The sequence below is a fragment of the Diadema setosum genome, chromosome 9 (genome assembly GCF_964275005.1).
Source record: "Diadema setosum chromosome 9, eeDiaSeto1, whole genome shotgun sequence".
Classification (NCBI taxonomy): domain Eukaryota; kingdom Metazoa; phylum Echinodermata; class Echinoidea; order Diadematoida; family Diadematidae; genus Diadema; species Diadema setosum.
Window position 1 is genome coordinate 36579843 of NC_092693.1, and position 120186 is coordinate 36700028.

Below are 120186 nucleotides of genomic sequence, written 5' to 3' on the forward strand. Positions count from 1 at the left end.
TACCCTCCCTACGAGTATGAATACAAATATAATATATGAATATATAAATACACATCTATTCATTTTACAACCTACACACACAAATACACACATACACACACACACACACATATATATAGATAGATAGACAGATATAGATAGATATAGATAGATAGATAGATAGATAGATAGATAGATAGATAGATAGGAAGATAGATAGATAAATACACAGATACATGTATGCAGAAAGTCTTCTTACAAACACGATAATTTTCTCTTCAAACTGTTCAGTTCTTGATTCTGAAAAGTTTATTGTACAAAATGTGGTTGCATGTGGGGACAAATCAATCTAAAACAAAGGTCATACAGAACAGTTTGCTGTACATAAAAACTGTGGACAAATCACACATATCACTTATGTACAAACACAGCTGGGAGAATTATTTTTCCAGAGAACAGGCACAAAATAAAAGCAATTATATCCCACTTCCACAAAAGAGTGGCAGCAACTAACAAAGAACTATGACCATGATGATATTGTTTGATCCAGTCTAGTATGAGCTTGTGAAAAAAACAAGGCGAGTACTAAAACAGAAGAATACAATGCTTTTTTTTCACCACTAAGAACCAGATGCATACTAGAACAAATCACAGTTATTTCAGAATCAATCTAGCATCAATGAGGGATTGCTTTTATCAATTCCAACACTCACTTCATCCTGTTTTTATACATCTTTTCCTCTTTATATTGTAGCATTCACTTTATTTAGGTTCTTTTTTGTGTGTCTGTCTTTTCCAACTGATTACACTCTCAAAGCGTCCGTGTGGTCCCATGAAAGAGTAAAATGTGTGTGCAATGACGGCGTGGAAGACGACATCAACATAAGATGTTTGCCAGTCACTATGACAGGGCTCTACATCAGCAGTGGCCTGGAGGCCCGGGGCCACTGAAGATTGCTGTCGGGCCACCAAATTTCTGAAAAGACTATCTTTTGGTGGCCTGAAAGGGCACATACGATTCCAAATGGATTGTCATGTTTTCATCTATTTTGGGCCCCTCCATTTCTTTTCCGGGCCACCAAAATTTCAGATTTAAAGATTTCAGGTAGCCCAAATGGGCTACTACAGAGTGAAAAAAAAAATTACCATCAAGCCCTGACTCTGGGGCAATTACCTTTTGAAATGAGAGTTACAACCATGAACATATTGCTTGATCTGGTCTGATATGAGCATGTATCCAAGGCAAGCATAACAGGAAGTCAGGACCCTGGAACTTTCCACAGTGAATACCATACCTCTCAATTCCATTATCAACATTTGTCATACACGTGTACATAAAACCAACACATAATGCCTTCCTTATTAGCTCTTAATTTTCATGTCACTGCTAACTGCCAATTCAGCTTCACTGTCTTTGTTATGCAATGAATGTCAAAAGTCATCTAAATGCATTAACACTTTTTTTTGAGAGAGAGAGAGTTTACCCATTTTATCCAAGTTCACATACACTACTGCAGTTGGTAAGAGTGAAGGCCCAAGTTACCACTGTTAGTTCAAATTTTCTTGTGGATATCTACTTTGTGTCTGCATATCCAATTTGGTCTGGTATGTGTCTGACCTTGTTTTTTAGCTAAGTGTAACCTTATTCAGAAATCAATGAATGGTGTTGGAATGCTAGAACTGCTAGCCAATATGTTCTGTGTAGACACTCGGGCAAAAAAAAAAAGAAAAGAAAAGAAAAAAAGTCCTAAACCATACACAACTGGTGTGTTATGTTTTAACCCAAGCTTCTACACGGTTAGTAACTTAAATCATTAAAACAGAGTCATGATTGCTAGCAACATGGACAATTACCATTTACAAGGGCCCACTGTCACCAACAAATAAAGCTGACTTTGTTTTATCAAGTACATATCACGCTTGAAAAACTAACTGCCACTTCTAAATAGAGATGAGCTCAACAACGACACACAAAAGATTGAAAACAAAATTACTGACAATACATAATTTGCAGAGGAAACATAAAATGAGAAAGCTTTCTTTCGCAAAGCCTGGTTCTGCATCACTGAGCACAGTCCGGTGCGATACTACTCCAATGGTCATCACTGGTGTGCAAAACATTCTCTGTGATAGCAACCAAATGTTCAAGTCAGAGGCAGTTTCTCGCTAAACCCCTTTACAGTGGAACCGCTGCCCTCCGTTGGTGGAGGTGAATAAACATTACAAAAGAGGATATTATTTACAAACATGACGAGAAACACAATCAGGAAATGAAGATCCATTAGCTTCTTGGGCCTGGAGGTCCTGTGAATAAACAAAAAAGAAAACCAAACGTTGATGTGTTTAAATGAACTACAGATACAGAACATAAAAGAATGTGTAACTACATACAAAGTCAAATTTCTTTTGGTTTGACTGGGTGACAAGTTGTGAGGCAGACAGTACAAAATAGGGCTCACATCTAGGTATAGTGGACTCCCGTTATAACAAAGTCATTGGGACCGGCAGTTTCCTTTCCTTATATCAACATTTCGTTATAACCGAACAAATACATAAACAATAAAAATACACAGAATGGGTAACATTGCAGCCTGAATTTTTACTTTGTTGTAACCAGAATTTCATTATAACTGTGTTCATTATGATGAGAGTGTACTGTATCACAATGCAAAGACTGTCTTTTTTTTTTTTTTTTTTTTTTTACTTTTAAACATAAAATGTCAAAATATGCATGGTCAAGTTCATCTCTATCATATGCATCTCATAATAACTGCTCAAAGAAAATTCTGAATAACGGCCAAGCAGTGCATCTTTCATTTACAACACCCGAGTAGGTGCTCCATGAAAATTTTGATAAAAGTGCAACTTGGATAACCCAGAAATGAAAACATCCTTTATTGCAGCCCAATCTGTGTGATTTACACAGTGGGTGGCATTAAAGCACAATTCGACATTGGCTGTCGCCTGGTGGTCCGAAGCCCCAAGGGGCCACTAAAAAATGATGTCAGACCGCTAAATTTTCAAAAGCATATCGTTTGGTGGCCCAATCGGGCAACTAAGTCGCAAAACACATTGATTTATTTCCCTTTATTCAGCTCCACTGTACACTTACTTTTCAGGCCACAAACATTTCAAATTTAATGATTTTAATGGCCTGAACAGGCCACCAGAGAAAACAAAAATAGTGTTGAGCCCTGCATTACGGCCCTACTAGTTTTCATATCAGAAAACAAATTCCAACTAAATCAGTTTCATCCTGTTTTTAATCACTTTTTCTTGTTTTGATCATTACACCTGCTCTGCAAGCAGTTAAGAATCAGAAGTGTTCCCTCTCACCTCTCATGCCGGGTGGTGGCCCCATGCCCATGGGGGGCATTCCTCGTCCCATTGGGGGCATTCCCCTGAAGCCTGGTGGTCCCATACCAGGGGGTCCCATTCCTGGTGGACCCATTCCTGTTTCCAACAAAAAGAATAAGTATGTCAATGGATGAAATGAACATATGAGGAAAGACAGATAGGAAGGACTGAAAGAAAAGAAGAGGAAAGAGGGAATAATGCTAAACTACATGTACACTACAGTGTTCCAAAAGCAGACCAGTGAATGTGAAGAACCCAACATCGCTTGACTCTGAGAAATTGATATTGCATATTCTACGTAAACAGGCTTCTGAAAGGTAATCATAAACATGACCTCAAAGGTTCCTTCTGCTGTCTACTTGGAATTAATCTTCCAACACCACATCTTCCACACATTCACACATGAGAGTCTTGGTGATAAAGAATTCACAGAGCAAAATGTTTACAGTGAGGTTATCTGATGCAGGGCTACCAATATTTAAACATCGGAATCATGGCGATTCTAAACAGCTATTAGAATGCTACTTGTGTATTACAGGAATCTCAATAGGCAGAACTAATTATAAAATCAGGAAGGCTTTTACATTCTTTTGTAGGAACACAAAGAACAGGTTGATTTTCAGGGAGACTTGGTATGTCTGTCTATGTATAGAGTAAGAGATTCAAATGAGACTCCTCTTACCTGGAGGTCCCCTGGGTGGACCCCTGGGAGGGAAACCGCCTGGACCACCTGGAAAAATCAAACGTAAGGATTTCATATGTGTACTTGAGGAGAAATGCAAGGAGAGGAACGATACACCTCAAAGGAGAATATATTTCAAAACTCACTTTTAATTGCCCAATCTAAAAACTTCAATAGAATTCAAGCAAAACATTTGTGGGAGCTGTCAACAACTTGCTAAAAAACCGGAGAACTGGTCTGAAATGATTAAAATATTTTAAGAGGGCTTAACTTCATAATTCCTTGCCTGACTTTGGGCAGATTTCCTGATTTATTTCAACATTTGATTTTTCATCTTGTACCATAAAGGTAACTTGACTTCACGGTTTTGGTTTCCTTACAGAGCAAACAGCACTCCAGCACACATTCCCTTGACAAGAGAAATGATGTATTCTTGGGAAAATGGGGAAAAAAAAACACATTTCGACTCTTTACTTTCTTCAGACTTTGCCTCATATCAAACAAATCTAATCACATGTTGCGCTTAGAAATATATTAAGCGCTTTATAAATGTTATGTATTATTATTATTATATTTCTCTTCTAAAATAATTGATGTAATTGAGCAAACATTAAATCTGAAGAGTCAACCATATATTTGAATACCATTTATGCCATTAATCTGATCAGTACTTCACCTTGCAAAACTGTTACCATTTATTCTGATGAAATATGGTGAATCATTTCTTGTGCTCCTGCCTCAGTGTAAAGTTTTGCAGTTTAAACTTGATCTCCTACCCATGAGCTTTGTGTGATAGTTTCAATAATCTCTTAAAATGTCAGGTCATATTTTTTTTTTCTGCATCTGGGTGCTGCAGCACAACAAATCACTCAAAAATAACAAAGGAAGTCTGGAGAGGCCTCTTTTAAAAAATACAATGCAGGGGATAATTTCCCTTCTTGAAATTGATTGGAAGTGGATGGAAATATATCTTGAACAAAATGCTATCCAATTCTCTGTAATGAAATTGCCACACAAATGACATTTTGTAGAGTAGTCATATCTAAAATGCACAGTAAATTGCTATGCCATAATAGGAAAATTATTCCCTGCAATCTGTGCATGGGACACTCACAAGTTGCCTTCGCAATTAGACATTTAAATGAAAATGCCTGGATCCGTCAGTTCGACAAATAAACATCAACTGCACACGTTTATTTTCAAAGGCATGCATGAATATATTCCTCACCCATTGGTGCCATGTGTGACTGAGAGGGTCCACCCACTCCCCTCACGGGGCCCGACAGGCCCGCTGGTGCTGTGGCTGAAGCTGCTGCCGCTGGTATTCCCCTTCCTGCTGCCCGTGCCATTCCTGGCCCACCACCACCGCCTGGAATGGGCACTCTGGGGCCCTGGGTAAGAACATGAAATTCATGTTAGGATTTTACTCTTTTTTTTTAAGGTCAGATTATTAACTAATGACACCAAAAATAGCATACATCATAGACAATAAAAAAAAAAAAAACAACAAAAAAACAAAAGAAAAAAACAAAGCAACTGGTCAGACAGAGTAAATATGAACAGCAATGGAGAACTTCCAAAAAAAAATATATATTGAAGTAGTTAAACCTTTTCCAAATTTGTTTGTAAAAGCACTCCCTTGATTGAAACGTCCCAAAAGACTTTAACTGTGCATGACAAAATGTGGTAGCTACTTGAACAGTTTGCCATACATTGTATTCTCACTTGTTATAACTTTGATTCACTTGCATAAATACTTGAATAAACTGCAATGGGGCAGAAGCTGATCAGTTTAGCTGTTTCTTTTTTTCTCCCCCTAAGATATTGAGGGTATGTTGCAACAATTCTGACGCATGAGCTTTTACTATTTTATCATGCAGACAAAGCATTAACTACATTATTTCATAGAAGCAAGATGATATGACAGTGTTATAGGCTCAGTGATGGAAATGCTCTATCCTGTGATTTATCTGGGAAAAGATACGCACTTTTGAAAATAGTTAAGATGCGAGCTTTCTGAAGAAAGAACAGCAAAATAATCTGCCATGACAGTGCCAAATTGTTTGATACTTCAATTGCCTTTATCACCTCAGAGGGTAACATTCAAGACCCGGTAGCCTGGGGAAACATGGGTGGTTTGATTGAATCAGTTTTCATTCGCTGCCCACTGGGGTACATTCAAAACCATGAAAAGCATCCGTCAGACACGTGTCAGTGAATATGTGCATCAAAGCACACACTCAGCGTTAACAGTCAACTCCAGTCGCGATTCTTCGGCTGTGTGTACTCACTTGGAGATCAGTGCTAAAACTGTACACAGCTCACTACAGGATTCTTTGATATGAACCCGAACCAGGCCCACCTTCCTACTTTATGAATCCCCATGCTACGGGGTCTTTTTAAATGCTTTTGAGACTTGACCAACAGGCTCTTACCGAATCCTTAGCGGGGCCTTCCACTGTCATGGAGACGAGATGTTCTCCCCGCAGGAGCACGAGGCCCAGAACTCTCTTTTCTTCCTTGGCAGGGCCCTTGGCACTCTTGGCCCGCAGCTTTCTGAACTCCTCACAGTCTCCAAGGACCAGGTTCATGTGCTTGTCGAATGCCAGGAATGTGCCTGAAGAAGTGAATTTTGAGCAGGACCACTTGTGACTGCATTCATCATACATCGTACATTTTGTTCTTTTTTTTTTATTTCAGTGAAACTGTACATTAACTATTTGAGCATTTTGATCAGCCTCAGTTCATACAATCAAGCTGAACATGGAGGGAAGTTTTCTCTAAGAGCTGAAAAGACATTAGAATCACACGCATACATACACACACATACACACACACACAAAGAAATAACAAAGGAGGTGTTACCGATAAAGGTTCGCCCATCCTGCAGGGTGACTCGCATCCTGTAGTTGATGTGCTGAACCATCTTTGAAGTCCTTCCGATCACCTGTGTAAGTAGCAGAATACAGGCAACAGCTTGGTGACTGCAGTGACTTTGTACATTGCCAATTGAGGGACAGAAGCTTGCGAGCACACTGTAGATGCTAAACACTTCCCCCGACCCCCCACCCCCCCCCCAAAAAAAAAAAATGTTTGTTAAACACTCTCCCCAAAACAAACAAAAACAAAACATAGGAAAACTAGGCATGCACTTGGAGAGCACAGACATCCGCCAAGCTGCTCATTTCCACTCATACATGCATGTTGAAAATCGCCCAATTTCCCAAGATAAAGAGGCCTTACATCAATGCTATGTAAACAATCATCATCAGCTTCCTGCAGCATGGCCTCTTGAGCTAGCAGAGCATGCGTGCATGCACTTTAGTGCACGTGTATCAACTCTATTTGCCAAAAGATACAAAATCCTTCAAAAATTCATAAAAATTCCCAGATCACTACCAAAATTTGATCACCTGTTCCTTGTGTCATTATGAACTTCACTGAAGTTCCATCCAAATCCGTTAACAACTTTTTGAATTATTTGAACACAGACAAACAAGTGTCGGAAAGTACATAAACTCCTTGGTGGAGGTAACAAAAATCATAAAAATAAAATGAAATAAAATAAAACCCCCTAAATAAAGTCTAGGAAACAATACCCTTTGACCCTTTGGCAAATTTACTCAAAATGAATACAGTTTTCACTCTGGTTCACGAGAGACCAGAAATATCTTATTTTGTACTCATCGTACACACAAGCAATGAAGCCAAGTTCTGCTGTACTTCAATGTCTACATGTATGTGACATTCTATGCATTATCTTGGAACCCACCTGAATGAGTTGGTCTCCTACTAAATTGACAAGGATATCATATCTGTAGTGCCTTCAGATCTCTTCAAATAGAAATGCAATTCATATTGAACTGTACTACTTGCAGATTTCTAGACTATTTCCAGTCTCACACGTTAAACCTTCTAACTTACTCCACTGCGCACTTTTTTGTCTTCCAGTACAGTGAACTCTTGATGCATTTCAATATTGTGCACCATTACTCTCTACTGTATTGCAGGGTACTGTAAAAGTGGATACTTTCATGCGACTAATTTTTTTGCGCTCGGCTGGGCAAGAAGAGTTTCGTGTGTCTTTAATTCCACGGACGTCAATTACTAGAACATACTAGCAGCAAAAATATTTGTGTGCTTTTATTTTCGCGCTAGTTTCTGGTTGCGCGAAATGCGCGAAAATTTCAACACCGCGAAAAATTTCCACTTTTACAGGAGTTAAAATATTGTTTGCTGTTGTATTGCACACCTACTCAGACTGTGCATCATCTGACAATCCTCTGCGATGCAACAGTACATTGCAAGAAAAATAGGCAAAAATATGTTGTCAATCATTTTGCAGATTTCTAATCCGATACCGATATTTTGGCAAATTTGCTGATCTGTTTTTCTGATCCCGATCATAGCTCCACGTTACACCACTAGATACTCAAAATCGCTGTAAAGTTGAAAGACGCTTTTTTTTTTCTCCTTCCTCTTTTTAAATTAGATTTGAGAAAAGTTGTTGAGAATGCAATGTGAATGTGTCCTCAATCCTCTGTACATCTGTTCGAGTTTGTGTGACTAAGGAGTGTGCACTCTGGGCGGGAAATGCATTTCTCAACAGACCTCACAATTCACAAGCAAGTTGCCATGATCATTTCGTACATCGATTTTGGGCTAGTTTCCTGTCATTTAAGATTCATCACCTAATATTAGCTAACTTGAATTGCAAATTGTGCAGGCACTGTTCGTTTGTTTGCCACGTTACAACATGTAGACTAGCTATAGCTCGCAGAGAGCGAGCTGCTTTGCTCGACTCACGCGATCGGGACAACACTGAAAGTCAATATCAATATCACCGCTTCCGAGAACATATTCGATTCATATTTACGTGAATGATTGAAAGTAAGATATGTTTGGTGCAATTTGGTGATGTAGAATTCGAGGTATGTACATGGATACTTAAGTACAATACTATATACAGTTTGTAGCTCTGGCAATGCGCAAGAGCCAGCAGGGTCCAGCCAGCGGTGGTCAGAACAGAGAATTATTTTGGCACAACTTTGGTGGAACTTCGACAAAAGAATCGAAGTCATGCTGTCCAAGCGATGATTTAAAATCACTCCATCGAAAAGAAAGACCTACAATACAGACTACAAAATTTCAGGAGTGAAAATCAGTTTCTATGAAGATATTGTTGCTGTGGATTAAAACACCCTGTAGATAACACAATTACATAGGTGTGGGACTAATACAATAATGCTACGAAAATATGTAATTCTGCTTGCAAACGATTCATATACAGTTCAACAAAAAAGGTGGAAACACAAAGAATTGTGACCATAAATACATGAAAAGTATAATTTATATTCATTACCATTTTGATGCTGTTTGTGAAACAGGATCGAGAAAGATTCCAACAGAACGACCACTTTCCTCAGCTGTCGTGTTTCAAGCGTTTGCTTCAGTCCCGCAGCTTCTCGGCATCATATCATCACACATAAAACATACGTACACAACACACGCGCTGTCTCAAAAGCCACTGCTTTTTGTGGCGTCGCGCGTTGCTTGATTTATTCACCAATCAGAAAGGTTAAACCACGGCCAGACTTGCAAATTAGCTGAATTACAAGCGTTTTGATTGGTCAATAAAATCCAAGATGGCAGCCCCCTATGACTGACTGAATAGTAATACACGCAAAATACAAGACGCGAGATTCAAGAGTCCATTTAAGTGTATAAACAGGTGATAAAACTAAGAATTCAAGACCGATTGGAATGGATGAAGATGATTATGGAGATGCAGACTGGAATTACGATCAAACTGTAAGCTATGTTATCAGCCAGAGTCTTTTATTTACTTGCAAGAGCTTTTTATTTAGAGCAAGACTTCACCCGGCGGTAACCGCAGCAGCGACCCCATACGGACATGCACTGTGTTACAGCGCCCCGCGACTGGGTTACCCGGCGGGGGCCGTAACGTGCCGTGCGTGACTGGCTGACCGTATTAAAAGCGTCAAGCCGTGGCCGTGGTTAAATTTGTGTGAATTGTGATCAATGAATAACCGTAATAACCACAGTCACAGACGATGTTGGGGTGACTGAGCTGTGATCTGTGAGTGATAGACTGAGATTTAGTGGGAAATAAAGTTCTGTAAATTAAAAGTTATTTTGTAACTTCTCAAGAGAAACAAAGTCAACAATAATATCCAAACAACCTGCCAACCGCGAACCGGCAACCTTCAACCTTGGAAATGATTTCCAATTAACATGATCAACATCATGAATGATCAGACAGTGTGTGTGTTTGCATATAGAAAAAAAGTTCTAACTGTTAGAATGAAAAGGTACAATGTACTCATGGGGTTAATCACCATAAGCTGTATGAAAACAATAAAGACGAAGTGACGAAAAACAAACTCCTTAAACAAACTAGCAAGTGACAAGCTAAACATATTGAACATGGCCGGTTCAATTACACATCTGCTTCTTAGCGTAGTAAATTACAAACACGACGCATGACTGTGGAATTCACATGTATTTCCCAGGCTATTGATTGTATGAATGTATAAACTTTAATCATATACAATAGAGGGAGGGGATGCCGATCTTGAGGTACCTGTACCCCGGTACCCTTTTAAACCATGCATTGCACACACTAAAATGGCATTTTTCACTACAGAGATTATCAGAATCAACTAACAGGACGGTCACAAGATTCAATTCTGCAGTATTTAGATCTATGGCATATCTGAGGCAAAACTTGGGCAAATTTGTTTTATAGACTTGGAATGAACAAGCTGCAGATCCTAAAGGGTGGCGATATAGGTGGTACCCTCAATCATATGACGTGTCTTTACCATCCAGCCACACATTTGTGGTTGTGCGTGTAGCCATATTCCGAGTGGCTGGATACAGCCACATGCACGCGCGTCTTACTCTTACATGTACACACAGCTCAGCCATGGGAGAAGCTGGATATCACTGTAATGTATTGCATACAAAAGTGTACATATTGTGGACCATATTGTCCAAGTTCATTCACACACTGCCTCGCAAAGCGATGAAAATAACCTCACATATATCATACCTCTGATGCTGCTTTTGGTGTAGTCTACAACATGTAGCTACAGGCCCAGGCAGGCCTGAAGAATTTAAAACATGATTAATCGTCCTAAGCTCCCTGTGTCGTATGCCATTCATATTGCACTCTAGCACAAGCTACGTAAATGAAGAATCTAGCCTTTTTCTAGTATACATTTGTACTAAACAGGCAGTCATACTAATTTTAAGTAGTGCACAACAGGACAGGGGCTGTACACTGTACAGTGTATGTGACTTCCGTCGCTCAGTCATGTCACTATGTGGCAGCCCAGAGAAACGGTCTATACGATTGCGATTGAATTCTTTGTGCTGTGTTTACAATCAATGTGTTCCATACAGTAATAAAGAAACCTTGGGGGAGAATTGTGTTAAGATTATTGAAAGTATTTTCTTTGTATAAATTGTACATTACTCTAAACCAGATTTTTGTTTTTCACGTACTTTGTACTGTAGCAGTAAAAGAATTTTACGTGTCTCTTATAATCAGGATCCTCCCCCAGACGAGGAAGAGGAGGAGGAAGAGGATGAAGATCCAGACCGATACAAAGAGGATGAGGCCATACAGAAGGAGTGCCTGGAGGCGTTTGCCAGCACAGATTACATCATGGAACCTGGTGTCTTCAAGGATCTCAAGAGGTCTGTGGGATTACCTTCTCCCAGCCCTACTCTATCATGCTGTTTTCTTGTCAATCTTTCTCTTGCCCCCCTGTTACCATTCTCTTTCCAGCCTTCTTTAGGTACAAGTAAGGGCTCAAGGATGATTGCTTATCTTCTGTTACTTCTGCATCATTCCCCCCCCCCCCCCCATTAACATTGTACTTCTTTTGTCATCTTTGTTAAAACTAATTGTTAAAACAATTGATTTTGACCAAGTGAAGCAGGAGTCATTCTAATAGAGAATGCTATGAGAGCTGACTCAGTATGAATCCCCCCCCCCCCACCCCCGATCCAGAAGTGGTACAACCCAGCCAACTAAGTTGTCCTCCACTTTGATTTAGTTAGAATTAAATGACAAACAAGAGGGCATGTAGGATTTCTTGATTTTATATGCTCTGAGAATTGAAGGGTCTGCAGAAAAGAAGGGTTAACAATAATAGATATGAAAAATCTGAAGTTGATGTGGTGACTACATCATCTTCATTATTGTCTATCACCTCAAAATTCTTACATTGGTTGTGTAATGAAAAAAGAAAATAACATTAGAAATAAAATTGTGAAAACCTCATGTTCCTTACTGAAAACCAGAATGATTATTTGAAGCACAAGAGAGTTAGGCAGTGTTATGGGTTCATTAGAAAAGTTCCAAGATAAGCCCAACAGACTGACCGTGACAGGTTTGACCGTTGACTTTTCAATCCGCTCCAGATATTTCAAAGCAGGAGGCGTTCCAGAGCAGGTAGTTGTCCTGCTGTCAGAAAATTACACCGCAGTGGCTCAAACTGTGAACCTCCTGGCTGAGTGGCTCATCTTTACAGGTAAGACAGCATATTATGCTACACTGTACTTGTTCAACATCCTCCCACAAGGCATTATCTTTAATAGTAAAAATGTGGTAAGCTGTCAGTGGAATTTAGATGCACTCCATGGTAGTTCCAAAGTCTTTTTCCAATAAGCAACATGCACCTAGAAGCATTTTCAGATATGTTCTCCCAAAGAATCCAGCAGTTTATATTTATAGTATGAAGTAAACTCTTTATAAATGAATTGATGAGACACTATGTTTAGAGGTTGGTGTTGAATATCTTGCAGGATATAACAAGGTAGATACAGCGTATTTTTTTTTCAAAGTCTTCTTTCTATAAACAGTTTGCAATTTCCAGTTGGATCATTTTAATCACATTTTGCCATCTTAGTTGATCTATGTATTGTGAATTCTCTTGGTACAGACACTGTCACATTTGATAATGTGTAATAAATTCTGAAACATTGAGATTCTTGTGCCTTCATATTATTTGCATAAAATGATTACCATATATGCCTTGTAATGGCTATTTCAATATACTGTAAGTGTACTTGTTGCTCCTTGACTTGACTTTGTTTGGGACAGATGTGAGTCCTGCTGAGGTACAACAAATGGTGGAGGACCACCTCAAGGTTCTCATCATCAAGCATTTCGATCCCAAGAAGGCAGACACCATCTTTATCGAAGAAGGAGGGGTGAGTAGAAGGAACTGCAGTGATTTCTACATTCAGTGATGTCATTTTCCATATCAATTGTTCATGCACTATGAGGTTATGCTATGGTATGGAGGGTTGCAATCTATTCAGGCAAAGCAAAACAAACTTTAGGTATTGTGGCCTTGATTGCGTGTATACCTTCCCGTTAGTGCATGTAAGCAGTAATGTATTATTGTTCCTCTGTAGCGTTGAATTCATTGGTTAGAAGAAAAGATCACTAATCCCGTTCAAACAGAAATTTTAGCCAAATGAACATAGATTTCTGCTCACAATTTATTGAAAAATTAATGGAGGTGTTGTTGACTGTAGCCTTGATAAAATCTTATCCCACAATATCAGCATGTGTCATCCTTGAGAAGCAAGAAACAAAAAGCAGGTTAAAGCCACTTAATGGATTTAGGTACATTTTGTTGCCATGAAAGCAAAAGTGACTAATGCATCAACATGCTACCCAAATATAATCACATCCCATGTTGATGAATCGATCTACACACCTACTACTAATAGTGAGATGACTTTTCAGTGAATTTCAGTTAATATTTTTGTTGAAAAAGGTAATTGTAAGTGAATTAGCTTATTCTTGAAACAAAAAAAAACAAAAAAAAACCAAACAAACAAACAAACCCTCTCATTGAGCACCTTCTCTCTCCACCCATACTCTTTCCCTTAGACTCCAGCCTGGCTTGAAGCCATGATCCAGCACAGGACTTGGCGCTCTCTCTTCTACCAGTTAGCGGAGTCTTACCCAGACTGCCTGATGCTTAACTTCACCATCAAGGTACCGTTTATGTCAAAAGTTTCACCAGTAACTGCACTGAATTTCACATGTTTCTAATTATGCTGACTGCTGACATAGTACATGTGCGGTATCAATTCTTGTGAACAAAATGAAGTCAGCACAGTGTGCATGCTTTGATATTTGAGCTGGTGGGCAAGAAAAATTTTACCAAATAGAGTAATCAATGTGTCAGCCAGGAACAAAACTTGGTTTATCATGGGCAATTTTGCTTCTCAGTACATTGCAGTTGTTCTCTCCTTGTAGGTAGGGCATTTTTTTCCCCCTAGTGTAAACGGGGGAACAAAAAGTGAAGTTTCAAATCAAGCTCCCAGTTTCAGCCTGTCTTGCGTGTGAACAGGCTTAGTGTAGAGTGTTACCGTGTAAGTGTTCTAGAGGTAATCCTGTGGATTCCAAACCTTCAATATCTATTTCCCCCTTCCGTACAGCTGATATCAGACGCTGGCTTCCAGGGGGAGATCGGCAACGTGTCCACTGCCTGCCACGAGATCGGCGTCTTCTCCAAGGTCCTTCAGACCTCCATCAACAAACTACTTGAGGGTGGGGAGGAGGCCATCAACAAACATCTCCCAGAATTCAGTGTGAGTTTTTCACTTCCTGTTTTCATTCAAGGCCCATGGCAGTCCAGTGTGGCATAGCTTGTCATTGGGGGTAATGACTCTGTTAACCCTATTTGTGCCAGGGACATTGGACAGTGTGTGCAATGCCATGGGGTTTTCTGTATCAATCGACGCTCAAAGCACCCAAAGGGTTAAAGTTAGAGAGATGAGCTGCTTTGTATGGTTAATTTAATGTTTTCATGATTTGTGAATTGTCATGACAACTGATAGAGCAGTTTGAACAGACCACTGCTGCCATGGCGGTTAATGGCTTTTGGCAGCACATACTACGGTAAAAGGTAACTGCTCTGCATTTCAACAACAAATTCACTCGTGCTGCAGTAGTAGTGAACATGGTGGAAACTACAAATTACATAAAATATACCTAACCTACCTTGAGATCTAGGATGTGAGATAATTTTACATATAACATGCAAAAAAGTTGTATTTTCTCAATATTGTGCTAGTTTTATGTCACAAAAGAAAAATGTGCAAAAATGTCCACTTTTACAGCATTTTGATGCATAGTGTGTGATGTACATTATAAAAATATTCATATTTAATTATGATACCAATGAAAGTGAGACTTACTCTCTGGATGTGGGTCTCTTATGTGCCTTTGACATGAACAGAAGATGGTATGCCACGGTCAACACACATTCCTGTATGCTGAGGTCATGATGCAGCTGCTAGCGAGACAGGACGGGGGAGCATCCATCATCCGCAGACTGTGCCAGGAAGTGCAAGTCGTCGGCCATCAGAGGTTAGACCCTTGACCCTGACCTTTGACCTCACTTTCACTGCTCACACACCAGTAAAGTGAGAGCTTCTTTATCCTTAGCACTGTCGCATTACAAATGATATCAAACATAAATCAGAAAATGAAATGTAAGTCTCTGAATACTCAGTGCTTATTGGCTCAATTCTCAATTCTGACCTACGTTTGATTTTCTGACTTTATGCAACAGGGCCCAAGGGATGTTAAAGGACAAGTTCACCTTCATAAACATAAGGATTTAGAGAATGCAGCAATATTAGTAGAACACATCAGTGAAAGTTTGAGGAAAATTGGACAATCGACGCAAAAGTTATGAATTTTTTTAATTTTTTGTGTTGGAACCGCTGGATGAGGAGACTACTAAGGCTCGTGATGTCATATGAGTACAACTATGTAAAGAAAATGTAAAGAAAATTCAACATAATTTCACTTTTTTCGCATAATAAAAGAGCACTTGACTTGCCTCTTTCTAAAGACAATGGGAATAATATTACCCATAACATATGTCAGTAACGAATCAAGGGAATATGTACTTTTTTCAAAAGATGAAATTTTGTGAAATTCTCTTTATATTTTCCTTATGTTGTTGTACGCATGTGACATCATACATTGCAGTAGTCTTCTCATCCAGCGGTGACTGCACAAAAACTTCAAAAATTCATAACTTTTGAACGGATTGTCCGATTTTCCTCAAACTTTCAATGATGAGTTCTGCTAATATTGCTACATTCTCTCAATCCTTATGTTAATGAAGGTGAACTTGTCCTTTAACCTCTTTAGATGTGTTTTCTGATAGACACCACAAAGTCAGCTTCTAAATTTGATCTGTTGTTTGGTCAGTTTGCTTTAGTGTAGTTGGGTTGTGTTTTAGGGGTCGTAGAAGGAGGCAGCAGTGCAAGCTGTATTTCCAGATTTCCATTTATAAAATAACTACTTTCATGATGAGGTCAGAGTGACATCCATGAATTAAAGTTATATGACATGGTGGCTCGTAAGGTTTTCTCAGGTTAACACGCATCAACAGGATTGATAATTGTCATTGTAGATTCCAAGTAGCCGACTTTGAGGATATCAGAGTTTGTTTCCTTTAAAATCGCAGTTTTGTGAATTATGCACCCTCATTTCACTGGAACTCAAAGCATATTTTTTCTCTATATGTGGAGATACAGTTGTAGTATTTGAAATGTAGTAGGTATTGCCAGTATTTTTTAGGCCTCTCTGCCTTCTTTTCTATGCCATGTTGCATAACATTGACACCATGTTTTACCTACTATTGCTGTTTTCTGTTGGCAATCCAGAAGAGTTCGATGAAGTGCTGTCATCCTCAGAGTATAACACTGATAATGAATTCTCTGCCAATGGTATTTTGTTGTGATTTATTTTTTGGCTATTGTCTGTTGTTTTTTCCTTTCCTGATTTGCCAGAGGTGAGGGTGTGGCCCAGATAAGCCTTGCAGTCAGTAATGCCACCAGCTACCCCCGAGCCTGCCAGGCTCTTGTCTCCATGATCCAGCGCAAGGCTCTCAATCCTGCAGACGTCACAGTGGTAAGGTCCCTGTGGTCACACCATTTCTTCTTCGTGCTGTAATGAACAAAGATGACATTCCTTGCACTGTGTAATATTTCCTTTCATCTTTTGTTTGTATCAAACATATGCTTGGTTATAGAGATAGAGTCAACAAACAGCTTCGTGTTTCAAGATCACAGTCGCATAAAAAAGGATTTAAAACAGAAATTGAAAGAGGATCCATGATGTTTTGTCATTTTATTAAGTATATAGGCACTGGCAAATTGAATACTAGCTTGGTGTGCTTGCACATGTAGACTGGGCTTGAACTTGATTTTGTCACTGCTGTATTATCAGTCAATTCTTCATCACGGGAGACAAATTAACTGGTGGTTGGTTGTTGTGATGCAAGTAGTCGCCATATACAGGCTCTTTAACATAGTATTACTCTCTGGGGTTGTTGCTGAAGTTGCAGCATGAGGCAGGTGGCTGGTATACACAGGTGGCCACAAAGACAGGTTTGATTCAATATGATTGCTATGTCATCTCTCTTGCTTGTCCATCACCCCAGCTTTACAAGATGTACAGTGACCCAGATCCTCCCCCGGTGGAGCTGATAAGGGTGCCCCAGCTCCTGGTCCTGTTCATTGAGACCCTGTTCAGACCCGGTGCCTCCATCAATCCGGACCACCGCCACAAGTACACCTACCTCCTGGCCCACGCCACCTGTGCGCACGAGACCTGGAGAATGGTGAGTCCCCCTCCCAGATGCCTCTCCCAATCAGCCCGGACTCAGACTCGATGGTGTATGCTAAAGATGGTGCATACATGTATATGCATGAATAGGTCTGCAGTAAATGCTGATCCTTGTCGTAGCAGGGTGTGTGAATCTCAACCCTTTTTCAAGTCCAAAATGTTACCTTGTGCACAAGCTTGACCTCAATAGCATGTTTACATTGTTGTTTTGGTTGCTGGTTATACATTAATCTATGTGGCCTTATGTTGAGCTTACAGAGGAGTATTATGTTCCTTGATACCCAGATTACTGTTATCGACTCACAGACATGTCAATCAGTGTGCCCCTTTGAGAAGCTGGGCGTACATACTCGGGTGGGATTAAAACCCACAACCTCCTGATATCCACCATAGACAGAATTTGATGCAAGAAACATTAATTTGAATAAATAAGGTGAAATGTGTATTTAATGTGTATTGTTAAGGGGAGTGCTTCACATTTTGTAAAGTCTTCTTACAGACCACAGAATTATAGCTTGGTAGATTGTAGATGTTGTAGCTCAGTGAAATTTGACTTCACTCAATTGACTTGTGTTTGCCTCCAGGGCAAGAGAACATCGGTCACCAAGGATGAGCTGAAGGCGACCAACACGGCGATAGAGAAGGTGCACGCCATGTGCAGTGCCGACAAGAAGGGTGACTCAGAGCTGAGCATGGAGCTTACCACAGTCTACCAGTGCATCAGGTGAGTAGGAGGAGACCGGAGGGGAGGGATGTGGTGCTGTTTGCATCCAATTTTTACACAGCCATGAAGCCTTTGATATTTGTTTAGTAGGATGTGAGATCCTAATGCAGACTTTGGCAGTGGAATCTATTAAAATTTCCTGTAAAGGATTAAGACTTCCACAATAATTTGCTAGTAAAGATTTGTGCTTTAAACAGAGTACTTTCTGCCTATAAAGGTTTTATTTGTAATGGTAAGAGTGAAACCAAAAGATGATAGATTCACAAAATTATTGGCAAATTATGTCTGATAATATAAAAGATGAGAGCAAGAGATTATGAAACAGAGGGATGAAGAAAACTCATACCTACTCTGTAATATAAAAGGTTATTAAGTTCATATGTACACAGTAAATGAGAAAAGAGATGAAAGATATGAAATTGACCTCTTTGCATACACAAGGGATAACAAAAAAAGAGAAAAAGAGAAAAAAAGAGAAAAAAAAGAGTAGGGGAATGGGGATTGTGAACAGATGGTAGGCTAGACACAGAAGAACTGATGTTGATAGACAAATGTAATAACTGCTAGAAGATTCAAATGGAAGCACTTTGTAATCTGTCGAGGAAAGTATCCAACTCTACTCCACATTATATTATCATTCCATTTTTCTCCTCTTAACGTCACTCCTGTGCAGATATCCTGTTGTTGCTATGGGTGTGGTTTACTGGGTAGACTGTGTGGTTCAGGACCCCACCTTCTTCCAGCGCCTCACCGACCACACCCCAATCCACCTGCTCCTTCTGGATGAGGTAAATACATCCAGTGAACTTCGAGCTTTAAGTGGTGTAAATGTAAAGCCTGTATACGTACTCTGCCTTCTACATTATACATGTGCTAGTTTCACTGTTGGTATCTATTGTTCTGTTATAGCTGTGGAAGCAAATCATGCTGCCTCTGTTGTGAAGAAAGTCCACCAATGTAAGCACTCAAATGTTTATAACGATAGATGCATGGGTTTCAAATATTCCTTGGCTGCTTTGAGAGATGTTGTCAGGTTCACTACTAAAGAGATATTAGATATCATGATTTTCAAGCACCAGTCCTTGCCTATTTCCTTAGAATTACGTCTTAACATGGTAGACATTTGCAAATGGGTTAGCTTTCATAACTCTTGCCTTCCATTGCTTGATTTAGAGCAGGTTGTAATCGTATCCGGGCAATTACCCCCGGAGGGCAATTACCCCCCGGCCAAATACTGGTTAGTGGTAAGGTAAGAGTAAAGATTAGGGTTAGGGTTAGGTTTAGGGTTAGGAGTTTGGGTTAGGTTTAGGGTTAGATTCAGGATTAAAATTAGGATTAGGGCCAGGGGAAGGGTGCGGGGTAATTGCCCAGGGGGTAATTGTCCTAGACCCGTTGTAATGAATGATAATGTAAGACTGCCATTTGAGTAGCAGCAGAAATATTCCTGTGATGGATGAGATAACAGTCATCCTGATCAATGACATCTTGTGTTCATCTAGCTTGATGATTAGTCAATTGAGGGTAAATATTTGTCATTCCAGGTTGTCAATTGTCACCAGCTGCTACATTCCAAGGTCCTGGAACTTCTCATCAGGCTGTTTGAAGACCCTTACCCACAGCTGGATGTCATGGTACAGGTAAGACCAAGGATACTATGTGATTACCTGTTTCCTTAACAGAAGTCTACCTAGAGTTAGCTTGAAATCACATGGTGACAATATCACATTGATGAAGGCAAAAAATACCAATGTATCATCACACTTCCATCTTCCTTAGAAGCGTGAGTCGTGATATTTCATGTTCACCTGCCATGTGTTTGTTCATATGACCCAGGAAGTCTTGAAAAAAGTTTGACCAAACATTTCCTGATGGTGTCTTACCACTGTACTTTGGCTGCCAATAGACAGTTTGATAATGAACTTGACTTGACTTAAAGATGACTCATCTTTTCACTGGTTGTGTATCCTTTACTACCATTTGTGATCTTGTGTTCAACTTTCCCATCTAAAAAGAGTTTACTCAATGTTGGTCTTCCAGAAAAAAAAAAAAATGTGAGCACTTTTAGCGCTTGTGTGCGAGTCATATCCAGTTCTCTCTCTACATATTTGTAGTTATATCTCTCTAGGTATATTTCAGTTTTGTATTCTTACTTTACTATGTGGGTGGGGTGTACGATGTGGAAACCTCTCCACCTTTTCTTAAAATCGTATCAATGTGACTGTAATGTTGCTGAATTTCGCTTGTCAGATGGAGCTGAAGAAGACCATCCTTGACCGAATGGTGCACCTGCTGAGCCGCGGCCACGTGGTGACAGTCATCCAGTACATCGCCAAGTGTGTGGAGAAACAGGACACCGACATCTCCCTCATCAGGCACTTTGTCACTGAGGTGGGGCTGGTTGCCATGGCAACCTTGCATCCTCTTCCTATGTCAGTGCAGTGTATGCGCACACATGGAGTAGTAGCATTAGAAACTTATGTTTACTCTCGCCACCATGCAAACCTTCTAAGATTATGTGAAAACTTGTTTGTAGTTATAACCAGCATTGCTTGTGTTAATCTGACCATTAATGCTGGAGCTCAACTTAGCACGGTAGTTTGGGCAATAATACTGGTGCCTGCACCAGCACTAAACTTGAAATCACCTGTAGTGTAGGAGACGAGTGAAAATTCTATACATATTGCAGATGTAAGAATGAGCATAATTCTGTGTTCTTCTAAGTAACGTTAATTGTATTTCTTTTGTGAGAGAAACACAAACTTTGAAGAGATATAGTAATTCAATGGTATGTTTCATCCAAATTCATTGAAATGGGAGGTGGTATGAAGTATTCATTTTTTTTTTTTTCCATGGAAGAGATACTGTATGTACTACATACTTAGTGAGCCTTTTTTTTTTTTTTTATGAGTCAAGATTTCCTCACAATTTAGTGAGTGGGTAAATTGACGATCGTGGAGTATAGTTATGAATAGAGAAATGTATGTGTGTACTTTAAGATAAACTCTGATGCCAACATGATTGCTAGTAGCAATCATGTTGGGATCAGAGTTTATCTTTTCATTTGTTATTAAATTTGCGAAGAGCACTCGACTCTTGGAACTCACAAAACTAAACTCCCTGTGAAATATATATTGTATACAGTAGTAGTAGATAGAGGATGCGATTTTGGTGGTAGGGAAGAACTCCTTGTCAGGATGTTGAGGTCGAGGTCAAGAAGCTATTAACTTTTTTAATCTCCATGTAGGTGCTGGACATGATTGCGCCTCCGTACACGTCAGACTTTGTCCAGATGTTTCTCCCTATCATTGAGAACAGCGACATCACCGACTCCCTTCGCAACGAGGATGGAAAGGACCCAGTTTCAGACTTCATTGGTAAGTCCATTTGGAAAATTTGATGCAAACCCTGTAACTGTTGTTCGCTGGTTCCTGTACTTTTCATCAACCATTTATGATGAATTGTGGCATTTGCCCTACTGTATAAAGTATCCATAAACTACTGTAAAACCAGAAGCATCTGCGGCATGAAACTTGTGAATTGCCGCTGGCTTTCAATGCAGTGTGGACAAACACCTTCACTTGCATTTTACTTATCATGGGTATGCAAATCTTGGCTCCTTGCAAAATTCGCAAAAGTTTCATGCAGATGATAACTTCCGCTTTAACAGTAGCAGCCCACAAATATTCTTTTACTTTGAGTGGTATATTACATGTATATATCGTTGGTTGAGAATGATAAGGGCGTTAAGTTGCTACTAAAACCCATAGTGTTCAAGACAACTTAACGCCCTTCTCATTCTCAACAGACGATATGTAGTAAATCAAGGATTACCTGTTATGCAGTGATCTAGGAATTTGTATGGATTTTATGAAGGATATTCAATATTTTGTGAGGTACACTGTAGGGTTAATGAATTTGGGAGTTCCAGCTGCACATTTTGGAGGTTTGCTTACGTGCACTGAAGTGTGTGCTGTGCTCGGGCACGGTGCTGTGCAGCAAGAAGCTGATTATGTAACAAGACTTCTATATTTGGAAATTGGGTGATTTCCAGCATGCGTATGTATGAGTTGAATATGACTGATTTCATTTGGAGAACAAGATAAGTGTTGGAAATGAGCTGCTTGGCGGATGTCTGCACTCTCAGAGTGCTTCTCTAGTTGACTTTAAATTTTGTTATCTGTAAAGACTATTCCAACCCGGCAGCAAAATCCACTATTACTCTGGTGTCCTATGCACACACGCACCCGCAACAATGTATACATTATCATGCATTCAGCTTATGCGCTCATACTTAGGACACCACAGTAATAGCAGATTTTCTGCCAAGTCATATTGGTCTACATTTTCAGAGTTGCAATTGTAATATCTTTTTCATCTCTTTTTGTGTATTTCTGCCTTTGCATCTGACATGACCACTCATTCTATTCCATTCTCTGTTTTTTTATCTTCACAGTTCACTGCAAGACTCATTTCATCATGATGTAGTCTACAGACTGACCACACATCTTGCCTCCTTGACCACACCAGCCCCCCTCCAGAAGATGACAATACCACCGCCTCCCCCCCCCCCCCATCATTCCCACAAAGCATTGTTTGTAGGTTGTTACCAGACATGAACTGTCCCATGTAAATGTGATTATATCTTTACACAATATCATGCTGAGGATTATGTGAATGTGGAAGCTCTTTCCTATCTGAGATTGTGACGAATTAAACTCATGTGCCAAAATTCACAAAGATAGTTTGAATCTAGTCCACGAATTATGCAAATTCTAAAAGTTAAAATTCATGTGACGTATTGGCCCAAATTCTCGAAGGTGGTTTGAATTTAGACCATGGTTTAAATTTAAGCAATGGTCTAAAACAAGCGTAAAATAGGTGTACCTTTGACATGCGCGTATTGACATGCAGTTGTTACTGGATGTCGTTGGTGTACGCAATCTGTCAGTTGTATTTATGCAGAAGAAATTTGTGTAAACCATGATCTAAACTTAAACTGCCTTTATGGATTCAAGCAATTGTGTACACCAATAAACATCCAGTTTTAAATGCACGCTGAGACATGCATGTCAAAGGAAACCCCATTTCGTGCATTTTTTTTTAATAGTTCATGGATTTTATATGAACTACTTTTGGGAATTCAGGCCATGGAGTTTGCCCACGTAATGTTAGTTCTATTAGTCGTACAGTGTGTGCGCTCTCCTTCAAAAGGAATTCTTTCTGCAAGTGATTCTCTATTTCTGTCTCCAGAGATATTGGTAATAAAATACAACAGGTCATTGAAAGTCTGATCAAAATCAGACAGATATCAAGAACCAAGGAAAAATTGCTAATGGTCATTCGGTTGTGACACTAGTCAAGAAACTTGTACTTGTGTATGCAGAAAAGGTCAAAATGAAATTTTTGCTAGACTTCGTCATCAGGACTGAATTCTCTCTCATTTGGAGGCAATGTAAAAATATTATATCTCATTTATATTTTCATCAGAAATTACATTTTTTTAAATTTTGTTTAAAGTATGAATGACAAGAACATACAGAAGGGAAATGAGATAAGAGACCAGCATTTGCTGAAAGCCAACAAGTATTTATTATCAAGGCATACTCATCACACATTCCACTGACAAGGACGGAATTCATTTCCATAGAAATGCATGAATAACAAGGCTTAGAAAACATCAAAATATTCCATTTTTACTTAAAATTAGACATCACAAAATTAGTCTCAAATCCCATTTTCATATTCGTGCTAGCTAGATTACAGGAATTCAGTGTTATTCCTCCATTAAAATTCAAAAGATATTTTTTGAAGGGGAAAAGTGATTTTGAACATTAGTAACGAAAAGTTATTTCTGAATGTGCAATTCCTCAATGAAAATGAGAGTTTAAGAATACCCCGCTGACCAACTGAAGATCCAGTTTCTCTCAGTTTGGGTTTGTTTATTAATTTTTACCTATTACATTAATGTTTGAAATCAAATGCTTTATTGCATTAACTTGTGAACTACACTAATTTGAGGCAAAAAGCTTTACTTTGCTTATTCAGAGTTCATATCCACTGGTAGAAGTCGAGCATTGTGTATTTGGGAGAAATGTGAGTCCTCTAATCAACTGTACATTATATTTATGTAAATATGTACATTTGTACACTTTGTAATAAAATATGAACAAACATATCAGTGAAGCATTTCTGTCTTCATCTTTTCGTGTGCACAGTACCATCAAATGGGTGTTGTATACTCAACAACAATGTCTTCACTCCATAAAATATTCTCTAATATAACATTCAGTTGCATCTTCACAGCATTCCAGATAAATTTATAAAACAGTTCCCAAGTCAATATAAAGTCATGTTTACATGCAAGAATGTCTGGGAGCTTCATAAACACACTGGCCTTGCTATTTGCAACAACGTAAGTTAATCAAGCCAGAACAGTCAAAATGATATCATTACTGATTACGTAGACTATAATTTTAACATCATATGCATTCACACATTCACAGCAGTAATGTGCATAATATCTGTTTCACGATAGATACAAGAGAATAGAAGAAAATGAAACATAAAAATCAATGCTGCCTCCTGAATAATATGTTATAGCTAATCCCTCACTGTAATGAAGAAATGCCACAGAGGTACTTGGGTACCAGTGAAAGAATTCTTAGCACATAAAACAAGAACTGGAGTTTCTGCCAAATCTGTGAAGCCAGTGCCTTGTACATAAGACTGAATATTATATCTTTTGAATCTGCAGATAACTGTTTTCAGATTTTTGTCCAAATCATGAATAACCCTTCAGACTATCAGTGATGACAACTTAAGAAAGACATCATGACTTTATTTACTTGATTTTAGAATGACAAAGGACAAAGTTACACCACCATAACTATCAAACAGACTGGAATGTGTACAGTTTCATGCAAGGGTGCTAAGCTCCATTCCCTGTGATATAGCTTAAAGTCTTCTGTTGCATCAACGGCCAAGTCTCAGGTGTGATTCCCTTCAGGTAGTACGTCCAGGAGACATTGGCCGCCCGCCGGCTGAGCGGGCGCACGTGACGACCAGCTTGCCCATCTTCGGGGCCTTGGTGCCGTCGTTGTTGCCCTCGTAGCCGATGATGATGTTGTGGGTCTTCTTGCCGCGCACCTGGTCGCCGGCCTTGCAGGTAAAGGCGGGGTTGTCCACCTGGAAGGTGAAGGCGGTGGTGTGGGAGAAGATGTTGCGGAAGGGGATGGAGGTTGTGGAGCCAGCCTTGACGGTGTAGGGGCCCTGGGGCTTGGGGGCGATGCAGGTGCCGAAGAGGGGGAAGGTGTACTCCCCGCCCAGGGGCGAGTGCAGCGTCAGGGTGCCCCGGGTCTCCCCCAGGCGGGAGGGCTCGAAGGTGACGTCGAAGCCAACCTCACTGCCGCCACTCGAGCCGGGAGCTGCAGTGATGGTCTTGTCACAGTGGAAGTCATTGTTGTCAATCTACGGCAAGAATGTAAGATGAGAGGAAGAGATCACGCTTAGTGAAATATTCTTTACTCTGAAATCATGTCATTGATTCTTCAAACATTGTGTAAAGAAAAGATCTACAAAAGTGAACATATGCATCTATTTTGATGACAAGTTCCTGCATTTAAAAAGAGAATTCACTTCATGAAAAAAAAGAAGATGAAATCAGAGATACCAAGCAGCAAAGGTTTGTGCACATAGTAAATGTCTCTGCAAATTTCACTGACTTGATGGGTCTGATTCATTTTCTTCTTAGAAGGCAAATTTCTCCTTCAGTTACTGGTTTACGTAAAATGTAGAGATTATGAGAGATACATCCCCTACAAACCTACTTCATATCACTGTATTTCAGTACAGAATATGAACAGAAATAAACTACTGTGTACCAGCCACGTTGTGACTCACCTTGCATGAGTATTCCGTCTTCACCTTGGCAAAGTTGATGAACTTGGTGGACTGGGTGTGGTTGCCTCCCAGCGATGCCCGGAAGAAGATGGCCTTCTCTGGCCCCGCCCCAGTGGCCGTCAGGTGGAGGTCGTAGGCGTACTGACCGAGCTCATTGCTAGCGAGGGTCAGTTTGCCTGTTGTCTCACCGGTCTTCAGGGGCAGGTACTCAAAGCTCAGTGAACCCTGGCACAAAAGAATGAATAAATAGCTACAATGTTTACCACCTCCCTCTGTAACATTCGCATGAAGTAGACCATTTGCCACATCTGCATAACACTTTCTAATCAGCAACTCTTACAGCTAAATATCATTCTTTGGGTGACAAGCAGCCTGACACCTCAAAAATCAACAAATATTTTTCAGGAGAGTGTAATCTATCTTTTCATTTTTGCAAAATTACATCAGGTTTGATGTCAAACGATGTAGAAATATTGCTTGGGATTACATTTACTGATGGTTGTAATGCTTTAGAAGTCAACTCAGTGTTTTTCTTTTTATACTAAAATTTGAGTGGAGAATTTGTTAGATATATGCCAACTGACGTATGAGGTCTTGTCACCCAAGGAGCAATACGCAACAGAGGCAGTCTTGCTGGTTTGCTTGTGTGCATACTTATTCTGTCAGTAGAGAAGATGCACATTTCCATCAGGAGACTTATCAAAGAATTCTAAGTACTGACAAATGTGCATGAGGAAATATTTGTAGTTTCTATTATCAACTCCCCTCCCCCCCCCCCCCCCCAAGTTAATTTGCGTAGACGGAAGAGGGAGGAAGTAGGATATGGAGGAGGAAGGAGAGGATGAGGAGGAGAAAGATGAGGTGAAAGAAGGAGAAGAATGTGGCCAAAGAGGAAGGGGGAAGGATAAAGAGGATGAGGGGGAAGATGAAGAGAAGGAGGAGGAGGAGGAAGAGGAGGAGGAGGGGGAAAAGGAGGAGGTAAAAGGGAACAATGAGGAGCAGGCATACCTCTGACTGGGTGGTACGATAAGCTGTGGAGGAACCATGATGTCGTTGAGGGGGCAGTTGGTGGCGAAGGTGACGGGGAAGCTGAGGGGGTTCTCCAGGGTGATGGTGTGTAGGGTGCTCAGCCGGACTGGGTGCTCATCTTGACAGTGTCAATGATGCCTGCCGGAGTGCTCTTGAAGGTGATGTAATAGAACTGGAACTCGTTGGTCTGCTCGTTGCGGAAAATGATCTGTGGGAAGGAATGTATTTGTTTTATCAAAATGATTATGTTACCATTTGGTGTGCATCGTTATATCCACACAGTTATTATTTGGTGTGCATCGTTTTATCCACACAGTTATTGAATTATTTGGTGTGCATCGTTTTATCCACATGATTATGTTATGATTTGGTGTACACCTAGGCTTCTCATGCATAAATTGGCTTCAAGATCTTATGAGTAGAAGCATTTTGTCATAATAGCATGCATTTTGTCATAGTAGCATGCATTTAGTCTAATGACAGATACATTTGCTTTTGACAGGCAAACCAAGGCATAACATTCAGCTTTAGTGGACAAACAAGCTCTAAGCCACAACCACATAGTGTAATTTTTGTTTGTCTGAACACTTCATTACACTGCACTGCAGGCAGTCTTTTGTAGGATTTTTGTAAGAAATGCACCAGATGTTTTAACATTTTTTTTTTTCTCCAGAACCCCAAAATGACAGATCGGTATGGAGAACCCCATATTTTCTTCTTGTAACCTCAAATATCAATTTGTATGCTTATTAGTCACTGAAAAAAAAAATATCACATGATTTTCACTATTATCATTCAAAGGCTGCTAGACACAGACTTCACTCAACGTTTACATTAAAGTTTACTCAGTTGTAAAAAAAGATCTTGTAAATGCATGTTACATTGTAAAAATCTTCAGGGGGAATATAGAACACAAGGAATTGAGGCCCACCTTGGCTGCATAGGAAGCCTCCTTGTGGCAGAAGAAATTGAGCTTGTAGTCCCGCTTGCTGAGTCCAGGAACATCGATGTAGTCCAGACCTTCAGGGTAGTGGCCGGGTCCAGCTTGTCCGGCTTGATCATCTCAATGATGACCTTAAATCTGCAGGGACAGAACGAAGGCAGGTTTTTCATGGCCAATCCTAGAACCAACTCTATTCTTGACTGATAGGACCGTCTACTACTGTACCAATATTCATACATCTTTGTGTAGTAAACATTTAACAGTAAAGGTGAAATGCTCTGATTCTGGAGTTTGACAAACAACAAACATGTCCCTGGTTGTACTGAAGCAGTGCTGTTTGTTCATTTCTGTTTTCATCTTTAACCCTAAAAGGGCCGGGGGGGGGGGGGGGGGGGGGGGGGGCGGAATCCGCCCCCCCCTCGACGTTTCGCGCTATAATTCTGTAACGCGAGAAGGCCTCATCGCGAGGCTTCTTGACTTTCTTCGTTCAAGTCTCGCGCAACTTTTGAGACCAAATTTGCAACGTCCGCCCATACTTTTGCGAAGCCACGCCCATTTTTGTACGGAATGTCGCTCCAAAACGGGCACAATTTTGTGATTTTGTGTACATTTCCTTTGGAAAACAGTGCTCTGTCATGAAAGGCATAAAAACCTGATTATTTTTACAATTAATCACTTTCATTGATTAATTTTGTGCTAATTATGGTAGAAAAGTGGTCAGTGACAATTTTCCAATGAAAAAACAAAGAAAAAATAAAAGTTGAAAAACAAAGAAATACATAAGAAATTCTGAAAACAATAAAATACATAAGAATTGAAATGAGTTTTGGAAGTTTTAGTGATGTACAATTGTTGAAAATGCTAAAACAGATTTACAGATCAAAAATTAGACTCTCAGTGCTTTTAATTAAGCTAAATATCACCTTGAGCTTAATTTGCATAATTAATTAATTAAAATTAGAAATTGATTGTTTCAAAAATCTTATAACACAATCTTGTAGATTATGACGCGGGTCTCACGCATGCAAAATTTCATCGCGATCGCACCACCGATGGCCGAGATCTCAGGGGGGGGGGCGGAATCCGCCCCCCCGGTCTGAGCATCGCCAAAAAAGCCCGCCCTTTAGGGTTAAATTACAATTTTTCTGTTTTTCTTTTTGAACATCTGATACACTCATCTGACTGGTATGTTCACCACAGGGTGGCTTCCATTACCCCTCTTTTACGGAACAACTTGAGAATCAAGTTATATAGCATCAATTCACTTTGGGACAAAGGCACTCTGTAATTGATAATATTTCAACTATTTCTGCAATTATAGCTGTAAACTAACATAAACCATATCAAACCACAGCGAAGAAATACAACATTTGAGATGTGCTCTTTGTCTAGTCTAGTAAATCTGGGCTGGATCTCATATATATTTTCCATAAATATATGATGACACTTTTCTGTTACCTTTGAGGTCGTTTCAGCCAGTTCGACACGGACAGGAGCTCGGGATAGTGTGTCTTGCTGGGAATGTCTCTTGTGATATTCCCTGCTGCCTTGGGGGCCTCCGCCACACCTATCATGTTGTACATGAGTCCAGAGCCATCAGGGAGGGCAAAGAATACACTTCCCTGTAACACACACACACAAACACACCAACACAGAGGAAGAAAAAAAGAAGAGAAAATTAGAGCAATATGAACAATCATGTCTTGAATACACTTCAAGCAGAAAGATCATGCAATCAGCAGTAGATATGAAAAGAGTGCAGGTAGCAAAGAATCACAGTCCTAAGACTATCACCAGTAATCAGGAACAGAGAGACAGCGAGACAGATTCATTACAGGTAATACTTGGTAGTTACATGTGTAATGCAAGGATACCAAAGTTACCAAGTACACTGTAGGTACACTTTTTGTTCCAGTGTTATGACCTTATTAGATTCACACAGACTGACTGCAATTTAAATTTGATCTTTATATAAAGATGGATATTTGCAACTAACAGCAATATTAGGATATTCCTGGGAATAATTTGACTGGTATTGCTTAGAAATTTGCTATGGATTTTGGCTCAGACTGTAGTGTAGTAATTTCATTACATGGAATTGTATACCATTTTGTTCAAAGTAAATGTCCATCAATTAAAATTGCTTTTCAATTTCAAGAAGGAAAATTATTCCCTGGGTAATTGAAACTGATATGCATTGCAAGTTTCATGATTGACTTACATTGTGCTTCTTGCCTTCTGCCGTCATGACGAGGGGCCTGTAGATGAGCTCATAGGCCTTGCTGTGCTGGGGCTCCACCGTGATGGCGTCGGCTCCCGTCCAGTGCTCGCCCTCGATCACCGGCCGCAGCTCCCAACGCTGGTTGGTGCGGTTATGCAGCGTCAGGCTGCGCGTGTCCTTCACCCTCACATGAGTGTTGAAGTGCAGGATCTCCTTCTGCGGCTGGCAGCCGACGCACATGCCTGTCAGGACCAGCCGTAGGGGGCGCCCTCCCTCGATGCTGCACAAGAGTTTCTATTACAGCATTCATCAAAGGGGGGGGGGGGGATGGGCAGACAGAATCTCTGTTTAAAAATGGTTCGCTCAAAGCAATATGTTGCATATATGTGAACACATGTAAACTGGGAATCCACTGGTATTTTATTTCCCTCAAGCATTAAACAAAGATAAAAATACTGTAAGACAAACATTCCTCCTTATATTTCTAAAGTCTGCGCATTTTGATATTAATTCTCACTAGAAAAATGCATTTTAAATCATACACAGTACCCAGCAGAGATGGGCAATGACTAAAGAAGTAATGTGATCTAGTAAATCCTAATAATGCACTAAAAGGGGTGGCAAGAGAATATACTCTATGTCATGACATAGTGACGAAAATATGAAAGTCTTGTTTCAGAACAGAGTAATGACTCCCTGAACAAAAGCTAATGCATGACCATCATTCTGTAGACTGAGGGCACTTTGGCATAGACCACAAGGGATGCTTACATCATATCTGATGTCCTGGCAGACTTCCTTGGGGTGAAAGGTGACCTCAAAGGTTACCGTCATACCCTGGGAGATGTAGCCCTCCGTTGGACTGATGGAGAAGTCTGGCCCAAAGTTGGGTGTGTTCCACTTGAAGCTGCATGAGGAGGGACAAAAATATGATGAAAACGCATGAGGACAGGAAAGAGTGAAGAGTACCTGTAAGGTTTTGCCCAATCAGAGTAGGATTTTGAACGTTTCTTATTTAAACCTAGTAGAAGACCATCCCCAAAAAGTGAGAATATACAGATGTATCACTCTTCTGTAAGGTTCATGAGAACACTGACAAGATATACAATGGCATGATAGCGAGGCTCAAGAGTAAAAGAATGGTTTTGTAAAAGACATATGCCAATTTCACTGATTTTTTATTTGTCGATTCAAAAGAGAGCATGCCTAAGCAGAAAGATGCGTGAGACATAGGAACATACCATAACTGTAACAACAACCTTTCAAGATAAGACAGAACACCAAACATTCATCTACATAATGATAATGAATCAATGGAATGATAATCAACATGTGTATGCAAATAGTAATTATTGTCTCGGAACAGAAAATGAACAGTTTCAAAACCAAGCAACTCTTCTTAGAAAGCTTCACAAGTTGAGCTTAAACCTTAGTCTCAGCATACCTGCGTTTCAATTTACGTCAGAATGCCAAATCTTTGAGTATATGCAAAGTTATGCAAAGCTCTTAAGTGAGGATACTAAAATTTGATATTCTCTGGTGAGTTGCAATATGAAGGGTTATATTTTGACACTGAGAACTGGGCAAGAGGAAGTGGTCTGACTACTCACGCCGCTCCAACATCGCCGGTGTTATGCATGAGCAGTTTGCGGGTGGTGCTGCTCTTCAGAACCACGGCTCCAAAGGGGATGGACTCCTGGTCCAGGTGGATCTCGATGCCCTGGCAGGAACCGGTCACCACCAGGAGGGGCTGGGAGAGGCCAGCACACTCTAGCATCACCTGGGATGGAAGAAAGAGGGGGGAGGGAGGGAAGGATGATAGAGAGATATGGAATGATATAATTAGTCCAAGTTTTCTGGAGGTCAAGGTCTTGTTTTTTACGTGGCAGTGGCATTTCTTTTGTGGGGGGGGGGGCTTCATGTCTAGTGGTTCTACAAGGATTGGTTTAAGTTTTTAGTCAAGTGTAGTCAAGTATTTGTATCAGAGACCAATGAGTATGTATGTTCTCCATATCTTTCTTGGCTTTGAACAATCCCACATGTAATATTTATCTTCTACATACAAGGTCTATATATGTCTTCTTTACTCATTACATCTTGGCATACATTACACATTTTCCTTTTTTTGCATTAAGTCATTGTGAAATGTTAATATGTGTATTAACATTTCCAACAGAGACTGTTAACGAAACAGCATGACTTACTTAATTGGGAACATGATCTTTAAATCCAGACTATTGCTTTTAGCAAACCTTATGTATCGAAAGGCACTGCATGAATTGAAGTACTCGTGTAGTTGTCTAGATCTGATATTATACACAAAGTAGACATGGTACATGGTAAAAGATCTGATGGACTATATGAAGCATTGAAAGAATAAAGGAGCGTGCTTGGTTGAAATTAACACAGAGCTGCATATCTTTGCCATGAAACCATAGAGTTGCTTCCTTACCTCCTCAGTGAACTGTGGGATGCGACACTTGGGGCTAAAGACTAGCTCCAGCTGGGAGGCCCCGCCCTTAGCCTTGAGGCTGATCTCCTGGGTGGGGCTGAGCTTGAGGACGTGGGGAACCTGTTGGAGGATGGTGTTGAGGGGCGTGATGGCCACATTGAAGGAGAGAGGGGCAGGGCTGTTGTTGATGATGGGCACTGTCCGCTTCACAGACTGGTTGATGCGCAGGGCACCGAAGTTGACGATGCGATCCTTGGGGTTGGCAACCTCAACCCGCATCTCAGTCCCAAGGCCAAGGATCTCAACCTGATCAAGGCGAATCAGAGTGAAAAGAGCAGAAATAAACTAACTAAATTCAGAAAAGACTGGCTAGTTTGACAAGAAACTGTTTTGTACATATATCTCAAAGTACTCTACAGATGTGGACAGATCGGAATGAAAGTAGCAGAACTCAGCTGATTGAGTGCAGAAAAGACTAGTTTCACTGCAAGTTCCATGATACACTTACAGAGACTCCAACCCAAGTATTTCTTTAGCTGCAGATTTTCCTGCCTTGACCCCTAGCAAATTATACACTCTCTGAGCATGCGAACATGAGCACAATATTATGCATGCATAGCACAGATTATGAGTGCATAGTGCTATGTGGCTTGTGCCAGTGACTGCTTATGGTCCCTGGAAGCTCTATGGTTATAGATGCTGAAAGCAGGAAGCTGGAATCTCTGCCTTCAATCCAAAGTACTGCAGAAACATATTTTGCAAATACAATATTTGTATAATAACTATAACTTCCAAACATTCCATTATTGTATTAAATTACAATATGATTCAGTCAACTATAGGATATAAGTAAGGGAATCTTACAATCAAGAACTTGCCTCACAGTCTACATAAGCCAAGTAGGAGTCTGTGATCTTTTAACGACAGAAAGAGACCAAAAGTCTGTACACGTAAGGACCTTCTTAAAAGGCATTTGAGAGAGGGATATTCAGAATACGTACCTGTGTGCGAGACAAGCCATTGAGCTCAAACTGGACAATCTCATGGTACTGCATGGCCTCCCTGGGGTAGAAGGTGAAGGTGATGGTACGGCTCTCTCCTGGGGTCAGCACTGTGGCGTCAAACTGGAGATGGAGGTGGGATGTGCTCTGGTACAGGCAGTCCACACTAAGCAAGAAAGAGTCGATGCACAACACATATCCACTTGAGTTATATGAACATTAGGTCTTATCTATTTCCTACATATAAGCCACCAACACTCGGGCAATGTCTTACAGCTGTATGTCATTTCTTTTAAACTATGGTATATGCAGAAATCATTTGAAGATGGTTAAGCAGTATAATGCCCACTCCCTTTCTGAATTTGATGTCTGATCTTTGGAAAAGTGTCCTTGAAATATATAAATAAGTTGCTTCATAGATAATCGTTGAATTGTTGAGAGTGATGAGCTAATATCAATATCATATACAGACGCCATCAAGATCACATTGAATGAGTCCACGAAATAGGCTGGTCTGGCTTGGTGGGCAGTGATAGGCTTTGCAACTACATCTGTCTACATTTAAAGAGTACTTCAGGAATGAACACATCAGTGACATGCCTACATTTCTCCTGTGTTCCTGAGGATGCATACGTAAAGTTTCTCAGTGCTCTTTCGTTGATCAGCATTAAGGAACCTGCCAGCTCTGCATTAGGAGAGTTTAATAGCTGACATTGACTTCCACACAGCAAATGAAAAACAAAACAAAGCAAACCCTAAAATAAGAGGATGATGAAAGCGAAAGTGCAGCTGACCTGATGTCCTTGCTGTCCCTGTTGGTGATAGTGAGAGTAGCGGAGTGGGTGGGCATCCCAGCCCGGTGGATGAAGCAGGGACCAAAGTTGTACTCTGTGAAGGAGAAGTGGAGGCCGGGGGCCACTCCCCGCCCAAATATCCTCATCTCATACGTCGGGCCATTGGCAATCTGTTGGTGCAGAGGTGATAAAATTAGTGATAGAAGCAGCCAATTAGGATTAACTAATGTGATATGACTGTCATAGAATATACAGAATCATAAAGGTATTGGTGGTCTAGAGCAATACAGATAGTATGGAGAAGGTCATACTTTTCTTTATTAGAGAAATTATAGATACAGCTATGAGATACTATGTCACTGCAAAACATCAAATTTTCTGTTTGAGAACATCAACTCCATGAAACTGACCCACAATCATTCTACCTCTCTATTCATCTGTCCATATGCCTTCTGTGTCTGCTATTCATCTATCCATATGTCTATTTACTATCTATCAAATTCTATTCAATCTGTCTACTTACATTTCTATCTTTGAATATATTTCACACTTTTAACTAATATCTATCTATCTGTCTTTGTCTTTATTTTTGCCTCTGTACATATCTACTTGTGCCTGTGTGTCTGTGTATCTGTCTGTCTGTCCCCATTTAGCTATCTGTCTATCTATCTATCTATTATCTATTTACTGTCTATCATTCTTTATCCATTTGTCTCTCTATCTTTGCATAGATTCCAAATATTGGATGGCACAAATGCACAAATATAGTTGAGTTTGAGGGCATGTACATTTGGATGTACGACTCACTCTGCAGATGAGCTCACACCCTCGTAGCTCAGTCTTGAAAGTAGGCTTGAAGGCCAGCACACTCCTCTTGCGGTCATTGCATGGCACGCCTCCGGACTCCGGGGAGATGGTCAGCAGCTTCTGGCCGCTCCTGCTGTCGTCCTTCAGCGTCCACTCGAAGTCGAAGTTGAACTTGCCCGTGTTGACGATGTAGAGGGAGCGAACCGCCTTCTCGTTCACCTCGATCTGCAAGCAATGTAACAGAAAACGTTCAGGTCATGACTCATGACACTTTCAAACTGGGAGAGTGTCAGTGATGTAGATTTGGCAGTCTTTATCACAGTTGTGGATCGATACTGATAGCATGAACAGAAATAATCACAAAGAAGGAAGCACATCGCATGGTGCCATATATTCTTTAAGAAATGACATCACAGAATCAGAAACATGAAAAGAGAAACAAACACAATAACCAAATGACTTAAGACAGTAGGTACAATAATGTGAATTCAAACGTGTTATAGACTCTTAATGTTGATCATCTCATAGCTTGAACCCCATCCCATCTCCCACGGATATAGACGTATGGTTAGCAGAGTGCTCACAACTGTGATTTGTGTGGAAATTATAAAGCAAAGTGGAAATTGCGCTACAATTTATGTATTTAAACTCCTTCAACGGCATCTAGTTGCGTTCGCATTCATATCATCAGACAGGAATGCACACATATGCATCAATGCCTTGAATACCAGAAACACTCTCATTTGAGGGGGAAGCTTCCAAAAATTCCATGCAAACTCACATCCCCAAAGTTGATGTCATTCTTGCCCTTGCTGCTAAGGTCCACTTTCTTCCCGGCCGAATTCTCGCACTGCACGATGGCGTTCATGGAGTAGCCCTCTGCCTTCACGTTCAGGCATATTGGCAATGTCTTCTTCCGCACCCGGATCTGGACGTTGAAGTTGACGACCTTCTCCAGCCGCGGTGTGAAGGAGACATTGAGTGGGATCCTGGAAGACCACAAGGGAACAGAGAAAGGGGTTACATTGATTAATGCATAGATACGCAGGGAGAGGAAAATAGTTGGGGACTATTAAAAAAAATTAAGCTTGTGCAGTTACTCAAATGTGAGCAAAAACATGATGGCATAAAAATCACAGAAGGACACCATTCTCAGATAACTGTAGACATGCCACAGAGTTTTATATGCCATTTGAAACTTTGCAACTTTGATCACTCATATTGTGAAGTTTTTTGTTGGCCTATTTGGTTTGTTTCATCTTGATATGTTTCAAGGCAGTGCTTTGACTTACTCACATTACCGGTTAAAAAAGTAAACAATAACCACAACCATTTCAGGTTTCAAAGCTTATGAACCAACTGTCAATATTTCCTATCTTTTGTTTTGCCGTTGAGAATGAGAAAAGATAGAAGACAGAGAGAGAGAGAGAGAGAGAAAAAAAGATACACACAAATACTGACACACACACGCAATAAACACACAAAGAGCATGATTCACCTATACAGTTGTACAAATAAAAGTATGACTTTCTACAGTTAATAATCTTGACCATTTTAGAAAGGAAAGCCCTGATTGGACAACCCTCACCTGTCATTGGGCAGGATTGTTCCCTTCATGGGAGAGACGTCCAGCTTGCTGCTGAATGCCTCAGAGTGGCAAGATGCATCGTCAATCTCAAAGTCAAATGGGAGGTTCTCGTTGTTGATCAAGAACACCTGCTCATACGCCTCATTGCCTGTCAAATAAAAGGATCATTATTTGTTTTATAATAAATCATTCTGCTGGGTATTTGCTAATGGATGCAGCAGACATGCAATAAGATATCGCATACATGTGCAAGCACTAAATGGTCTAAATTCACTAAGACATTAGCTTACCTAGTGACACACTCAAATGTGTATCACATCCGATGAGGAAAAATATAGCACATGACAGTAACTTGAAAGTTCAAGTTGGTATTAGTACACAAAGCATGTAACAAATATTTTTTTGAGTGTGTCACAAATTTAGGCCCATTCAGGTGCAGTCATTAGTATGCTTTCATTATTTCATATTCTAGTGGAACTGGTCATACCCTCACTGTGAAATTGTGATTTCTGTGAGTTAAAATGCATTGAATTTCCTGTTAAAGCATGCTTGTTTTGATGGATTACTGTTGTTCAGAATATGAGCCAGGGCCAGTATTCCATAAACTAGATAAGCATGCTTAAGTCAGAAAATCTAAGCAATTTTGCTTATTTTCTGGCTAAGATAAAATTCTTAGCTTAAGTTCGTATTCCATAAAAATTGGCTAAGAATTTGTCTTAGCTTTTTGCTAAGAATTTTGCTAAGAATTTTGTCTTAGCTAAGACAGATTTCGGCTTGCTGGCTAAGCATATTTTCTTTAAAATGTGCCGTCGGTATTCCAAAACGACATTTGTCTAAGAAATTTACCCTAAATCTAAGACAGCTATTGAGCTGTCTTAACTTGGGTTCCAGTAAGAAAAAATTATGGGTGTAGCATAACAGTGTAGAAAAGATGGCGGCTTTAGCTCATGATTTTTCATCTTTTTGCTAAATAAAGAAGTTCATCAGTAATCAGTAATGTAAATGAAATGAGTTCAGGGTTTGACGAAGCGTCTCGTGCGTGCGTCTCGTGGGAACTTGCACAGTAACAATACGGTAGAAACTCGGTGGGCCATGGGCCACGGGGGAATCGGGGGGGGGGGGGGGGGGGTATGTGTTGCGCGTATATGCGCGCCCTCGACCTCCTTCTCAGCGCGCATTAGCGGCGGAGTGGAGCGCGCAGCTAGAGGAACGCACATAGCTGCCCGGATATAAAGTCTACGTTTATGCCACAACCCACTACATTACGTAGACGTATGCCCTAGCTTGCTGCACGTGCGGCTATCACAGTTTGTGTATCGAGTCAGGCGAGTACTGTCACAAAGCGTCCTCTCCGGCTCTACCGGATCGGTGAGTACGGACTAATTATCTGGGCCTAGTAACCATGTTAGGGTGTAAACATAAGTACTCGCTTTGATTTTGATTCTTGTGATTTCATGATGTTTCTTTTTTCACTCGGTGTCGTACTTGAAATGTGGTGTGATGTGATTGCGGTGTGAGTCTCACTTGTAAGGCCGTAACTTTGGCCGAAAAGATCCAAAACAACACGTAACTGTTAGGTCTAGGTTGCCTAGTACTAAATAAGTAGGCCGTTTACTGACATTCTAGACACTGTGAGACCTAGAGTAATATGAAGACGTTGCTCCTATATTAAAAAAAAAAAGCCTCTGAAAAAGTGTGCATTAGGCCTAGGTATCTTTTTCCATGGGTGGCTAGGGTAGTTGCGATTGTTGCTTAAACACGTAAAATACATAGACTTTCACCGCGGGGCAGCTGTTCGCGAACAGTGATGACATGAATATCTTGCTTATGTCAAATGACGTCATCAGAATTTAAGATTTTTGCTTAGCCAAATCGCCCGACTTAAGAAAAATGCCTTACAGTTTATGGAATACCGTTAGGGCGATTTTCTTAGCTAAGCAAAAATCTAAGACAAATTGCTTAAACTTAAGCAATTTGTCTTAGAAGTTTATGGAATACCGGCCCCAGGTCTTTCACAACAGTCGGTAGCCAGGCGGTATAAATAAAAATTTCTGTCTCGGGCTAACTTGAGATTAATGGGAAGATTTCTTTTCTTACTGTTATGCCACTTTTATTTGAACCATTTGTGGTTTGTAAGTCCTTACCAAGAAGCATGGACTTGAAGTTGATGTGGGACCTGTCAGTGGACACAGCTGGTTCGTGGGCGTCGCCGACCAGCAAGAAGGGCACTGAGATGTTCTGCTCCGGGATGGTGAAGCGCCAGAAGGACTCAACAATACCGAGCTGACTCGGCAGGAACTCAAACGTCACCTGTCACAAGAACACAGGTTGAAATAAGAGACAAGTGAAGGCATATGGTCTGCTCTACTGACAAACTTCACCACTGAACAGCCCTGTAGTCACATGCGTCTAGCATCACATCTGATTTACGTCAAATCTCATCAATATCACAACCCAATAGTGACAACTTTCTTCTCTGAAGAATGTCACAAGGGCAACATCCACATAATTTTGACAAATTAGCACATTATTTATTTTCCTGTTTATTTGACTGCATCACTGACGTAATCTTTTTCTCTTTTTTTAAAAATGAAATTTATTTCATGTTTGCATGGTTAGGACGGACATGATATAACAGGAAGTTTGACTCTCTCTGTGAGAGAACCCACTCCTATTTTTCACCGACTTCTTCCACGGATTAGGCAGATATCATTTATTAACTATATACATATTTGCCTCTGTTTGATCTTATCCACATGACCATCTACATGTATAAGATTGCACTGTCAAAGCAGCAAGGTTGGATTCTTAACTTGATGGAGAGGCAGAGAGAATGAAATAGTTGGGTTTCTCCTGCTACGGAAAAAGTACAGGCCTAGACCTACCAAAGTCTTCTTGCCGGAGGACACCTGGCCCTGCTTGGTGACACAGGAGAAAACGGTGGGCCTCTTGGGATCCTCCTCATCCTCACAGGTCCAGAGGAAGGTGTAGGGTGTGGCCGTGGGGTTCACGATGTAGAACTCCCTGGTATTCCGCACCTGTGAGAAGGGAAGAATTGTGATTCTGTTAATTGTGTGTTATGACTCTGACAAAGACAGTGTAAGTGTCCCACAGCACGAGGCATCCCCACAAACCACATCTGGAGAATAAAATGAAATCTAGCAAAAATTTATATAAAGCATATTTGGAAGATGTTAGCATCTATCGATGAAAATATGCACAGCAACAAGGAATACCAGTTTCTCAGGTTTAAAACTGAGGAATACTTTTTTTTTCAACATTAAGGCAGGTTTTCTTTGTGAGTCAGCTTTCTAGACAAAACTTGCAGAACAACCTTACAAAAAAAGGAATCACAAAAAAAAAGTTGATATGCTTTTTACCATTGGCGACATGCAGCTCTGAAAAGGCAACGAGTCACGGAGCAGAAGAAAAAGTTTGTGGATATCCAGCACCTTTATATAACATTCTTACAGTCTAAAAGAAACTTTCCTGCACTTCACCCTTGGTCTGTGAGACAAATTTTCCTAAAGCAATCAAGCCCGCCTAACAGCTTACGATAGAATGACGATGATCTTAAAGACATGGCAGAATCCTGAAAGATGCTGATGGCTTCTGCCATACTCCAGAAACATATAAGAGATGACACAGCATCCATACCTGAACACCAATGGAGATGAACTCAATGACCCTGGTGTTTGGATCCAGGGTGGATCCCGGGGGAGCACCGCCCGGTCCGGGGAGCTCGGGATTGCGCCTGGCCCCAGTGATGTAGTCCGAATCCTCCAGGTCAAAGTGGCAGTAGGGCATGACACTCTTACCCCTGATGGCCAGCACTGGCCCCTGCTTTCCCTCCTCCAGGTTTGGAATCCTGGTGAAATATGATTACAGAGAATATGATCACAGACATTCTCATCGAGCAATGCAAATGCTTTGTTGCCAATTTTCTTACATTTTCTCTCTCTCTCTCTTTCTCTCTGTCACACACAAATAAACCAAGGAATTGAATATGGCAACGTGTTTAGTTATTGCTACTGTTGTGGAAAATCCTTTTTCAGGTGATGAAGGCTCATAAGAAACAGAGATCTGAGCATGATTTCAGTTCATTCTCATATCAAGCTAAATCTGCAATTTTGGCTGGCTAAGAAAGTGGCTGATTTCATATTTTCATCTTTCAATCACCTTTTGCATCCTGAAACACTAAATGAGCAGAAATAACACAACGTAATATACAACAGAAAGTCATAATGCAATAATGTGAAAATATTTCCTTTCCTACTACTAAGACAACCCATTGTAAAAAAGATTTAAAGCGATATTGACACCACTGTATCAAATATTTCCAGTTCAAAGACGTGAGCATTTTATGTCAAAAATCAAATATTGAATTAGTGATGGATTCAAATGATTCACAGCAATATCCAACTGAGCTCAACATTTGTAAGAAAACACTTCCTATGTGTTGTAAATCTTAAATTGTGATAAAAGGTGAAGGATTTTGACATTGCGCCGAGGATAAAACCTCCCTGGTGGACACTGACCTGCAGATGAGTCTTCCCTCGTACTCCTTGATGTCCAGCGGGGCAAACTTGACCTGGAAGTTCTGCTTCTTGCCAGTAGCGATGGTGCCCACGTCTGGCTCGATGGTGAAGGGGTAGACGTCGGCTGTGTCTGTTGCCGTACTGCAGCGGGACGGGAGGCGGAGCTGCTCGCCGTCGGCAAAGCTGACCGTCTTGTGCTGGGCAGTCTCCTCTTCCATCACGACCTGCCAGCTGAACGGTAGCTCCACCCCACCCTTGTTGGTCATTTGGAATCTGGTAGGGGAAAGGGGAGAAGTACCATACAGTAATCATGAATTATGTATTCAGCTCGACATGCACAGAATGCAAAAATAAAAAGATGATTACTTTGTGGGGACAATGAACATTGAGGCAGAAAAGAGTTGATATGAGAAGTCAGAACAGTTATATATAAATGCCTGAGATTGACCAGCCTAAAGTGAAGGTCTCTGCTTATTGTGCCTTTGGAATTGATGCATCATTATTTCTAATGCAACAGTCAAAATGTTTCATGATGCACACATATATGTGTAAGGATACACTGGATTGATACACCCGTTTTAAGACCAATTAGGCACACATGTATCGGATCAATGCATTCACGTATAAGATCAATGCACTCATGTATAAGATCAACACACTCATGTACAGTGTATATGACCAATGCAGTCGTGTATAAGATCAACACATTTATGTATAAGACCAACACACTCATGTATAAGATCAACACACTCATGTATATGACCAATGCACTCACGTATAAGATCAACACACTTATGTAAGACCATTGCACTAATGTATAACACCGATACACCCACATACAACCCAATGTATCTTTGTCAGGACTGATGTACTTACGTAAAGATCCTGGTTTGGAACATGAGCGTGTCCTTGAAGTGGACCGAGTCGATCTTGCACTTGAACTTGCAGTGGTCAGCATTGGCACTGACCCTTAGCTCCATCTCCCTGCTGGAGTCGTCCTTGATGGTGTGAGTCGGTTCGGCCTCTGTCTCAATCACCTAAGAGAGGATGGCCAGGTGGAGAGACACAATGGGGAAGAAAGTGGCATTCATCAGTGACAAAAATCAATCTCCTCATACCTGAGGGTGTATGACGTCCTTTGCCCATTCCCTCATTATCCTATAGCTTTCCAGGGTTAAAAAAACTGGTTAAGCACACCAGATTGAATCAGGCGGGTGTTACATAGACATCAGATTACTGCTAATACTTTTTAAAAGTTACTCAATTTTTCATTTTCAACATTACTGTTGGGTCAGATAAAACATGTTTTGTTTATTGAATGGTACACTTCTTTATCACCTGAAATACACTGATTTTCTTTAACTTTTACTCACACACATTACATTTCTTTTTGTTGTTGTTCTTTCACCATTTATTATAGAAAACTGCCTTTGACAAAATCATTTCACTTTGCTCAGCTATATTTAATCTTTTTTTCTCTCCCCCTTCAATAAACATAGACATTACAAAAGACATTCCAAGGATATGAATTCTTTGTGAACGGTGCTTTAAATATTAATACACAAAGGCACTGAGCTCTCTTCAAGACCATTCCAACATCCCTATCACCATTGTCTCCAGCACCCACCTTCTTCTTGGCAGGGCGTGGCGCCTCCTGAGTCGCATCCATCTTCTTCCTCATCTCTTCCTCATTCCTCTCCTTCTCCGCTGCCTCCGCAGCCGCAGCGGCCTGGGCAGCCGCGTTGCTCCCGCCTTTCTTGTGGTCCTTGTCTCTCCTGCTCTCGCGCTCCTCCCGCTTGTTCTCCTGCGTGGAACGGGGTCGCCCGGGCGCCTGCTCCCCAGTGGTTGCCGGGCGGGCGGAGGCGAGGGGGATGTCCACCCACTTGACAGTCCGCATGCGATCATCCCAGTCCATCACCTGCAATACCGAAGGATATATCAGATTCCGTTTATTTCATTCTCACATTGAATGTAACTGTATACCACACTAATCACTACAAAGTATTGTTGAATTTTGCCCCAAGCTGTGATGCATAAGACTAGGCTTTAACAGTCATGAAAGGTCAAGGTGCAATTTTGCTTGGCTTGGATATAATTGCAAAAAACAAACAAACAAAAAAACGGTTTCCTCCCTCCACAAGCCCTTTTAGGGTTCAGAATATACTTCTTAAAATCTAATTCCAACACCAGTCAGAGAATGACTGAGATTTGTCTATCTGGTAGTGTCTCAGACAATCTCGAAATAACAACAACATATTGATCTACAATTCACCAGAAACAAGAAAGCCTGGCCTATACATAGTCAAATCACTTCTGTAGATGCTGAACAGGCATTTTATGTTGGACACGTTTAAAGAATTACTTTTCACTCAAGTGTGAGAGTGTCTCATATCAATTACCTGATCCACAGGTTTGTCGAAGACGATCTTGTTCATCTTGCAGGCCACTGCCACGTTGTCCAGCGCGACAGGCGCGGTCGTCTTGAACGTGACCACCACGTCCTTGGCGCATCCGGCATGGAGATGACCGACGGCCGGGGAGAACTTGAGCTGCTGGTGGTTCTCTGGCCACTGGAAGCGGATCGTGTCCGAGGAGCTGTGGTTGGTCATGGTGAAGGTCAGCTGGCGGGAATCGTTGATGTGACAGTCCCCAAAGTGGATGTGGTTCGATGGAGCAGCTGTGAGTTGAGTTGCAAACATATATGTCAATGAGATCTCTGGGATACTTGGTGAAGTATTTTAACATGCACATATGCCACAATATGTACATTTCTGTTTTCATCTAAGCATACAATTTAACATCTCAATATTTTTGACATCAATTTTAGATTTTACATTTCATAGCACTACATGGGGATATCTGTAACTGAAGTAAATGTTGAAGAACACAGAAAGAAATGTTTTAAAACTGATGCAACATATTTCTTGATGATTTATAACAACAATATCGGCAGAATGCACCTTTGTTGATAGCCGACTATCAAACTTTTAGTGTGACAAAAAAGAAAGTGGAGTCAAAAGGGGCAAAAGCTCTCAATTCCGGCAGAATATGTGTCAGATGCAAAACAACAAAAGTTGAAGGTACATGTATGTCAACACATATAAATAAAAAGAAGGTCCTGACAATTCTTTTTCGTGTTCAGATTCAGACCTTTTGAGGAGATGCTTGTGCAATGCCAGTGTGTTTATGATGAGGTTAATTCAATTGAAAAAAAAAAAAAAAAATCTTTTCTAGGAGGAGGTGGGAGTGGGGTGGTTTGGGGGGATGGCCAACTCACCAGCAATCTGTTCATCCTCCATGGATCCCTTTAGACTCTCCTCTGTCACAAGGCTGTGGATGTTGTCCAGCGTCACATCGTCGTGGTAACCCTCCCCGACCAGCTGGATGAGCTGGTTCTCGTACTGGTTGTCCGTCACCGTGATGCGGACCTGTGCCCCGCTGCGGCCGGTGACGGAGGCGGTGTAGACCACGTGGAACTCAGCGCTCTCTCCAGGTTGGATGATAAGGGATGCGGTGTGGGGATGTTTCTTAGCATCCTCACCTGGGCAGATGGAGGGAAAATGATGGAAAATTTGAAAAGCTTTGAAGTTTTGTTTGTTTCATTTTCCATCCAAGATGATGGCTGGATAGTCCATAATCAGCAACATTAATTGGTCTTCAGACCACTTCACCAAGTAATGCACCCTGTTCTTTGCAATGAAAAATGACGCAAGATCATTTATGTGCATGAGTTATGACTCTCTCACACAGAGAACCTCCATTTTATGTCCTATCCGAGGAAAAGGGTTTTGCCTCTTGCTCGAGGGGACGGTATTATTACAAACAACATTGCTCAGCTAGACTCGGAAATTGAACCCGGGTCAATGCCTTGGGAGGCAAACGCGCTGCTGACTGAGCTAAATCAATACCCTACGAAATGATGCTTTTGCATATTCTTTCACAAAACCTTGCACAGAAACTGAGGCAACATGAATATAACTCCAGAAGGACCAATATCTATGTTATCTTTTGAGCTGGATGTGCAAAACACTTTCAGTGGAGCTCTGCCCACACACCTTAAGTCATAACTCTTCATATAAGCCAATTCTAAAACAGTTTCTTTACATGCATAACCATTGTGCACGAATGTAACAACACAGGTCCTGCAAGATTAAACCAGAATGAATAAGCTGTGAAGAACCCTTACCATCTGACAAAAGGGAATTGCTGTAGGATGGGTAGATCAGCCTTGTCTTGGCAGAACTCTGAAGCTTGAAGCAGGCTGTTGTATCCTCAAGGTCAATATCAACCTGAATCCAGACAGAGAGTTCAAACATTGCAATAAGCACTGAGAACACTCACATTGTAACTTCCATTCACTTGCTTGTAAAGATTAATAAACTTCATGAGAACAGTTACATTTTTACCTCACACACAAACACAGCCTTGTAAAACATGTTGCTTGCAATGATGACAGCATGAATACTGTGAAATCTGCTTTTTTCAACAGGTATGCTATGAAATATCAAAGAACATTTTTTACACATGGATTCAATCAGACATGATGCAAAGTTTGCCTGCACACTGTGCCAATGCCGAATGAAATACTAAGTGAAAACAATGTATCAAAATGTCTATCAAAAGTCTATCTGATAACGTGTTGTGCATCACAACTATAATCACTACCACTCAGGCAAAAAGGGTAACCCACGCAGCCTGATTTCACAAGAAGATCTTTTAAGATATTGATGGTTACCTTGCTGGGTAGGGTGCCCTCGTTGGACAGACAGAGGGGCAGTGTCTGGGAACGGTTCATGAGGAGACGAGTGAAGAGGAGCAGGGGCATGCCCTTCTTGTTGCGCAGGGACGGCTTGGTGACGGAGACGCGGGGCAAGTTGCCCTCGCCCTGGACCTCGAAGCACAGGTTCCTCAGCTTGGCCTGGGGGCCGGTCAGACCCTCCACGGCCACCTCAAACTGACCGGTGTATGTCTGAACAGGAGACAGGAAACAATCCATCAGGCTTTCAGAATTATGACATCATTAAAAGTGCATTCAACATTGCTACAACATCATATGGTAACAAGTCTTGGAAAGTTGTGTGCAAAACAAAATACAGCACCAAATGGCAAATGACACTTATGGATTTCTATGTCCTTTATTGATCATTAGGAGCTCTCCATGTTATTTCGCTTGATGCAAAGTTATCAACTAAACTATTATTATTATTATTATTATTATTATTATTATTACTATTACTATCATTTATAATGCGCTTTTCCCACAAGGCCCAAAGCGCTTACAATCAATTCAAAGCATGTACGACAGTATATGTAATTGGATAAATGTTACAGCTACGAACTAGTTGCTACTAAAAAGATGTGTTTTCAAGGCTTTTTGAAAACACTGACAGTGATATTATAATTCAAAAGGCAATTCTTTAAATGATATTCAGCCTAGGACAAAAACATACACTTTGTACGTATTATTTGATGAATCATGGGTAGGGGCCTACACTATACCACCAAGAGATAGTGATACACAATTGTTTACTTGCCAGTAAAAATGAATAGGACATCATCCCTTATCAAGCGTGCTTTTGGTTTGCTAGCAATGAACAAAAGCGTGAAATAAGTTTGTATCACTGCTGAAAATCCTTTGAATACACTTCAGGGGGGTGTTTCATAAAGCTGTTCCTAAAGTTACAAACAACTTACGAGCAACTGGTGATCAGTTCTTGTGCTGAGTTATGGAAATTCTGATAAGTAAAGCACACCAGAACTGATCACCAGTCGCTCGTAAGTTGTTCGTAACTTTACGAACAGCTTTATGAAACAGGGCCCAGGATTTAGATTTATAACATCATTCAACGTCTAGTAAATAAAATATTGTTCTCAGTGAAGAATAAAGCTTCATGCATCTATTATCTGTCAGCAGTAAACATACATGGACAGCCACTAGTGATTTCAAGGTGCAACCCTCACAGACTATAATGTATGGCTTTATAAATGTCGTGTTGAGACAATATGCTTTGATGTGATTGTGCATGATCATGCTCATTAGAAAAAGAAATATCTAGAGCAATTGGGAGTGAGGCTAACCTGCATGGAGGGAGGGGAGAAGGTGACAGTAGCATACACACTGCCATGGGCTGGAATGGATGCCCTGACTGGGTCGACGTCAAAGATGTCCTGAAGTTTGGATGAGGGCTTGCTGGTCTGGAGCTTGCAGGAGAACGTCACGTCACAAGTTACCTGCATAGAGGACATCAATGTTCCATGAAGAACATTTATATATTGTCTCTCTTTTCTCTTATAGTCCCTCTTTACCAACAACAACATTTTATAGATTTTGGAATATCTGCACTTCCAGCATTATCAGCAATATACCTTTTATAAACATCGCTGTTTATATACCGTGGTAATGCTGTTTTCACCATGATCATATTTAGCTACCAGTCATTTCCATGGCGAGGGTTTAACCAGTTGTATGGAGGCCTAACAGTGAGTACAACACAAGAATTGACATCATCATCGTCATCATCATCATCACCATCATCATTTTCATTTTTACTGTCATTGTCATCATCATCATTATCCTCATCTTCATTGTCATTATCAATGTCATTATCACCATCATCACCATCATCAGCTTGATTATCATCATCACTTTAACTTTTCAAAGATTTAGCTCGCACCGCAAAGATCTGGGATACATAATATTCAGTGGAAGCAAAGGTCCCCTAGAGGAGAAATTCAAATGTAAACGTACCTTATGAGCATTGGATATCTTGAAGCGTGAGCGTGCCTTGCGCCCGACCAGCACGTGGCCAAAGATGAACTTGTTCTCGTCCTCTCCGTAGACCCCGCCCCCATCCAGCTCCAGTTGGTGGGTGTTGAGGAAGACGCTGAGGTTCTTGACGATGCGGTGCTCCTCAAACATGGAGCCCAAGTCGGTGAGGTTGATGCCCGGGATGCAGGCCTCGGCCATCAGCTTGTAGGGGATGCCTTGTGGGTGGTCAGCTGGGTCGCGGTCCGATATCTCAATTGCTAGATCCTGTAAGGGGGAGGAGGGGCAGGAACATACCATTTATATCATACAAAGTTTAGACTTCTCTGTCGTAGCTGAAATGAAAAGAGTAGTGGAGAGTTCCTGAACAGTCAATTCATTGTTAACATGCTATTTTCTTAAAGGGGAACGTTTTTAATACCTGGTGCAAGGTAAAACAGGAAAAAGAAAGGATGTTATATTTATAAAAGCATTTCCTCATGTACTGCTGAGCACAAAGTCAGATTAATGTGGATACTACGGTGCTTCACACTGTCTACAGCAGAGAGAAAATTTTAAAACCATGGCAACTACCCATTCTGCACAATATAGTAGATCTGAAACCAGTCACTAGATCCCATTACACCATAGGGGGTACAGTTCCTCATGAAAAGTGGGAGTACAACCAACATATTTATTCATCATGATATGCAAATGTCAAGATAACAATGGACATAAAATTTATTTGAATATTGACTCTGAAAGGGCAAAATCATGGATAGGAATTACGATCACCATCGGATCCCTATCATACCACAGGCCCACGTGGACAGAGAAATTATCCTGAAAAGGTTTATAGCTCCAGTTTTGCAAGTCAGAGTGCATCCTACTATATCCATGAAAATAGCAATCATGGGTATAAGCCAGATTACAATTTCTATTCATAGATATGAATAAGATGAAATCACTACAAGAAACATAATACACAATATTAAGGTTCTACAGAGGTGTCTTACCTCATGACCTGACCCAACCCCTTCCGGAAGACAGTCGATGCTGACGGTTGCCTGGTTACCAGGGGACACCAGACCATAGGCTGGATACACTGTAAACATCCCCAGCTGGAGGCGGGTCTGACTCCCTCCTCCGCCCCCTCCTCCTCCTCCACCTCCTCCTCCTCCGCCGCCACCTCCGGCTCCGCCCACTTCTTGTCTGGAGAACAAACCAGGAGCAACAGTGTGAGGTTATATAGGGGGGTCCATGGGATAGTCTCAAACAAATACCAGTGTATGAAAAGAATGCAACTTTAACTTCATGATTTTGTTTTCAGCTTGATTTGATCGAGACACATTTACAGTGATAAACAGATACAGATGATGCAGATATTTTTCAGTGATAAACAAAGTAGTTTGAGCAGGAAAATGTAGGCAATTTCACTTGAATGAAATTTGTTGAAAAGTATGAATTCCTGTCATACATAGGTAAACACTAAGCAAACAACAGAATTATACTTCTTGATAACCATTTACCAACTACAACAACTTCATGCATATACATATCCAGTAAAGTACTGATTATACAGGAAAACTGCTGAAAAGTCTATGTTTGAACTTATACAAAGGGTAAATAAGATGTCGTAAATACGGTGTGATCAAGATCTTGCCAATATATCACTCCTACGGGAGTGCTGACTAATGGTAGGAAGTATAAAGAATGGGTGTATATTATATATCTGCAAGAAAAGACAGAGAGGTAAAAACACAAAAAGCTGCACAATCGGAACCCATTGAACCAGGTGAAGTGGTGAACTGTATCCAGGCCAAGTGTTTCTGAGAGTAACTTTGACTCAGTTTGAAAGGAGTGTGTGTGTGCCTGGGAAGCCTCACAATGTGCACACTTCAAAATAATTGCAAAGTACATGTATAAAGAAAGAGGCCTTTTCTCATCAACATCTCAGCGATTTTGTCAATGTGGTCATTTAAATAACTTTCAGAGGGCATGATGGATATTGCAAAGGTGAACCAAAATGCTCATTCCAATGTCCACAGAAACTTCCAATAAAAAAAGTTGTCCCAATTTTCTCATTCTAACCTACAAGCCATGCAATTGTTACATACAGTTCTCAGAAGATCTTAGAATTGTAGGACATTAAAAAAAAATACTTCATCTAGACACTGGCTGTGTAAAAAATATCCTCTCACACATTAAAACATCAACAACCTCAATTATCTCTAACCCTGATCATAGTGTTGATAAATTGTATGTGTAAATGAAGTACCAGCATGATTTTTGTTTTGTTTACTAAAAGTTTGGGAAAGTTTCCACATGTTGATGTAGATTCTGTGCTAAGAGCAGTGCCTGTGACCAACAACCATCTGACAGGGAAAGTGAGAGCAGGGAAAATATGTGTATTTTGACACCACAAGCACTTATATGGTGAAGGTATAGGGCATGCAATGCTCTGTACAATACATTGTACAGGAAATACATGTGTGAAGAAATGAAGGAAGATATGCATAATATTTGAAAACAATTCTGCAGAATTACAACACATATACTCAGAAAGGTCCTGCAAAGGATCCATACAAGTTTGACTGGTTTGCAATGAGAAGAAACTGATAAAATATACTCCAATTCTTAAAGACAGATGGTAAAGATGCATGTTTGCAAAACCCTGAGTGATTTAGGAGCTAGAGATGATTTCAGCTTTGTACATCGAACAGATAAAGCTATGAAAAGAATGATCAGATATGGAATACTGTGTGACAGAGAATAGTTTGAGAGTGGCAGGAAAGTCCGGAAATTTGATTTGCAGTTGAAAAGACTCATGCCAATGTGGTAGGGAAGAGAGAGAGAGAAAAAAAAATGGTATAAAAGTTTCCGTTACCTCGTAGACAATCTTATGAGAAGAAATATCAAGAAAACAAACACAGCATGGTCAGATGTCGCTTCTGATTTTCATTCTCATTGACATAAATGCCAGCATATATGGATGGACATGATTTATGTTTAAAGTATGTGGTGCATTGCAGTTAAAATGCTTTTTCTTGTCAAAATGAATGCCATGAACATGTTCTGCTCATTTGAAATGTTTGCCATAACCATCCTACCTAGCTTCGGATAAGTGTAGAAAAGTGGGGAAACTGACAAAAATAATAGCTCTGGTTTTCATTGAAGCATGGAATCAATGCATACCTTTAATCTTTGATTACATATCAATGTGAACTAAGACATTGAAAAAAAAACATGAAAGGACTTGAAGAAAAAAAAATGCTGCCAAAAAAAAGAAAAAAATATACTTATTGATGATCTCTGGTGAGCAAGATACTCTTTAATACAAAAGCTGAAATGCTATTTGTGCATATCAACACACACAGGTATAGAATCTAATCTAGAATTCTAATCAAAATGTGAGCAGAATCCTTTCAAGATACTCTAACATTATAACAAAGCTATGGCACAGCTAGGAAAGTTTTAAGGAAGTCGGGCATTACAACTTAAATGTCACTACGGGACAAATCATTTTCCCTTCCAATTCCCTCTGAGTGGTACATCAGAAAGAAAGTAAAAAACAATCCGTCGGTCATAAAGTAACATGCTCTTTCATTTGCATGTGCCCTTGAGAAAGTGTCAAATGTTGGACAGTGATTTACATAAAAACAAATTTTGTCCGCACTCAAACTTTTAAGATGAACTTGGTGGTCTTTTCGTCATCTGAAGATGAATGAATATTGAAACATAACCTTCCCTTTTAACAGCTAGTTGACTGTAACTCTGGGTGACTACATTGTCCATGGTAACCCAATGACCTACGTTGTACTATGGCAGGATACTGACTACAGCCTTTAGCATGGCTTTGAAGAAAATAATGCACTTTGGAGAGATGTCAGAAAGGTTAAACCACCTCCCATTCCAACTTTGCCACTTTGGGGCAGTATGGGGTAAACAGAAAAAAAAGAAAACATATGTAAATAAGCAAGCAAACATGAACAAACAACAAAAACTGGGATGTGGCATGGGAAGTGTGGCATTTTGCTTCTAATTATAAGACAAAACTCTGACCGGAGACACCAATAAAAGATTTGAAACCAGGCCATACAAGTGCAGCTTGATACCAAGGGCGATAAAACCCACACTCGCAAATAACACAAAGGTACCATTACCAGCACAGAACTTCAAATCCATAACACCCACTGCCGATTTCTGTCATTTTTAACTCTTCCGATATTTGATGATGATCGACACTTTCTAAAACCTTTCTCTTCTGAAGTTTCATGATCACACACAACATTTTCTAAAAACCACTGGCCAGCTGTGCAATCCACACAAATGCTTGTACCAAAAGGAGTTTTATATACAGTTTTATAAGTTCTCAGGATAAGTTTTTGACAATCACTGTATTAACAAATGACATCAAGCTCAATGGTTATTTATACATCCCTCAATTAGGGCAATGTTGTTCTTCAAATAACTTTCAGTAAATCAACACCATGCTAAGATGATTAATAAGACCAACTAATTTCAGTGAATGTTGCTGTTCTGGTTGTTGTGTTTTTCTTGTGCCCATGATGATGCAGTCACACAAGTGTTGAGTATCTCCAGACTCACCTGATTGACTCTGCCCTCTTTGGTTTGGCCACTGACCGGCCGGAGCTGGAGCCATCCCTGGACTTACTACGTTTGTTGGTGCCTGGTGGCCTGTAGAGTGACCAAAGTGACCATAACCGTATTGACACATTTGTTATCTCACAAATATCATTCTGAAAGATATCTTATTTACATGTACATGTACCTTGTAACTATCATCGATGACTATTTTTGTAAGACACTGACATCTTAATCTAAGGAAAAAGTGTCAACAAATAATATAAAAATTCATGACATTGCACACCAAAGATGCATGCATGACTGTAAGTAACACTGAGGAAGTCTCCTGATACGTCAATTGAAAAGAAATTTTTAGTTTCAGTATCACTCTCTTGTCACATGTACCAATTAAAAGCAACATAACTCTTGATTTATAATGGGCTCCTTATTGAAGAACCTAGCTTTACAACATTTATGGTGCAGTGACTTACATAAAATTTGGCTGCATGATTCTATGGGCATGCGTGTATGGCAATATGTAGGTGATAAAGTTTACTGCATGCTGTCTTCATGATAAGATTATGTCTCTACTTGTCATGACTTGTAATGTTTCCCTTGCAAATCAATGAAATAATAGGCAAATTTTGGCTTATTTTATTGTTTACATAAATCCATAAAGTATACTTGTATGAAATGGGATGAAATGGCAACATTCTTTCTAGCTGTGATTAGACTGTAAGTAGTAAATTGCTTAAAAGAAAAAAATATATATATCAATGAAGTGTTAAATGTCTGATGAATGTTCAGATCAAGGGGAACAAAGCTACAGCCTATGCGGTGAAATGCATTTTGTCCAATGTAGACAAAAATGTAAGCTTGATGATCAATGATATTGATGATGTTCCAGCTATGTTTCCTCCAAGCACAATGATTTTAACTTACAGGCAAGGTACAACACACATCAACATGTGATGTGCAGGGTAAAAAAGTGCAATTGATGCATTGGTTGGAACATGTAACATAACAGCAACCAGCACACTACTATACACATCATAGTGTAACATGGATTATGACCTACTAGATTAATCACACAAAGCATAAAGCTCCCATAGATAAGACACCACCTTCATTACAAGCTATTATTTTTAAGATGATCTTCTAATCATGACAGCCCAGAGTTGTACATGCAGTACGTTTTCATTGCCACAAAAATAATTTTGCACGCAGTGTGGTAAATTAAAGGGCAGCACACAAATCATCAATCGATAATCATTTCTCAAAATTTCAAGGCATATACGCTCATCCCAAGAAGGTTGCTACTCAGGATTGTCATTTACAGTCCAGGATGGGGATAAACCCTTTCTGTGCCACAGACTTCCGACAGTGTGTACAATGCTATGGGGTTTTCTGTGCCAATCGGCAGTCACAGCATACAGAGGGTTTAAAGAGTGCTGACAAAATATCTACACTGCAACGCCTACATTGGAATGCTGTTCACAGCACAGTGATGGCAAATGAAAATGCCACTTAGTGATGTTAACAGCAATGGTAGTGTCAGTGGTTAGGTGGTAGTAGAACTCACAATTGTGCATTTCATGAGGGTGAAGACATTTCTTGTAGTCTCTTTTTCTGAAAAGTATTTCTCAAAGTGGTTCATTGACCAAAGTGTTCTGTATGAATTGACCAAAGTGTTCTGTATCTAAAGTCCAGAATAAGTGACATATTCTTAAATCACACTATGATGAAATTTTTCTAATTCCACAAAACAACAATAGTTCATTCATTTCACTCTGTGTTCCATATATGCCCATAATTTTACTACAAGATATAATCCCAAATCAGGGTTACAAATCCACAAATTCTCTCACCCCTAGAGCATACAGGCTAAGCACAACAAAAATCAATTTGTGGAGATATTTGAAGAGCAAATCAATTTAACAAACTTAACAATCCTCAAACCTTACAAACTTGTCAGTACGAAGCCTACATCCCGCTGAACACAATCACATTGACACACATAGCAACACAAGCACACACATAGGATGACATTGTGCTTCTTGACCCATTGAAGATAAGACCTGAGAATACTCGGGCAAGTGTCTGTGGGAAATGCGTGTTACAGCAAAATCAGTCTGTCCTGAACTCATGAACATTGGAAATTCAAGAACTTTTAGGAGCAGGTTACAATGTCACAGCTGAAGCCAACATAGAGTTATTGCCAAACATACACGTGACTTGTGCAAGTAACACATTGTGCCTACTCAGTAACAAATTTGCATTGCAAACACACTATAAGGAGTGCCTTGATGAAGTTGCATTTGCTGTAGATGGCTAAAACTAACTCTAAAACTAAATTTCCTTCATACTGCACTTTCTGGCAGCATTCAGAATATGACTTCAAAAAGCAAACTTTCAATAATTGGCAAAACACATCATATAATACTATGAATCCAAACAACAGTTTGCAGATGATACTGTGCTGATCATCACGAGCAGATATCACAGCATTTATCATTCTGGGTCTAACGAGGAATGGTCTTTACTGTGTAATGGTGTGATGGTATCATTAGTGGAGTGAAATTTAGAGTAAATATATTGTAAATAAACTCTGATTAAAAGAAAAGAGGAAAACAAACACTTAAACAAAAGCCAGGAGAAGTTAGGATGTTAGTGAGATATACACATGATTCTGGTGGGGACTGGTTGGCATCACAGGAAATATTTACCTCAGAAGAGACATGGACATGGACAATTTGGATGCCCTTGATCCACTGAACCCAACAAGGTGTCATGGGTATAGAAACAAAGTGAGATTACAGGTCGTAATAAAGTGAGAACAGTCATGCAGGAGAACAAAAATTCATGCAAATCAAATATAGGATTAACAGAGACGGAAGAGCATGCTTACAGAATACAAAAGAACAACAGACAAGTTTGTGTTTTTTTGTTTTTTTTGCTAGTGAATGCTAATACTATATGAACTTCATCATGAATTTCAATACGAGTGTAATCACTTTCATGTAACTACAGACTACTTGGAAAGATTGTCATGTCAATTACTTCTGAAAAAGGACAGTCTGGATTGCTATCAACTAAAGAGAACATCTAGCGTAAAAGAAGCAGCATTACAGGGCTATATGATTCCATTTTGGTGGGATGGTCTCTACAGCAGTTGCGTTCTACAGAGACATTTGCATTTGTTTGATAGCAGGCTGCATAGCCTACTAGTGATTCCTTTCGTGTTGCAAAATACCATGGGTTCACATATGGGAGGTGCTTGTAGAACATTGGTGGCATTCTGAATAATGGTATGACCAAGATTTCAAACGATACTGTAACAACAAGTACAACAAACAATGAGTGACATCGTGATTGACTTACGCTCTTCCGCGCATCATGGCAGGCTGGACGGGCATGTCGCGCACCATGCGGTTGATGGTGTACTTGAAGTCGAACTCGCCCTTGTTCTCAATCTGGAAGGAGCGCGGCCGGCGCTGGTTGACCAGCACCGCCCCGAAGTTGATGTCGTTGATGGGGTAGATGCGGTACTTGCTGAAGATGGACCGGACACTGAGCTTGACTGGGATGCTAGCAATGGTCTCACCACCATCCTTCAGGTTGGGTTCAATCACCTGGGAGAAGAAAAAGAAGGAGAAGAAGGAGGAGGACGGGGAGGACAAACAAGAAGAAAAAGAAGAAGAAGAGGAATAATAATAATGATAATGATAATGATAATAATAATAACAAGAAGAAGAGGTATATGTGAGAATTGATGACATGGCTCCAGACTAAAACAGAAAACTATAACATAAACAATTTACATGTAGCACAATCAATACAACAGGGCCATTGGCAAGCATGTGGTGGAATTTTCATAGTGGTAGTTACAGAGGGTAATGGAGGTGGTTGTCTGAGGTTGCTTCTCTATTCTCCAGGGAATGATAGCCAAATTAGAAAGATATAACTGATTTTTTTTTTTTGGGCAGCGTCGTTAGCAAACCGACGCTCTTCAGTAAGATGCTGCTATAACATGGGCCTCTGCAGGAGATAAGCACAAAGTCAGCAACACACCAGACTGAACCTGACAATTTGGTATTAAAGCTAAAAGGATGGTGCCACTCATACCCGATGGTGAATGCTCATTTTGGGAAGATGTACCATACCTGGCACTTGAGGATGGGCTGGTCCTTGATGGTGATCTCCTTCCTGGACTTGAAGATGACCTGGACCTGGGTGGGTCTGTCGTTGGGAATCAGGACTCCCTTGGCTGGGATGACTGAGAACAGGTTGATAATCTCTTCTCCACTAGTGCCTGAAGGCTCCAGGATGAAACTGTAGGAAGAGAGTAAATGCATCCAATGAGTCTAATGAACCATTTAATTTTGCTTCGAGTGCCGACTGGCACAGGAAACCCCATAGTTTTGTATACTTGTTCAAAGTCACAGAAAAGGGTTTTAATAAATGCTGTGCTTTGTTTGGCAATCAGTACATCAACTGGTGTGCTTTCTTTGTTGATAAGCACAGATGTCCCAAGATTTTTAAATGAATAAATATTCTGTAATCCTTACATTATCTGTTGCATTGCTATGGTCTGTGCACTGTCCTGTTACATTAACTTGTGTAATGTAATGTGACTACGTTCATTTAATCTACATCACCGAAGAATGAGTCTTTGTAGCATAAGTCACTGTCAAAGTGGACTACATTAAGCTGTCATCCTCTTGTCTTTTCTGGCACCAGTATGTCAAATGGACACTTATTAACCATCATATGCCCTAAACACATAGCTACAGTCTAAGCTTCCCATGTCTTGTTCTCTGGACGTCATGTATTCAAAAGAAAGGAGTGCCTCATTGTCCTATTCTACAATGACTCACATGCTCAGGTAAAGCATACGCGTACAAGTTTCAGACAATCAAGTAGATGCACTTGCACCCACAGAAGTTTGAGATGCCATTTGTTTAAACATAGTTTTCAATGAAATTAACAAGAACGGCACCTGACATTTAGAAGAACTACTTACATTCTTGTTGCAAGATGATTTTTATATTAAATTTGGTGGATTGAGGTTCACACTGCAGATACAGCTGAATGCAATGTGAAGAAGACAACAGCATAAATTTGAAATCAGTGTTGCTAACCTGAAAGCAATCTCATATCTGCCCTTGTTCTTGAGAGAGCAAGTCTGTTTGGTCTCATCCATGACCTTGATGACCCCAAAGTCCAGGCCCCCATCGGCTCCCTTGGGGAAGCTCATGTCCAGGGCCACGTCGTAAGCCTCGGCCAACACCTGGATGTTCTCTGTCTGTAGCAGCCCCATGATGTTCTCAACATCAGACACCTAGAGCAGGGAGTAAAATTCAAGGATGGATTAATTGATTGTGAGATTGGTTGATGGATTCATATGTTGATTGATTTGTCAATTGACTGATTTTGAAACTGATTGATTGATGGTGAGATTCTTGATTGACTGATTGTTTGATTTACTAAAAGTGAGATCGATTATTTGGTTGTTTGTTTGATTGATTGATTGATTGATTGATTGATTGATTGACTGATTGATTGATTGATTGATTGACTGACTGACAGACTTATTCTCACCTCAAGTCTGATCATCTTCTTGGTGTTGACAGGTTTCATGGCCCTGAAATGTGCATTGAGTGCAAATTCCGACTTGGGTTCAATGACTCCACTGTCTGTGCTGACAGAGAAGTCATCGCCAAGGGACTCCAGTCCACTGATCCTCCAGGCCACTGGGAGCAGGGTGGAGTTACGTAGGTAGATGGTCTTGGTGTCTTTCCTGGTATAAAAGATCATATCAGGCATATGGTGTGAAGATATACTTTGATATATTCATAGCTGAATATTCATTAGTAAAACAAAGCACATATGTGTAAAGGCAGAGGCTGCAGAAATATGTCTCGGCAGGCACTGAACTTCTTTAATGGAGATGCTTGGTATCTAATGATACTTTGGTATCAATAATGGTAATATTGGTAATATAGCTACGAGATATAATAAATTTAAACTACGATGGTTACTGTGGTTGTTTTTATCTCTTCCCTAAATAAACACTACTACAACTATATATTTGCTTATATCATTGTAATAATATTATTACAATTATACACTATCATTTCCAAATTACAATACAGCAATCACAACTGTGTTGCTAGCCAATCTCAGCTCAAGTTATAAAACAGCCACTGTACAGCAATCACTGTGCCTACATCGTTGTCGCCAAATGAGAGAGATTATATTCCTGTCAAAGGGACTGGTCAATGCAGACTGACCTGTGAAGGAGGACTTTCTCAAAGTGGAGCTGCTTCTTGTCCAGTTCCAGTTCAGGACGCACCCCGTAGCAACCGATCTTAAACTGGATGGGTTCAGGGTTCTCCTTGATGCAGCACACAATGGTGTCCTCAAAGTAGCCCTGATTCTTGGGGTAGACCCACACTGTCAGCTCCTGGAAATGGGAAAGGGCAATGGGGTAAATGTAAATGGAATGGGTCATGAGTGTGTGTAGATGATGTCATCAATATATCATCATCATTATTGTCATCATTGTCATCATCATCATTACTACAATCATCTTTATGTTCATGACTGCCATTGCAACAATCAGCATGGTAGTATCAAAACTGAACACATCATCACTATCATCATCATCATCAGCAGCATCATCACTATAATTATCTTTATGTTCATGACCACCATCACAACAACCAGCAGAGTAGTACTAAATCTGAACACATTCCCTCCTATGTCCCACATATATAGTAAAAGCATAAATACTGTTGTGATGAAACAGAACATTTGCAAGAAACTTAAGAGGTTAAATGACACAACAATTTAACACCTGTCTAGCAAGAACAATCACGACACATTTTTCACCATTTCATTCCAAGCGCAATGATTTAAACATATCAATATTCCTCTGTATTTGTATGGAGAACCAATGAGAGTTGGAAGAAAGCAAAGGAATGACTCTGTACCTGTGTCTGGTTCGGTTTGAGCATCATGGTGGGCGGGTCCAGCAAGAAGGTGGTCCCGTTGCTGTCATGCTGGAAGCAGAAGGTCATCTCAGCCTCCAGGGGTGAGGTGTTGTGGATGGTCAGCTTCTCCATGTTCTCTGGGTACTTGCCCTCTCGGTAGCGGTCCCTGGACTTGCCTGCCAGCAGTGGTCCCATCTGCAGGAGCTCCGTGCTAAGGATGTACTTCTTGTGGACGATCTCGTCCGCCTTCTTACTCTTCTTGCGATGAGGGAAGACGACCCTGTCAGAGCATCAAGAATGAGACAACAGCATGTCAGAGTTTACCTCACGTAATGAAAACAGAAATACATGACAGTAGTGATTTCAATACCGGAGTGTATTTTCCTGACTTTGATAATGGCGTTTGTAAATGCCTCTGGGCATCCTTACATCCAAATTGCATTACAAATGTCCAAAAAGTCTGTCTCTGAGGAGTATCATGCAACACATTATTTATCATTTATGGTATGTGTTCCAGAATGGTTAAGATGGATTTGGCTATTTGCGATGATCATCTTAACCTAACATGGCTCCAACATCACACTCTAATTTCAAACATGTAAGTACAACTTTTGACAGATCAAGCCATGGACTGTAACAAAAACCCCAAGTAGACCACATGAATGAATTGACAAGGCAGTCATAGATACATCTACTGTTTTCACAAAATGTGACATGAACACTTACCTGGTACTTGTAACACTTTTCTGCTCAAATCTAAAGCTTGACTTTCACACACGCTTACCTTGGTTCTCTACTGATGTTGGGGAAGGCACAGACGCCACGGCAGAAGAGCTGGTATCGACGTCGAGTGCCCACAATCTCAAAGTTGAGGGTCTGGTCAAACTGACCAAGCTCGTCTGACTGGAATCGCAGTTTGAGGGTGACCTCTCCCTCAGCGGGCACTGTCCATCTGTAGATGGTCAGCCTGAGTGACCACATGAGAGAGATATCACAGAATATCAAGACATGTGTCATTTTATGTCATCTAATAATGTTCCCTGTCACCAGGGGACACGAGCTACAATCAATGACAAGATTCTTAGAATTTCCTTATTAGCAATTATATATCTATCAAAACCTGTTCAAAAATTATACAGATGAAAATTCAATGGTAATTTAGGAATCTTCTGAATGAGCAATATGTGAATGATGTGTAATGTTAGACACCTCTGGGGAAAAATGTTGAGTGCAGCAGACACTGGTTGCTCGTAAAGTAATTCCACCACACAATACAAATCAGAATTGATTTTTCTCACTGCCTTCCAGGTATTTATATTTCCTACAGATTTCAAAATGAACTCACCTGACATTCTTGAAGTCCTGCATGGCCACGTCACCAGTGGTGCTACTCTGGCCATCAAAGTCTGACCCCGGTGTAGTGTAGCCTGGGGGCGGGGAGGCGTGGCTGACGGACCCCTTGCGGTTGCGGGAGCCCTTTGCAGAACGGCGTCGGGACCCCGTGCTCTCAGCACCGGGCCTCAGCTTGTCCTTCCCTCCCTTCTTGCCAGTGGGTGTGGCATAATCCTCCTAGAAATATGAACAGATTATAAAACATTTGACGGCCAGATCTGAAGCACTCACAGCCTGCCTGTTTTCCAAGATATACTGTATGCTTTTGGACAGGACATATACAGAAAACCAAATCATGAAACAAAAATATTGCAGAAACGTATCAACCTGTTCATTGCAGTCCCATTCTAAGGATATGCATTACATGCACTTGCATCTTTAAAAAAAATATTCCATCCCTCCACTGATTTCCAGAAGCAAATACTCTTCAGAGAGAACTCAATTTATCCTATGATTGGCATGATGACCTTCTCCAAATAACAAGAAACACATAATTGATCATTTATCATAATGTTGCACAGCTTTGAAGTCATATTGAAGTAGCACTGCGAAATTGTTTGTTTGTTTGTTTGTTTGTTTGTTTGTTTGTTTGTTTGTTTGTTTAGGTTTTTTTTTTAACTACATTAGTCTATCGGGTCCATACTGAAAAAAACCCCTGAGAAGCCCTTAGTAGAATCAAGGTATGGACTCCTTACCTTAACAGTTCCTTTGTCAGGAGTGTTTGCCTCGAGGTCTCCTTCTGGCTCCTTGGGCTTTTCCTCTTGGCCAATATTCCTGGGACACAAGGGGTTTAGGAACTCATCAATATATATTAAACAACAATGCTTAATGCAAGAGTCTACATGTGCAACTTACTGGGACATTCATTAACTCTTTGAGTGCCGGGGAAAGGGCACTCTCTGTACCATACTAATCTCTTAATGCAAATTACTGATATAGAAAATATCACATGTGAATCATGATTTTGAACAGTATGATAACTTAACATACAGCAAAATGTAGTGCTTTTCTTTGTATGAATGTGTATTATGTCTCATATAAAAAGCATATTCATGTCAAACAATCTGCAATCAAGTTATTGACACTTTTCATATTTCAAATTAATGCTCAAATGCCATATCCCGTACACTGTGCTTTTAGACGTATTTAAAATGTTGTTTGAATCAGGCTAGTCCACACTCTCAATGATGTAATGGATATTGAGTAGCTAGCAAATATTGAACTACACATGTTTTCACACTGTACTTATGCTGCAGTCCAGGCAAGCAAACTGATTTGGTTGGCATTGAAGATGGTAAGTATGAACAGATCTGAAATACTTACGGGTCATCTGGCGATGAAGCGACGAAGTAGTAGTGGCCCAGGGGATCAAAGCCCAAGGGTGCCTTGCGCTTGACCGGATAGGGGATGACAGAGAATGTAGCTGGTGGTGGAATGGGTGGACCACTGGGACCCAGACCAAGTCCGTCCAAGACCTTGGGTAAAATCAAACACTTGTAAAACAGGTGCACTACAATGATTCAGAAATTCCTGATACACTGGGATGGACAACATCTGAAAGATACTTGTGCTCATCTTGAAATTTCTTTCAAATTCCCTACTGGGATTGATTAACAAATTGCCCTACATTGACATAAATAAACAAAACTAATGGAAGAATTTTATGAATTTGAAAAATTCCCTGCTTCTGGCAGTCTGCTGCTGCATGGCAGCATCACAATCGTATACCAAGGTTATATACAGCCTATTACCAATGTATACATATCAGGATACTCTATAGCAATGACACATTTTGCTAAGTGTAATTGGCATCAAGTCTCATATAAAACACCACAAGAGTTACCCCATATGATTACAGCCGTTTTGATTTGTGTTGAAATCTTTTTAATTCTCACTTGTCTTCTCATAGTCCATCAATAATATGAAAACTGATAAAGTTGAGCACACTGGCAAACTGACCTCCATGCAGGATGGCAGCTGTTCCATGTCCAGTATCTTCTGTCCCATCATGTCATCTGGCTCGCTGGCATCGATGACGATGTTGGGCACACCTAGCTGCTCCTTCTCCTCTGCCTCTTTCCCTTCTCCTTCTCCCTCCTTAGCCTCACCCTGCTCTCCAGATTCAGCCAAGGCCTGCATGGAAGGAAACAAGGATATTTGACCTTTTATGACATCTGCTTCATCACCTCCATCATCATCATCATCATCATCATCATCATCATCATCATCATCATCATCATCATCGATCAACATAGCTATCATCATCATCATCATTATCATCATCATCATCATCATCGATCAACATTGTTTATCATTATCATTGATCAACTTCGTTATCATCTTCAATAGAACATGTGGTATCATCTTCAGTATTATAATGAATCATCATCATTTTCAATATCATTATCGTCTTCATTCTCAGTATCATCTTTATCATCATTGCATTGATCAACATCGTCATTATAGACAAGGATGTCTGACCTTCTACTATGTCTACTTCATTATTATCATCATTATCATCATATCATTATCATCATCATCATCATATTATCATCATTATCATCATCATCACTGACCAACATTATCAATCAACATCATTATCATCGATCTACATCATTATTATCCTCATCATTGATCATCATCATAATCATCATCTTCATTCTAAGTATCGTCTCCATTATTATCATCGATCAGCATCATTATAATCATCGACCTCAGTATCATTACCATCACTGATCAACGTCCTTATCATCGCCAATCATCTTCATCCTTATCATCACCATTAATGAACATCATCATTGACTTTTTGTTTATTATCATTATGTCTTCGCTCTTTGTCACTAAGATCTGATTACCTGTCATGTGCAAAATCAGCCATGAATTATTATGAATCATATGTTTATTTCTGAAAGTGATCAGAGTTGATTATATTGTGCCATACAGAAACAATAAAATGAAATGAAATGAAATGAAATCATTAATATCATCACTACCATCAGCAGCATTATCAGCATTCTAATCCTCTGTACCAGAGAGAGAAATCTCATTCATACCCTACATGGACGTTAGATTCCTCTTTTTTTTTTTGGTGAAAATGACTTTAAGATAGAGATAACTAACTGCAGTCTCCAGCTTTCTGGACACACAGAGATTCAATTCATATCTCATGATATCTTAATTCTATTCTATTTTCTATGTAGCACCCACCTTTTCTGCCTTCTCCCGTTCCAATCTCTCCCTCTCCAGACGTTCCCTCTCTCGCTCCTTTTCCTTCTCCTTCTCCGCCTTAGTCTTGCCCTTCCTGCCTGATGGAGGATGGGCGGGGATCTCCTCGGTGTCCATATCATCAGCTGCTGGGTCAGGGACGATCTGGCCTGGAATGGTGGAGGAGAATCACAAGGTGGCATGAATTATAGGCAGAGGTAATATTGCATCATATAAAGTTTATCATATTATACAAGTAAATGTGAATATGAACACAGGGTCAGGTGATATCAACCTAGCAAAACTAAAAACAAGATAGTTTGCCATTTGGAGGACTTGGTTAGAAAGTGTTGTTTTTTTTTCAAACATCACAAAATGTAACAGACTTATTTAACAGATATGTCGACGCAACATGTGGTCTATTAGTTCATTCTTTTATATTGATTTCAGTATTGGAATGATTTAGTTGGTCAAGATACACATCCATATACATATAAGATACATATGATTTTTGAAACGTACAGATTTACAAGCTAGCCTTTATGTAAGCATCATCATATTTCTATTATTTCCTTGCGATACCTTTATATCATGATATGATCATTCACATTTGCATTCAGTATGTTCTGAAGACATTGTTGCATACATTTTGTTTTCTCACTTGTTGTATTACTGTCAGTGATATTGCGATTTCTCTGAGAAAATGGAAATATGACTATAAGTTGAACTGAACTGAACTAAAGGGAGTCGTTGGTCTGAGCCTGGCACTGTACCTGTGGTCCTGTCCCAGCGAGCCAGTATCTTGTCAATGTCCTTCATGCCATGCTCAAAGGCTTTGAAGCGGTTGGTTAGCAGCATCTCTGCCTCCTTGGCGGGGTCCTTCTCCACCTCGGGCTCGACCACCACCTCGTTGGAGATCGGCCGTCCCTTGTCCTTCTTCTTTTTCCTGGAGACAGCGTGAGGATCAATTTTATGTCATATCAAGTTGCAGTAAATTGCTCATTTATCTCAATAGTATCTACACTAAAGATTTCACTGTCAAATCACCCACATACTGATTTTTTTTTTTTTCTGTATAGAGAAAAGATAACGTTAGAACATTTGTCAAGCCTAGAACTGAGCCCATAATACTTTCTTGATTAATTATTTAGGATTTGTTGTTCTTTGTGTACAAGCCAGAAAATTGCAACATGCAATACATGATCAACAATAAGATCTGAAAGTGAGCTAGAATTATCAACAGCTTTCACTACATTGAAAAAATTCATCACATTCAGCTGTCAAACATAGCTGGCAGTAAACTGTCGGACCAGAGTTCTTCCAATGTAAAACCAATCTGTGACTTTGCTGTCCTATCTTGGTACTTAGAGTTAAACACAAAATGAGATGATGTGAAAGAGGTATTGGTTCATTTAACATATCTTGAGGATAGCAGAAGAGAAAAAATGGACATACTTTGTCCCCTCGTCCTGGGGCTGGTCACTGCCGGCCGTCCCGTGGGACTCCGGCCGCTCCGTAGCCACAGACTGCACCCCCTTGAGGGCGTGGTCCGACATGGCCGAGGGGTCCTGGGGGCCCTTCTTCATGGCCACCTGGCTAGTGGTCAGGGCTGCCTTGCCGTCCTGGCCCTTCTTGGCCTGGCCAGGGCCCGGGGCCCCACCACCTTTGGTGCTGTCCTTGTCGCCCTGCTTGCCTCCTTTCTTCTTCTTGGCTCTGGGAAGGACAAGAATGAAACAAATAGAGTAATTTTGTACGACTCATTCTACAACTGCACCTAAATAAAAATCAATCACCTTCTCTTTAATCCAAACAATTAACTCTATGGCTATAAAAATCAGCTGAAGTCCACAGTCCTGTAATTTCTCACACTTAAATGCCAACTATATTTCTCTTATGGTGCTCTCAGGAAATGGCAGGAACTGAAGATACTGTAAAACCAGTAACATTTGCGACTTGAAACTTTTGCCAGTTGGAAACTGACGGCCTTTTGCACAGCATGAAACTTTCACTAATCGCCACTAGCATTCAATGCAATGTGTAAATTGATATACACTTTTCACATGCATTTTACTTTCACAAAACTTGGCTCCTCATGCAATCTGCGAAATTTTTATGCATGCAAAAGTTTCTTGTTATACAGTAACAAGAACTGAATCTCTTACTTGTCATCCTCCAACTTCTTCTCCTCCATCAGGGCCAGTAGTTCTCTCTCTTTACGTTCTCGCTCCAGACGCTCCTCCATTTCCCTGTGAGGAGAAAAAAACATTAATTTGTTTTAGCTGTGATCTCAGGGAAAGAGTGGCACGGTATGCAGGTGGTGAATAAAATGATGGCAACATTACAATTTCACAGTAGAAAATATGATGCAGTTTACTTTTGCTTTATGTTTTGAATTTGAACAATAGATCACTCAAGATAGTTCCATGAAGAAAGTTAGCAGCTGTCATACCAAAATTCCCTCTTGTTTACGTGACGAAAGAAATAATGTACCCTTTTTTTAATCTGAACAAGCAGAGAATTAATAAAACTCAGAGTGTCCAAATTCAGGACAACTATCATGAATAGCAAAAAAGAAAAATAAAATAACTGCGGTGCATATACAACATGATAGTGTTAAATGTGCAGACGGTGCAAAAAATGACATATTCTTACAGCATTATTTACTTGGAAAAGGCTGCCTTTCACAGCTCTCAAACAAAATGATAACATAACTTTCATATTCTTATCTGTACAGTAAAGAGGAATTTGCGGTTGCAAAAGTCAATGAATGGAAATGAATGACTGGGTTTGATAGTTAAGTCAATGGTTGGGAAGAAAGAAAAGACAAAGGTCTCACTTCTTCATGAGTCTCTCTTTCTTGGCCTTGAGTCTCTTCTGGTCTATCTTGGCCTTCTCCTCCTCACTGAGGGCATCGTACTCATCCTCAGACATCTCCTCCAGACGTTGGCGTTCCAGCTCCTCCTCCTCCATCTCTTGTTGCTCTGAAAAATTGGAGACGAATGGCAGAGGAGGGGATATGGGATTGTCAGGGTCAATTTTAAGACAGCAAGAAATGCCCTAGTTCATTTAGAAGGAACCACTTGTGAAATATCAACATTTGTGTTTCTTATCAAGTAGTATTTGATTTATTGAATCAGTAGAAAAGTCCCATAATCTAGATAATGACACCAGCAAATAACATGACACCTGAGTCAAGTTTTTTCATTGTTACTGAATGACTTCCCCCTTCATTGACATAGATAAACACAGATTATTCAGTGTGTTGAGTAGTAGCCATGATAAAAATCATGGGCCGTACATACTTGGGTGGGATTTGAAGCAACGACCTCTTGGTAATCTAGTGAATATGATGCCTGTCTGGCAATCATGACATCACGGACACACACATGCACACACCCACTAACAAAGCAACAGTAAAACAACAACAAAAAATCTATAAGTTTGAACACAACTTCTGAAATCTCCATTGAGTGGGTATGGCAATCTACATTTCATTTGGGTGGGCGTGGCAATCTACATCTCCCGTTGGTGGGCGTGGCATCAACCTACCTTTCTCTTCTTGCAGCCTCCTCTCCCTGGCCTGCAGCACAGCCTGCTCCAGCTTGAGGGTGACAAAGTAGATGTATTTCCTGTTGTTGAAGGCCTTGAGGAGGGCCTTGGATGTAGCCGTCTGGTTGGGGCTGAACAGAGTCTCCATGCCGTCAAAAACAACACCCTTGTGGCAGTCGTTCAGCTGTTGTTCAAATAAAAAAATGCAATATTTAACATTTTTTCCTTTTTGGCAATCTCACCTAACCCGGCATACTACATTTACTTGTAATAACTTCTTTGTAAAATCCTCCCTTATCTAAGTTGCTACATTTTTAGCTTCAGCTCCTTCTATCAATTCTATCTTATCTCAGACACACCCTGCAACATACACTCCCTATATTCTCTTCACTTCCATACAATATTCTTTCTCTTTTCTTTTAATCCTCTTTAGCCTGTACGATCCACTATTTTGCCTTTCTGTCTATCTTATGAGGTCTCCATCAATTTCCATCCAATTGTCTCTAACCTGAATACATACCTTCTAACTTACTTTTATCAATCATCCTCTACTTGCAAACATACATTTTGTCCTTCTGTCAATCTCTATTCATACGTACGCACATCAACTTCTCTCCCACCTGTCAATCTTCCCTTTCTTACCTGCATGCGCTCTGCCAAGATCTCCACCAGGAGTTCCTCTGGCAGGATACAGCTCATCAGTCCCTCCTCCCCAGCCACGCTGGCGCTGACGCTGAGCCGGCGGGCAATGGGCGCGGCCGGGGGTGGGCTGGAGGAGAGCTGGGTGGTGGTGTCGCCTTCCTGCTTGGCCCCCTTCTTCTCCTTCTTGTCTGCCTTCTCTGGCTTGGCTCCACCCGTCGTCGTGGCACCGTCGTCGCCGCCCACCACGCTGAAGGCAGGCTTGTGGCCCGAGATGGTGCTGGTCTTGCGGTTGCTGATCACCGATGGGGCTCCACCAGCACCCATCACTGATCCTGTGGACATGGAAAGATGACGAAAAGATTAGGTCTCCACTATCACTTTTAGTTAACAAATAATCTATGGAATACTCCCTACAATTATTACTAATTACTTTACAAAGTACTTAATAAATCTTAAATCGTTCATGCACAGTGTCAGTTTGAAGTCAATTATTTTCTTTGTGTATTCATCAAGTGTAAGACGCTCACGTAATTTTGTATGCAATGTATATTTAATCAATTAGAAATGCTGTTTAAATGTGACTTATTCATGTTGACACAGTCCAAGATTCAAAACATAATGCTTAAATATCTATAGGACAACACAAATCAGTTGACTCAAACAGAGCACAATACTGACACAAGAAAATTGGTTGCAAAATGTTACAATTAATTGATAGAGGGGAATTGCAGACATGCAGTAATTACTTACAAATTATCAGTTACTTTACTCCTAAATATTCAGCAATATTCATTAAATGAAAAATGAATAAAACAGGGCAAGAGCTTCAGAACATCAGAGAAATACAATTAAGCAAGGAAGCTTAAATGCTTTCTTTTTATTTTGATGACTTAAACAGAAAGCAAACGATGCCCACACTTTCAATGCAAACACAAGGCAAATTTACAATTCATGTGCTAAGGAATGTTTTCACCAGACATGCATCAAGATAGAGATATCATGTTGCATATTTCGGTTACCTGAAGCTGCTCCAAGCCCCTGTGTGTGTGCGTGGACCGCCTCCATACTGAGTGCGCCCCCAGTGCCATGGGCCTGACCCTCACTGCCCTCTCCCTCTCGGGCCAGCTGGGCCCGGGCCATCTGGGCACACATCTCCCGGGCCTTGAGGCCAGCCGGTGTGTTGCCGTTGGAGATGGCATCCAAGACCACGCTGTCCACGGTCAGCAGAGCAGCTTCATAGTGCTTGGCCAGGGCAATGGATGTGGTAGTCTTACCTGGAGATTGATAGGGTTATAGATGTTAATATTCCAGTAAGTGATGTATTTACCCTTAATGTGCCCAGACATCATGCTTAACTTGCCAAGCTTTTTCATCAGCATTCAGTAATTCCTCCATATTTGACTTGGTTGTAAAGTTAGCAAACTCAGGACAAATGAAAGTCTTTGTTTTTGAAGGCTTGTGCCTCAAGTGATAATCATTAGCATTTTATAGAAACTGTCTTCCATATCACTGGATCTCTTATTCACTACATTTTCTAAAATTCAGAAGCTGAGACTTTCGCCACTTACAGGTACTATAAACTGGAGTTTTTATCATCTGATGGATATACATCTTGAATACAAGACACTCTTATTTTACAAGGAAACCTACTGCAATCTGTGAAGACGAAGTTGTGAGTGTGTGATCCACATACAACTCGTACAGCAGAGTATTCATCCCGCCGAGTGATCTTCAACCTTTACCATTATATTCTACTTAAAACATTGAAGGAGTTTATTTCTTTCTATGTTAAAATATTACTATTTATATTAATGTTTGTCTTGTGGATATTTTGAAGGGCTTGAAAATGGTGTGTGGCATTACTGCTGCGCTTATAGACTGACATTTGCACAAAACATGTGGTTTTATATATCATTTCAACAGGTAATGCACTCTTCCTCTGGAAAAATAAAAGATGAAAGAATAACCTGCTGAGGAAAAGACTAATACACAGATTACCGAAGTACAGGTCAAAAAAGAAAAGAAAAGAAAAAAGGGAGCGGGTAAACAATGTGAGATATTTACCAGAGAGGGGTGCTCCATGGACTACCAGGGCCAGGCCACGCCTCCTCATGGCTGCCTTGCCCTCTGGGGAGAGGTCAATGCCAAGGTGCCTGGCGATGGAGGCTGAAACAGGGGTCACCTCGATGAGTTCACCCACACCTACTGTGCTGGCAGTATCTTTCTTGTCTGCAGTGATTAAAGACAGGGGCATGAGCTTCTTATTAGAGATGGAATGTGAATTTTGAAGGAGTTCACTATCACTAATATCATTACCAACATCATTATAATCATCATTACAATACAAAATAGCGAATAAAAGTAGACATTCTAGTACAAGTACATGATAGTATTGCCAGTAATGCACTAAAATGTGAAGTGAAGATTTTGATAGGATCGATTCTTTTATCTGAAACTTGAAATATTTTTGCCATTCAACAGGTGCTTGTATTGTATGAAATAAAGAGAGCTGACACCAGTTAGTGTAAAGAGGGATACAACATGTACACACAATATTTTACTCTATTTACTATTCAAATCCCATATTGCAATAAATCATGGATAACATATATATGTAACTGAGCAAATGGCAGATTCTGAGAGCCTTGAGACTATTCTTTCTCATTCATTCATTCTCCAGAGTAGAAATATGTGGTGAAAACAAAACAAAACAAAATAAAACAAAACAAAATGTGGAATATGGGATCATGATGAAGGTTCCAACAATGCATCTCAATGCCAACACAATCATCCAGGGAGTATTATGCATTGAACTGCAGGACAAAATAAAGGCTGTTTTTCATTTAAAAAGTGTCAAAGTTCCTGATGTAGTATTGGTATATATCAAGGGAGTGAAAAAGACAGATTGCCCCACCTTGGGTCTCATCCTCCCCTTGTTTGTCACCATCAGGTGGGGCGCCCTCTACAGCGGACTTTCCGCCATCCTTCTCCCCATCGCCCACCACTGATGCCTGCTGCCCTGCATCCTCCGAGGCCAGGACGGTAGGCGGTGGAGCTGGCTGGTTGGTGGGCGCTCTGGACGTGGCTGCAGAGCCTGGCGCTGCTTGGCTCTCATCTCCTGAAACAGCACACAGGTGGTATCAAAATATGGGGACTCAAACTCTCATGGTTAACAGCGAGTTATACCACACCCTTTTCAAGCCGGCACCAATTGGGGGGTACAGCCAAAATGCAAATGCCTCCCGGCCAGCCTTGCTGTTTTAAAGTGCATCTGTGACTGGCTCTACAATGGCACTTTTGCATACTGGCAGTACCCAAATTGATAGGGTACAAGCAAACCAGTACAGATTAATTGGACCCGAGATATGAGAGTTATGGAACATATGTCATACATCACTGTGCTTATAATTAAAGTTATATATGTCTGAAAAGTTTGTAATCCAAGGTAAATGATGAAATGACTACAGAAGCCAATATTCTGCACTTCAACATATAACAAAAATTTGGCAATTCCATCACAGTGGCTTATTTCTTGTTTGAATTTCCAAAAGTTGCTATTACCATAGACCTTTGGATTTTCAAATCTAGACCGACAGTTGAGGACATAAAGATCACACAGAATTTCTTACACAAGAACAAGAGCCAAGTTAGAGCTGATTTCAGCAATCAACTCTCATACTACTGCTGGAAACTAAAGAACATTTTTAGTAGTATCAACAATATTTTGAAGTAGCGGTTCCCAGAGGTTTAACAGGACTTCTCACCTTCCACTGTCAGGGTCTCCGCAGCAGCGGCTGCCGCTGCCCTGGCAGCCAGCTCTGCCTCCACCCTGGCCTTCTCCTTCTCCTCCTCCTCCTCCAGACGTCTCTTCTGTTCGTCAAAGAAGTCAGTGATCTCCGAGGGGAGCTTCTCTCCGGGGATGCGAGGAGGGAGGAGCAGCGTACCATGCTCGTCGTAGTCTTTCATCAGTCGCAGCATCTGGTTTTTACGGGTGGCAAAGTAATGCAAGCATGAAATCAATCACTGTCTTCTATGCATCTGCACCTTATATCTCCTTTTTGGCCCGAATTCACGAAGGTGGTACAAATTAGACCATGGTTTAAACCATGGACAAAAACCATGGAGCGCCAAGTGTTGCACGGAATATTTCGTTACAAGTTTGGTCATTTTCGTTGACAAAATGACCGTTTCGATAATGAAATTATCATTTCGTGGACGAAATGTTCATTTAGTTACAAAATGTTGTCATTTCGTTACAAAATAATCATTTCACCGACGAAATGACTGATTTTGTAACGAAATTTTCCATGCGACACTTGGCGCTCCATGGTTTTTGTCCATGGTTTAGACCATGGTTTCATTTGTACCACCTTCGTGAATTCGGGCCTTTATGTCCAGAGGACTTAGCATCTTACTAAGTCGAGATACAAGCATCATCAGAGTAACCATATCAGGACATTTACTCCCCGATTTAGGGTTATAATTTAGGTTAGGGTTAGGATTAGGTTCAGGATCAGAATGACGGGTCCGGGGTAATTGTCCTAGAACCAGGAGTAACAACATTCTATTGCATCACATCACAACTAGCATAATCAACAGTAAATGTGACGTTATTATAATTTCTGGTCAATAGCTTATCTGCCAGGAGATTTTGGAATTTTGAAATCTGCTGTTCACACCAAAGGAAACTGAACATGGGCGTATTGCACACAGAAACTTAAGTTGATACTGTCAACCACTGGACTGATCATTCAAAACAAAATGAAAAAACCCAGAAACTGAATGATGGCTGAAAAAGAATGCAGAGACAATTTGTTAAGGAGAAGATATAAAACACTGACTACTAGTAAAACAATGTCAACCAACCTTTTCCTCATTAAGATACTGCTTGTCAAACTCCAGAGAGTAGAACTCAATGGGAAAGGAGCAAGGGTTCTTGACGATCACATCCTTCTCATCCCCAGTGCTGTGGGGCAGAATGGGGCCAAACTCCAGCAGTGACTGGCTCAGCTCCAGCCGCGGCTCCAGCCCGATGCCGGTGGCCATCATGGTCAGTCGCTGGCTGCTCTGGTTGATGCGGAGCGTCATGCGGTCAGAGTACAGTTTCTGTATGAAGGGTGGCAGAATGGCTTCATGAAGGACTTAAGGATCATGCCACATGTTAAGCTACTAAAAACTCTGTTTGTCAATAGACAAATAGACCTTTTAAATTGAACTTTTTCCTGTGTCAAAGTCAATGGCATAATCAGACTAACCTAAATTTCAGTTCTTACCAGAATTTCACTCTGGTAAAAAGCTTTATGCTATAGGCCCCTGGACTCCACAAACAGAAATTATTCACACAGTCTTCAATTTTCTCTGTATACGTCATACTGCAGAGGGACTCATACCAAGTATGGCAAATTTTCAAAGATTTTAGTCAAAAAAAAAAAAAAAAAACATGCAAAGTTTACATCTCACACAAAAACTTTTGACATGTAATGTTACCATCAGCTTTCAGAGCTGGGCAAGCAGTTTAATAGTTCTGATTATCTTACATAGCCAGCTGATGACTTCACGTACTCAATAATGGAAAGGCAGTTTCACAAAATTTCAGACATTTAGGGCCCGACACCATATCTAACTACAAAATTATAAAATCACATTAAGATTGTTACCGGAATGACACAGAAAATCACTGAACAGTTACAAACTTTACAATTTCGTTTCAGAAGCCACCATGAATACGAAAGATGGCTTCAAATATCACTGACCTCTTCAGTAGGCATAAATTTGACCTGTACGTTGACCCTCTGACCCGGAAGGAGCATACCGGTTGGAGGCATCATCTCAAAGTTGCGGGGCATGGCCCTGGCTGGCTTCAACTTCCGCCGCAGGTGGAGGGGCATGTGTTTGTCCACCTGGAAAATAATCACACACTCCTGAATTTTAGTCCGCTGCAGACGTCAGCTGGGGGTAAGAATACTCACACTTCACAGAGAACATTGTGAAGAATGTGACTATCAGATGCCTGTCAACTCTTTCTTTGAACATGACTGCTCTACATAAAAATAAGTAATTTAAATTCAAGAGAGGCACATATGGAGACAAAAGTATATCTTGCAGCACCGTAATTACAAGTACAGTGTATATTCAGTAAAAGTACAATACATGCTACAATGGTGATAAAGCAATGGCAGAAATGTCTTTCTTTTCTTCTTTTTTTAAACTACAAATCAGGGATGCCAACCTTGCAAACAGCACTGCAGTATTCTGAGGGCTGAATAGGTGTATTTTTGGAAGAAAAACAGTATCTCTACCTTTCCTGCAATAGACACATGTGGTGACTCAATTTGGGAAGAGCACTACTTTCGATGAGACTTGCAGTACTTATGAAAAAAAAAAAAAGGTGCAAAATACTGTAAGAAAAGTTACAGCTGGCATCTCTGACAACTAAATCTAACTGAGGATGTTTCACTGTTCCTGGAGGTGCAACAGAGGACATGATGTTCAATCCATGCTTGTTACGAGATGCTGCTTTCATAAATATGGTGGTCTTTCAATGCCATGCATGGAACTAAAAAGCTTGTATATTTTCTACACATGCTTGAGGGCTATGCAAATAGAATATGCTTTGTCAAACTACCACACTCAAAGTGCTATAATGCTAAAAGCTACATCAAGGGTAAAACTGAATACTTGTTACAAACAAGCCTGTCTTTAGTGAACATATTTCATCAGTTCACATCAGTTTAGGTTTAGTTATTCAAGCACAAGAATATATTAGGATTGGTTAGTAACTATCACATACATATTTGCATGTTGACTATCAAATTCAATCCAACTTTTCAATCAAATTTGAGTTAGACTGTATCCATAGTGTAAATGTGTACTCATATTATTTCATTAAGTGCTTCATTAGGACACAAATCTATGTAAAGAATTGACAAGGAAACAAAGGGTTCTACTGTGAAAACTGCTTTCCAGCCTTATTTTTGCAAATTATTTCTCTTTGCTTACAAAAGAAGAAAGTTGAAATTTCAAGTCACTTATTTCCTTTTTATTGGAAGATACTATGACTTAATACTTCAAAGAAATTAGGCTGCTGTATACATTTTCCTGGATAATGACAAACACCACTATAATTTCATTTACAGTACATTTCCATTAAATTCATCTCTGCCACAACATGCTATATCCTGGTTTGTGATATGCCATGCACTTTTTACAATGCAAGGTGGGAATATGGCAGACGTAGCCAATTTCAAATGCAAAGCCACAGCAAAACAGCACTATACAGCAACATCAATTATGAGGGGAAAAAAAAGAAGTGAAATGTGCAAATAAAGCCATGAAAGGAAACAGAAAAAAAAAAGAAGTTTTGCCAAGATACCTTCATCTGTTTCTCCAAAGCCTGGTGGATGCAAAGGTACCATCAGGAGATAGGGACACAAGAATATTTCTCTCATTTTTTGTCAAAGTGACTTTAATTGTCTTCAAGATGATTTCACAGTAAGGAATGCTAGAAACCTGCAGTTTTAAAGACCCAATAGCATGGGGGAGAGATGGGTGGCCCAATTGAATTGATCTTCATTCACTGCCCACCAGGGTACATTCAAAAACTGTGACTTGTGCAGCCTGCTTGCCCGTCAGCGAATATGTGCATCAGAGCGAAAGTTCATTAGTTACGTTTGATTCCAGTTGAGATTCTTTGACTATGTGTGTACTGACATAGACATCAGTGATAAAGCTATGTACCACTATTTGTTTCAGGATTCTTGAATACATCCAAATTGGACCAGTTTCCCTATTGCACAAATCCCAATGCTACCGGGTCTTTAAGCTGTCCACATCACAAACTTCACACAGATTCTCCAGGGTGACTTCCCAAACAAATGAATCTACTGGATTAAAGGGGCACTATGAAAATATAAAAGTGGAAAAAAATCTTGGCATCAATTGTTTGCCATGTATTGTGCACAAAGTCTGAATGTGATTTGAGAAGGAATCAGATTCAGATCCACTCAGATTCATCTTTATTTGTCTCTGATAGCACACTGAAATTTTGTTTCAATATATTTAAAATTGTAATACAAAAAGAATTATAAATTAACAACATTGAAGAAGCTGCACGTTCAAATACAGATGCTATTTCAGGAAAAAGAAAGAGCTAGCCTATCAAGACTCCTATCCTCTTGATATTCATTTTCTTTTTATACCCGATTCATTGTGTATTCCTTCATAAGGAGTGAGTCATCTGGAAATTGAAATATAGTGTAGACACCTTATAGCAGAAAACTCTGTGGCTTGTAACATTCAGAAACAAATCAAAGTGCAAATTCATCAGGTGTTTATCAAAGAAGCCACGTATTTGCAGAGACTCTGGCATTGCTTTGAACTTCAAACAAACCAAACATGTTCACCTGCAAAATGTGCTCACTCACACAATTCTACAACGACACTTGATCAGTGGAATAACATATCACTGCCGCACAAGGGAACTCTAAGCACAGACCCTTGCCTCTCCCTCATGCTATAAATGTTAAGATGAAAATGCCAGAGCTATTAAACACTACATCTAAAGTGTTTATTCCTGCGTGCTCTTTGACCATAAAAGCATGCTTGCAAATTTGTACATTATACAGCCTTCTACGTTATAGTCCTCTATCAATAATCTACTAAAAGTCAAGAGAAAGAAAAGGAACACTATGACAAAATCTTGATGCTTGCAGCACCCTTCATGGATGGGAGCACAAACTGTCACATCGTTTTTATCTGAGAAGTTTTTACTCATGGTTTGGCAATTGATGAAATATATTAATTTTTGCATCTTTTCACATTTCAAAGCACTATGTTAAGTTTTCTTCAGTTGCTAGGAGAGTAAAATAAGCATAACCTGCAAATTGAGTAAAAATTATACCTTTTGTTCACAATTTGTGTGATGAAATTTAATTTACAGCTATTGCATCTCCATTATTGTCTCCAAATGATGAGGTGTGTGCACACACACTTCCACACACAAACTCTCACACACGGAAAATACAATAGGTAATTCAAGCACAAAATGTAATCGTGATGAGGATTCCTTGTTTTGTTGAAAGTTGAAAGCGAACCGAATGAAAGTGTACAAAAACTATTCAACATCTCAGTTACCAAACACTTTGTGAGATGCATCAAACATATCATATTCAAATTCTGCTTAGACTTTTGTAGGAACAGGGCACAAACGTGCATATAACGACAAACAAAAGAAATGACTCGCAAGAGAATGAAACTGACCACAAGCTATAGTGAGGCAATGTCCAAGCTCACTAACCTGTTTCTTCTCTTTCTCAGTGGGCAGAGATGACCATTCGCACTTGACCTCCTTGTGGTTGTGCAGCTGGACGGTCACCACCTTGCACTGACCACACTGGACCTCCCCAAACTCCAGACAGTCCGTGGAGATCTCCATGTCCGGCATGGTCACACAGGCCCTCAGCCGCAGGAATACACATGGTCCATTGATGATCTATAAGGGTCAATTCCATGGACACACAAGTAAAATGTTGGTGTCTATCTCGAAACTGAATAGAAAAGGTCTTTATCAATATCTATAGCTGGTGACCTAAGGTCAAACTGCACAGAAGTACATTGTAATTATACAAAAATATACACTGACATAAGAGGAATAAGTATGTATTATACAAGTGAGTTGAATCAGTAAGATCTTATTTCTCATTGACTAATCAGAGCTACATGTTTTCTCTTTGAAGGCTTTTGAAATCAAGGATGATTGTCATGTGACCTTGTCTGTACAAGAGGAAATATATAACTAGACATTCTTCAAACTGATGAAATTCTTATGTCAAGTTGTTTTTCTTGCAACTGATTGACAAATAAGGTCGTAGGTTTGAATCCTGCTCAAGTATGCATGCCCATGATTTTTGTCATGGCTACTACTAAAACACTGATCAATTCAGTGCTTATTTATGTTGATGTAGGGCAATTTGTCAATCAATTGCACCTTGACATTCCCTGCAAACCTATGACTACATCTGTGCTTAAAGGGATGGTACAGTAATGGTGGAGATGAGAATTGGGCTTTTAACTTTTTGCGAGATACCAAGAAAACACTTGTGACATAGTACAGAGCATACCATTTTAAGAGGAATTCAAAGTTTATCTGATGAAAATCGGGACTGGAATGACTGAAACATCCAAAAACAAATTAAAACAAAGCGATCGTAATAAAAGGTGGGTCCCATACTTTATTAGAATCACTCTGTTTGGATATCTCAGCCATTTCAGAAACAATTTTCTTCAAATAAATGTTGAATTCCTCATGGAATTACATGCTCTTTCATATTTCATAAGAGGCTTCTCATTATCTCACAAAAAATGTTAGAAACCTGAAATTAGGTCTCAACCAAAACTATACGATCCCTTTAAAGGGAGTGACTCACATTGATGGGGACAAGAGCCTCCACATCTCCCAGTCCCAGGTTGGACCCCAAGGGGTCAAAGCTGACCCGGAAGTCCACCGTCTCATGGTCAGGGAACCCCGGCAGGTGACGCACTCGGTCCAGCTCCACGTTGAATCCCGACCCTGCCAGCGAGGCACGGTCGGCAGCGAAGGACACTGAGAAGTAGCCCGTGTTGGTGGCTCGGATGATGTGGGTACGCACGGTGCCCAAGACGACGTAGCCAAAGTCCAGGACGTAGTCTGGTAGACGGGCCCTAGAAAGAAAAAAACAACTCTGATTAGTAACATCATCTGCTGTGGGGCGCTGTGGCATAGTGGATAAGTCTCCCAACTCCCAATCGGAGGACCCTAGTTTGATTCCCGCTCAGTGCTTACGTCCTTGAACAAGATGTTTTTACCCACCATGTCCCTATCGACACAGGTGTACAGTGTATAAATGGGTACCTGGTAACGCCAGGGTAACGATAATGGCAGGCCTCTCTGGCAGAGCAGTGGCAACACTGAAGAGGCTACCCTGGGTAAATAAGACATTATCATCTTGGTGACATATTGCTATTGAAGAGCAATACAAAAAAGCATGTTGTGTATGGTTGAACAAGTACCTGAGTTGGGCATGATGCACAATTCTTCCAGAAACTTTACAATTTTTTTTTTTCCTGGGACCTATAATTGTGAGTTTTTATAGTCTTAGGGACATTGCAGCGTAAAACAAGGCAAGTTTTCATGCTGCAATTTTCTGCAGTGAAAATGGCTCTATAGAAGCATGTCTTACTTGGCCTTGACATTCTTCTTGCTCCTTGACGTGGTGATGTTGGCCGTGAGGGCAGCGGGGGTGTGCTGGGCCTGCAGGGAGCGGGCAGTGTCCAGCTGGACGTCGATGGCAAACTCCTTGACCAGCAGCCGCTCCACCTCCAGCTGTAGCTCCAATTCGGAGGGGAACTCGTTCTGAGCGTAAGAAGGGATACCATTCAAGTCAGTTCAATTTTGATGATTACATCCACGCATTAGACATATTATTGAAGATGCAATAAATGTAACTGAGCATCAAGGATATCACAAACATTTGCGATTTTCTTTACTGTAGAATGTAACAAGACATAAAATATAAAAATATGGCACAACAAACAAAACAAATCGAACGTAAAACCAACAACACAGATACATCCAGAAGTAAAAAAAAAAAAAAAAAATTAAAAAATGAACAGAAAAAAAAATCAATCAAACACGAATACAACAACACATAGCAAAGGGATATCACAACAATGCACAACAATGGACTGTACACATATTCACTGTGACATCACCATCATCATCATTGCCATGGTAACCACATACCTGCAGGGACATGATGGACTTGGCGTCCTCCTGGGAGGGGTCCCTGGGGGTGGGGGAGGGGATGGGGGACCCCGCCCCTCCTCCCGCCCCTGCCCCCAGGAGACTCTTCTTCTTGATGTCACGGCCCAGGTTCTCCTTGGCCTCCTTCATCAGGGAGGCATAGAGGCCGTCCTCGTCCGGGTAGCGAGGGAGGTCGAAGGAGACGCGGGGGAAGACGCCCTCACCGTGCAGGTTGATGGAGTCGGGCTCAAAGTGAGCCACTTGGATCTGCAGCAGAGGAATGCCAGATTGTGACAACTTGAGTTAATTGACCCAAAGAACAACTTTGAGAATTGCTACAAACAACTTGAGAACTGCGATAAAGAAAAACTTGAGAAATAACACAAAGTTCAACTTGCCAGAAAGAACGGCCTCAGCTATTGTGTTTTTGATTGTTAATCATATTAGTGTTGTTACATATCTCTGAATTCTTCCGCTTGCATATAAAGCGTGCAGTGAAATAATCAACAGTTATCATGCACTTTAAAGTCACAATCATTACCATTATCACTATCATTACATCCATATATAGGTAATACCAAAAAGAAATATTAATTGTACAGACTGTTGGTGATTTCAGAAGGTTGTTTCAACAAAAGAAGGCGAAGCAATCTCTTTGTCTTACCTCAAAGCTCTTGTGGAACTTCTCCGGATATCCCGGCAGGAACTTGACCAGCAGCTTGAGCTCACTGTAGGCCTCCACGTGGCCCGTGTGGGGTGTCATGACGGGCACCCCGGGCACGGGCCGGTTGTTGGTGGATGGGTCCATGTTGAGGGCCCGGAAGTCAAAAGCCACCTTGCCCGTGTTCCTCAGGGTAATTTCAGCCATGCACACATGGTCGTACATCTGGGGATGGGACATAGGATGTAAAACGTTTATCATGTTTTGTTTATTCTCTGTTTAATTTGGTTTGTTTGTTGTTTTCTTCACAAGATTGTGCAACTGTGAGTTATATCAGTTCGGGTGTTTCTTTGCAAAACTTCCAAATTCGTTCAATCAAAGTCATTCACTGTTGCTAATAAGATGACACATCAAAGGAAGAGTGATTACATATTTTAGACAAGAGGAACCAAAACTGAATGTTAACTGACACTCTACTCTTTACAAAAACACAAAGTAAATGGGGTAGAGGGAGGATGCAGTATGCTACATTGTATTAAGCAGAAACTCACTGCTGAAAAGATGTGTGATAAGAGGATACTAATATCATCATTGACTATGATCATGGTGAGAAAAGTATTTCATTCATAACTCAATGTAATGCACTGCATATCATAAGACAAACATTGACTCATGGTTATCTTTGTTTCTTCTTGTTTGGAAAGAGGGAAGGAAACCTATACTTTTATTTCGAAGGAGTGATGTATGTCAAAGTGCTAGTCAGATACTTCTCTCACGATACAATGAACAATTTTTCTAATGGATTACTATGTTTTGTGCATGAATATCATCCACACTGTTTCAGAATAATAAAGAGTATTCTGCAGACACCAGTATAAAAAGGAGAAAAATCTATAATTTGATGACAACATCATCATAGGAAAAAAAAAACGAAAATAAAAGTAACGCACACATAAGGGTCACAGTTTTTTATCCTGACTAAGTTCACTGGGTAGATGTGAGAATAAGAGGATAAAAGGATGACTTTTTTTGACTAATTTGACTAGTATTCTAGCAAATGAAAATATTCCTTGAAAGTAAATCTCACCTGCTTGCCATAGTCTATGTCCTTGAGGTCAAACTCATACTGGACAACAGATGCTTCACCCTTGAGCTCCAGCTCGTAACATGGACCTCCCTCCACGTGGCACAGTGCCCTCGCTTCAGAACCAATCTCGGCGTGGCCGTAGAAGGTGAAGGTGACCGTGTCCGACTCGCCAGGGAGGAGGGTGCCATAGAGGGGCAGAATGTCAAAAACCTGCAAGGAGGAAGTGACGTTTATGATTAAAAAGTTGTTTTGCATTCCACACTTTACTCATTAACACCTCTCTCTATATTCACGTATGAAATTCCTCTTTCGAAAGAATAAAATCCACAATGAAAACAAATAATGTCAAATGGCATTCAGTGACAACTGATCTTGACACACCATGAGATAACAAACGCTATTCCCATTACATCAAATAGTAGATAATGTCAGCAAATTTGTCAAAATGACTGAAGTAAAAAGCGGGGTAATAGAACATCATGATAACTATCCCTGGTTATCTAAGCACTATGGTTACAATTTATACTACCTATTACTAGTAACTGTTGGATGCTAAGATTTTATTTTGTCTTTCATACCTACAGGAAAATAAAAGGAGGTTGGTTTTGTTTTTGTTTCCATCTTCTTCTTTTCTGCTCCATGCAAAGTACTTATCAATAAGAAGAAGAAAAGCAAAGTTCATGATGCTGCCCTTTTTTTTTTCTACTGGAAAGAAAGTGCAAATGGTATCTCTAAAATGTTTTACAAAGATAATACAAACTACTGAAAACTCTTGGAAGGCATCTCTGAGTGATTAGAAACCACAGACCACTGCTAACTCTTTCTCAGCGAGGGACTTCGGACAGTATGAATGGCGCTTTGAGGTTTTCTGTGCCCATTGGTTCTCAAAGCAAACAGAGAAGTATGAATGCCGCATGAAATTTGCATGAACTTAGGAGTACATGGCACTGCTAAGTGACCAGTGAATAAGACTGCACTGTGTGCAGAGGTACAAGTACTTGAGAACCCTTTTCTCTCTCTCTTATTTTTTCAGCACCTTGCAGCCATCCATACAACTTGCAAACTGCAAACTATGTAGGAGCATTCAATCTTAACCTCTTCGATGCCGACTGCAGTGGGTTCGGTGATGGCTTGGATGTACTGGAGCTTGTTGAGGCGTTGCCTGGCTGCAGTGCCTGGTCTCAAGACGGTGAGGGGTGTAGACGCCCTCACTGTCTGCACCTCGTCCTCAGCCAATGGAGGTTCTCGCTCACTCAGAGGCTGTTGGGGGTAGTGGAAGGAAAGATGAAACAAATGCTTTGCCTACAGTTTATTGATTTCAAACTCTTGCACTGCAATGATGCACATTTTTCAAATTGAAATAAGATTAATACACAAACAAAACTGGTACATTCTCACTTTAACAAATACAAATGTGCTCTCATAGAAGAAAGGGATGCTTGACATATGAAAGGAGCTTACAAATCAGCATACAACATTCTTCTAGGATGATCCCTATGACAAAGTGACAGTTCATATGCAAAAAAGAACCCCCAAGTACAAGTAAGAACTATTTCTCTCGTCCATTGCATTCCTCAAAAGAATAGGCACTCATCCAACTTAGGCATTTGTTATCATAGGAGATTCCATGTTCAGTGAAAGGGGTCTATGCATGTAGAAGCTGTTTATTGATTTCAATATTAGAGGATCCACTCACATTTTACCACACTGATAATCTCCTAATCATAATGCCCTTTCACTCCAACTACCCCTTACCCCCTCTTTGACCGCTGTTGCTCCCAGCTACGAGTGTTTAATAATCCTTTATATTACAGCAAATAACAAGGACAAAGTCAAGGCACACACCAACTCAGAGATGCTCATTATCAACGACGACGACAACAACAGCAGCAGCAGCAGCAGCTACAACAACAGACTACATAGCATCCACAACAACAGCAGCAGCAGCAGCAGCTACAACAACAGACTACATAGCATCCACAACAACAGCAGCAGCAACAACAAGAACAACAACAACAACAGACTACATAGTATCCACTTTCTGTTTGTCTGTGACATATGGGGTTAAAAGGCCTGTTGAGATTCAAATCTCATAATGCAATGGCTTACTGGGCCTCATCACTGTACTGTACTGACCTGGTCAACTGTGGCGATTTCGTCGTCCACTTTCTTGTCCTCGCTGCTCGTCTTGACGCTGGCCTTGCTGTGGGTCTTGCTGCCGCCGCTCTTGGCCGTCGCCTTGCGCGGGCTCCGTTTGGTGGACTTCTTCTCCTTCTTGCTGTCCTTCTCCGAGGTCAGGTCGCGGTCGTCCACCATGCTGGACTTGAAGGTGGCCTTGTCGGAGTCGTCCGGCGGCTTGGGGGAGGAGATCTGGATCTCCAGCGGCTCGATGGGGTTATCCGGCAGGACAGGCTCTTCTGCATCCTGGAGAGTTGAGATGAAAACAAAGGCGAATTATTACAAATGTGAACGGCAGCTCCCATGATGCATAAGCCAAATTCATGTCTATTCTTAAATAGCTTCACTTCCTTTAAATCATACTTCTTCGCCATGTTCTTAGCAGTTTAAGATTATGCACAAAGAAGAGATATGTTAGTGACTAAGTGAATATCTCAACTGATGGAAACAAAGTATCCATTACTCTGACTACATCCTTCCATGTTATCCTGGAAATATTCTTGTGACATATAATATGCATAACTAAGCAGCTGTATGTACAAGATAACTTTGGCAGCGAAAGTAATCAAAGGCAGGAAAACTTCAGTAGTCTGTCTAATTTCTGCAACACCTCAATTTAACCCATTGAGGATGGGCTGATTTTGCTTTATCATGCAATTCCCATAGATACTCATCAGTACCTGCCAGAGTATACTAGGGACTAATCTCCAAGGGTTAAAGTATATCTCACCTTCATCTCATCCATTTTCTCCTCTCCACTGTCCCCTCCTCCTCCTCCTCCTCCTTCTCCTCCAACAACTTCCTCAATTGCCTGTTGTTCTCCCTCCTGCTCGGCCAGTTCCATATCAGGGAGTGGTTCCTCGAAGGCTACATGAGTATCAGCCACTGCAGGGGGAAAGAAGAATGACACTACTATAATATGACATCCATGGGATTACAACATCAAATATTTGTTTCACTTCTTCCTGTCAGTTCCAAGATGTCTGTCATCATTTCCTACATGACATAAAAGTCCTTTACACAAACATACAAACTTTCCAGTGTTTCAGTTCATCACATAAGCATAGATGAAAGGGGGAAAAAAAAGGCTGACATTCACAAAAACACAGGCTTACATAAATCAAAATAGGTGCACAAAATGACATTGACACCATAATACTGAACTTGTACTCCCCTGTCATACAATGACATGCCAGTGGCAAAGAAACATAATTCACAAAAACACTGATTATGAAAGTAGAGGTTTCTTTGGGCCGTAGAAGAAATACAAACACAGTCATATAAAAGGCAATGAGTTATAATTAACTCAGCTTTAATATCAAACTGAGATTAGATCATACAAAAGTTAAGGAGGGAGGTTTAGGGGTCAATCTTCACACACAGGAAAGTTGGGGAATTAAAAAAAAAAAAAAAGGATGGAAAGAGCTTTCAACAGATAGTCAGAATTGTTGCAATCAAAATTCTTTCACTCTATCATGTCTGTCATTTTAAGATAATTCATGACCAATGAGAAACACAGCTTCAGATAGAAACATGTAAACAATACTTCTATGATTCTCAAAATCCACCAGAATGATTGCTAGCCTTGTTACAATATTCAGCAAAAACTACACTGGAAGAACTGAAGAAATTAATCTCTTTTTGCTGAAACCCATTATCAGAAAGACAGATCTGACTTAACACAACCAACTTCCCACTTGTGGAGCTTCGAAGTAAAAAATTTAACAATCTGAGAATAAAAAAGAATGAATCACAATCCCACCAGACAAATGCCTATTTGTAATCTGCTGACCATGAATCTTTAAGGATTCTAAAACAGGATAAAACTGGAAAGGGTTCAATAGCACTAGTCTTGCTCTTGACCGACAATTTATGGGAACACACATAGGAGCAAAACATACTAGATGAACAATTTTTGTGCCATGGACTTTGTACAGTGTGTGAAATGCTATGATAATTTTTGCACCAATTGGCAGTCAAAACACACACAAAGGGATTAAGACATCTGAGGGGTGTTTCATAAACTATTTAATTGAACTTGAAAGTTAAGATCAACTTAAAATAATGGTAGGCCGTTGGTTCTCTTTTCAGTTTTATGTAATGTTTTCAGAATCCACTTCAAACTAATATCAAACTTTACAGATTTTTTTTGTGTCTCTTACTTCATTTTGTTAATTAATACTTGTATGAAAAAATCTGTGAAACATTTATTCTTATATGAAAGTTATAATATTATTGAAGTCACACACAGTCTACCATAATCTAAGTTGACATTAAAATTTAAGATCAACTTAAATTCTTTGTGAAACAGCTCACAGGTACACTTATTCTTCCTTCATATAGAGCACAACAGGTTAGGAGACATTAAGATTCACATACACAGTTCGAGAGTTGGCAATGTAATGATAACAGGCACAAATGATTTGCACATAATTATTACAGGTCTCACCTTCACTGATATCACATTCTTCAATGACTTGCATTTAAAAAAAAAAGAGTGGAAAGATGTGAGTGCAAAAAAGGTGTAGCAGAAGATTGCAAATGCATGACAAAACAGAGTGTACAGCATTGAAGAAAATAGTGAAGAAAATATTGCATTCTCACAAAATCAAAGCATGTGCTAAACATGTAATAAAAAAAAATGCATTCTTTGCATGGATTTTTTTTTTTTTTTTTTTTTGTGAGCAAGGATATTTGCATGAATGCAGAGATACAAAAAGCAACAAACAAACCAAAGCAGGCAAAAGAAAGATTTAACACTGTTTGAAGGTTGGTGAATATCATCAAGACTGATACTCTCCAGGAACCTTTAGACAGACTAACATGACTGCTGCATTATTTCACATTTCGTCCAATAATTTTCTGAGGTTGACTATCAAAACATATCCTCTTCTACAGGTTTTCATACAAGTTAAATCATCAATGTATGTTTAGCATAGTTGGAGCGAAAGCAGAAAAAAAAGGACAAAGAGTAGTCATGAGCGAGGATTCCAATTCATCTGTTCTGTCCTGTTCAGAGTCAAGTGGCTGACAAATACTTTTTAAATTGAAAATTCACATGCAATGTTTCCATAACCCTGTTGCATAAAAGTTGAGATCAAACCTTAAGTCAGTAAATCAAACACAAGTCTCTGTATACTCAATTCTAATTGGCTGACACCTGAATTGCGTTCGACTTTCTGACTCATATGTTTGATTGTATCTTTTTACACAACAGGGCCCAGGTGGTATAGCTGGGCACACAAGAAATAAGAGCATCCTAAAATTGTAAGCGATGTGAGTATAAACATATACACTAGCAGGGATTTTCAAATCTCTCTGCATTCAAGAGTTGAGTGAAAGTGGCAAATGGCTTCTCCTCATCCTAAAAAGCATGCATTTGGAACAGAAAGTATTAAAAATGAGATACGGCATGGTGATGGGTGATCAAGATGTGTGCATTTTTTGCTTGCAGTATGTGATGCACGTTCAAAGAGAATAACATCAGCACTTCTAGACAAAGACACAAGCTAATTTTGACCTCCATTCAGAGTCATTCAGAAGTAAGGGTGATTCCATTGAAATATTTCAAAAATGTGAAAAAATAAGTTTGAAAAAACACTTTTGAACATCTACCTTTGGCAAAATTCAATACACAATTCCTTCTAAAAAATAGTGGCATTTGAAACATGGGGAAACCATTTTTTATATCAAAGTCAATGTCAGAGCACTTTCTGTCAAATTTAACATAATGGTCTCTTTTTGAAACAACAAGACAAACAAGAATGAAATAAAATCAACAGCAAAAGCATGTAGTGGTGGTCTGCAAGCCAAACAGTGGAGTTCTGAGATTGTGAAATGTGCATATCTTCCTCGATGAGATGTTATATCGATTTCTTACCTTCTGGCTCCGTGGGTTCGGGCGGCACCGGCAACGGGTAGATCATGATGGGCGTCTCGGGCTCCAGGAAAGACCAGCGGTAGTTGACGGCCATGGGGCTGTTGTTGGTGATGTTGACGTAGCGCGTGACCTCGGTGTCGTTCAGGATGCAGCCAAAGTTCACCTCCATCTTCTCAAAGGTGAGGTTAGGGAAGTACACCTCGCCTCGCAGACTCACATAATCCTGTTCAAAGAATGGACAACATTATAAGAATTCATAGATAGATTTAAAGTGGACCGAGGACACACAGCAGGAGAGATTAATTTGATTTTGTTTCATTTATTTACACATTAAAAACAACAATCATTACAGTTTCCAATCATAATGTAATCATATTCATTGTGGAGGACCATTAAAATCCTGGTATAATTTTTTAAAGTCATGTAGTAGGTCTCTTCATTTCTGTAAAAAAAGATTAAAAAAATACATAACAAAATAACACCACAACAGCATTTTTGACACTTGACAGAACACTGGTATTGCATTCTGTAAAAACAATACTTGGGTATCTCTGCACAGAAACAACAGAAAACATTGTAAAGAATATCATTCCAACTTTGGTCAATGATATAACGTAAACAGGGTTAAAGTCAGCTTTGCTTACAGTGTGAGGATGCTCCTGGTAGGTAACAGTGAGAAGCTTCTCAGCGATGCGGCTGTGGGCGTCGTTCTGGTAGGCCGGGTCAAACTGGATGGTCAGCTGTTTGCTGTCACCGACGTCAAGGGCCACCTCCTGATTCATTCAAACACAAAACAAACATACAAACAGACATATTTAGGAAATGCAAGTAGTGAGCAGAAGGAAACAAACTTGCGAAAAGATGAAAAGAAGATGGTTTTGATGAAGCCTCAAGCATATTCTATATGGATTGATTTAACACAGAATGCCCTCTTGTATATACTGCTCTTTGGTATATTTCTGATGACTATCCTTCCATACAAATGTGGAGATTATGCTCATTATTGCTGCACCACTGCCCGATTATCATATTCGTTGTTATTATTAACCAGTTGAGAATGGGCTGATTTTGCCATAACATGCATTTCCCACAGACACCTGCCCGAGTATACTCAGGACTACTGGTAGTCTTCAACGAGTTAACAATTACCATCGCTATTACCTTGACCATTTTCAAAGGCATTATCATTATCAGCAACATTATCGATTAACATGATAATCAATGCTGTGTCTTCATAGTCATTTACATACTCCTTGGTATCACCATCCATCATCATCACTATCATATCTTCACATAAAAATCATTTCCCTGCACTAAAAGTTTTGCCCCTTTGATGCAAACATGGAGGAGTAGTGCATAAATGGAAATGAATGAAAAAGCAAGTCAGAGGGTCATCCTCGTGACCACACCCACCAAGGATGAGAGGGGCTCCACCCCATCTTCAATGAGCTGGAAGGGTTCCTCCAGGGTGATGGTGGTGTGCAGCGGTAAGGAGGACACGTTGGTCATAGTCAGCTCATTGTACTTCTTGGTCAGAACATCATCAGGGTGCTGAAGCAGCAGCATTAGAATGAAAGGAGAAAATATTGAGAAGAAAAGAAGACATGTCATTAGATATAGGCTTTTGGTTTTGTTTGGTACATTAATGAACCTGCACCATGTCTGTATAAACTCATGTTTAGGAAACAAGATAACTTTCAATGTCATTGCACTTTTTTAATCAAATTTGTGGTTTAGAAATTACACAACTTTTAAGCTTTGGGAGACTGGAATATGTACATTTTATTGTACAATGCGTGTACGGCTTTCAAATATTGCCACCAAGATACTGCTGACAAACATATTGTCAGACAGTCAACAGCCAACCACTCGTACAACCTTTTTCTGGGCAGTACATGTGTCAGAATACATTCAGCAGACCACGTTAATACAATTTGTGTCTATAAATAAAAAGTGGAATACGAATGAAATGTGGATGCATTTATCACTATTTTTTATCTTCTATCTTCTACTAATAATTTGGCAATCCCGATGGAACTGATTATACATCACTCGTAAGTCCAAATCCAAATGACAAGGGGGATTCTACACTGACCAGGTGAGGAATTTATCAACTATAGTGGCATTGGGAGTAGAGTAGGGGTGCGGATTTACTCCCCTTTGGAGTGACCCACCTTTTCCACCTTGAATGCCACCTGCTTGGCTGAGAACTCCAGGAGGGGACTGATAAAAGTGATGCTGACATCAGTCTTCATGATCTTCTCCTTGCCACTGGTCCTGCCAATGATGGCATGGCATAGCATCCTCTCCTTCACTACCTTGGGTCTGTGATGGGAGGGTGAGATATGAATATGCAAATCAATTATGAATATGTATATGCATGATATAATACATGAATTAATTGATGACTAAAAGATTGAATAAGAGAATCAATTAATGCAGAAGAACAACATTGATTCAATGAGTGAATCAACTACAAGTAGAGGTAAACAAACAAAATTTATCTGTCTATGCTTGCAACAACAATCATGTCATCAATTCTCAGATGCCATAATAAAAGTAACTTACATCACTGCAATACCACACAAATTTGTTGAACATATAACTTTTCAGTGTCTTGTTTCATTTTTCATAATCAAATAAATTTGGCTGTAAATTTTTGAACCTTCAACACAAACAAAACATCTTCGTGTTTGTGTTTTAAGGGCCAAATCTAAAATGATTATTTACACACACACACAGGTAGAAACTTCCATTTCTTATCTTTTTTTTTTTTTTATGTCACTGTGCACATGGACTGTGCACTTTACAACAAAAATATGCATTGGCAGAAAGGACTGGATGTGAAGAATGATCTCATATAACTGAGTGCTTTGTGGTGTCTATACTAAAACTTTCTGAATTTCAAACCACCAGCCCCTCACAAAGTGATGACAACATTGTGACAGGGTGCTACAATTGTACAACTCTGAATAAGACAACTAATACTTCTTCTTTTTTTTTGGGGGGGGGGGGGGGAGGGGACGTACAGGACTCAGAATGTTTATGCAGACTGCCTTGTGAGAAATAAAACGTTAAGTGGAATGTGTACATGGTGATGATGCCAGTCAATTGTATATACTCACTCAGTGCTTTCCCCATCCAGGCAGACCTCAATACTCTCTCCTGGCTCCAACTCAAACCGAGATGGGGTCAGACTGAACACCGGTCTTGGAGGCGGGGCAGGTGGTGGCATTTTCTGTGTGAATCAAACAAGAAATATCTTGCTACTTCATGGGGTTCAGGTAACTAGGGGCGTTATATTCCTCAGCAACACATTTCGCTGGTATTCCAAATAAATATCTACTCATGCCTCTTTGTACATATATCATATTTGCTTCAACAAGGCAAGGCCAAGAGCTGACACTGTAGCAAGTAAAGTCACAATTCTTGTCATTCAATTTGATTTCAACCTGACACACGGTATGACTTTTCCACAAAAGACAATTTATGCATCTAAACAGCATCTAAAAATCAAATACAGTCCCTAAAATATATCATTATATTTTGCAGATATCCTTTGATCTTTTATTCTATGTACTTGCACTAAATTACAATTTCAGATGTATGGGTAATGAATTTTCACAATAATCATAACTTTCCTTCAATGATAATTTCACATCCTGAAAGTTGTGGTTTTCAACCACATGTCACTACATACATTTTCACTTCACAGTGAAAACACAAAAACAAGACAAATAAGGCAAGTGATTCACCACTGGAATATCATTACTCACCTGATACTTGACATCCAGAGGGTTGTAATCTGGTTCTCTACTCTTGATCTTGATGGGGGCGAAGCCCTCCGTGGTCCAGAAGAGCTGCTGGTGGCGTCGTCCCTTGTTTGTCAGAGTGAAGGTTCTCTGGCAAGGCTTACTACTGCTCCATGCAAAGATAAATGATGCAAATATGAAGACTTTAAAAAATGTTCCAAAGAAATATAATCAATTTTACATTCTTGTGTCAGTAAGGAGATATTAAAAATTCCTGGGTGGAAATTTAAAAAAAAAAATGATTCTATCACTTCTTCATTCTTCTCTTCATTTCCTTTACATCTTCCTTATAGCTCTCCTCCTTTCTTCTTCTTCCTCTTTTACTTCTTTCTTCTGTTTATTCTCCCTCCCTCAATCCAAAAGTTTATTGCAAATCATTACAATAGAAGCATACATGTACAGTTGAACCTCTCTTATCCGGCCTCCCTTTATCCGGATCTCTCTATTATACGGACGCAATCTCGCCGTGATTTTTTTTAAAAATAATTACGGGAGGAAAGGGGGATTCCCAACTCCTTGAGAACTCCTACACAAACACACATGAATTACATATTACTTCCAACATTAACATACACCTCTATTTTGGGGTCTGTTACTGAGTGTAACAATTAAAAGGTTGCAGTATACATTACTACATGTGGTACTACAATGGGCTACATCAGTACATGTGTATGTACATGTATAAAGCATTGAGTCTCCCGTATCCAGCCAAATCCCTTATCCGGATGAGCCCCGGTCCCGACTTGTCCGGATACGAGAGGTTCAACTGTACAATGATTAAAAAAACTTGTCAAGAAGATGGGAAAGGGGTGTGAGAGTTTTTGTAGAAAAAAACTAATCCTCTGAAAATATCTAAAATTTATGCAAAAAAGCCTGAAGTGCATTAATCAGTGAACATTTCAATGCATTTGAATAGCCAAAGAATCTGAAAAGTGGGTTTCAGGTAGATTAAACTCTGAACTCTTACATCCCTAATGGGATGAGGCCTTGCGATCATTATGAGGTTGGCTAACCTGAAATGGTGGCCCAGCTCAATGGTGGGCGTCATGGGTGGGTCTGAGACGATGGTGGTGCCGTGGCCGTAGGCTTGGACCTTGACCGTCCTGGTCTGGCTGTGTTTGAAGGCAATGGCCAGCTTGTCCTGGAACCTGCAAAAACAAAGTCAGGAACTTCTTATCGTGAGCATATCATCAGACGGGAAGTGTGTAACATCAACTGCAAAAATAGATCTGCCAGTCAGTAGTATAAAAAAAATGACTGATTACGATGACAGGACTGACAGCACAGCTGTAGACCACAAAAAAAACCACATCACTTGTAATTGAAAAGATGACCATTTAACGTTTTTGTGAACTTTGCTTCACAACATTTACATCTCTAATGCGATGTTGTGGCTGAACAAATGTAACTATGTGTGATATTTGCACATCTTCTTTTTGAGTAATAGGTACTGCATTAGTTGAGAATTCAAGTTAGAGATTGAAAATGACAGGTATTTTACTAAACCTTTGACTTCACACCTTAGAAAGGAGTTTGTGGTACCAAGATATGGGCATCTAACCAGTCAATTGGATAAAGGGATGGTTTGATAACAGTGATGGTCATTTAGTGATAATGGTCAGCAAGTGGTGGTCACCTAGAGCTGACCAGATGTCTTACCATACAGCAGGATATCAACAAACATGGCAACAAATACAATTGTAAGTGACCTCTCTGGGCATTTCAAATCACAAAAGTCATCACTTTGTGTCCAGTTTACAAACCTGATGCAGTCATCAAGGTTGACCGTTAGGGTGACATCCAGGGTGTCCTCGGGAGGAATGACGCCCTCGCTTGGCTCTACCTTCCACAGCGTGTTGGGACGCACCTACAACATAAAATCGTTACATCAGGATTACTCTCTATCCCTCCCTACGCATCCTGGCAAATCAAACCTACATTTCAATACTTAGACTGACCCAATTTGCATGGTAAAATCTCTGTATTTTACATCAATCAAAAGTATCTCCAGAAGAACTCATATAATCTCAGCTGACTGGTTGTTTGCTAACTGTTAAAAGTGCAATCTTATTGAAATCACTGCTTTATCATCATATTCTTTTGGAAAGAGGAAGACATTCACAGGCTCTCAAAAAGACTTTGAGTAGAGAGAGAAGTCATTATATTAGTGTAGCGATTAGTTAGTGCTGAATTTCAGATGATAAATTGAATTGAAAACTTTGCTTATATGTGCAGATCAATATGAATAAATTCTTTTTCTTGTACTACAACAGAAGCTTTACTGAAAGTGTAGTTTGACTTTAAGTAAAATTGTTGCATTACATATTGACTGGGTCTCTACAGCAATGCAATGATAATTCCGATGCAATCTATCATAGCAAAAAAACAAACAAACAAATAGAAAGGAGAAATATTTCATGGACTCTAGGAGAAGTGTGTGGTTTCTCACCATACTGCAGGAGAAGGGAGCTGGGATGAGGCTCTCATTAGAAAGGGTCACCACTCTGGACACGTCGGTCAGCACCGTGGTCTGGCCCCAGTCGATCTCGGTGGGGGTGACGTGAACCACCGGCCCCTCCCCGATGCACTTCAAAGTCACTTGCTGTACATGGAAAAGGGGAGAAATATTGGTGACAGCTGGCATGTGTGTGGAGGGTTCTACAACGTACCATAAAACTAGAAACACTTGTGGCATGAAACTTGTGCAAATTGGAGCTAACAGCCTTTTTCACTGCATGAAACTTTCATAAATGGTCACCAGTATTCAATGCATTCTGTAGAAAAACGCTTTATGTGCATGCATTTCTTCTCTGAAATACAATGTGTACATCAGACACACGCTCAATCATGGTCAGTCTGGCAGTGATCTAACTCAGTCAGAGCATGTCTACCTTCAAACCAAAGGACCCGGGTTTGATTCCTGAGTCTCACTGAGCAATGTTGCGAGTAAGCATTCCATCCCATCTAGCAAGAGGTAAAACACTCTGTCCCTCGGATAGGATATAAAACGGAGGTCCTGTGTGTGATATGGTTTATTGCAACTTGCTCTACTATCAGATGGTCTACTTTCCAATTCATCTAACACCACTAAGGCTAAACTCACTTGGTCTACTATCAATTTCGTCTAATGCCCTTTTGATCTACTGCTCACTTAGTCAACTTCCAGTTTTGCTACTTATCGTTTCATCTAATGACCAGATGGTCTACTTGCAGTTTTGTATCCTTGGGACTTATTCCCATTTTGTCTAATAAATTGTGGGTATTAGACGAAGTGGGCATAGCTCATCTGGCAGTAGACTAACTGATGATGAGGATAAGTGGCAATTGGTCTAAATAGTCATTAGACATACTGGTTAAAGACGAAAAGGGATTAGACCATGTGGGCTGAGACTAAATGGCTATTACACAAAGTGAGAGTATACCAAGTGATAGATCACCATCACTTGAACAGGAAATGTGCACTATCTTCAGAATGACCTACCAGAGGAGGTTCCATGGAGCCAAAGATGCTAAACTCTGCAAAGGTCTCCAGCTCTTCCAGATCCTGAGGTGTGATGACCAAGGGCACCCTCAGGGTGGTGTGAGGCGGTAAGATGCCGGTCGGCTGGGGGCTGCTAAACAGCAGGCATGTCATCTCATCTACAACCTGTGTCAATGAATGGATGCAATACGGTTTGACAGTTTTGTTCTTTCTCATACCTTGATCACAATCTCTTATTTAACCCATTGAGGACGAGCCCCAAGCATACCTGGGCAAGTGTCTATGAGAAATGCCTGTTATAGCAAAATCATACCATCCTCAACAATTTTATAATAGATCAAGGCCATATCGGACATATACAAGTGATAGACAGACAGAGCGGGAAAGAGAGAGAATATGTTGAAAGAATATTTGACAGTTACTGAATGGGGCATTAGTATTCCTTACTGAACCTTCATGTGTTCGTTTGTTTGTCTGTATGTCTGTGTGAGTATGATGAGAACTGCTACAAGAAAAGAAGGCAATAATGTGAAGGAAAACAGATGAACACAATACTGTGCCAATATTTTGAGGCTGCACCAGAAAAAATAAAAGACAACCCATAAAAAAAAATTCCTTTCTAAGATACTGATTCTGAACACTTGGTAGCATCACATGTTAAGGACAGCAAACCAGACTTAGTTATTCATATAATTCAATTTCATGTAAAGCTTCTTTAGAAAGGAAATCCACTGAGTGGAATAGATACCAGCTGCTCATCACAGCACTTCTCTCAGGGAGCAAAATGATCATTGATATATGGCATACAGCTGTACATCAGGTAGATTTCTCAGAATTTCTTGACAGTTATCATGCACTGACTTGACAGCTCACCTGTGGTACGAGGTCATACTTCGCCGGCATGTCTGAGTCATTGCAAAGTCGGGCACACAGCTCATAGGGGTGGTTCAGGAAGCATCTTGTGTAGTCCAGAATAGGTGTGACAACACCAATAGAGGGCACCACACACCTGCAGTGATCGAGGCACAAGATATTTGATGATGATATATTGCAGAACTTTTAGACATTTACAAGGTATGTCCACATTCCTGTGAGTTTCTTTTGGGTTTTTTTTTGCAAAGTTTGAATGCCAATGATCATGGTTAGTGTGTTCAGGTTCAAGGGGAAACTAAATTACTGGAAACAGTGTGAAAAAGAAATTTTGTGAACACTAGAGATGCTTTTTCTCTCATTTTTTCCCCATTTTTTTTTTTTATAAAGGAGGGCATACAATGAGGGTCCACAATTTGCATGAATGCTCCATACACCATGTATGTGAGAAACTACAGAACTTTGTATAGATGACTCGAATGTTTTTACAATGTCAACATTGCCACTTGCACTGTTGATCACAATTGTCTTAATATGACTAAATACTTCATAGAGACAATCACAACAAAGCTTAGAAATATGTGCCCTCAAATGATATATACACACATTCACCAGTCCTGATGACTGCACAGTATCCATAACCCTCTATGTAACATGCCTATACATTTTTCCTCATCATACAGTAATCCATCCAAACTTGACCTACATTTGTAGTTGTAAGTTAGCAAGCCCACTCAGGTGTAGCAATGCGCCTCAGTCAAACCAGATGACCATGATGACACTATGGGGATAAGGGGAATTAGGCAATCTCTATTTCATTGACACGAACTGCCAGATGTTTCCACTAACTGACAAAGAGAGGGCTCCAATGCATGTGCCATTCAACAACCAAAGCACAGTGAGGGTAAAAACGCTGATAGAGACTCTGCCATCGACTTACCGGGCAGAGATGGGCAGCGAAAGGAGCTCCTGTCCCACTCCAATGATGTCGACGACCAGGGCCATGTCATACTTCTTGAGGGAGTTTGACGTTAGCTCAACCTGGGTGGGAAAATAATGTGCATCTTTTGAGTTTGTTTACAAATCAAAATGGAGGCGAAGCAAAACTACATTCTCTGCAAAGAGTAATGAATTGTTGAGCCTTGCCTGCAATTAACAACATGTTAGCCATAGTGGTACATATAATCTGTCACCAAAGTATCTCTAAAACACAATATGCCCTCTGCTTTAGTAAACTGTCTAGCTCAAACCCTAATTTGACATGGACAGGTGCTCATATAAATCAACAGCTTGAAGACTATTCATTCTTTTCCTATTTGTTTAATCAGTAATTTGAACAGCAACATGTATGTAGATGAAAATTACTAGTGCAATGGCACACAGGAGAACCTTGATATTTGCTTCCTGACTCCAAGTTACCCACAAGTTAGTCATCTAGACATGGCAGCAACACAGTGCAGAAATGCAGTGAGTATGTTGATAAACTTAGAGAAGTACTTATATATAGCTTACTGTTAGTATCATTGACAAGATCAGATAAAGCATTTGACTGTTGTAAACACCTGAACATTTTATCATAGATATCCCTGTCTTCCCTTTTTCATATCTTTAAATGCAGCAATTTCAGACACAACAAGTTATCTTTAATCATGACACATAGATACACATATACCACACATTGACCCGAAGCCATTTAGACACAACGTCCCGATATACAATTGTACGATAAGTGCATGACAGCATCAGGTCTCGTGCACTGCCATGTTTCATGAGAAGCTCATGAATATGTATGGGTCTCTCCCTTGAACAGTACAAACTTTGCACAGGTTTTGCATATTGTGTTATTACATTGTGTTGGATTCATTAAGTAGTTCACACACAAAAAAAACCCCTGCTATTCACACAACATATGAATATGAAAGACATGAATATGAAAGAATTCGGACATGAAGTATCATCTAATGAATATGTACAGCCATTTTGACACATAAAAAGTCCAGTATCAATATGTTGCATATCCAAACAAGAACTCTCTAATCTGAAGGGGAGGGGGTTAAGAAGTTGAAACTGACCTCTATTCTGACTTCACTCTGAGGGTCAATGACCCCACTGGAGGGCTTGATCTGGAACTCCCGGGGCGGGGTGCTCAGGTGGGATCTCCCCAGGGTTACCTCCCCGCTGGTAGCTGACACGACCTCTCCCTCCCCGTCGCCGGGCACCCGGAGGCCGAAGGACATGGGCACAAGGGCCGTGTTGACCAGGGTGGCCACTTGGGTACTCTTGAAACCTGGCAGGACCATTCACAGAATATAGGTTTTGTAAGATATCTTTAACAATTCTCATTTCTCATGATTGCTCAATAGAGATTTTCATCACGGCTAATAATGAAACATTCACTATTGTGATATTTTAATTCATGGCAAAATAACTTTAATTCACATTTCCCTCACAGTGACTGGCACATTTCAGAGCACAAAATATCAAGCACCAAATCTTCACGTAGTGTATCAGACTAATGCAAGCATGGGTATCCATAACATTTAGCCATTTATGGGTACAATAACTTGATATAAATCACCTTCAATTAGAATGTCATAAAAGTAATTACACATTAGTTAGGTTCACATGCTGTTCCTAAACTTTAAGTTTAGGTCAAAAACTTAACTCTAGATGATTAGCTTGTAGTTTAGCACCGTGTGGACGCACTCTAAAGTTAGCAATCTTAAAGTTTAGTTTTGAATAATTAATCTAACTAGTAAACTGCAGCTGCCTACCGTAGGAGACAGTCCCAAATTTGAGTTTGGGCGTGTCGAAGTGGAAGGTTGGCCCTATGACACACCCCCTGAAGTTGAGTTTGTGCTGGTAAGGGAGCCCCTCCACCTCCCAAAAGAAGTCCTCGTCAAAATCTCCCAAGTGCGGGGAGCAGAAGGTCACCTCGATGGCCTGGAAGCCGCCGGGCTCGATCACACCGGAGCTGGGGGAGAAGCTGAAGTAGGGCCCAAACGTGGAGTCCGACAGGAGGAGGCGGAAGGGTGCATCGATGTCGCCACGGTTACCGAGCACCACCTGAGAGAGATGCCAGGGGACAGTTTTCATCAATGCGAATTGATCATGCAAAGACATTCATATGAATTTCGACTAATTTTTAAATTCATCACTGCAAGTGCACATTCTGTAACTTAAATCTAAGGGTGATAAAAACACTGAGTGAAATATAAGAAGTGAATCTTGGTCATTTATAATCAAAGTTTGATTTCACCTTTGTAAAATCCTCTTTAAAAAAAAAAAATGTGCAGATAAAGTTTCAGATTCTCATCTCATTTTCATCTTTTCAACAGAGAAAAATCGCTCTGAGTCTGTCCATCACTGTCATCATGCTTCCAAAGGTAACAGTGAATAATAAAAGGAAGTGAGTTTACACTTCAACACGAAAGAAACTAAATCGAAGGTTCAAACATTATCTCATAGGCCTACATGATATGAGATCATGTATTGTTCCCCCATGAGAAATAGAGGTCTAAAGGCCACCACACACTACACGATCAGACTGGTCGCATGACTAGAGAGGTGAGCTGGGTCATATATACAACCAGTGCCACAACTCAACACCACACACTATATGATCAGACTACACAGCTCGGCTTACAACCAGACTGACTTTATTGCATTATACTGCAGCATGATTTGCTGAAAGCCAATGACTGATCGAGAATATTTGACATGTCAAATCTCTATAACTGGCATTAAGACCCAGTCACACGATTTGACATGTCAAATCTCTATAACTGGCATTACGACCCAGTCACACGACTGGAAACTGTTAAGGCCAGTGATGTCATGCTTCTACTCTTAAGGTCGTACGACTGGTAAATCATAACAAAGTCGTGTAGTGTGTGGCAGCAACTACATGAAAATGAAACATAAAGCACAGAATACACACTACTCAGATATCATTTTTGCCAACATTTAGCCTTTTTTGTGCCAGGGACTTTGGAAAGTATGAAAAAGGCTATGGGGTTTTCTCGTGCCAATCAGCACTCAAAGCACACAACGGGTTAAAGATGACTGACCTCGTACGAATGCTTGGAGTTGATGAAGATGTGCCCCATGTTCATGGTGTCGTATGAGAAGAAGACCTGCGGTCCGATTCCGTCCCCTTTCAGTCTCAGGGGTAGCCGGGTCTCCCGGCCCGTGATGTCGCAGTAGGCTGTATGGCTGTACGTCTGGGCCCGTGTCGGCTTGAAGATAATGCTGATCTCCCCGGTGGAGTTTGGCCAAATGTCGCCCTCTTGTGGCATGATGGTGAAGGCATCATCGGAGAAGAACAACTCATCTCCCTCCACAATCTGCGCAGGAGGTAAAGGAGAGAATCAAATATACGTTCAAATGGACAGATAACAAAAAACTCTGATAATCACTATTTTGAAAACACTGGTGAAAATGTATATAAGTATATCCATTTGAAAACACTGATGGAGAGGTATGTAACTATACTAATTCTTATTGTTCTTATCAAAAAACATAGGTCAATATTTATGCATATATCAGCACATCACGTGGGTTCAAACTTACAGTCTTGCTCTCACAATTCTTTGGATGAAGTCAAAATAAAAGACATAACCGCAAATCACCTCTACAGCAGTTCACAAGAAGAGTGATAAAAACAATTGTGACCCGAGTGTCAAATTTAACCAACTGTTTGGCACATGATTTGTCTGCGACTGATCTGCGGGACTGATCACGGGGGTCAAACAATGTTACCAGCTCACAGCAAAGTTGTCTCAAAGGAGTCAAGGTGATAGGCCCCACATATCAGATGATGAGATACAGCAGCACTGAGCTTTATCATAAACATTTTCCTTGCATTTCTGCAACTGAATGTACAGAGCGTTTTGGGCTTCAGCAATCCTTCATTGGACACATGACAATCTAAAAAGTTTCCTTATTCAACATTTTTTGCAATTCCATAATTTACAAATATTTCTTCCTGGCAAATTTGAAAATAAAAAGCAACTTTTGAAAAGGAAATTATATCCAAAGGGCATAAAAAAACGCCTACGAAGTATGAAGAAATCATGTTTAAATGTTTCTTTTATTCCACCTTGATCATGGTCCCATTTCATTTTAAAAAAAGTTGCTACCATAGCAACTCTTGCTGCAATGGCAAGTGTCATGGCAATGACAAGAGTCCAGCTTCCTGATTGGTTGTTGCTACAGGAAGTTGCTACTCTAGAAAGAGCTGAGTTACTATCCTAACATCATATATGAAATGGGACCCAGATGATTTGTTCCCTAAAAGAAACTTGTTCTTCAACAATGCAAGGGCATGGGTACTCACAGTTCTCCTGTTCTGGAATGTATGAGAAAGGATAGCCATCCTGTCCCTCAGGGTGGGGTCCATGATGCATTCTTGGAGGAAAGCATCATGCTCCTTCTGCTCCTCCGAGCTGATGTTGCTGAAGAACCTACAAGACATCAAACAAACCACTTACAATATAATACAACTTTGTTAGTCATTCATACATTTCTTCCAAGTGTGATGTCTGTGGATACACCAAAGTTGCATATATATGCAGGATATAAGTTTTCTACAAGCACATTTTAAACCCGTTGAAGAAAAGTCCCGAGAATACTCGGGCATGTGTCTGTGGGAAATGCGTGTTAGAGCAAAATCAGTGTGTCCTCAACGGGTTAGCAAACTGCAATTTGATACAAGTTTGTCAGCCATTCATACATTTCTTCAAAGTATGATGTCTGTACATATCAAAGTTGCATATTCAAGATTTATTATTCAAGAGTTTTCCACAAGCACACTAAATGCAAGAGCTGCTTGCTGAGATGCATTCTTTTTCACAACTTTGAAATGTCACCAGTTCCACATCTTGATCAGTACTGCATACACACATAAGTGCAAACAACATGCAAGAGTGAGAAACAGCATTCACAAGATGTCAATGTATGTATATTGATAAAAGCTCTCAGTGAAATCTTTGATCACTAAATCAAGATCTTATACTAGTGTACTGGTTTTACAGTATTAGCAGTTAACCCATTCCATGCTGAATTCTCAAATGCCCATAGACTTAATATGCAGGCCACCAGGTTACCGTGCGGTAAGGGTTAAGCAATAATGTGCATCTTTGTTTGACATATACATGTAGCAATGAAGTGTCATCAAACTTGCGTACATCATCACATTTTATTTGGTACAAATGGTAGAGAATGCAGGTCAAGTATCACAATTTACTGGCATTTTGTAATCTAAAATGCTGTGAATTAGAACAATCACTGACCCTTCCTTCTGTTGCTCCTCCTCCTCTGGCGTGGCAAACTGTTTCCACTTGTAGTGGACGATGACGTCGCTGCGGTTGGAGATGGTCACCGTCCTCTGATTGGCCATGGAGATGTACGTGTTCTCCAGGCGCAGTGAGTTCTTGTCCAGCCGGACGTTGGCATCGTAGGCGCCCCCGTACAGATTCACAAAGATGTCTTCGCCTAGTGAGGAAATGATAGCAATTAGTATATAAATCCTCCACTCAGTCTCTGTGGAGCAGTTTGAGTGTTCGTCTTTGGCAACCTAAGTTACGGCTGATTTTTAAAGAGGGTCCTTGCCGTACACTGAAGAAGACATTCAACACCATATTTGTAAAAACAGAGTAAATATGGTATATGTATGCAATTCTAAATATTGCACAGGATAAATGCAATCTTTGTCAGTGTTTGTTCATTATGACCAGACAAAACAGCTGCTAACTACTTTTTGTTACTGTGAAACATGACTGAAATCTTCCCTGCAATTACACCCAGAATCTGTTGACAAGAAGACACAAGGTTAGGGCTAATTACATTACCCGGTAAACTCCTGCCTTGAAGGATAATGCATCTCAATGGGACAATGTCTGAGCAGGGACAAAGAATTATCCCATCACTCAGAGAACAAGGGGAGTGAGTGACAAGTGATGGAATGTCCCCTCTCTTAACCCTAAAGGGGCCAGGCTTTCTTGGCTATGCTCAGATGGGGGGGGGGGGGGGGGGGGGGGGGGGATGGATTCTGCCCACACACATGTGTGAGACCCGCGTCATAATCTACAAGATTGTGTCATAAGATTTTTTGAAACAATCAATTTCTAATTTTAATTAATTAATTATGCAAATTAAGCTCAAGATCATATTTTAGCCTAATTAAAAGCATTGAGAGTCTAATTTTTGATCTGTAAATCTGTTTTAGCATATTCAACAATTTTACATCACAAAAACTTCCAAAACTCATTTCAATTCTTCTGTATTTTATTGTTTTCAGAATTTCTTATGTATTTCTTTGTTTTTCAACTTTTGTTTTTTCTTTGTTTTTTCATTGGAAATTGTCACTGACCACTTTTCTACCATAATTAGCACAAAACTAATCAATGACAGTGATTAATTGTAAAAATAATCAGGTTTTTATGACTTTTATTACATAGCACTGTTTTCCATAGGAAATGTACACAAAATCACAAAATTGTGCCCGTTTTGGGGCGACATTCCGTTACAAAAATGGGCGTGGCTTCGCAAAAGTATGCGCGGACGTCTCAAATTTGGTCTCAAAAGTTGCGCGAGACTTGAACAAACAAAGTCAAGAAGCCTCGTGACGAGGCCTTCTCGCATTACAGAATTATAGCGCGAAACGTCGAGGGGGGGCGGATTCCGCCCCCCCCCCCGGCCCTTTTAGGGTTAACACATCACCAAGGATGACAATGGTCACTGCACTGATACTTCCATTGCTGAAACTGCCTTTCAAATCTTGAGTGTGCATGCTTTTTGACTCACACTGACAGATATGAATTTACATGTACTGTACCATTCGTTCCACTGATTTGACATTAACACGCTCAGTATTCGCCCGTGCAATTTTTAGAATTTACTCCTCTTGAAACCATTCCCCACCAATGCCATCAATGTAAGCAGGTGAACAAGAAACTAATGTGCAAAGTATTGAGGTCAATCAATATATAAAAAAAAATCATATCTAGATATCCATATTACAGAATATTCAGTGTATTACACAGACTTACACAGATAGATGATTTACACAATATTTACAGAGGTGGCTATTCCAATGAGGATTTGTGTGGCTGATTCATAGGACTAATACATGCCTTATGAAATAACATGGTGACTGGTATAGATTTACCTGAGTCATAGTTGATGATGAGGTCATCGTTATGGTCACCGACGGTCATGGGTTGAAAGGTCAGCTCGACTTGGATGCTGTCATTCACAGGCAGAATGCCATTTTCTGGAGAAACTGAGAATGGTCTGTGTTGGGAAGGGGGGGTGAAATGCAAGATAAGATTATGTGAATGATATCAATTATTATCTTCACAATTGTAAACATGGAAATTAAAATTTCATTCATTGCTTTTTTTCTTCTTGAAATATTGCAAAAAAGTTCAAAAACAAAATCTCCATATACCCATGGTATCACATTAAAACAAAGAGTGACACTCACATACATACTGTGATCTACAAGAAGACATCAACATTATAAAACAAGAAAATCAATGAAAATGTACACGCAAATTACATGAAAGATGACTTCATACAACTTGTCCATGGAACCAATTTCATGCATTCCATCCATCCAACCATCTAATCGTCCATCCCTTTATTCATAAAGAAATAATTACATACCTACATACACACATACACACACACACACAATACACACACAAGCATACATACCATATAAATTGTTGTACATACAAAAACACATATTAATTCAGAGGGACACACGAAGCCCTGAGAAGCGAGTTGCGTGTCATAACGAATTATTTGTAACACAGGACTTGGCTAAAAGCTAATAAGAACAAAGACGGCCAGCAAGTCAATCATCCAAGGAAACAACTTGACCACTCACCCAGAGGAGTAGAGGGCAAAGTGAGCGTCCTTGTTGCCCACGTTCCTGACCAGCAACGTCTTGGTGGTCGGATACTTGACCGGGCACATGGAGAAGTTGACCTCGTCCGGGAAGTCCAGCATGGCCCGGGCCCCGATGGCCCTGACTGGGACCACAAACTTCTCTCGCTCCGTCATGCAGATCAGCTCATGGATGTAGTCCTAGTTTTGTGAAGCAATGCAAAAGATTGCAGGATGTGTCCAGCTTAATTACGTGTGGAAGCCCACAATATACCAGAGTATGTTGATATTGATGTGACAGGATGGAGAAACAAGAAAATCATTTGTGGACATTCATATAATACTAGAGATTTAATGTGCAATGCAATACTGAATAACTCGATGTCAGATTATGCAGTAGTTGATGACGAAGATGCCACATTTGTCAGGTGGCTTGTCAGGTACCTTAGACTAAGAGAAAATCAAATTTGTTACCAGTAAATGAGGCATTGAATAATCATACAGTACTTCATAAAATTTGAATTAGGTAACACATGCTATACGATAACATATCAATGAAAATATAGGGGAAAGATAGAATACAGTAGTTAAGATGCAGGAATGTACAACATCACAAAACAGTCAGTTTCAGTCTTAATTTCTGTGGAATTGCTATCATCTTACTTCAACTGCAGTTCACAAAAATCGCATGACTAACTAAGGCTCTGAAAGTATGCTCAAGATTTGCAGTTTGCTTACCCTCTTTTCTGACGGGGTGAACTGGATTCTGAAGATGGTGGCCATGCCGGGAGCCACTTTTGTGGTAACATCTGGAGGACTGATGATCTTGAAGTAAGGCGAGTCCGCCTGGTAAACCTTGACCAACCTCGACACCTGCAGCACAAGGAGTGGGAAATGAGTCAAAAAATACTTGAAATCCTGGATAGTTTTCTCTTCTTCTTTTTTTGTGATGCTATTTTCTTTCTTTTTTTTTTTGCTGATGCACATGACAATGGCGGAAATGTTTCTAAAATTCCACTTAACCTGTTCCATACGGGCCCCTGATGGCCTGTGTATTTAGTCTACGGGCATTTCAGAATTCAGTATGGAATGGGTTAAATGTGAATATCCATCTTTGATGAGCTTTTAAGTTCTTGTCAGCTCAAAGTTACAATCCCTGTGTGTTTTTGTTGTTGTTGTTGTTGTTTTGGTGTGATTTCCCTCCAAGAATTGCTTTTTTTGAATGAGTATTAAAACTGCATCAATCTGACTACAAATTGCTTTCTCTTATCATCTACTTGCATCTCAATGGAGTTCTCAAATGTTGATATCAGGCTCATTTCAGTCTAAACTTTGGCTCTTCTTCAAGCCTTATTCTTGTAAGTTTCTGACCACAAAGCTACAAATTTCATAGAACTGGCACAGCAGCAAAAGTCATCCTTTTTTAAATGCAGAGAGTGACCACAGGGAGATGTGAAAAGGACGCAAGACACAAGTCAATTTTCATTGGTGAAAATGTAGAAATAGGGATCTGAAAACTAAAAATAACACAAACCCCACAGTTGATCTTTATGGTGTGAATTGGGTTGTAGTGAATAAAACAATGTGCTGGTATACTGTGCTTACCTTGTCATTGTTCCTGAGTGGTATACAGTGCTTACCTTGTCATTGTTCCTGAGGAGAAGAGGCACTTCATAGATGATGTGAGGTTCAAACTGCTGGAATGTGACTTCTGATGGGAATGGCTGGAACAAGGGCTCATCGATATCCACCATAGAGAACTGGTTACCATGGCAATGGGAAGAAATGAAACAAACAGTGAATAGTATGCACAGTGAAATAATTGTCATATGATAACACATGAATGTTCTTCTACAAAACAAAAGTATACACAGTGAAATAATTGTCATAATGTATGAATGTTCTTCTACAAGAAAAAATAAATAAATACCTGTCCGAAATGAAAGGCAGCTCTGTTTACACGCTCTGGAGGTTGAATGTTAGATTCCCCTGTCCTTCCTTCTCTAGATAACTACAAGCACAACTGTAGGTGTACTGGCTACACAATCTACTTTCAACAAATCATTTAAAGATGTTCATCTATTTCTCATAACATGGCTTGGAAAACCTCATGTAGACATCATTCATACTGTGTACCTCATTTTTACATCAGAGTTTGCGCTGTACCTAACAATAAGGATACAACAGTTAATCTTTCACTCACAAAACTGCAATTTTCCATTTTATTTTGTTTTAAATGTGTTAATTCAATTTGCACAACGACAATTCCCGAGTATGGAAAACCTAAGCATGGATACTTAATGGGGCATAATTCAAATAACTTCATGAATTAACAGCAATTTCCTTCAATAATACATGCTCGAATCATAAAGCAATACAGCAACTACTAAGCTGTTAAACTCTTGTAAATTTGACCGTGAATTGATACCTTTTGATGTGTATTTTCTCCCATATCCATCAGCTCAATGATCTTGGGAATGTGCATTGTGTGAGTGTTGGCCAACTTCTCATCCGTCGTCTGGGATACTTCTTTCATGAATGAAGAAGGTGTCATCTATATTGGAGTAACAGCAATTGTAAGCAAGAATAAACATAACATGATTTATAAACACAACAAGAGATGAACAACAAAATGCTTAAAGGACAAGTTCACATTCATAAACATAAGGATTGAGAGAATGCAGCAGTATTAGTAGAACACATCAGTGAAAGTTTGAGGAAAATTGGACAATTGATGCAAAAGTTATGAATTTTTAAAATTTCTGTGTTGGAACCGCTGGATGAGAAGACTACTAAGGCTCGTGATGTCATATGAGTACAACTGTATAAAGAAAATGTAAAGAAAATTCAACATATTTTCACTTTTTTCGCATAATAAAAGAGCACTTGACTTGCCTCTTTCTAAAGGCAATGGGAATAATATTACCCGTAACATATGTCAGTAACGAGTCAAGGGAATGTGTACTTTTTTCAAAAGATGAAATTTTGTGAAATTGTCTTTATATTTTCCTTATATTGTTGTACGCATGTGACATCATACACTTCAGTAGTCTTCTCATCCAGTGGTGACTGCACAAAAACTTCAAAAATTCATAACTTTTGAACGGATTGTCCTATTTTCCTCAAACTTTCAATGATGTGTTACACTAATATTGCTACATTCTCTCAATCCTTATGTTAATGAAGGTGAACTTGTCCTTTAATGTGTTACTGCTATCTCTGAAGTAGGTATCAAATGTCAAATTAATTAATGAAAAGACAAGCCTGGCTCTTGTCAAAAATTTCCCTTAAAACCAAGTAGGCAACTGCATAAAAAAGCAAAAAAAAACAAAATAATATTCAATGTCTAAGGCCGATTTAGTTTTCTCAAAATATGTCACATGCTTCAAATGAAATCAGCGCAGAAGCATATTATGTGTTCTTGAAAGACCTTATGTCTCACATAACAGCTAAGACCTGTTTTGTGATGATTACCTCAAAAAAACTTAAAGGCTGAATGAAAATAACCTACTAAATAAATATAATCAGATACAAAAGAAAAGAAAGTATGGTCATGGCCACCATATGTTTCATAATCCATGTGACAGAACAGCCTGTTACTGTAAAAAGCTGTTATTTTTTTTTTTTTTTGCGAGGGTTTCATTTTCACAAATTCTGTGAATCTCTGTTGGTTTGCAAATTCAATATCACACAAAAATATTGTGAAATTATAGTGCACTTATGATAGCCTCAGTGTCAAATTGCGAAAACATCTCGTGAAAGTGTCTGTGACCTCATTTTTTTTTTTTTTTTGCACTCTATCACGTACTAGTTATATGAAGTCAAACTTTTTTAAATTTGCTGCCTATTGCCTCATTACACAAAACAATTTCAATTCTCACAGACTAAATACAGTAACAAAAGTATTTTAGTACCTGTATGTTTTTACTTCTGTGCTAATGCCATACAATTGTATAATGTACACTGTACTATGAGATGCATGAAAGTGACCACATGATGAAATATTTCATATCTACAGTTTTCTCCATAACAATGCCACTACCAGTATGTTGGTCTGAACAGATAGCTACATCACCTTTGGTTCTTCCTTTGGTCCTCGTATGAGTTTGGGGTTCCGCGGCGCCATGACTTTGCTGTCATAGGCTGGGGTCTCCCCACAGTCGGTGGCTCGCTGAGCCGTCTGCTTCTCAAACCCAGTGGGCATGATGCTCACAAGTTGGTCTTCAGCCAATCTTTAACAAAAACATGCCAGAAAAAATAGAACAAAACAGAATGATGAATAAACAAAGATAAGATTAAAATAAATTGTATACATTCACAGGTAAACAAAAATGATAGCCTCTACTGAATGTCAATACAACTGAGTGGAAGGCTGCTAGAGTTCAGTACACAGTAAAACATATGATATCACGGTCAGAGACAAAGTAGATTCAAGCATATTTATGTAGATTATTTGGCAGATCACTTCAATGGTTTCTTCACCATGCTCTATGCAACAAAAACCAGGTACCGTAAATGAAATTGGATCTCTTAGTTTTATGTGCATGGGTTGTGACATTCGAACATGTGGGACCTCCATTTCATGTCCCTTCTGAGGGAGATAGTGTTTTGCCTCTTATCCTTACTAGAAGGGACTGCATGATTACACACAACACTGTTTAGCATGACCTGACTAGTGTGCCTGAAACCCGAGCCATTTCAATTTGATTCCAAGATCTAGACATGCTACCAGCAGAGCAACCTCTCTAGTACAGACTAAACATTTTAGTGATTCTTAATGGGTTTTTTTCTACTGCTGTTCTTTTTTTTTTTTTTTCGTATTCGTGGAAAGGATTTTATAGGAGATGAAAAAAGAACTGAATGTTTGGCAGCCATCCATTTAAAACACTCTCAGGTCTAACATTTATAAACTTCAGAAAAAAAAATCTAGATCTACATGTAAGGTGTCTAAATAATGCAAGCTAGAACTTTAGGTAGAAATTAATATACACAGGTGTAACACTAGCCTATAATCTAGGCAGAGGATACAGCTATTGTCTTTGCTGTTATGCAAAACATGCAGCAAGACTCTTGTCTTTGCAACGCAGTACATCTGATGTGGTGAGACTACGAACAGTGGATGAGTGCGAAGCATCAAATGCCTATATCCACTCGTCTTGCTTAAGTCATTATTTTCTTATCATCAACTAAGAATAGGTGGCAAACTGCCACCGAGGCTGTGCCTCACTGTATCAGACGTTTAGCATAACAGCAAAGACAATTAAAGCTGCATCCTTCACCTCGATTATAGGCTAGTGTAACACTGGTTGACAGAAGCAATATTTAGAACAGATGGTCTGCCACCTGGGATCTATTGATGAACTCTCAATTTTACCAGTAGACAATAGACCCCCAATCAGCGTTATGATTCATAATCATGCATGTAATAAAAATCTTAATGAAAAAATTCAGACCACAAACGCGACATGTATCTCTAACCAATTACAGAGGGTATTCTACTAGACCGAAAGATCAGTCTGTACTTATTGTCAGGGATATGTTTTTCAAGGATAAATATATCATACCCGATACTAGTATAGGGGGACTGCTCTACCCACCGAAACCAAAGTGACTGGCTATTCAACGGATGCATTCATCAATGATCAGTTGTCAGCATGCTATTAGCACGTTATTACCAACATTTTATTACAGTGTGCCAACGAGCTGGTAGCTGTGATTTTTTCCATGAAATTCCACTCAAATCTTTGATATTTCAAACAGCTGGTGTACAGTATGTATGTGTACATACACCATCTTACAGGCAGTGGTTTTAAAGCATTCCCCCACAGCGGTGTCTAAGCTATGAGCTGACCTAAAGATCAGTCTGTATCTTGTCGTCGGGGATATGTTCCACAGAAACTATGTCTGGCTTCGCAGAATCCTCTCCTACATACTGACCGAAGGCTGTCATACTGGCTCTTGTACTATTTTGTAGGAGAGCTCAGCCTGCAGTCGCACTTAGACCAAACGTTACCATACCCCAATTTCATGCCACTCTTGTTTTACCTTAAAACATGTTTGACATGACTAAAAACCACATTATGCAGCCATAGAGTCTATATGTAAACTTTCCCACATTGTAAGTATGGTTGGGTGTCCACCACATTTACACCCTAATGTTTTTTATATCAATACAATAGATACTTGAAATATGTCACAATTTTACTCACATGCAAAGAAAATACTCTTAAAATTCACAAGAGATCAAGGGTCTACACGCTCCAAGATACTGCTTCGAACTCGTGGGTTATTTTGACACACTCAGCTCAGTTGCGTTGTAGGACCTAGTTTTGAAACCAACACCCCTACCCTCCATTGACAATACTTGTGAAATGCATGTAATGCTTTTCCACTGGTGCATTTATAATCTATGGTATCGTTTTTTTTATCTTGTTTATTATCAGGTTTTTCAGTAATAATATTTCGGCATCATCAAATCCCCAGACTCAGTGAAGAATGCAAGTCAACTCAAGAGTAGACCACTGCACGTAGTCTCATGCGTGAGAATGTTCTTTCAGTAGGTTTCCTAGAAAAAATAATCTACACGCGGTGCATGCACGCACTCTAAAGGGTGTCTGTTTCAATGTGCAGTGTCGATGTCTTGGAGTCTTGGACACCTACCCACCCACTGTAGGGTCTCGTCTGCGTCTAGCTACACGCAGCCGCTGTAGAGACGCATCGCTTCGCGACAGCGGCTGCGTGTAGTTAGTCTGCGTCTAGAGGTTTTCTATTTGTAAAATTTATCACAAAAATCTGTATGATCGCAGGCAGCACTGACGTGACGTTCCACTACAATGTAGAAACAAGTCACCTTTTTAAATTGACAGGGTGCAAAGGTTATAACATTTTTCTAACGTTAGAGTTCTATAAATTTACAAATTTAGCAGCGCAAAAAATAGACTGATAAAACAGAACGAACGTTTTGCTCGGTAGCCTCTTCTTAACTGTAACGTTAAGGTCGGTAGTAGGTCGGTAGTAGTATAAACTACGACCTATAATACGGGCACGGCAGTCGGCCTCTCCTCACAACAAGATGCACACTTTGCTTATCGTATCGGTTTACGCAAAACGTAACGTGTGGGACCGTGGAGTGAACACCAACGGCAGTCTACACAAGTGCCCAAAAGGCGAGCTCTTTTTCGAGTAAATATAGACTCAAACAGCCAAAATGTACTCACCATGAACATATGGTTATGTTTTCTCACGAAATTTCTTGCGTTGATAGCTATATCAAAGTCATATTAGGCAAAATTTAGGCATTTCTTTAGTCAAAACAACGTATTAATCGCCATTTTACCAGCGCTGTTTAGGTTGTCATGGCTTCATTCGTGCGAGTGTAGTAACAACACATTTCATTGGTGTAGAGTGCCAAATTAATTATGCAAATTACACAGACAGGCGAATGGGCGCTCATGTGTTATATGGACTCATTCTACGAATGCATATTCATAAGTTGTGCAAGTCCGAGTAGGAGCTCGCTGCACACAGGTTATACTCGGATTGATGCAGATGTCTAATATGTACTGTATTGCCAGCAAACGGTGAAAGATGAATTTTGAGCAATATGAAATACAATATGTTTTGGCTTCTTAGGAAGTGCTCAGAGTATTGCACGTCCCTTTCGAACTTGGAAGAGAAAACCACCGGATTCTACCCCACGGATCCCACTTTGTGCGTCAATTCATCACACTACTGAAGCAAAACGAACTGAAGAAAAATGCACATTCTAGCTTTGGCTCGTTTTACGTGTTTACTCTGTTATTAATATGTGTTATTTTGATATCCGTACTTGTGTATTTTACCCTTTCCGTGTGTTTGTTTTCTACATAACCCTCATATTTTGTTCTACTAGATCCTTGACAAATGCTTGAAGTCAATGGTTTAGTCGTGTTCAAAACAAGCTGTGCTTTAGGTGCGAAGCTTTTTCTATGGGTATATGTACATTGCAAATCTTAACTACAGGTTTGTGATTATTTTTCCCCAAATATTGAAGCAAATAAATGTTTTTTACACTAGAACACAGGGTAAACAAAAATGTACAAACAAGACAAAGCACTAACTACTAGTAAGTTCTTGAATCCACATGACATAATATTCTCCATTGATTCATTTCCTAGCTTGAGGAGTCTGCCGGTTAGGTACCTATATAAGACAGTCATGTATTAAAGAAGAAATCTACTTCAAAATTTTATGAATTTCATAACAAAGAGAAAACAAATCCATGCAAAACAGTGCAAAAAATTATCAAAAATCGTATAAGAAATATGAAAGTTGAATGACATTTTGAATTTTTTTTTTGAAAACACTTCTTGACCAGTTGTTATTCAAGTCAGCAAGTTAATGATGTCACGCTCTCACAATTTCTTATTTATTTCACATACAGAAATGACAAAGATTTCATATTACAGCTGTATGAATATAAACGTAACCTTAAAACCACCCACAATTTAAAAACCCAAATATTAACTCTTAATAGACCCATAAGTTGGTATTTTATATGGGAATGTGTTTTAACCTGTATTAGCTAAACTAACAAATTTGATATATAACATACATGGAAAAACAGTAGGGGCATGACATCATGAACTCATCATGAAGAGTTGCATTCATAAGGACTGGTCAAGAAATGTTTTCCGAAGAAATGTGAAATTCAAAAATGTTATATCTTCCTTATTTCTTATCCAATTTTTGTCGTTATTGGAACGTTCTGTAGGGATTCTTTTCTCTTTCTTGTAGAGTTTATTTATTTTTGTTGTGGATTTCCTCTTTAATCTTTGTAAAGTAAAGATTGTCATCATTATTATTATTAGTAGTAGTAGTAGTAGTATTACTATCATTATTGTTATTGATTTGATTTGATTTGATTTGATCTATTTATTCTCTGTATGCCATTTTTTTTTCAAATACATCAACTTTCTGCAATTTCATTAACAAAGTACAAAATACCGGTAGTATACTTTATACAATTTTCATCATTTTCATAAATTATGCAATACATCTGTAGTATAATTACATGAGTAACGTGTTAATAATTTGCATACAGAACGATTGCCAATAATAAGCACAACGCTTGACTGTTTGGCAACCGATAACAAATAACATTATAGTGAAGAAAAACAAGAGGGTCCAACATGATGCTCGTGGAATAAGGGTTAGGGAGAGAGAGAGAGAGAGAGAGAGAGAGAGAGAGAGAGAGAGAAGAAGAAGAAAGGAAGGGGAGGAGATGATAAAAACCTCCGGATACTAGTCTCGCCAGATCAACTCGACATACCTCTATACTTAGACACATACATACATGCACATACTGTATTTATACTAATAAATTACAGTGATGTATTCACATAATAAGTGTTGCTTTTGTCTTGTAAAAGTTACATTGAATGAGAAAGAGAGAAAAAGAGAAGAAGACAAAAAGCAATCATCTACATACACAGCATAAATTTCTACGTGCCCTTTCAGGGCATGACGTTATAGTGAACCATGATTTGCCCGACATAACATGAATAATGAACAACAGAGAAGGAATGAATCCCAGTGGATCAGAGGAGGACAGTATACTGCAGGTGCATCCGCACGTGCAGAGACTCGGAGAGAAAGAAACATAATAGATACAACAATGAACAAAGAATGAGTCATCAAGTGTTTCTACAGAAGGTATCACCGGTACTGTGAAATCAACATTTTCTTTACTGCTTTTTTAAATGAATAAATAGACTTAATGTTACGTAATTCAAGTGGAAGTCTATTCCAGATATCTGGGCCAGTATGTTTTACTGATTTGTGTGCTAGGAGTGTTTTAGGGTTACTCAAGTGTACATCCATTGCTTGCCTTGTAGGATAAGAATGGATTTCTGAGTTCAGCTGGAACATATCAATAAATGAAGAGGGTAATAAGTCAGTATTAAAGCGGAACATCAAAAGTGCATTTTGTAAAGTGTGGATGTCGTTCACCTTTAAGATCTTAAAGCAGAAGAAAAGGGGATCCGTGTGATCATTATAACCAGCATTTGCACATATACGAATAACTTTCTTTTGCAATTTTAATATAGTATTGTTAGCAGACACCGAGTTTGCCCATATCATATTACAATAAGAAATGTATGGTAGGATGAGTGCATTCAAAGCATAATCAAGATATCAAAAGATAAACAATGTCTGAGTTTACATAATATTCCAACATTACGAGCAATAGGAGATGAAATATATTTCACATGATCATTCCAAGTAAGAGTTTCATTAATTACAATTCCAAGAAATTTAGTGGATGTTGTCCTCTCAAGAGGAATGCCGTCTATTTTTAGAATACATTCAGTGTCACTATACAAATCAGTTTCCTTGGATGTTTGAAGTGCATATAATTTGTTTTCTTTAGATTCAAAGATAAGATATTACTTTTGAACCACTGAGACAATTTTGGTAATTCATTATTTAAAGATCTAATAAGACATTGAAAATCTGAATTTGAGAGAAATACATTGGTATCATCAGCAAAAATAACGTACTGTAATAAACTTGATGCATTAGGTAAATCGTTAACATATAACAAAAACAATAATGGCCCAAGAATGGACCCTTGTGGTACACCGCATTTGATCAACAATGTATCCGAATTACAGAAATCAAAACATGTAAATTGCTTTCGATCATTTAAATAACTTGCGATCAGTTTCAGAGCAGTTCCTCTTATACCATAAAAATGTAGCTTTGATAGCAAAATAGAATGGTCAAGAGTATCAAATGCCTTGCTTAAGTCCATAAAGACACCAATAACATGCTTTCGGTCAGCTAAGGCATTTGATACTCGATCATACAATTGTGTCAGTTGAATGTGATTTTCTGAACCCATATTGATCAGGATTATTATTATTATTATTATTATTATTATTATTATTATTATTATTATTATTATTATTATTATTATTATTATTATTATTATTATTATCATTATTATTATCATTATTATTATCATTATTATTATTATTATTATTATTATTATTATTATTATTATTATTATTATTATTATTATTATTATTATTATTATTATTATCATTATTACTATTATTATTTTAGGGATCAAATCTCAACTGACTTGCAAACGACGAAGATTTTCAACATATTTCTCTGTGTCATAGAAGGCTGATAGCAGTTACTAATAGACATAATAATAATTACGTATAACTGAGGGGAAATGATAAAGATTGTATTGAAAGTATACCTGAAGAGTAAGCCAAACTTTTTTATTCCGTTTTGATGAGAGGAGATGAGTGCTTTGATTAACGTTCTTTGATCCTATCTGAGAAAAAATATCAAGGTTGATACCGACATGTGAATCTCTGTAATATATATTAGCCAATGTTGAATTGTGCCGTTCAAACCTGTTTTCTCATAGCGTTTTCGTTTTGATTCCTGGTTAGCCAAATGAAACTTTTATCTTTTACCTACCTCCACCCTCCCTCTCGCCCCCCCCCCCCCTCTCTATCTATCTATCCATCTATCTATCTATCTATCTATCTATCTATCTATCTATCTATCTGTCTGTCTGTCTCTGTATCCTTGGCCTAACATTCTGCGTATAATCATCTCGTGGAGCATATGCGAGTGCGTGGGAATGTGAGGTCGGATAAGTATTTTTTTTTATAGTGTTGGTAATTCGTTGTGAACACTCGTGTCAATACCATGCGTTTGGTTATAGTCTAGGCATCTTTTCTTTTTTCTTTTTTGAATTTGTGTTTGTTTTTGAGAAATGGCAAAATAAACCGAACTAATCTGATTTACCGACTGATCAATGTTTCTCTTGCGGTCATGGACCTGATCAGCTTTAATTCAATAGGGATTGTTAAGAAAAGTTATATCGACAGTGAAGGGCTTTACTGACTTTTTTTTTTTCTGTGTTGTGTTGCCCTTTTTTCAGCCAAGTCATTACTTGAAACATGATATTTTGTCGCTGAATAGAGTTGCACTTACTATCATATAGTATAAAGAATTCAAGGTAGCTATGAATGAAAATGGAAAATGAATCTAATGACTGATTAATAATTGATTAACTGATTGATTAATCCGTTGATTTTATCTTTAATATTAATATGTTGTATCTAGCACTCACGTTAAAAAAGTATTACCTCTCACTTTGATGTTGAAAATAAAAAGAAAACATATACTTAATTTTGTTTACAATTTTTTTTAGTCAAAACGATTCATTGAGCTTCAGAAATTTGACGAAAATCAGTCTTCTCTCAAATCGTTAGCTACAAACCTTTAACTGAAATAAATAGTACTTAGTTAAAACATGAGTCGTGTAACAAAAATGTTCTCATTTCGCACAAAATCTATCGACTTACAATGTAAAAGTAGTACAGCTCCCTCTCTCGTTCCAGCGGCTGAGTTCACACACTGATGCAGTGCTGACGGAACACTAGTATAGAGAGGGGTATATCCACGATGGTCCTGAAATTCTTAAGTCTGTGAAGTTTGTGAAGAGTGTTTTCTGAAATAGGGAAGTCGGGTGGTTCTTCAGTAGGAAATATTAGAGTATGTTGCATTTTCTATACATTTTCTTTATTATTGTCGTTCTGCAGTAACGTCACGGACGGTTGTAGTCTTCTCATCCCGTGATAACGGCACCGCAATTGAAAAAAAAAAATCACAACTTTTGAACGGATTGTCCTATATTTCCTCAAACTTCACTCTTGTGTTCTAACTAACGTTGCTGCGTTAACGCAATCCACAAATAAGAATATTTCGGTAAATAATGTCCCTCTGATTTAAATTTCCTTCTACCAAACCTAATGTTTTGGTCTCGCTTTCCTAAGAGGAAACTGCATTTATCAGACGTACGACGTCCCATATGGCAGTGAAGCTGAAAAGCCAAATGTAAAGATAATGATATGCACGCATTGTGATCACTAGTCACACCTAGACACATTGTAATGATGCACAATACTAGTATACGCTCACCCTTACAAGTGATCGTTGTGTCTTTCTTTTTTTCACGAAGTCATTGTTGCGCTATTAAATCGTCCTCTACAGCGAACTATTAGCCAACAAACGTCAAAAGAATAATGCGCTTCCGTTCATAAAACTGCGGAGTTCAAATATTGGTTTTACAGCATTACCTCAAACATAAGACGTGTTGTTAAAATTGCCTTTAATCAATGAGCACATATACAAATAACACGTGTATGATCAAAACAAAAACCAAAATAAAAGGACAATACCTATCACTCGTATACTGCGTGACATTATGAATGTTCGTGTCTGCTAAAGTTCGCATACCCTTTTGCAAGCGTCACGAAACTTTGTATGGTTGTTTGTTTCATTTCCACCTGAGAAGATGGCTGGATAGCCAATATTCAGCTGCAATAGTAAGTCTTCTATGGGATCCCGTTGGATGTGAGGCGGGACCATGCTTCACCGGGTTAAACACCCTGCTAGTATGCGATGAATGAATGAAGCGGGATCTTTTACGTGCATGAGTTGGATTCTCTCATAGTGAATTACATGGGACCTCCATTTATGTCCCATATCCGAGGGACAGAGTGTTTTGCCTCTTACTTAAACTATGAGAGCGGGGACGATATGATAACGCACAACATTGCTCGGTGTTGAATGAACATTGCTCAGTGTATGATTACACACAACATGGCTCAGAGTTGAAGACTGAATAAAATGTCTAGCGAAATAGTGTATGAAATCTTAAGGCAAGACACCTCAGAGTTTAAAGAAAAACAAAACACACACAAGTAAAAATAACCCTGTATCATTCGAGAATACCCTCCCCTTTTGACCGAGAATAATGATTGGATTTTGTTTTCTTTCTTTTTTTTCGGGTTCCGAATGAAATCACTGGAAATTTATGACATTGCTTCCCCTCCATAATGAAGAAGTTTACACATTTATTATTCTGAGGAAATGGAAAATCAAGTTGCCCTAAAGACCCTCTAATCGGAGTTTTAGTAGACCGCCCCCAGTCTCTTGTTATTTTTACGATTTCAGTGACACAAGGGATATCAAACACGAAACTCCTCGAATCTCTATCGAATTTATTGGATTTCTGCAATCATAATTATTGTTATTATTGTTATTATTATCATTGTTATTATTATTATTGTTATTATCATTATCATTATTATTATTATTATCATTATTATTATTATTATTATTATTATTATTATTATTGTTATTATTATTATTATCATTATTATCATCAACAGCATCATCATCATCATTATCATCATCATCATTTTGCAAGCGCACGTCTCCGTGAGAAGTTATTCACACTTGGGAGAGACGTCTTACACTAACTGAAATGATTGTGTCTATTTCATTGATTATTTACATTTTACAGGCCTGCACGCACGTAACACAGGCCTACTTATTTCAAATTCAGTGTTTTAATGGGGTAAAGATTATTTCAAGGAGACAGAATATGAAATCATTTTCCATTGTATCCTAGTATTCAATATTTGTTTTTCTCCTTGTGATATGACAGTGATGTATACAATAAGATTATGGGCATGTGTGTATGTGTGCGATTGGGCGTTTAGCATCAAGAAAGGTGTCGACGGAACACGACTTTTTCAATAGTTTGCAACACACACAATGTTTTTGTTTCTGCGGATCCTGTGAATGGGGATGATCAAGAGACAGATAAAAGTCCATAGATGTTGACCAAGCA

The 120186-nt window shown here is 39.7% G+C and overlaps 3 protein-coding genes across 3 annotated transcripts; 1 reads left to right on the forward strand and 2 right to left on the reverse strand.

Moving 5' to 3' along the window:
- Nucleotides 1-265: 265 nt before the first annotated feature.
- Nucleotides 266-9521, reverse strand: LOC140232467 (small nuclear ribonucleoprotein-associated protein B-like). Its single transcript, XM_072312558.1, has 7 exons — nt 9381-9521; nt 6884-6965; nt 6454-6635; nt 5247-5409; nt 4019-4066; nt 3316-3432; nt 266-2283 (listed from the first exon to the last, which is right to left on the reverse strand). Exons 1-7 carry the CDS (start codon nt 9381-9383, stop codon nt 2261-2263), a joined length of 618 nt encoding a protein of 205 aa, XP_072168659.1. The 5' UTR covers nt 9384-9521; the 3' UTR covers nt 266-2260.
- Nucleotides 9522-9699: 178 nt separating this feature from the next.
- LOC140233448 (negative elongation factor D-like) lies at nt 9700-24040 on the forward strand. The gene is made up of 15 exons (XM_072313564.1): nt 9700-9829; nt 11595-11743; nt 12473-12582; nt 13155-13264; nt 13956-14063; nt 14510-14662; nt 15313-15443; nt 16883-17003; nt 17536-17715; nt 18305-18444; nt 19118-19232; nt 19986-20081; nt 20692-20832; nt 21689-21818; nt 22898-24040. The coding sequence occupies exons 1-15, from the start codon at nt 9782-9784 to the stop codon at nt 22927-22929; spliced, it is 1764 nt and encodes a 587-aa protein (XP_072169665.1). The 5' UTR covers nt 9700-9781; the 3' UTR covers nt 22930-24040.
- Nucleotides 24041-24388: 348 nt separating this feature from the next.
- LOC140233358 (hydrocephalus-inducing protein homolog) lies at nt 24389-112807 on the reverse strand. Its single transcript, XM_072313465.1, is given in 90 exon segments — nt 24389-25476; nt 25479-25911; nt 26344-26568; nt 27348-27484; nt 27487-27580; nt 28304-28395; nt 28398-28453; nt 29774-29937; nt 30537-30830; nt 31308-31443; nt 32147-32316; nt 32989-33294; nt 33990-34155; nt 34784-34953; nt 35591-35815; nt 36372-36579; nt 37179-37326; nt 39323-39488; nt 40064-40216; nt 40836-41046; nt 41717-41989; nt 42593-42753; nt 43344-43634; nt 44116-44393; nt 44994-45257; nt 45903-46005; nt 46452-46685; nt 47795-47947; nt 48465-48749; nt 49478-49673; nt 51349-51360; nt 53070-53159; nt 55775-55819; nt 56430-56680; nt 57212-57380; nt 58190-58389; nt 58650-58848; nt 59342-59514; nt 60044-60323; nt 60828-61010; nt 61389-61612; nt 62131-62209; nt 62759-62910; nt 63395-63568; nt 64643-64809; nt 65413-65585; nt 66095-66352; nt 66802-66885; nt 67476-67620; nt 68189-68372; nt 68831-69162; nt 69850-70104; nt 70895-71059; nt 71745-71948; nt 72595-72808; nt 73697-73936; nt 74584-74730; nt 78126-78320; nt 79255-79528; nt 80047-80219; nt 80610-80876; nt 81274-81495; nt 82358-82567; nt 83453-83617; nt 84494-84781; nt 85266-85420; nt 88416-88638; nt 89060-89188; nt 89829-89966; nt 90590-90740; nt 91541-91653; nt 92192-92333; nt 93241-93375; nt 93991-94094; nt 94677-94829; nt 95709-95873; nt 96582-96717; nt 97519-97619; nt 98651-98865; nt 99353-99644; nt 100649-100924; nt 101917-102043; nt 102872-103073; nt 104749-104873; nt 105475-105674; nt 106212-106346; nt 107114-107233; nt 107902-108027; nt 109549-109705; nt 112691-112807. Coding segments are annotated over 89 exon segments (16281 nt in total). The 5' UTR covers nt 109678-109705; nt 112691-112807; the 3' UTR covers nt 24389-25372.
- Nucleotides 112808-120186: the final 7379 nt, after the last annotated feature.

Excerpts from the sequence above, each read along its gene's own strand:
- LOC140232467 (XM_072312558.1), bottom strand. Across the intron at positions 4,067-5,246 it reads GTCACACATGGCACCAATGG|GTGGTCCAGGCGGTTTCCCT; the intron begins GTGAGGAATATA and ends TGATTTTTCCAG. Across the intron at positions 2,284-3,315 it reads GCCACCACCCGGCATGAGAG|GACCTCCAGGCCCAAGAAGC; the intron begins GTGAGAGGGAAC and ends GTTTATTCACAG.
- LOC140233448 (XM_072313564.1), top strand. The coding sequence starts at position 9,782 with ATGGATGAAGATGATTATGGAGATGCAGACTGGAATTACGATCAAACT. Across the intron at positions 13,265-13,955 it reads TCTTTATCGAAGAAGGAGGG|ACTCCAGCCTGGCTTGAAGC; the intron begins GTGAGTAGAAGG and ends TCTTTCCCTTAG. Across the intron at positions 14,064-14,509 it reads TGCTTAACTTCACCATCAAG|CTGATATCAGACGCTGGCTT; the intron begins GTACCGTTTATG and ends CCTTCCGTACAG.